Source organism: Carassius auratus, chromosome 46, assembly GCF_003368295.1.
Source record: "Carassius auratus strain Wakin chromosome 46, ASM336829v1, whole genome shotgun sequence".
NCBI classification, from domain to species: domain Eukaryota; kingdom Metazoa; phylum Chordata; class Actinopteri; order Cypriniformes; family Cyprinidae; genus Carassius; species Carassius auratus.
The window spans coordinates 12,620,264-12,742,159 of NC_039288.1; the positions used below are offsets into that span (position 1 = coordinate 12,620,264).

The following is a 121,896-nucleotide window of genomic DNA, read 5'->3' on the forward strand; positions in this document are numbered from 1 at the left end:
CTCAAAAAATAAATAAAAATAAATGACATGCATATATCTAAGCTGTTGTGTAAATTGCAGTAATTTGCAAGGGACAACTTCTCACTTTGAGCACACGAATGCGTGTCTCGTTTATTTTTAAGCAAAAACAGATTAATTCAACAATGGCGCTGACCGTCGTGTTACATCATAACGCATTCCGAACATTTAAAGGGACCACGATCCCTGAACAGTTATGCAGAACACAGTGTACAGAACTACACTTAACAATAGTGAATTATGTCTGTAACATTCACTACACTGTTGTCCTTTGATTGGTTGGTCCAGGTCCGAGAGTTATGTCATGGAGAAAGCCATCAGGAATGACTTTGCTTTGATAAAGGCCTGGAAATGTGACAAAGCAGGAAATCTTATTTTCAGGTCAAGAAGTTTGTGTATTCAAATTATTTAATTTATGACACTTTAACACATTTTACATTATTACTTCAATATCAATATCATTCAAGATCCTACTACTGGCAAAAAAAATTTTTTTACCTTTGCTGAACATTATTATTATTATTCATTTTTTACAGGAAAACAACTCGTAATTTTAACCAGCCTATGTGTAAAGCAGCCAAAGTTAGCCAAAATTTACTTTCTTTGGTGTGCAGGTTGAGGAGATTGTTGATATAGGTAGTTTTGGTCCTGAAGACATTCACATTCCTTCCATATATGTAGACCGAGTAGTGGAAGGAACCAGCTATGAAAGACGAATTGAGGTGAGAAAAACAATTAAACCTCTCTGATCTTCACATTTAGAGCTGTTTATTTAATTCTTCTCACATTTAATGACATTGTCAACTTTACAAGAATGTGTAGGTCACGTTTAGGACTGCTTTTGTTTATAGAAAAGGATGGTTCAGTCTAGCAAGAAAGAGAAACAGGACTCTGGATGTTACCCGGGAGAGAATCATCCAGCGAGCTGCAATGGAGTTTGAGGATGGGATGGATGGTATCCTTCAGACCACAGATATCTCTATCGACATGATAGATATCAAAATGTAAAAGTTTGTAACAGTCCTGTTCCCACATACCTTGACAACCCTCTCAGCAAATCTTGGCATTGGAATCCCTATGCTGGCCAGCAATTACATAAGCCCTGAAATCACCGTCCACTTGCAGAGAGAGAATACAATTTTGGGACTGGTGAGTTTCCGCTATTAAAGATCCTGAGCAAGTCATTTTTCAAGCTAATTTTTGCTTTTTAATTTCCAGTCCCTGTTTTCGTTTACTTTAGGGTCCCTATCCAAACAGACAGTGAAGTGGATCCTGATTAAATCAATTCTGGTGCAGACCTCTATTACTTTTACTTTATCATATTTTCATGTTTTGTTGATCAAATTGTTACTACTCCAAATACAGAAGTGTAGCAGTGAGTGAAAATCTTTAGTGCGAGATCCACCATTATTGCAGCCATGTAATGACTATAATACAGTATGAAAGGTGTACGGAATAATCAATATGCTTGTTATGCACAGTATACACATGCACATTTTACACATAATGTACAGATTACACACATCATGATGTAAACAATAAAGCTGATGACAGTTAGAAATTACAAGAAAAAACACGGGAGTCAACACAACATACAATATTTCTGCTTAGTTATTTAGTTCAATATAGATATAATATTAATACTATTGTATATGATATACATTATATAAATATACTATATTTATGTTATATTAGAAATGAATTATTAGAATTATTATATAATATACAGTAATAATGAAATACTCCTTTACAACCCAGATCATGGCCTTTGTGTGTGTTCAGGTAAGGAGACAGTAACAATTTATCCAGGAGCTGCATATTTCTCCAGCGATGAATCCTTTGCCGTGATCAGAGGGTGAGTGTCTGAATGCATCAGTCGTCTATGAATAAACTACATCCAAACCTCACTTGAAATGAGGGTTCTTTTTAGTGTGAAAATTGAAAAATGTGCACCAATTTGGGCAAATGTTATGGTACATTTTTTTGTCTTGATCCCCCTATGTTTCTTTCATTTTTTTCCCCCTTTTTATATCTTTATGTTTAGAGGTCACATTGACCTGACCATGTTAGGAGCAATGCAGGTTATTATTGTAATATCACCATCATAGAAAGTATGTTTTCATTTGCTCGGTTACCATGTGTTTCTCAAGGTAAAATGGTGAAGGGAATGGGTGGTCCAATGGATCTGGTGTCTAGTACTGCCACAAAAGCAGTCATCACTATGGAATATTCTGCCAAGGTACAATACACTGAATCTTTAATCTCTCACTTACTGTCATTATGTTTTAACATTTGTTGTCTCTCTTTGTAAAAAAAATTATTTAGAGGGTGGGAAGCATAAAATCTTAGAGAAGTGCACACTTCCTCTGACTGGAAAACAGTCTGTTGACTGTATAATCACTGAAAAGGTAAGTAAAACTTAAACCTTTTAACACCTTGCATCTTTTTTTAAGGAAGGATGATTGATGTGTGTTGTCACTTGTTCTAGGCAGTGTTTGATGTCGACAAGAACAAGGGTTTAACTCTCATTGAGATTTGGGAAGGACTGATACCGGATGACATCAAAGCATGCACTGGGACGGAGTTTGAGGTGAGACTGACGGACACCAACCCGATGAAGTGTACAAAAAAAATAAAATAAAATAACATGGGACTGTCTCGGTCATGATTGTTGAATTACTTAATGGTGGCTGTGCTGAAAAGTTATATGCAATTATAATTATTCATATAGCTGTTGAAACGTTGTGGGAAAGGTTTGTGTATAAGTATATGAAATATGTCAGTTCAGTCATTCTGGTATTTTTCAGGTGTCTCAAGACTTATGACCAATGTGGCAGATATGAGGAAATACTGAGGATTTATATTGATGGCCTTCTGCCAGTATGCTGAAACAGGACCAGAGCAAGAGAAAGGACTGGACTGCCTTCATTTCAACAATTCTTTGTCCTGCAGAGTTTATTTCCAACTTACTTCAACACAAGTTTCTAGTGTGTATATGAAGACCATGATTAGCTGGTTCAGGTGTGATTGATTTCAATCTGATTAGCATCAGTTTGAAGCTAAACTATGCAGGACACCGGCCCTCCAGGACCGAGTTTGGAGACCCCTGGTTTAAGACATTGGCAAACTATTGTTTCTGAAATTACACCATTTTAACACAAGTGATGAGAATCTGAATGCATTTAATATATTTTTTTAATTATTACTTTTTTTGTAATAATATTATTAAGCATTATTATGGACTGAAACTTATTTTAATCAAAAGTGTTAATAGTTGTTGGAGGTAACTGCATTTCTATAAATGTCAATTTTTGCAAGTACAGAACAAAAGCTTATCAGCATGAAATAATGCAACTGTGCCTCTAAAATTTGATACTGATTAATTTGTTCTTGCCCCGGTTTAAAATAAAAAATGTTGGCGTGATGTTTTGATTTTTTTTGTTATTTTGTCAACACAGTCATTTCATTACTGTAAGATGCAACCCAATAATGTAAATAGATCAAAACAAATGAACAAAGCTTTTTTTGTGATACATAAAAACAAGCCATTCAGTGGCCCTCTGCTCAGTACAACTTTTGCCCTTAGTGTCACTCTGCGATTGGTCATCAATCTGAACAACAAACATTGCACAACTGACTGAAGACAGAGGTCTATGTGTTCCATGGGGTTTAGGACAAAACACTATTTCACCATCCTCCTAATAATACTTAATGAACCGCATGTTTGTTTTTTAATTAGACAAAAACGACATACACATACTGTTTACTGGAATTGACAGATTTATAGGCCAGATTGTGAAATGGTGACACTGTAATCCCAGAAATGCAAGATAAACTGGCAAAGTCAGCATGGGGGAAAACAAGCCAGCACAAACTGTCCCTCAGCTGAGTCATGCTGGGAATTCCTGACCTAGGCAGAATGATGTCATAAGCTCCTGTAGCCTATATGAGCAGTTCCCATCCCTGCATCTGCAAAAACGCACAATCTGTCTAGTCTTCAGCATCTAGAGCATTAAGGTAAGAAGCTGTTTACTCAAAAAAAAGCTAAAATAAATTAAATGCAAAGTATGGCACGGTAGTCAAGGCTAGATTCTAAAAGGTGTGCATTTATAGTTGACACCTACATGAACACTTTACAGTTGGCTGTGTTTGACTGTATGACTGTAAGTCATTCTTAAAATGCTACTGAGGTTAGAAACGTGTCGTATCGTACATTAGAGACGCTCCCTACATTTGCGAATATCGAACGTCCAACTTCAAGCCAACTTAACATGTCGTTAAACCGTTTTCAGGAATTTACATAAAATAAAAAATATTACCTAGATGAAAAACTTAAGGCCCGTTCACAACAAAAACCAAACGATAAAGATAACTAAATTAGCGGACGCACCAACGCACTCTTATTTGATTTGAGCGTGCACTTTTGTCTTCTGTCGCTTGCCTTTAAATGCTCGAGCGCTTTAGGTCGATTCTGATTGGCTGTCAGTATTCAACGGCCTTGTTGTTTACAGCTGAAAAAAAAACTTGTAGTTATCACAGTGAAAGGGACTTTAGACTCAAAAACTTAAACGAATATTAGAAATATTATTTAACCAACTGAAGTAAGTTTAAGTAAATTACTAGTAAAACATAATAAAATAAAATAAAAACGTATTCTAAAACAATAATTATATACTGTCTTTAAATAATTCTAAAATAAATGATGTTTTCAGATGTGCCCAGCTGTTAACGTTAGATCCTGTTTATTAGTTCTTCTCACGTTTCTGCCTTATATTTGGTGAGTGCTACATTAAGATTAAGTTAATAAGTAATGTTTGGACATTTTGCAATTATTAATTTCCTTTCTTATGCATACTTTTGTTATGAAAGGTGTGAGCAGCCAGTAAACTGCAGGTGGGGACCGTATGGGGACTGGTCAGAGTGTGACGGCTGTACCAAGACACAAGTAAGCACATAAACACAGCTTTGTTTGAAGCAGGTTTAAAGAGTATAACAGTGGCCACATATGAATGATTGACATCCTAATGGGGGTTTCTCTCAGGTTCGAATGCGTCCCGTGGAGACGTTCCCTCAGTTTGGAGGTAGCTCTTGTACAGGCGAGGCCACCCAGAGACAACCCTGTTCACCAAAGAAATCCTGCCCTCTACAGGCCGGATGCGGAAACAGGTTTCGCTGCACATCTGGTAGGTCACTTTTCAGAATCAAAATCAGAATCAGAAAGAACTTTATTGAGAAGTATGCTAGCGCATAAAAGGAATTTATTTTAGTGACATAAGCTTCCGGTGCAAAGAAACAACAGCACACAGAAAAAAAAATCCAAATAAATAAATTGTATAAAAAGTTGTGCTATAGATCATAATGGAATAGAACTGAGTAAGATGCAGGGATGTACTAGGATGGAGAGGTAACAAATAAATATAAGGATATTGCACATTTTTAATGAAATAAATATAAGGATATTGCACATTTTTTATTGCATAAGTGGGAAACATTTAACTGATTTGTGGCTCTGAAGCGCCGGCCAAATGGCAAAAGTTCATAGATGGGGTAACTTGGATGAGAGGGATCCAGAGTGATTTTTTTCTGGCTGTGATATTGAATTTGTGTGGACAGTTTGCAGTCAGTTTACAGTTTTCATTGGTTTGTTTATTTATAGGTCAGTGCATCAGTCCATCTTTGGTGTGCAATGGGGATCATGATTGTGAAGATGGTTTAGATGAGCAGCGCTGTAGTGGCAGTGGCACTATAGTGTGTAATGAGCAAAAGCCACCGCCCAACTCTGACCTCACAGGAAGAGGGTAAAATACGGCTTTTATACACAATATAAATAATTGTACAAATATAATATTCATGTTCAAATACAATTCAGTGTTATTTGTCATCCATTAGGTTTGATGTGTTGACGGGTGAGCTGAGAGCCGGTGTCATCAACACTCATAGCTTCGGTGGACAGTGCAGGAAAGTATTTAGCGGGGACCACAGAGATTTCTACAGACTTCCACGGAGTCTACTCAGATATAGCTTTCAGGTGAAATTTTAATTATAGGCCCATCTCCACTAAATGATAGCTACAGGCTATTATAATATAACAGTTTCTATTATTTCCTTTCAGGTCAGTGTTGAAAATGATTTCACTGACGAGTACTATAACAGTTCCTGGTCCTACATGAGGCACGAAGAGGAAAGAAAAAATATTAGAGGAGGTCATGATCATAAAACCTTTCATAATAAATTGAAACAGGACAAGGTAATGACGGATTCAGTATTTTTAACTGTAAAAAAGGCTAAACAATATAAGATTGGATTAGATTTAAAATTTTGTTCTTTCGGTCTCAAAGGCGTATCACCTTCTGATAATAAGAAATGAAGTCGAGGTGGCTCAGTTTCAGAACACTGCACCTGAGTACCTCCCTCTATCTGAAGACTTCTGGAAGGATCTGTTGGCCCTGCCCAGCACATATGACCCATCAGCCTATAGATTCTTTATACAGCGTTACGGCACACATTACATGGAAGAGGGCTCTCTGGGTGGCCAGTATCGCAGCCTGCTGGAGCTGGATGCAAGTTATATGATGGAGATGAGTATGTTAACTTCCATTTTTCCTCTGTTAAAATTTAGTTGTGATATTCTATAAGGGCATATGAACTATATGGGCAGGATATTAAATTATGGCAGAAATATTTCTAATGGTTTTAAATTCAAAACCGTTGGACTGCGATGACCATAGTTCAGTTTGGCCTGCCATATCACTAGAGAAAAAAAAGTAACTGAATTGTATAATTTCTGAATAATATTTGTGTTTTAACAGGTTTTTTGTTTTTGTTTTTTGCATTGAAATTAAATATAAAATTAAATATAAAACCACAACAAAAGTTATTTATATTTTTGTTTAATTATTTCATTTTTAATTTAAAATTTAATGCATTTTAATATAATATATTCAGAAATAATGCACCATACTTTTGGCCCACAGCCATCAATGAAGTTTAATTTTTGTATTAAAAAGTCTAGTCAAGACCATGTTTCAGTCCAGATTTTGTTTGATGGATGCCAGAATGACCATCAAATTTTAGAGTTCCTTAATCACCACAATTCCTATTAACCCCTTTGTAAGAGGTATGTGTGAATCTTTAATTTTGTTAAATATAGTTTTCTTTTAATGCAGGTAGAACGGATATTGATTTCCACCAGTGTATTACACGTGTGAAGCGGCGGCTCTTCTATAAAAAGAAAAAAACCACGTGTACGAAACTAATGAAGACAATTGAGAGTTCCAGCGGTTAGTCTAAGTGACTGATTCTTTGTCAATTAATGTCCTTTGAATATCAGACTTGAATGTTACGACCTGACAGATTGTGCTGCATTCCCTTTGAAATGATTTACAGAGAACAGAAATCATAAGATGCCAGTAAAAACAGACATTATCGGAGGACATCCCTCTTATATCGCCGGCCTCAGTCTTCTAGATTTGGAAAACCCTGACAGTAACAAACAGATGTATTCCAAATGGGCTGGATCAGTGAAGGAGTACCCTAAAGTAATAAAACAGAAGGTAGGTCAGAATCAAGACATCAAAAACATCTGCATAGTAAAACAAGTATAAAGTAAGTATAGAAGCATTCATTATATGGTGTAATATTCCTAGTTGCGGCCACTGTTTGAATTGGTAAAAGAGGTGCCATGTGCCGGGCTGAAGAAACTCCACCTCAAGAGGGCACTGGAGGCCTATCTGGAGGATCAGAGCCCTTGTCACTGCAGACCATGTCAGAGCAATGGCATGGCTGTGCTCACTAATGGTGCGTGCACCTGTGTGTGCAGGCCAGGCACCAGCGGTAATGCCTGCCAGAATGGCCATGTCCTTGGAGAACAGCCGGGTAAGAATTTTTGTTTTGTTTTTTGTTTATTATATTACAGATAAACTCAAATGCAAATCTGTATATTCCATGGCACACTGTCATCTGAACAATCAAGTCAGTAATTGTATAGACAAAAAGTTTTTTTCGGGTATAGAAATTTCTGAAAATAATGAAAACTTGTAGTTCATTAAGTAAGTCAGATTTATTCAGTTTTGCTGAATTTTAACTGTTCATTAATACAACTTGTGGATAAGTTATTAGTTCGGAAATCAGACTACACTTTGTACTAATTTGTTAAGGATTCAGAATAATCTACACTATATGCTGTAATTCTCACACACAAAAAAAGACTAATCTGATCATGAGACGCTTTTCACCGGTTGCATTAAATGTTGTTCTTCTGCAGTTGTTGTGAACAGCTCAATATCATTTTTTCCCAATTTTTATTGCAACACATTCAATACAGCCTGCTCACTACTCACATTAACAATAAATGCAGATAAGATTTCCTTTTTTATTGTGACGTTAAAGAGTCAGCAGCGAAATCATTTATTCAGCATTTTATGTGTAAATTTTTACATGAGTAGAATATTACTGAAAGCAGTTTATTTGTTGAAAGTATCAAGCCTGTTCATCTTGTCTCAAACATGTCAAACATGTCCTGCTTTATAGGAGTGATTGAAGGAGTCTGGAGCTGTTGGTCTGCCTGGAGTAGGTGCTCTCAGGGTCAAAAGTCAAGGACTCGTTTGTGTAATAATCCTGCTCCAAGAAATGGAGGCAGGAATTGCATAGGAGAGACTGTAGAGCGTAAAAGCTGTGAGGACCCTGATTTTGAACACCTCAAGTGAGGATCAACAATTTACCGATCAACAATTATATAGATTTAGTTTTTTCAGACCTAGACTCATGACAGTTTTTCATACTCTAGAATGATGGAGCCCCACTGCTTTGATCCCTCAGTGACACCAGTAAAGACATGTAAAACTCCACCTGCTTTGATGAATGGATTTGTTTTGGTAATTGTCTCCCTAATGAAGGGAACTGGGGGTGGGGGGTACACACATTAGTGAAAACCATTTCAATACACAAAACTTTCAACAGACATGTGTTTTACATCTCACCCATCATGTATTCAGGACCCTAAAGACACCTATCCAGTAGGCAGTAAGATTGAGTACACCTGCACGGACGGACATGATCACATTGGCAATCCAGTCGCTGAGTGTACAGAGAACCTGACCTGGAGGATATCGCCCATGGAGTGCAAAAGTAAAATTCTTTAAACTACAAAAGAAAAAAATTCCCCATATAACAAGAATATATATCTTCAAATTTTATATTTGTATATATTTTATATTTTTATATTTTATATATTATTATATTATTATATAACATTGTTATATATTTTTGAAAATAATTTTTTTTAATGTATTTTTAAGCATTTAAAAACATTTTGCCCTCCATATATTTAAATCCAAGAAAATATAATCACATTTCACATTTGAAGGAAAACTTTATTTGTCTATATAACTTGTGTGAACGTATAACATTTTAATAAAAATCAGCAAGGAACATAATACACAATGTTCCAATATATATAAAAACGATTAAAATATGATAAATTTACTTTTGATCTCTAGTAAGCTGTTCCATCCAAATTTCTATTTAGCGTAAATGTAGGCTACTGTAATACTGGGAATGTTTTTTCTTTCCCCTGAAATACATTTTGAAGTATATGAAAGCTGAATGTTCAATTTCAAAAATATGTTTAGCTTCACTGTTTACAACAAATATTTAGCATATATTTAAAATATATTTTGTCTAGTATTTATTCATTTATTGGCTGTATGAGTCAATCTGAAGTGTTTTGGATGGTTGTCAGAACTTTGCTCTGCAGTTATTAAGGCATTTCTATGTGATTACTCACTCTTTAAATGTATTTTCTTCTCATTGTGCGCCAGAAACAGCATGTGATCCTCCAGCTGTTCTGAGTAATGTATTTGCAACACCCTCAAAACAAGCTTATCTGATCGGGGAAAGTGTGGCCCTGTCATGTCCAAGTGGGATGCAGAAAGAAGGCGAAGCAGAAATCATGTGCCGTCTTGGTCTCACCTGGTATCCAACACCTGAGAGTGTCCGATGCATCCCAGGTAGGCTGTAGATTCTTAATAAACACTATGGAGGCACTTGGTTCAATTATTACATATAGTGTTTTTTCTGAATAGTGGAAGCAGTGCCCAGTCAACCAAGCCTGTTCTGCAAACCATGGGAAAAACCAGCCAAGGGCCAATGTGTTTGCAAAATGCCATATGAATGCATGTAAGTTTATTAGTTATGATATTGAATACAAAATGAATTATCGATACAAAAAGGAATAATGGCCATACAAAGCAGCATGAATTAATGTCAAATCTCTGTCTGATGTTGATCAGGATGTCATTCCAGATTTGTGGCTCTGTGCGTCCTGGACGCGTGAACAGAATGAGCATCTGCCAGCTTGGGGCCTTGCAGTGTCTGGGGCAAACATTTACTTTGCTACAAGATAGTGCATGCAGTTGGCCTGAAACCAAATTCACATCATGTCAGGACTGCCATGAATGGGAGACATGTGATGGTAGGCTTTTTGTAAAACATCAAAACCTTTTTAAAAGGGTAAAAGTGGGTGTGTATACATACAGTATGTGTGTGAATGTGTAAAATTTTATATGTATATATATATATATATATATATATATATAATTTTCATTATCTTTCAAAAATAGTGTACACCTTAGTGTATTTCAGATATGGAATATATATTTATTCTTGACATTTTAGTCATATCTCATTGGTTTGAAACTGTTCCCTTTTGTGCAGAAAAAGTCATAGCTTGAAAATAAGTGCATAAATGTATACAGTTGAGGTCAAAAGTTTACATAGAGCTTGCAGAATCTGCTAAATGATATTTTACAAAAATTAGTGGGCTCATACAAAATGGATGTTATTTTTAGTAAGTTCTTAAAGAGAGAAAACAATAGTTGAATTTATAAAGATGACCTCGTTCAAAGGTTTGCATACCCTTGATTCTTAGTACTGTCAGTTACCTTGATGATCCACATCCACATGTTATTTTTTTGTGATAGTTGTTCATGAGTCCCATGTTTATACTGTTAAGACAGTTAAACTGCCTGATCTTCTTCAGAAAAATTCCACAGGTCCCATACATTATTAGATTTTTGTTTTTTTTAGTATTTTTATGTATTTGAACCTGTTTTTATACAGTCTATGATTTAAAACCTTTCCAACAATGACTGTATGATTTTGAGATCCATCTTTTCACACGGAGAACAACTGAGGGACTCATATGCAACTATTACAGAAGGTTCAAATGCTCACTTATGCTTCAGACGGAAAAACAAAACTGTATGTAAAACACGTAAATGTATCCCCAGGTTCGAAATGTGAATGTAAAGATCCTGAGGACTGCTCAGATGACTCCACCCACCTGTGTGTCTCTCTAATGGGCGGAGTTCCTGAGATGGTTTCAGAGTGTGAGGCAGGAGCTTGGAGATGTCAAGGCAAAAACATCACAGTACTCCGCATTGGGGATTGTCCGGCATAAACAACTTCTTTCAATTGCTTGTTGCAACTATATGATTTTTTTTTACTTTAATGTGTAGTAATATGTAAAAATATATGTAAAAAAATATTGTAAATAAGTGCACATTCATTAATAAAACGGTTCTTAAATTGTGGGCAATGTGATTGACAAGCGGATCAAACTCACATTTACACTTTTCAGTGTAATCAACATAAAAAGGGCTTATTTTTATTTGTCTCTGCATTTGCTGGGATGGAAGAAAGTATTTTAATGTTGCAAAAATATATACTTAAGCTTTAACAGATGAAAATACAAAAACATATCTGAAAGTCTGATAACATTTTATTGTGCTGTTCCAAATCAATATCCAGGTTGCTAAAACAAAACCTGAATAGCATGCTGTAAGTGGCTATAAAGCAATAATGTGTTATTTGTATAAATCAATAATGAGTGAGCATTTCAGCATAAATTTCTTCATTGGTGTACAGTTAGGAACTTGTGCAAGGACCTTCATGCAGAAGCTCAAACTCCATCTTGCTGCACTTCATGGCAGCCATGAAGCACAGATTCAAGCCCGGTGTGCTTAAAATTTTCACAATTTTCAGGCAGTACATTTGCTTCTCATCTTTTGAATATTCTCTGAGGATTTTGCACTCGCATATTTTTGATACTAAAAAGAAAAGACAATGCTGGATTATTTAAATTGAGTACAAATCAAAGATGCTATGATTCTGAAATAATACATTACTGAAGGATTGGATTGATCAGATCTGTACCTGAGCATGTCTCGCACTCGTAACTGGTGTCTGAACCACAGGGCTCCTGCGCTGAGCTCTGCTTAGATATGTTGGCCCTGAATTTGGCCCAGTCCGGACTGCCTGCGTCAGTTTTGCACAGCCCATTATTCATAAAGTATAACCTGTCTCCATGACAACGGTCAGCATGGAAAGCACAGAGGGATATCATAATAGCAGTCTCCTTGTCAGCGTCAAAGACACAGAAATCTGCTGTAATTTCCGCAGGATACACATGGTCAAAATACTTAATTGTAAAGTTTCCCAAACAAGACTCTTCCCACACGTGTGATATTGATGCCCTGAAGAGCCCAAGCCACATGCAGGACAGCATGACGTAATTTCCAACTTGTAACTCATTTTTCTGGGTATATCGTCATGCCATCAGGTACTGTGGGTTTGGAGAAAACCTTTTCTGGAACTTGACTCAAAGTCATTATAATAAATAATATAATATAAATCATTAAAGCACACATTTTGCCTGTGAAAGACATGTCACATTGTGCATGAAATTGTGCTTCATCCATAAAAAAATGCATTTAAATGCATACCTTTATAATACAATTGTGAGCCAACTGAAACTACATGCAAATATTAATAATTAAATATTAATTATTAATCATTCAAAAGTAATTATTTGTAATTAATGTCATCACTTACTCGCCCTGAAATTGTTACAAATTTGTACGAGTTTCTATCTTCTGCAGAACACAAAAGGAAATTTTGATAACCAAGCAGTTTTGGGTCTCACTGACTTCCATTTATGGACAAAAAATATAATGGAAGTCAATGGGAACCAAAACTGCTACCAACACTCTTCAAAATATCTTTTGTATTTTCCATAAGATAGGAAATCATATAGGTTTGTAATGACATGAGGGTGAGTAAAACATAGATTTTTTGTTGGACTATCCTTTTTTGAAAATATATATTATTAGAAATTTTACAACTAAACAAAATGGCCAAAATATTTTGTCTGAGGACTAAAAAAGCAACCCGTATAGACATATGCACAGCTGTTATATAAGATTTCTAAATCACAATCACATGTACAATCACATGGGAGTGTGTGTGTGTGTGTATGTGTGTGATAGAGCACCAGAGAACAGAAGAGAGATGTGAGATTGCATGGATTGTATGCAAATGACTAGCTGCAGGCACACATTACCTAATTTAGAACTATGCAAATTCATCAACAATAGAATGAAGGAAAGAACAAATTTATATGCGTTCACACATGTAGTTTTAGTGATTGACACCTGAAGAAGTGAAGAAGAAGAAAAGAAGAAGAAAGTGACATTCAGCCAAGTATGGTGACCCATACTCAGAATTTGTGCTCTGCATTTAACCCATCCAAAGTGCACACACACAGAGCAGTGAACACACACACACACAGCAGTGGGCAGCCATTTATGCTGCAGTGCCCGGGGAGCAGTTGGGGGTTGATGCCTTGCTCAAGGGCACCTAAGTCGTGGTATTGAGAAAGAACTCTACATGCACTCCCCCCACCCACAATTCCTGCCGGCCCAGGACTCGAACTCACAACCCTTTGATTGGGAGTCTGACTCTCTAACCATTAGGCCACGACTTCACCTCTGCTTGTAGTCTACAGACAAGACAGGGCACTCATGTCTGGAAAATGGAGATGGTACTGTACATTACTCCACCTGTTTCTCAGGGCCTTGGCAGAGTCTGTCTTACTGCGGTCCAGGGTTGTTAGAGGTAAATGAGCGATGCTTCTCACAAGTCACAAGTACTCTAAGAGCTCCAGCAACTCCAGAGCCCATCAACTTCGTCTGCGAGATGTGGAAAGACTTTATTACTGGCACCTTTTTTAATTATATATTTTTTTTTTTTATGCAGTGATGTATTAATATTAATAAATTCTTATATATTTATTATTGCATTTTATTTCATACAGATATTCCTGGACATCCATGTGAACCTGCAGTGTAGTCCTGGGCTCGTTTCTCATAGTCTGGTCCATAGGTCCCAGTCTGGCAAATACAAATGCACTCCAGAAAGAGCAGGCCAAGTATTTTTTGGGCTGGGGGCACATTTGCAGGAATCAAATTCGGTCTGGTACTCTTCCAGCAAACTATAAAGATGCCATCTCTTTGTCAGAGCACAAGAGAAGCAACGCACCAGATTCACTAAAGGCAAAAGCTAGATAAGACATTGACAAATCAATATGTATCTGATTACAGTTAATTATTGTACCTATTCATTTCAACTTCATTTGCGATTCTTTTGAATAAAAGGGTATTTTGTACCCCCAAATGTTTTACAGGTTTCTCTTCCTAACCTCAAAATCTACAGCTACCTCCTTGCACCGATGTGTTACATGTATCTGCTGTTTTTATAATTGACCCTGAAGTGGACATGTGCATTTCAAACTGGGTTTATATAACTTAAAACACAAGCCTTAAATAAATTAAAGAGTAAATTTGTGCTTCTATTACCTTTATATTGTCAGATTGAGACCATTGTACTGGTCGCCTTGGGACAATTCAAATGACACCAAACATGACTGTAAATATCACTTGCATTGATGTAGAACATTATATTTTGCTATTGACCATTCTGAGTGAGCTGGGTGCATGACATATTATTACAGAAGAAAGTTACTGCCTTCATGCCAAAAGATCTCTTTTGCACTTTATCTTAATTTTTCATAATCACTTTGGTCCTTATTTAGGGTTCATTTCATAGGCAAAAACCTCAATGCCAAACACTGTAGGCAACAATAAAACACAATTATAATTAAAAAAAAAAACTTTATTATCCTTATAAAATGACATATAGCTTATATCAGCTGTAACTATGCATACTTTCTAGACACCCAACATGAGGAGCAAAAATCATGCTGCAAACTCTCATTTAACTGAGATATGCATTCACACAAACCTGTCTTGAATGGATAAATGAAAAATACATCTTTAAAATCAATTATAATAAATACAATGTTTTATTTACAATTGTTTTTGTATTATATACATAGTGAATTTTATTGTGTTTTATTTGTTTCAAGCTTAGAATGAAATACAATGGCTTTAGTGCAGAGCGCTCTTGTGCCCTTAAAATGACTAATATAATTTTTACAACATTTCCTCTTTATGGAAGACTAAATTAAAAGCATTGCACAGTGACTACATTTATATAAAAGAAAAGCAAGAAGCAAGAAGATGAAATACAGCAATCCTATTACTAAATGTGTCCTTTCACTGACAACAAACTCCATGATTATGATAAAGAAAAATCAGAGACAAATGTCATTTTACTTCATTCTTTTGCTTTTTTGGTGCAATCATATGATTTCACAGCACACGAAAAAGTATGAACCACTTGGAAACTAAAAATAGACAATTCATTTTGCTTAAATCTAAATAGATGGGGTTTTGAGTCTGGATTCTGTCCTCCAACAAGGGATTAAGTAGTCTGACACTGTCCAGGGACAAGTTACATTAGCAAAACAGTTCCAGAGACACGAAGGAGATGAGTGAAGCGTGAATTGATCAATGATCAGAAAAGAAGACTTGAGCGTATTGAAGGTTCAGCCAGACACAAGGCAACAAAGCCTGCATCGCCTCTTCCTCTGCCTCACCAGTGGATAAGGAGTCAGATTTAGCAGACTGCTGTCATCTACACACATGAAATCGCAGCATTAAAAAAAATAAACACATTTCTGGCTGTGATCATATTATTGGAAGGTATAAAAACTCTTATTATGTGAGAATACTTTGCAAAAAGATTTAGAGACGCACCTTGATTTTTCAGTGGCAAAGGCATTGTCTCCCTGAGTTTGCTTAGAAGGTTTCTCATTTCTCGCATATCACTGAGAAAGAAATTTCACAACATAGGATGTCAACTGAGATTACGGTTAATAGGATTTATAGTACAAGTCAAGTAATTAAGGACTCCATTAAATTGGTGGACAAGCATTTTATATACATCATCATTTAAAATTTTAGATTTTTAAAAAATACTTAAATTAAATGTTTTAAAGAAGTCGATTCTGCTCACCAAGGTTGATTTTACTTGTTTAAAAATACAGTAAAATCAGGAGTATTGTGAAGTATTACTAAATTTTTAAGTGTTTTCTATTTTAATTTTTTTTTTTTTTTTTATCCTGTGATGGCAAAGCTGAATTTTCAGTAAACTTACTTCAGTTTTTAGGGTCTCATGGATCCTACAGAAATCATTCCAAGATGCTAATTTGGTACTCAAACATTTCTGATTATTATCAATGTAAAAAATGTGTGCTGCAATATATATGGTGGAAACCACGGGATATAAATATATATTTTTTTTCAGCAATTATTTATACATTAGTCTGAAATAAAAATCGGTAACATTCTAAATGCATTTACTGTCACCTTTGATAAATTTTATGCGTCCTTGATGAATAATAAAGTACATTTTGTTCTCAAAGAATAAATAAATTCTGACGCCCAACATTTTAATTGTAGCTTGTTTAGATATTGGGGAAAATGCAATGCTTAATCTGGCCACTCTATCAAGGGAAGCCTCTTTCTGAGTAAAAGAGCCAATGGTTAATCTGTAAAGTCATAGCATCACTGCAGCTGCTGTTGCTATAGAAACAGCTTTCTGAGACAAACACTAAGACTTGCCTGAAAAATAAGCTTTTTTAACGCTATTGTAGTATAACAAACAACATTTTTGAGGCAGTTGTCAGATTTCATTAGTGATTTCAAATTTGAAATTAGTGAACAATTTTTTTTGTAGAATTTGATGTTTCCACATTCAAAGAGATAGGAGCTGCACTTTGCATGCCCTAGAGGCGTTTCAAAGATAGCCGATGAGTGAAATGACTCATCTTAAAGGGACTTTGGTAGGTTTATATCCCTATGGAGTAAATTAATTTGGAAAAATTGGAAGCTATCTTTGCTAATCTATTCATCCTGTTTGTTTGTTTGTTACCGCTCTATATTCTCAATGTCTGTGCACACGACCCAGGAATCCTGTGGGAAATCCACAGGTGACGATGATCGATCATCCAGCATCGGCACATCAGAGCTTTCGTCGATCTTGCAGTCCATGTTTGGCTCTGGACACACATCATTTCCTGAAGCAAGTGAAACAAAACAGGGCAAGATGCTTTTATAAAGTTGTGCAATTTTTGTCTGTGTGTTTTCTTTTTTTCTTTCTTTTTTTGCTTACAATAACCAAAACAAATGAATGCTCAAAAGTGCTGTTTTATGCATTTATTGTGCCATCCCTGCCACCTTCAAACTGTCAGTATTATTTCACCATAACTGTATGTACTCATGTCTGCTTATGTAAAGAATCTGCTGTCCTCTGCTGGCTGTCATTGACACAACACCTTTCCTATGGAGCTGCAGAACACCCAACAGACACATAGACTTGAGCATCTCTGTAATGTACATCTCCAGGCAGCACTGAAGCTGGATGAACAATCGGCATATTTCTGGGTGGATTTCGCCATCCTCTGGCCTAAGACAAGCATAGAGAGAAAACCACATTAAATTTCATCTTACAGCCGTGTTCTCAAAACTACACGGCTTTTCTAACATACATGCTTACCCAGAGATTGCGATGAGGTTTTGATAGGCAGCCTGGGCTACGGCGCATCCTTTAATTCGAGTCTTGTGCATCTGAGCCCTTAAAGAAGGACAGTCGATTGTATTCTCACCTATGGAGATGACCTGCTCACGATGGAGAGCCACAAGAGTGTTGAACTCCTGAACGGTCTAAAAATTGAGACAAATCTTGCTCAGTCTATTTTTAGAAAATCAATGTGTGTAGATTTAGCTACCGGCCATGTTTTGGATAGGTAGGTGGTTTGGTTGGTAGACCATCTTGGACCAGCACCAAACCAGTTACCAGCTGGTCAAGGGTTAGGGCTAGAAGGGATACATCTACTACAAGATTGTCCTACTGGGCATGCGCACATCAATATTGCATCATTTTTTGTCACGCTGAACAACAATTAGTTACAGTATTTGCATTATTGTGAGGTTAGCCTTCGGGTTGGGGTAGGAGTAGATGTTAATAAAACACAATCTAATAGGTAGCAAGTTTAAGTTATTGTTATTTTCAGACTGTAGCTGTATCCCTTTTAGCAACAAGCCTGATCAAGCTGTCATTTGGAACATAATAGCTGGTTGTTCATTTTGAATTAACTAGAAACCAGTGTTCCAAAACACAGCTAGCAGCTTAAACTGGATTCTCCAGCAGGGTAAACACGAGTTTAGCTGTCATCATCTAGATGCCACATAGCAACACATGGGGTTGTGGGGAGGAATCAGTCTAAGAGAGGAATGTAATTTCTAAACAATGGTGCAATATGAAAACACAAATAGCAAATGATAAACATAATGACACCAACTGCCTTGTAAGGAATTCACAAGCAGAGATCCAATAATTAATCATTTCAATAGGCACACCACAACCCCAGGACGTTGTCATTTAGTATGTGTTAGTATCAATATCGATGGGCTACAGACTTACTGCAATTATTCGCAAATACTGTTAAAGCCAAACCTGTCGATTTGCATATAAATGCATACAATAAGCTAAATGTTTAGACAAAAAAAAAAAAGACTTTCCAAAAATAGCATCCGCATTAGAGTGACGGCGGTTGTCCAAAAGCACTCTCACCGTTCTACAGTCATCCATCGCCCGCTGAGCTTTCCGCGTGCTCTCGGTGCTCTCTCGGCGTTCCGGATCCCTCACCGAAGTCTTGCCGATTTGAAAAATGTTGGCTGCAGATCTGGGGCGGTTCTTTCGCCCGTTCGGTGCAGAACACATGCATACGCATCCACGAATAAAACCTCCTCAATAAGAAAATGTCTTTAATCCGTCTGTCCTCGATGAGAAGGAGAGGTCGAGCCTTGGATGCCGATTGTTTCGATGATTAGAGTGATGTGACGGAGCCGAGCGAGCGTCGCGATGCTTCCTCTGCATCTCCCGCACCAACAGGCGAGTCACCTTCACCCCTGTCGAGGGCCGAGCGCCGCTGGAACACCACAGCTGCGGGCTTTAAGATCCATGAAACGACATGTTCGTCGAAGAAACACAATTGCTTTGTGTGAGGAAAAATAAATAGTCATGATTTTATTTGTAAGCGCCGTCTCAAACATTCTATCACTGCTTGATATTTTGGTAATGTTGGACAAAGAACTGCAGTAGGCTAAGTCCAAACCCCTTTTTGAAACTGTTAAAACACCTTTAAAGACACTAATTAGAAAACAATACGTAGTTAGGTTGTCACACAAAATACCCCCCAAAATAATGTTTTTAAAGCATCTAAACGCTCCAATAGCAAATGCAAAAGAGTCAGCTTTTTCAAGTGTACAGACGAACAAAGCTTTATACCCTGAATTATTGCTTTTTTTATTTTCTACTGCATTATACCGTTTACAGGTCAAATAGACATATGATATTTAGGTAATTGCTTAACGTGATAGCTATGTATTGCACAAACCCTGTGAGACCTAAAACACACAAATGATTCCCACAGGAAGAAAAGCATTTTAATATTTCATCATATTTTAAGGCAACATTGAAATAAAAGTATGAGGCACTTGATGAGATGTCCTGTCAACAACATTTTGTCCAGCACAGCAAAGTGAGATTTAATACATCAGAGGAGGAGGAAGTAGCAAAAAGAGGCCACAAAAGATGAGGAACGCCATCACCCAGTGCAGAGAGTAGATGGAGATGATAACAAAGTCAATGTCAAATGGCCAGCCCCACATGTCCCCCAGATCCAATGCATCCAGGCCAAATGCTCTGTGGGGAAATTGCCAGCAACTGGCAGGTCCTCCGTGTCTCTGAAATCCTGAAATGGCAAAGAACAATGAAATAAATTTGCAACTTGTAATAAAAACTTTATTATGCCTAGTGTCAAATGACATATGACAAACCCCAAAAGATGTGGAAACGCTTTGGACATAAAAGAGCACATGGGATATGAGGGTCCTACAGAGTGGACAGAGGGTATTATTTGGCCTGTTCTTAGCCAGAGTTCTCAAACAGGGCTCACAGAACACATGACTGCAAGGATGGCACTTGTAAGGGCTGTAATATACGTCTAAACACACAGCACATGTGTATCCCTTCCTCTCTTCATCATCGCTGCCCGTTAGGTCCCATGTCATAGCCTGACAGATAGAAGCAATGCATAAAACAATGAAGAACTGAAACGCTAGATTAAAAATATATATACTACAGTAAAATGAAACCTGTTGGAAGAGCCAAATGCAGCTGTGAATGGCTTATTCAGATCCTCAGGATTCTTGCTGCAGGCTATTATGTGGTTTTATGTCTGTTCTGATCCACAGATCTATTATTGGTACTTTGCCAGAACTCTTTTTAGTACAATAGAACTCCTTACTTAACAGCTCAAATCAATTTATTGTTCGTCTAACACCTCACACATTTAAAACTAGAGCTGTGTAGCATTCAGAACTGAGGAAGCAAACAAGATGCAGAATTTTAATTCAAATGAGGAAGAAAAAAAAAAACATATAGGCCCATTCACCCCAAGGTCCACAACTATATTTTTTCTGTAGCTCAAACAGTAGAGTATGCAGCAAGCAATGCCAAAGACATGGGTTCAATTTCCAGGGAACAACGTGAACTGATAAAACTGAATGCACACTGAATGCAATGGAAGTCACTTTGTATAAAATCATCTGCCAAATGCTTACATGTAACAATATTTCAAAAGTTTTAATAACCATTATAATTCTACAAGAATAGGGAAGTTCACACCACAGTTATAGTGATGTCACAGGGGAATGATGTAATTGGAATCCCTTTTTTAGAACATTTATTTTGCCTGACGGACTGATCAATTATATTTGTTTAATTTAGATAATATATTTTTAGTGAATTATATATACATTTTTGTTCATAATTAAGAAGGTTGCAAATAATTATAGAGTTGACATTATGTTTAGAATTGCAATCACACAAACTTTATTGTTGATAATTACTTTTATAAAGTTATCCAAAAACAGAATACTGTTGGACACTGTTTAAAACAATTGGTATAATGTTTTAAAATGTCTAAAGTTTGTGTTATGAAAAACATATAATTATTTCAGAAGAAAATGCACGTCAGGGAATAAAGAGCCATAATTATACAATTATACAACATCCTGAGGAGGAGCCAAATTGATTTAATTGAATTTAACAAAGCCATTTCCTAAATTCTGAATACTGTCTGGCCTTTCTTGGTAGTTGTTAACTTCACACATAAGAACAAAGCGAGAAAGACTTTGGCACCACTCACGACTTTAAAACATCTCACCAGATATTTTTCCTCCTGCTGTCTTTGCATCCAACGTTCCTTCTTCCTCTACTTCCTTCTTAGACTTTTCAGGCGGTTCTTCACTCTTTTGGAAAGCTTTGGTTCTAGGTCGGGTGAGATGTTTATTGATGGCTCTTCCATCACTCTAAATCTGACCTCCTCTGGATTCACATCTCTGTCCAGAGAGGCTCTGCTCTGGGAAGCGGAATGCACTTGCCATTCCTCTAAGGTCTCCAGATAATCAAACAGCTGTGGTGGCAATTCATAAGGTAAAGAAACATCTGCTCCTCTCCCAACAATCTCAAGAATCTGTGGTTCTTCACTTGACTCAACCTCAAGTTCAGTTTCGAGAGAGGCTACATGGGACACAGTACAGGAGAAGTTGAGGGCTGAGGAAGGAGATGAGGATAAGCTTATTGTCTGAGGGAGAGACTCCACCTCATTCTCCTTCCTCACAGGTTGTTCTCTAGTCCTTCCTAGTCTTGTCAAATGAACCGGAGGTTTTAAATCCTGGTCAACACGACTTACTGAGACGCACAGTCATATCATGTCCACTGGAGCATTTGGAGCAATTTACAAAATTAAAGCCTCCTAAGCGAGCTCCACGGTACTGACAGTTTAATTTCCCCACTGTCCAATTGGCCTGCAAAGAAATGCACGTTTAATCAGAATATATCACTTCCAGATGTCACCAGCCCAAATTGCGTTCATAAAAAAAAATTACAAATAAAGAAATTAAAAATAAAAATTCTGTAACATTACCTGATCAACACTTGCAAAAATGCAATCTGGCAAAGATTCAAAATTCAAATGCCACACACTGCATGTGGCTGCATCCTTCCTTACCTGTATTAGTATAAAGCATTGTCACTTAAAGGGGGGGGGGGGAGGTGAAATGCTATTTCATGCATACTGAGTTTTTTACACTGTTAAAGAGTTGGATTCCCATGCTAAACATGGACAAAGTTTCAAAAATTAAGTTGTACGTTTGAAGGAGTATTTCTGTTCCAAAAATACTCCTTCCGGTTTGTCACAAGTTTCGGAAAGTTTTTTTCGAGTCTGGCTCTGTGTGACGTTAGATGGAGCGGAATTTCCTTATATGGGTCCTAAGGGCACGTCTGCCAGAAGACCACGCGCTCCCGTATAGCAGAGCACTGAGAGGCTGAGCACAGACAATCATTCACTGATCAGAGAGAGGGCATCGCGAAATGTCACAAAAGGAGTGTGTTTTTGGTTGCCAGGGCAAGACAACCCTGCATACATTTCCAAAGAAAAAACTGCATTAAGGGACCAGTGGATGGAGTTTATTTTTACAGAGCATTAACGGAGTTGTGCAAGTGTTTGCGTTTCGAAAATGCTTGTTTTACAAACAAGGCCCAGTTTGACGACGGATTTGCGTATCGTTTATTTCTTAAGGATGACGCAATCCCAACGAAAAGGGGTCACAATCGTGTGTTGGAACCGCAGGCGGTGAGTAAAACTGCTTCAAATATCTCTGCCTCCTTGTTAGTGCGTCCGCCTCCCATCGGAGACCCGGGTTCGAGCCCCGCTCGGAGCGAGTCGTTGCTGCTGCTGCTCTCGTTCAGTTTCAGCCTCGGGATCTGATTCTGGATCATAAATAAACGGCTGAATCTGACTGTTAGCCATGGTTTGTTTTGGATGATGTTGTTTCCCTCACGGTCACAGCTTCCAAACGCTCTCAACGCAAAAGCCTACTGGCGCTCGTGATTCTTTAGCTCCGCCCACACGTCACGCCCCCAGTCGGTCGTGTTTTTCCGGGAAAAATCGGTACAGACTATCTTTCTCTTACGAATATAATAAAACTAAAGACTTTTTGGAGTTATGAAGGATGCAGTACTACTCTATAGGTACTCAAGATTAACAGGATATTGAGTGAAAACGAGCATTTCACCCCCCCTTTAAGAACATGTTACTGATTGAACTTCTTCTTTGGTCTATTTGAAATGTGCATTAGAAAACCATATTTTATTTGTATATAAATCCTTAGGTAGATAAGTACAACAAACAAAATAATGCATGCATAAATAGTCGATTGTTCTTAAGTAGTGTCATTTGTCATCTTTGTATGTCTTCATAATCTGCCTTTTTTTTTTTTTTTGCAAATTACCAAACTTTATTTTTTTTAAATAGGCCAGTACAATCTACTGCAATAAACATCAAAATTAGTACAACACAACAACAGTCGCTGTATTTAACGTTACTGTAATATTCAAGTTGTTGAATATAGATTTGTAATCCTGATGGGTTACGTAGTTCTTGCATATAGGCGCTAGGGGGCAGTGGGTGAATAGGAGAGGATGCAATGTAATGCAGCAGAAGTAAAAGGAATAAAACAAGAGACCGCATGTGTAGAAGTTCACAGAGGTGTCATGTCATCATTTTATAAAAAATAATAAAGTTACTATTTAACCACGCACTAAATTTCACGTCAAGTTTGTACGCAGATTTAAACAGTTAAGTTGATTAATGAAAAAATAATAATATTCAGTGATAGTTTCTGTACTGACTGGTGTTGTTCCAAACATAATTATGTAACGTTACATTAAATACTCACTGTTTGTCTCGGTAAATCTGTTTTACGTATGTACCAAAAATATACTATACCACTAAATAGGTAGCCATTTCCTTCGAAGCGATTACTAAAGAGCACCTCAAGTTGTTTGGCTACAAGGCTAACAACAACACACTGCTAGCTCTGTACTTCTTTTACTGTCTGTGGTACTCATAGACAGTAAAAGAAATGGACACAGCGACCGCATTGGAACCAGGTGGCAAGGAAGTCGACCGGAAGTTGAAGTCGGCTGTGTGCTGCCATCTTGTAGCAGAACTTCACTTGCTTTAGTGAAGTTGAGACAATTGAAGCCCATTTGTAGCGTTTTTTAGCACTTCCGTTTCTGACGCGCAGACTCAAACGAAGCTTGACGACGTCAGCAACCTGTCTGACAGATGTAAATCTTCTAGTAGCTGTGCGTGCAAACTGCCAGTTCTTTGGCGTGAGTGAGCAGGAGTAAGTATTCTGATTAATTATTTTGTATTTGTATTATTTTAAAATGTAACGCCAGTACGCCATATTAAGTTAATTGCCTGCGAGCTTCTCCTCCTTTCTGTACGGTAATGCGACAGAGAGTCGAGTGGTTATGACGCAATCGTTAGCCTATTTTTTACAAAAACTGTTTCTACGGGGCCATAATGTAACATAGAAGGTAATGGAGCCCTTTATACATTGTCGTGTATATTTAAAAATAAATAATTGACAAATGGAGTCTTTAAACGCCTCAGATGTAAAGTTATTCGCTGTCAAAGTGACGCCAAAATGAATGGGAGTCAATGGTAATGCTAACACAAGTGAAGTTCTGCTACAAGATGGCAGCACGCAGCCGACTTCAACTTCCGTTCGAGTTCCTTGCCGCCTGGTGGTACTGCTCGAGGTACAGTTGCCTTCACAGCGGAAGCCACAGAGGGACAAAAAGTATTGGAACAGGCGTAAATACTGTGAGTGCACAATATATATATATATATAATTAATTATATGATTATGATTATATATATGATTAATAAAGTAAATCATTCATTTATTCATTCAATTATTATCAAGAACTTCTAAACCTGTCGTATATTTGTGGTGTAAAAATATAATTAAGTCAGTAATGACAGTGTTTTGACGATGAAATGCACTGGAGCGGCGACCTGTTGCTTCTTCAGGAAACTCTTCGCATATTTAGCCCAATATAAACTTTTTTTTGGCTATTGAAATGTTTGAATTGTTTGAATACGCTTTAAGCCTATAATCTGCAAACTTGGTATGGGGACAGACAGTATAAACTCTATGTGCGGTCTGGATGAAGAAGAGGCGATTGGGTCAAACCTTCAATTTTCTCAGCAGCAGAGGTGCTACAGTAGTGACAGCAACAGCAGCAACACTAGCAACGGACTAGGCTATATACCTGAAGAAAAAGTTGATGTCTAAAGAAAAAGTTACATCCTTTGAAAATACAGGGAATTGGACCCCATCCTGACAGTTTTTGTTTATTTCATCACCTGTTGGAAATGCTCCAAAATGTTGTTGTTACAAATCCGATGATGATGATGGATGGACCTACCTGGAAGACATTCTGGTGAAACGAGTGTGCATATTCTATGCCAGCCCACCCGGTACACCTGCGTAACTGACGTCTGGAGTCATTGCAGATATAAACAGAGCCGCGTCGTCACAAGTCGTCAGTAACAATGTTGATGGCTGGCATCGCTTTCAAGTGTATGAGCTCCTCTGAAAGGAGTAGTGCTGTTTAATGGGGTTTTGCTAATTTTACGTTCTACACGACATGGAAGAATACAACGACACGTCTTTATTCTTTCAGAACGACAGTGGTTTAGATCATCAAATCGACAATGTGACTTTACTGGTGAAAGTTCCTCTAAGTTATCAGATCTCCACGTCTTTGCTGATCGGCGCGCTTATTCTATGTTCCATATTTGGAAACGCCTGTGTTGTGTCGGCTATTGCTTTGGAAAGATCCCTGCAGAATGTTGCAAACTACCTGATCGGATCTCTTGCTGTGACGGACCTCATGGTGTCGGTGCTTGTGTTGCCAATGGCAGCTCTTTACCAAGTTTTAGACAAGTGGACACTCGGACAGGTAACTTGTGATATTTTTATTTCCTTAGACATTTTATGCTGCACATCTTCAATTCTGCACCTGTGCGCTATAGCTTTGGATAGATACTGGGCAATCACCGACCCAATAGACTATATGAAGAAAAGGACATTAAAACGTGCCGCTCTTTTAATCACCGTTACCTGGTTTGTCGGCTTTTCGATATCAATTCCACCCATGTTGATCATGAAATCTCAACCCAAGAGTAAAGCAGAAGACATGGCCAATCCCGAAGCTTGCATGATCAGCCACGACCCATGGTACACTATTTATTCCACCTTCTGCGCATTTTACATCCCTCTGATTCTCATGCTGATCTTGTACGGACGCATATTCAAAGCGGCAAGATTTCGCATTCGCAAAACCGTTCGAAAACCTGATAAAAAGAGGGTGAAATGTTTGACTGTGTCACCTGCGCTTTTTAAGCGAGCCAACGGAGAGCTGGGCAAAAACTGGAAAAGCGCAGTCGAACCCAAGCCCGCCGCGTGCGTAAACGGCGCAGATAAGCACGCGGAGGACGGCGAGTCTCTGGAGATCGTCGAGGTTCACAGCAATTCCAAAAACAACCTGCTTCTGCCCAACACGCCAAACTCTGTACCTCTGTTCGAGAACAAACACGAGAAGAACACCGAGGCGAAGAGGAAGCTCGCCTTGGCGCGCGAGCGCAAGACAGTGAAGACTCTGGGCATTATAATGGGCACTTTCATTGTGTGTTGGCTGCCATTCTTCATTAAAGCGCTCGTGCTGCCTTTTTGTCCGTCTTGTGCTATGCCTTTGTGGCTCATCGACGTCATTAATTGGCTCGGGTATTCAAACTCGCTTTTGAATCCCATCATTTACGCGTACTTCAATAAAGACTTTCAGAGCGCGTTCAAGAAAATCATTAAATGCCATTTTTGCAGACCATAAACATACTGTCTTTTCAGTTTTAAATGTCAGAAACACGAGTTTAAACAGTACTGACTGCTCAGAAAAACAATATGATGTGTTTTAACAGCACCGGAAACATAGGAGTACTAAACATATGATTGCTTTTATTTATCAGATGTATGTGATATCAGGTAACATAATGTGTATTGAAAACTAAGATCATGTCCATGATGTAAAAATAAAAAGTCCCACTGTATGTTTACCTCGTGTCCTTTTCCTTCTATTTTTGTATTTATTGTTTAATTAATCATATGCACAGACCAAAACTGATAAATACTAATATTTATGAATGAGATCACGCTGTGCAACACACAAAGAAAAATAATTGACTTAAATAATTAAAAATAAATAATTTTTGAGGAATATTATATTTTACTGCTGTCTAACAAATTAAATAATAGCAAGAAAATAAAATTCTATGTACCTTTTTATGAATCGTCACCTTAAACTTTTTATATATATATATATACATATTATATTATGTCTGATGGCACATGACCACATTTAATTTTTCACAGATCAATAATCACATGCCCTTTGCTCACATGACGTTATTCAAAGTGCATCATCAATATTTGCCACTTGAACAATAATATAAATATGGCAGCTTTTAATTTCTCAAGAGACAGCTATATATTTATTGATACGTCAGTCTTAGTCCATCATTTAAATCTTTATACTTTTCCTCTTTGCCAAGAACTGTAAAACCCATTAATCCTGACTTTGTGCTTTCGTCCCGTGTGGAAAGCCTGTGTGAAACAATGGATACAAAGTAGCAATGGAGAGGCCAAAAGGTCCTCTTAACAAATCCCTTCATATAAGAACGTTTTCACAACAAAATGCTCCACCGCACATATCCATTCATTTCTGCGGTGATAGAAATCTTGAGGCTTTTACATGATCAGGTATGTGCCAGTGCAAATTGTTCCAATGAATTAGATTAACAGGTCCCCAGCTGGCACTGTTTATGTCAACTGATGAATTCTTGTTGAAACAAAATCGTCTGTTCCATCAAGTGCTGAAAATGAAAATGTGAAAAGTCAATAAAACAAGCAACTGTGCTACATTATGACTTTTTTTTTTTTTTTGAAGGACTACTGCTAGGATCGTATGGTCTCAAAAGTTGCTAAAGCAGCTGCCATCAAGTTGTGTTTGAATCACTAAAAGCCACTCAACAGAGCAGACACAGTGATGCTGGTCACCATAGAGACACTCAGATGTTTCAAACTCTGTGTCTGAGGTGCAATTATCTGATCAAAGGCCTAGGACAATAGACAGAGCCCACGTGCACACCCACAGCTGGCATGATTTAGCAACCTGAGGATCCACAGCTATTTATTGGCAATGATAAATCTCCAGAACCCTGCTGAGAAACCACTGCCGATCACTCAACAAACATGTCCATAGATGTCTATTTTGGGTTACAGCTCTGCAAGAAATGCTTGAGAGCTTACTAACAGATGTACAGTAGAGACAGTTTAGAAACTGGTTAACAAATAAACTTTTTCATCCTTTCAAGCTCCGAAAGGGGCAAAAAAGCACCAATAATAGTCTTGTAGTCTCCAGCGCTGTATTCCAAATCTTCTAAATCCATTCAGTTGTTTAGTGTGAGGAAATATTAAAATTTAAGTTGATATCCAGGCTTTACTGGGTTTCATAAATTTCATAATCAAGCTTTCTACAAGCTTTGGTTATTAAGTTTGAGGTTCTGAATATTGCTCAGTCTTTCAACCAAGAATAATCAGAGGCAGATGCATTGTCATAAGAAGAGATTCTGGAAAGTCCAATGTAATCCAGCAAGCTGAGTACTGATTCTCATGTGGCTATCTTCACAGCGGACAAGAGACAAAGGTTTAAACTCAAGAACTCAGATCAGCCATACATAATTCACAGCGGAATAATGGTAAATCCAAAAGAAAACCCTGCTTGGGTCTTGTGCACACTAGAAACAATTGTCAAACAGACCTAAAATAAAACAACACAAAATGTGGTTCTGTGGTTCACAATTAGAGCTGGAGTGTATGTCAATGAAAGCTTTCCCAGTGGTGCCAGGTGCTAGTATTCCAGCTTCAGTTAAGGGCATATGAAAGGTAAGTTTTTTTAGCACTTCATACAGCACAGAAGACACATATTAAGAGAAAGATATGGGCAGTATACCATAACAATTGAAATTTATTGTTCATGCTATTTTATGCTTGGGCCTTTTGCTATTTTTAATCTAAGTTGACAGCATGCAGGAAATGAAAGCAAGGGAAAGTAGGATCAGTATGTGTTACTAGAATCAAAGTAATGTACTGCTGTATAGGAGCCACTTGTGGTATATTTTCAACACTGAAAAAATATATACTGTTCATTTTATACAGTCTCTTCTGTAAAACCTTTGTTTCCTGTAATAAAAGTGTTACACAGTCAGGTGCAAATCACAGACATGAAGCTTTGTGTAAAATACAAAACAACATAAATTCGACAGACAGTTGAATGTGACATTAGCCATATCTCAATGTTGGAAAATATATTGCTTTTTTACACAAACACTTCAAGTGACAAATTAATTTTTGCTTAATAAAATGTTATGTAATATATATATACTTAAAGGACAACTTTCTTTCATCATATACACAAGCAGACCTGCAGTGATTAAATGGGAATAGAGCTTGTACAACTGAGCAGCAAGTGCTTTGAGCACTGATACATTAAACTGTGACTGAATAATTCAGCTTTGAGTAGCATACAACTGATTTAAATACATCAAATATTATGGGGAATATGATTTAGACCAGTTATATTCAAGGTTGATCTGTACTGCCCTTAAAAAAGTAGTATACTTCAAGTTTATTTTACTAAGTATACTTAAGTAAAGTTCAAGTATATATTTAAGTATACTTTACTAGTTTATCTCTATGTTTGTAGTTTGTACTGCAATTATAGTAAAAGTGAACTTATAGGTGATAGTTTACTAATTAAATACTTTGTACACTTTGAAGTATAGTCACACTAGTTTAGTTGTTTTCAAAAGTTTACTTTAAGTGAACTTTACATCACACGTTAAGTATACTACTATGTCCTTATTTACATTTTAATTTGTATATATTTTGTTATATGAATATCTGAACATACAAAAAATTCAAAGAAAGAACAGGGTATCTGTTTGTGAACAAAATCATTTTATTCTAGCTTCATGCATTCTTTTTTAAAAACACTTTAATGTGGGTAAGTTTCATAAAACAAAATCAAAAAGCAGAAAAAAAAGGATTCAGAATGATAATCAAAATGTAGATTCGAGTCAATCAACACCCCAAAACTTTACTATAATTATTACCTCTTCATTGGTCGACATTTTATTCCATAATGTTACAGGTTTGATGCTGTTTCATGTCAAATGATCATGTTACATGTGTTATATAATGTATCTGTTTTTTCTTTTTCTTCTTCACTTGTGTTTTTTTGGAAATTCTGTGCAGAAGATGTGTACTAGTGCCCTCTACCGTATAATAATGAAAACACGGATTCTAGGAGTATAGCTCAAATATATTATACTTACTTTTGTAAGTATAAGTCAACTTAAAAGTAATTTTAAGTTTATTTCTGAGAAGTACATAAAAGGTAAACTAAAAGCATACTTTCCTATTTTTAGTTTAAAAGAAGTATACTAATATGCCGCTTGAATAAACTTCTGTTTCGTAAGGGTGCAATATAAAATCCAAGGCAAGTTTTCAGTTTAGAAAAAGGTTGTGAACTTCTGCTCCACAGTTATCATATTCCTCCCACAGCTATTTCACAATGCTAAATTATACATTATGAGAAAGGGAAGTGGTAGAAAGTCATCAATTATTCAGATTTACTTTGTGGCCTTAGAATGTTTGTACATGAAACCTGAAAAAAGTTTCATGGTTTCAAGAAAAACATTTTCAACATTGATAATAATAATAAAAGTTTCTTGAGCTCCAAATAAGCATATTAAAAACATCTTATGACACGGAGGAGTAATGACTGCTGAAAACTTTGCCATGACAGGAAGTAATAAATTACAGTTTAAAATATATTAAAATAGAAAACAGCTGACTTTCAAAAAATAATGATAATAATAATAATAACAGTGCATACAGCCTTGGTGAGCATAAAAAGCTTCTTTCAAAAACATGTAAAAAAAACTTTACCAAACTCAAACCTTTGAATGGTAGTACATATATTTAGATATATTTATTTGATTTACTTATTTATCTTTGTTTTATTTACTTTATAACACATATTTACTTAATGTACATTTTTTAAGAGAGTGAAAGAAAATTGAACATTAAACTCCTAAGAGGCAGAGAGGAACAAAGCAATGGAAAGTCTCCTCAGGAAATCCCACCCTTTAAAGGAAATTACAAAGGCAGATTCAGGAAACATAGGAATGCTTTTCCTGTAACTTTTCCTAACATAGGAAACACATTTGAAAGCTTTTAAATGTAACACATCTAGTAAAAAATAAAAGGGGCCCAATGTAAATTCAACCATTAATGTACTTGAAAGATGGTGATTGTCTGATTTACCCCTGACACTTTAAATATGACAAAACAGCCCAAAATAACCAAAGTTGAAATGAAACCATCTGTGAATGGACTTGAAAGCATCAGTCCATCAAAGAGCCGAGTGTTCAAACAGGATCACCTGGGTCTGACTCACGCTGGAGAGTCTTGAGGGTCGTAGGACTCCGATCCGTGAATACACCTCTGCATACGAGCCAGCTCCACATGACGGGTGAGGGCTGGGTGGGGTGGTGTGGATGATGGGGGCAGACGCATTCAGCATGGGCGGTGGAGGTGGAGTGACGTGAACAGGGGGCTGGGGAACAGGTGGAGGTGGGGAGGGAAGAGAAGGGGTCACTACAGGCAGGTTGGGCTCTTTTAGATCATACTGAGCCATGTGGTAGAAACCAACGTTTTCCAGAGCATTCCTGGCCTGTGCAATGCGGAGCCTGTGGCGCAGCAGAAGCACCCAGTACAGCAATGCCAAGATCAATATCCCAGCCAAGACCATCAACACCACAGCCAAACTGAGCTCAAAGTCCCTGCAAACATGGGGCAGAGATGAGGCACATTCCATGGATGATTGATTCACAGATGATGGCTTCCTGAGAAGAACACAGGGCAAACAATCAAGTTTCTGTCTGTTCTTTCAGTGGGAAGCTCCTGTCAATCCAGACATGTGTTTCACAACCACGCACTCTTAAAAATAAAGGTTCTTTATTGGCATTCATGGTTCCATGAAGAACCTTTAACATCCATGGAACCTTCCATTTAGCAAAATGTTCTTTAAAGTGGAAAAAGGTTCTTTAAAAAGGTTATTTTAAGAACTGTTCTTAGGGGAACCAAAATAGTTCTTCTACGGCATTGCTATAAAATCCCTCATTCGAAAGTGTCTGATCAGAGGCGAATGTAGGCGGCCGTTGCTGAACATCTGTTCCAGAGAACATGGTTTGCAGTCCCAGGAATTGGATCAAGGCTTGATGGCGACTTCTGGAGCTCGATTAAAACAGCAATGAAACAGAATGAACCTTTGTGTGAATGACTGAAATATGTAAGTGGTTAACCTGCTGAGATCAGTCTAATAAGATGGCCGTCCTGTGGAGATCTCGGGTCTAATATAGATTTAATCAAAGGCTTCGGTGAGTCTTGCACACCAGAGAGCTGCCGAGGCTGAGCCAATATTGAAGCATTGTGAGGCAGTCGAACTGGTGGAGTGTGTAACTTACAGACTTTGCAACAGCATAATCATCCAGTCTTCTGAGGATTGCATAACTTATAACACTGTAGAATTGAAATATTTGTGCAGAAATAAAACTGTAAAGGAATTTTAAAAACTTACTTTTTCCACAGAATTCCATAGAAGTATTCCTGGCGAGGAACTGAGAGTTGTGCTCTAAAAATGTGGGAGAGAGCGTTTGTCGTGGAAGGAAATTCATAGAGAGATCAGGAAAACATTCCACACAGTCCTGTCTGGGGATTGGCTGAACTCGTTATCTCTATGGTTACAGGAAACTGGCAAAGGATGTTGGTCTGTTTGGCAGAAGTATTCTCATGTGAGAGGAAAGTACTGACTTATCAAAAAACGCAGGCTTGCCATCGGGGCACAAGCCAGTGTGAAATGACTTTTAAACAAAACATAAAAAAATACATTAAAGTTGGCTGACATTTTTGTACAGTACTGTTTACTTTTTGTGACTACAATTAACGTATTATTTTAAAGTCCCATAAATGTCTCAGATCGAAAAGTAAATATTAAAAGAACATACTATACAATTTATTAGAAGGAATAATACTTTCCTTCAATAAGGATGCTATTAATTGGTCAATATTAACGGTAAATATTTTTTTAATGTTACAGAAGATTCCTATTTTAAATAAATACAGTACTTTTTAGCTTTCTATTTATCAAAGAATAATGAAGCAGAACCATTTATAACACTAATAAGAAGAAATGTTTCCTGAGCAGCAAATCAGCATATTAACATGATTTCTGAAGGGTCATATGACACTGAAGACTGGAGTAAAGATGCTAAATAAATTATATTTTACAATATTTAAAATAAAAAAACAGCTATTTTAAATTGTAATAATATTTCACCGTATTAATGTTTTTTTTACCGTGTTTCTTTGATCAAATAAATGTACTTTTGTATTGCTTTTTTGATTAGTGACCTACAAATAGTGCATCATTTAAAGTATCCTTTTATTCATTTGTCATAATGCTATATTTTTGACTTTTCTATATTATAAATTTTTACATTTATGCCAAGATTTAAAATTTTGTTAAATGTTGTCTCAGAGCAGGGCCGTGCACAGACATTTTGAGGGGCAGTGGCCTAAACCAAAAAAGGGGGCACTAAGGGGGTGGTTGCTTGTTAACACAAATTATCCAGTTATTACAAAATGTACAATTCAAAAAGAAGACAGTACACGCTCAAATACATTTCAGACTTTATTGTAGAAGTTTTGATAGAACATCACAATTACACATTACTGATACTTTTTTATATTTACTTGTTCCATTTACAGCAACACTTTTTTATTTGGTACTATGTCCTGAAAGATCTTGATAACTAAATTTTTTTATGATTCATAATTACACATTGGTGATAATAAACTATTTACCGTCCGTTTCACATTTTGGTATTTACCTTTTCCTTTTACAGCAAAACCTTTCTATTTGGTACCATGTCCTGAAAGATCTTAATAACCTCATCTTTTATGATTGGGATGTCTTTTTCAATGGCCAGAAGCAGAAGATCAGAGAGTCGTTCCTGTCCACACGCATTACGAAGTTTTGTTTTCACCAGCTTCAACTTCGAGAATGAGCGTTCAACAGTGGCTGTTGAGACAGGTAGTGTTCCAAAGATTTTCAGCAGCTTGAAAAGTGTTGGAAACACAACATTAGCATCAAAATCCTTAAATGTTTCCAAAATTGCACGGGCACTCATTCTCTCTCTGTCTTCTTTTTTGTGAAGGCATTGGTTTTTTTTTTTTTTTTTTTTTTTTATGGTTGTCTTGTCTACAAAGTGTGCCAACAACAGAAAATGTAGTTATTTGTATTAGATCTGATCTGATCGACTAATTTCGCAGATTCAACCACTGTCTTGCATAGCCTACCTGTTAATGCGACAGCTTTCGTGAACTGTCGTGTTCACAAGCGCCGCAGACACATACTGTGAGTGATGCTGCGGAGCGAGCGGGAAAACCTGGAGCGGATTCGCGGAATCACCGGAATGCTTTGAGCGGAGCGGTGGGGAAAAGGGGCACCTCAGTCGATGAGGGCAGAGGGGCAGTGGCTCTGGCCACCGGGCCACCCCCCTGTGCACGGCCCTGTCTCAGAGCATTCCTTTTCTTCTACTCTAAGATTCAATTTGCAGAAAAAAGCATCCAAGAAATCATTAATGAAAACTCCTATTCAAAATGATAGATTAATCAATGTTATTTTAATTATCCATCGGTTACTTGTTTTCCTGTGCAGCTGAAAAGTCTTGTGAGAGACGTCTCTAATGAATATCAATATTTTTTTGTGCACAGTACTGTGTAGGCACAGACACAGAAAATCAAATAATTAATTGAAGGACTGCAGTTTTTTCTGAAATCTGCAGCTATTGAAAAGCACACACTTCAGTGCTGGAGTGGTGCTGATCTAGAGGTTTTGTGTATTAGGAAGTACTGTGCTGTTGGCATTGGCTCCACTGTGGTCTGAGCCACCTGCAGCCCTCCCCAGGCATAGTGCAGCGAGACGGATTAAAGCCAGCTCACAATCACTCATGTGTGTTCCCCATGGACAGGTGGGTCAGTATGAACCCAGAAATAATGGAAAAAAAGTGCAAAAGCTCTCAGAGGCCACTGCAGGTTATCAGCGTTAGGTGCAGGACTCTATACAAACATAATTCAATATCACATTGATATGCCTTATAAGCAAGACCAAGTCACGTTGTGAGTTATAAACTTGCAATTGAGGGAAACATAAATAAATAAAGTCTCAATTGCTTTTTTATCCTTGGGCAGAAACTGGCTTCCATAGATAAATCTGTTGGAAATATTCAACTCTGTATGATAAACACTCACCTAAAGGATAATTGGGAACACCTGTTCAATTTCTCATTAATGCAATTATCTAATCAACCAATCACATGGCAGTTGCTTCAGTGCATTTAGGGGTGTGGTCCTGGTCAACACAATCTCCTGAACTTCAAACCGAATGTCAGAATGGGAAAGAAAGGTGATTTAAGCAATTTTGAGCGTGGCATGGTTGTTGGTGCCAGACGGCCCGGTCTGAGTATTTCACAATCTGTTCAGTTACTGGGATTTTCACGCACAACAATTTCTAGGGTTTACAAAGAATGGTGTGAAAAGGGAAAAACATCTAGTATGTGGCAATCCTGTGGGTGAAAATGTCTTGTTGATGCTAGAGGAGAATGGGCGACTGATTCAAGCTGATAGAAGAGCAACTTTGACTGAAATAACCACTCATTACAAGCAGGGTATGCAGCAAAGCATTTGTAAAGCCACAACATGCAAAATCTTGAGGCGGATGGGTTACAACAGTAACAGACCCCACTGGGTACAACTCATCTCCACTACAAACAGGAAAAAGAGGCTATTTGCACAAGCTCACCAAAATTGGACAGTTGAAGACTGGAAAAATGTTGCCTGGTCTGGATTTCTGTTGAAACATTCAGAAGGTAGAGTCAGAATTTGGCGTAAACAGAATGAGGACATGGATCCATCATGCCTTGTTACCACTGTGCAGGCTGGTGGTGGTGTAATGGTGTGGGGGATGTTTTCTTGGCACACTTTAGACCCCTTAGTGCCAATTGTGCATCGTTTAAATGCCACGGCCTACCTGAGCATTGTTTCTGACCATGTCCATCCCTTTATGACCACCATGTACCCATCCTTCGATGGCTACTTCCAGCAGGATAATGCACCATGTCACAAAGCTCGAATCATTTCAAATTGATTTCTTGAACATGACAATGAGTTCACTGTACTAAAATGGCCCTCACAGTCACCAGATCTCAACCCAATAGAGCATCTTTGGGATGTGGTAGAACGGGAGCTTCGTGCCCTGGATGTGCATCCCACAAATCTCCATCAGCTGCAAGATGCTATCCTATCAATATGGGCCAACATTTCTAAAGCATGCTTTCAGCACCTTGTTGGATCAATGCCACGTAGAATTAAGGCAGTTTTGAAGGCGAAAGGGGGTCAAACACAGTATTAGTATGGTGTTCCTAATAATCCTTTAGGTGACTGTATATATACATATTTTTGCCAGCTATGAGTGTGTGCTGGACCAAGAGTTTTCTTGTCTCTTCACATCACATAACCAGAAAATTTCCATTTAGCCTCAAAAAGGTGTTTAGGTGACCAAAAACAGGTCCTTGTGTGAAACCATTTAGATGTTGCTCAGAAAAATAATTGCTTTTCTTGTTTTCTTGAGCGAAACAAGATTGTGTTGTTTGTCTAAATTGCTGTGGAGAAGATTCTCTTGACATAGACTAATCTTTAAAATAAATATGGCATATAATGGACAAACAATAAGAGGACGACTGAATGATCACTTTAGTTACACAGCTTTAAAGTGGTGTAAAGTCTCATTTTTTTTAAGCAGTTTTTAGAATTAAAAAGTTTTTAAAATAACAATTTTAGATGGTTCAGTATTGACATAACTGAAAAATACTCACAGAGCGTGAGTTGATTCATTGACCATGTGAGTCTGAATCAAAAAAGGTGACATTAAAAGTGTCAACTGCAGTGTCAGCAAAAAACTACACCCATCACAACACCCATGCTATCAAGAGTTGTTGAACATCAGGAATCCATTACAACTGCAGGTGTATATAAAGCATAAAGTTCTGATCAGCAGTGGTGTTTGCCGTATTGAGATGTCACTTCATACACATACAAACTCTCCACATGCATATTTAAGATGGCATTCCAAGGAGAAGACGGATATTCTCAGAACAACATGCTGTTGTCAGGGTTGGAGTTCTATGAAGCAGCACATGTCCAGGGGCTCATGGAAGTTATCTGTCAGATCATCTTATCACACAGAGATGGACAGGACAAGGTCATCCAGCTATCACCTCCAGACATATGTTAACCCGTCGGCACCAGCTGTTTGAAAGAATGCCTGACTTTTCCCACCAACCCAAACTACTCGAAGAAACTTTACAATAATACGCAGAGAGCTCACTCGCAACTAAGGGAAAAGACTGGAAAACTTTGCAGAAGTCAGAACAAACTGTAAAAAATGCAGTGTTTGTAAAACTTACAAAGCATAACAAGACAGTAGTTTCTATGACTCTTAATTTAAATATAATTTATTTAAAAATTATTATAGCAAATGTATAGACTGAATTTAAAATCTGATGTTTATACTTTTTCACCCTTTTAAAAAACAATTTTAATAGAGTATTGGTTTCTTTAAATAATATATATATATATATATATATATATATATATATATATATATATATATATATATATATATATATATATATATATATATATTACTTTTAAAGACTACATGAAAATGTTTAACTTTAAAATAAACTTTTAAAAGAGCTCTACACTGAAAAATGGCTATAGAAACAATTTTTTTATTTCATTTTTCTTTTCCAGCATTTTTTAAGCACAGCAGGGAAGAAATACTTTGTATATGTTATTTTTATTATTTTAATTAGAAAGGCCATTGAAATAATGTTGTTGTTTTTATGGTCCCATTCAGTCTACTCCCAGTGTGCACTGGGGCATGAATAATTACAGTTGCCTTCTTAGACTTTTTTTTTAGATTATTGTTATTTTATAATGTCAGGAAATGTTTGTTTTTCAACTTAAAATTTAGTTGATTGTTTTCATTTTATTTTATTTATTTAGTTGAGTGATGCCCTTGTTATATTAAGACATGTAGTATGTTACAGTGGTTTATGTTATATAAGTCTTTTGTCTTATGAACAGGGGCAGTTTTCAGTCAGTACTTTCTGGTAAATTTCACAAAAAATTACAAATTCTGTAAGTAACACATTGAATTAAATGTGAAATTTTGAGTTAGGGAAATATTACTTTCTTGTAGAACTTATAGCAATAAATTGAATGAACTCAATTATTTATTGTGTATTTATTTGAAATGGTTCAGTATTATGTGCTTCATCTCATGTTTATTGTCTTAAAATGACAAGATTACATATACTCATCACATAATTTTTTTATGACAGGGTGCCACGTCCAACAAATTTAGCATACATCCCAGTATAACAAAATGAAAAATATCAAGACTGGAAACATTTGAAATAAAGATGTATTTTTTTTTTTTTATCAAGTTTGAGATTACATTTGAGAATGATTCTCACAAAACTATATTTTTTGCAAGAATTTTTCAAGATAAAAAAATAGATAATTTTCATAATTCACAATTTTTTATGTATATAGTGCAACAGTAAAAACTGTAAGGAAAAAAATAAACATTTCATTTGTTTGTCATTTGCATTTTTGTTCGACAAGTCAAGCTACAATACCAGACAAGATCACATGGAGATGCAAACAGAAAGACCAATACCAGTCGCCTTAACCTGACTGTATGAGCAATATCACAGAAGTAGGTGTGCAATATGGCTGTACATCTGCACAGCTGTGATTCTGCCAAAGGATGAGGGTGCAGGCCGAGTGACAGAAAACATTATTCAGCTTAAAGGTAACAAACAGAGATATGTTTGTTCCCACTAATCTTTGCACAAGTTCAGTTTACATATGATGACAAAAGCACGTTAGTGCAAGCCCTTCCTTCACATTGCATAGCATAGCAGTACATGCAGTTAAAAAAAAAATCTTTGTACGGAAGTCTATAAGAACACTTTGGACGATTCTCAGAGGAAAATCTCCCGAAAGGGGGCAGTACTCCATGCGTGACTTGACGTTGATTGAACTAAACAGAACAAACAGAACAAACAGTCTAGGACAGTGACAGCTGGCATAACACTGTGGTTGAATGTGATCCCTCCCATTGTGCGTTGCCTTATCACCCTAAATAAGAAACTGAAAGTTATTCCTGAAAGTTGTTAGAAGTTTTTAATTGTATAAAAGCAACAACAAACCAATACAAACAAGAAAATCTTCTTCTTCTTTTTTTTCTTTTACTTGTCTCATTTTAACAGTCCAGCAAATTCACCAACATTGCAATAAACAAACAGATGTGTTCATTTCATGCTATTTGTCATACGTTCTTGAGGCCCCCGTACATAGACTTGGGATTGAAGGGACACTTTATGCTGAAGAGAGAAAGTGCAATTTGAAATATTTGGTGGTAATCAGCTCTCTTTGATATGAAGATACCAGCATGTAGAGATTATTATTTTTTTTTTTTACATGTCTACACAGCAGCCCACTGATGGGCACTTCAGAGAGCCCACGCGCTGAACTTCAGACATGGATCTCACTCAGTCGCATGACCTCAGTGATTTGCCCTGGCGTTTAATGAAGCCCCTCGGTCTAAAGAAAGTCATTTCAATTGCCTCCACGCCCGCTCATAAATATTTATCTCATCAGTGGCAAAAGGACTTTCTCACTATCATTATGTCCTTTGTAAATCAAATAGAAGAGGTGTGTCTATGAGAGGGAGAGAGGGGGGTGGGGGGTAGGAAAGCATTTCTTAAACTTTGAGCACTAATAATCGAGCAGAAAAGCCATTTCTGACCACCAAACACCATGAAAATGAGTGCATGCAATTCATTATTGCAATTATAACCTAGATGCTGAGTATATTACAATTCTGTAATCAGAAATTACTTGTACAGTGGGGTCAAAAGGTCTGAAACCACCAGTGAACATTTTCTTTATATTTGGTACAAAAATGTAAATATATGTACAGTACAGACCAAACGTTTGGACACACCTCATTCAAAGAATTTTCTTTATTTTCATGACCATGAAAATTGTAGATTCACACTGAAGGCATCAAAACTATGAAGGAACACATGTGGAATTATATATAATAAATTATATAAAAATATTATATTATATAAAAAAGTGTGAAACAACTGAAAATATGTCATATTGTAGGTTCTTCAAAGTAGCCACCTTTTGCTTTGATCACTGCTTTGCACACTCTTGGCATTCTCTTGATGAGCTTCAAGAGGTAGTCACCTGAAATGGTCTTCCAACAGTCTTGAAGGAGTTCCCCGAGAGATGCTTAGCACTTGTTGGCCCTTTTGCCTTCTGTCTGCGGTCCAGCTCACCCCTAAACAATCTCGATTGGGTTCAGGTCCGGTGACTGTGGAGGCAGCACCCCATCACTCTCCTTCTTGGTCAAATAGCCCTTGATGCCTTCAGTGTGACTCTACAATTTTCATAGTCATGAAAATAAAGAAAACTCTTTGAATGAGAAGGTGTGTCCAAACTTTTGGTCTGTACTGTATATATTATATTAAAAAAATACTTTTGTCAAAGTTACAGACGTTTTGTTGTGTTTTTCATACCCCATGTTCTCTGTGTGACATAGTTTCTGTCTCCTGTTGATTGTGTCATTATGTTCAGGTGTGTCTAGTAATTATCCTCATTTACGATCCCCGCATTTTGTTCAGTCTTTGGTTGTCCAGTCTCCAGTCTAGCCTTGTGGTGTGTGTGGGCAGCACACGCTGGTCATAAGCCCCCTGAGCATCCTGAACTACCACCCACCCTTCCCCCCTTTCCTGACTCCACCTGTCAACCCTGCTTCACCAAAGCAAATGCTGTCTCCTGTCTGCGTCTCTGCTCACTCTCAGCTCACCACCTGTGTGCTGGATTCGTCGTGGGTCTTCCAGTCTCCATTGGCGTCGTGGCTGGAGGCTCCCTTGTTTCCCCCTCCAGACTCTGAGTCCTTTATTCTGCCTCGGCCCTTCGACTCAGTGACTCCACCATGGCTCCTAGCTCCCTCCTCTCCATTGTGGCCCATCAGTCCAGCTCCACCCGGCTCCCTCTTCCCTCCGGCTCCACCTTGGTCTGCCATCGAAAATTCATTGCCTTGGGACTCCACTCCTCTGGTTCCATCTCATCCCTCCGCCCCTATGGCTCTGTCAGCCTTCTTCAGTTGTCTGCTCCACCTAGTCCCTCTGGATCCTGTGTCGCTCTGGCTCATCAGCTCTCCTTCTCTGCACCGGGCTAATCGACCACTCTTCTCGGCAGCTCTTCCTCCACCGGGGCTCCTCCCTCTGCCGCCTCCACCATGGGCCGCCATCATTGGCTGTGGCCTGGCTCTTCCTCCGGCTCCAGTTCCCTTCTGTTGCCACCCTGGACTCTCTTGTTCGTCCTCCTTCTGGTCATTCGGCCACCTCTTGAACCTACTTTAATATCCTTTTTCCATTCCTACTAGCAAAATATAATGCACCAAACAAATAACCTACATTTTAAATCCTTCAGCCAAGGTCCAAAATCCACTGTATTGCATCGCAGGTTAGATCCACTAACCACAGCTGGACATGTAATGGACCATGATCAGACATGAGAGTAAACGGCTAATTTTCACAGAAGCTCATGGCCACTGTGTCAAATTCATTATGAGGTTTCAGAACTCATCAGAGATATTTAATAAGAGCATTCATTAAATACTTAATAGGCATAGAATGCTGTGTGCAAGGCCACTTAATCAAGGCCTAAAAAGGAAAGCAATTTCCATATTCAAAACTTAAGCCCCCCAAGGTCATGCTATAAACCTCTCTGGAGATGTCCTTTGGCAACTGTCACAGAGGCAAGAGTTCACACAATGGAATTTCATCCAGCAGTGATAAAAGAGATGATACTTCTAAAATGCGATAGATGGACTGCAACTATTAATGCAGATTTTTAAGATAATAGCGCCCTTGCAGAGATAAAAAAAGGGCAAAGTAGTCAATTAAATCACATTTATATTCCAATTTCATTGGAGATAATAAAAATATATTACCTGTTAGAATACATAAGCCAATTACTCACACCAAAAAGCTCACACCAATTATGCCTCATGTCACAAAGGATAGACAAGAATACTAATCAGTTTCCTGCATTTTGTAAATCAGCACGACAGTTTGACATTTAGCTGGCCCAACACACACAACCCCACACCACAATGTAATGGTTAGCAAGTGGAAAACAATTATTAAGTTATTTTACAGCCTAAAGACAAGAGTCTGCATCTGTATAGGTCAATCTGTCTAAGCATATTTGACAACAGAAGCTTAAAGATATGTTTTAAATGTGCTTTTTGGCCTAAGAACATATTGAAAAATGTGACGTTTGTGGGTTTTTTTTTTTTCACATTGAGATCAGCTACTATACTTTACGTCGAAGTGGAAACAACTGCAAAACTAAATTCCTACTTCCCATTAGGCAAATAATGATAGGCTTGGCTTGATTGGCTGCTTATTATGCACCTAATTTTCAACCCTCCTAATTGGCTGCCCAAAGAAATACTGAAAAATGTAAATGGATTGATTAACAGTTACTGCTTATCACTGAATCACTTTCAAGATAATTAGAACAGTTCTATCAGTGTGTTCATTGGCCATATATATATACATATGTGTATTTATATACAGTATGTGTGTAATCTTTACTCGATTAAAACGGACCTTGAAAAACTGAGCAACCACATTGCTACATTAAATTATGTAAAATGTTAAGTTGGTCACAGTGCCATGCACTTAATGCCTCATCTGTGGTCATTCTTCAAAAAGGTTCATTATTTTGAAATAGATTTGAAATATCAGCATTGATTACCAGACATCACTTACACCACCTTTTAAGGAGTAGTTTACCCTAAAATGAAAATTTACTTTTGGATGTGGATGAGTTTGTTTTTTCAGAACATCAGGCCAGATTTGGTGAAATTCAGCGTTGACTTGATCATCATTGGATCCTTTGCAGTGAATGGGTGCCGTCAGAATGAGAGTCCAAACAGCGGATGAAAACATCAGAATAGTCCACAAGCCTACAGTTCTTAAAAATAACATCTTGTGAAGCGGAAAGCAGCATCTTTGTAATAAACAAAGATTATCCCCAACGAAAATCTTACCCCGACTTTGATAGCTCCGCCCCACACATACGTACGCAACCCAGGCAACGATTATGGCAGAATCTTCTGTATTATAATCACCTTTCATAATAAATGTAAATGTTTTACAGAAGAACACCTCACATCTGTAGAAAAATTTCTGTAATAAAGTTTCATGTGGCTTACTACTATAGAGAAGTAAAATATTTAGTGTGTTTTAGAGACTATCAAGGGAATATATGTTTAGTATTTCCCTGAGGTCCGCTGTAGAAATCACATAACTCAAACAGTTCTCGTTTGTCCTTGAACAGGTGTCAAAAATTTAATTCAGTTTTCTTGCACATGGTTTTAATAGTGGCGCTTGAAAGGGTCAGAGAAGGACAGAGGGGAGCCAATAAACAAAATTTCTCAAAATGATGTAAATAAGGGCAACATAACACATATCTGAGAGAAAGCAGGTAGCCCTGCCTCCAACAAAACCAATTCATCATGCACAGTTTAATCCAGCACATTGCCAGCTTAAATAAAAGAGGTTCACACATCACGGGAGGATTCTGTCAAAGTTTTTGTTTACCAGCCTATACTTTCAACATCACTTAAAGTCAAGCTTGAGTAGCTTGAAATGATTTGAATTTACTCACGATTTGAAGAGCTATTGTGTTGAAACTCCAACAAACTGTTAAAGCCACTGGGATGAAGATACTCACAAACCATGTAATTGTTCTTTTCCTCTGGGAATTGGACTATTTTACTGATGTAGTCAGTGGGCTCATGGAGTATTTGAGTGATCAGGGGACCATAAACTAGCTCACACAGCTTCAAATGCTGAGATTGAGCAGCATCATCAATGTTTTACCAGATCAAGTGTAAACCGAAAAGGCCCGTGAGGTTGAAAGGATTTTATCAATGTTGAAAAAAGTTGTGCTGCATAAGATTTTTTTTGTGTACATTATTTTTTTTTTTTTGCAGGATTCTTTAATGAAAGTTAAAAATATCTGCATTTCACTTTTTACCCATTTAATCCTTCCTTACTTAATAAAATGAATTTCTTTTAATATAAATCTTAATTTAATATATCTTAATGACTCCAAACTTCTGAACAGCAGGTGCTGGTCATATAATTAGAATATCATCAAAAAGTAGATTTATTTCACTAATTCCATTCAAAAAGTTAAACTTGTATGTTATGTTCATTCAATACACACAGACTGATATATTTAAAAAGTTTATTTCTTTTAATTTTGATGATTATAACGGACAACTAAGGAAAATCCCAAATTCTGTATCTCAGAAAATTTGAATATTAAGATCCATTACAAAGAAAGGATTTTTAGAAATCTTGGCCAACTAAAAAGTATGAACATGAATTACTGCAGCAATGTGGCATGGAGTTGATCAGTTGATCAGGTGTTATGAGAACCCAGGTTGCTCTGATAGTGGCCTTCAGCTCTTCTGCATTGTTGGGTCTGGTACATCGCATCTTCCTCTTCACAAGATTTTCTATGGGGATAAGGTCAGGTGAGTTTGCTGACCAATTAAGAATAGGGATACGATAGTCCTTAAACCAGGTACTTGAAGTTTGGCACTGTTGGAAGTCCTGTTGGAAAATGAAATCTGCATCTCCATAAAGTTGGTCAGCAGCAGGAAGCATGAAGTGCTCTAAAACATCCTGGTTGAACTTGACCTTTGACCTCTGAAAAAACAGTGGACCAACACCAGCAGATGACATTGCACTGCATACCATCACTGGCTGTGGAAACTTTACACTGGACCTCAAGAAACGTGGATTGTGTCCCTCTCCTCTCTTCCTCCAGACTCTGAGATCCTGATTTCCAAAGAAAATGCTAAATTTACTTTCATCAGAGAACATAACTGTGGACCACTCAGCAGCAGTCCAGTTCTTTTAGCTTTGAGATGCTTCTGAAGCTGTCTGTTGTTCAAGAGTGGCTCGATACAAGGAAAACCCATGTCTTGCATACGTCTTTGTGTAGTGGTTCTTGAAGCACTGACTCCAGCTGCAGTCACTCTTTGTGAATCTCCCCCACATTTTTTAATGGGTTTTGTTTCACAATCATTTCCAAGGTGCGGTTATCCCTATTGCTTGTACAATTTTTTTTCTACCACATCTTTTCCTTCCCTTCACCTCTTTATTAATGTGCTTGGACACAGAGCTCTGTGAACAGCCAGCCTCTTTTGCAATGACCTTTTGTGTCTTGCCCTCCTTGTGCAGGGTGTCAATGGTCGTCTTTTGGACAACTGTCAAATCAGCAGTCTTCCTCATGATTGTGTAGCCTACAGAACTAGACTCAAAGATCATTAAAAGGCATTTGCAGGTGTTTTTAGGTAATTAGCTGATTAGAGTGTGGCACCAGATGTCTTCAATATTGAACCTTTTCACAATATTCAAATTTTCTGAGATACTGAATTTGGGATTTTCCTTAGTTGTTATAAACATAAAAATTAAAAGAAATAAACATTTGAAATACATCAGTCTGTGTGACTGTGTGAAATGAATGAATATAATATACAGGTTTCACGCTTTGAATTGAATTAGTGAAATAAATCAACTTTTTGATGATATTCTAATTATATGACCAGCACCTGTAGTGTATTTATCATAAATTTACTACAACATATTGTAAAAAAAAAAAAAAAAAATACAAAGAGGCATTCTGAAACACCTTAAACACATAAAATGCTCTCGTTTCCACCCATTTCACCGTGGTCTGCATGCAGTGTGTTATCAATCTGATATGAACCACCGTGCCGCTACTAGACTCACATGAGTGAATATTGATTTGGTCTTCTGTTCTTTCCCTCTGGTGCACGTCACATCCACTCACCGCCTCACTGAGTGATGTGGTCAACAGCATTCATCTACCTGAGATACAGATGCCCATCAACAGATCTTTAATCATTTCTCCAATGGACCACACGCGTCTGAGGGAAAACTCTCTCTCTCTCTCACACACACACACACACACACACACAAACAGAGAGACAGACTACAAACCACTCTTAGACAATAAACACAGCCTTCAGAATATAAAACAGTTCAATATTAGCTATAAAAATAGACATTTAATGCAAGAGATTTAATGCAAGGGAACTGAGGTTAGAAATAATCGAAGCACTTCACATGCGCTTCAGTCTGGCCTTTTCTCAATAGATCAGGTGGGACCACCTACCCACAAGTGATAGATGTCCTCATTCAATCAGGAGGATTGCTTTATAGCATTCACATTCACTCTGAGCAAGACTCACCATTCTGCCGTCATTTCTGGAAGGAAGTTCACACAGATCACCAAGATAAAATGCTTGAATCACTGGTGTAATTTTCTGTGCTGAAGTGGACACAAACCCCCACATTATTCAAAAGAACACTCTTGAAATATCCACACGTGTCACCTATATGCTACATGCTTGCAACTTCCTTTTGACACAGCAATGTCTTCAATGCTTAATTTCAATTTGCTGCACAAACTGTTTTGTGGAGATTGGACTCCAGAGTTGTGACAAGACAGATAACAGAAATCATTCTCTTAAAGACAGATGTAGAGCACACAACTGTTATTGTGGCAGTGTGAGATGACTGCAATCAAACTGAGAGAAGACCTGTCATTTTTGACAGCTGAGGGTACTCTTTCCTTGCCCTTTGACTGATTGATGTCATCACAGACGATAATAATGAATGCCATCTAAATAAGTCCAGACAAACTCTAAAAACTAGTATTATCTATAGGTATTGGCTCCAGCCAAGGTTTTTTTTTTTTTTTTGTATTGGAAGAAATTATTTTTAATTATTTAAAATTATCAAATTATTTTAAAGTCGAAAACTTTCAAATGCAAACCTTAGTATTAAAATTATCTTAAAAATCCCAGACATGGGATTAAAATTATTTTAATAAAAATTACTGTAAAGATGAAAAATATTCAAATGTCAGCTCTAGTAATGAAATAAGCTTTTACAAATCACAGAGGGAGACAATTAATGCATGAAAAAAAAAAACATAGAATTATAAAATTATTTTGTCTGCCATGGTATTAATATTAATAACTAATATTAATTATACTAATATTAAAATAAGCTTTCAAAACAGAAACAAGGGAAATTGTCCCTCTATATATGCCAATTATAAGAATAAAACTATAAGGACTATAAGTCACACTTTTTTTCATAGTTTGACTGGTCCTGCGACTTATAGTGAGGTGCGACTTATTTATCAAAATTAATTTGACATGAACCGAGAGACAACAATACCGTCTACAGCCGCGAGAGGGCGCTCTATGCTGCTCAGTGCTCCTGTAGTCCCGACTGATGACATAGAGCGCCCTCTCGCGGCTGTAGACGGTAATGTTTTCTCTTGGTTCTTGGTTCTAAATGAATGCGACTAATAGTCCAGTGCGAAAATGTCGAAAATGTTCAAATGCCAACCATAGTATTAAAATTATCTTAAAAATCCCAGACATGGGATTAAAATTATTTTAATAAAAATTACTGTAAAGATGAAAAATATTCAAATTTCAGCTCTAGTAATAAAATAAGCTTTTACAAATCCCAGAGGGAGACAATAAATGCATGAAAAAAAAACAGAGAATTATAAAATTATTTTGTCTGCCATGGTATTCATGAACTAAGAGACATGAACCAAGAGAAAACATTACCGTCTACAGCCGCGAGAGGGCGCTCTATACTGCCAGAGATGCTGCTCAGTGCTCCTGTAAGTCTCCACTGAAGACATAGAGTGCCCTCTCGCGGCTGTAGACAGTAATGTTTTCTCTTGGTTCTTGGTTCTAAATGAATGCGACTTATAGTCCAGTGCGACTTATATGTTTTTTTCCTCATCATGACGTATTTTTGGACTGATGCGACTTATACTTAGGTGCGCCTTATAGTACGAAAAATACGGGTACTCACCCTGTCCTGGAGGCAAATGCTCAATTTTTGTCACTTCCAGCTGCCTAGAAAATCTTGATGTTTATGCAGATGCAGATTCAGAGTGGCACATGGCTGGCTGTAGTAGAGAAAAGAACAAGCAATAGATTACTGATCTTAAAAGTACACACTAAGGAAAGCTTGAATGCATTTACTCAGCTATCTAATGAAGCAACGATAAAGGATCATCTATGACCCTCACCAACATTCAAGACGCATAAAAGAGGATTCCACAACTAACTTGAATCCACATTCCTCTATGTGATCTATTTAGCTATTGCAATAATGAAAACTTCAATACTGTGCCTTCTCGGCAATAGTTAAAGATACAGCTTTTTTTTTTTTTTTTTTATAATTGATCCATTTAACAGTTTTATTATGGATTCTGAACCTAAAGCAGTATTGACCTGTCCATGGTCAAAATTAAATCAAAGAGTCCATATTGGAGCACACTGTGGTGAGGATTTCAAGCCCCCAGCAACAATTATCTTTGTCATATAGAGTATTGCCACCACCAATGCATTAAAAGTAACAAAACACGTCTACTTTCTGAGCAATTTCATTGCCTTCATAGTGTCCCTGCAATTTCAGACTTACAGAAAAGCAGCCATTTCTAGCAAACAATGTCAGGACTGTGGATTAATGAGAGACGCTGATTCATCTATGGATTCTTGGCAGTAAAACCAAATTAAAAAGAGATAGCTTTGTAGGTGCTTAAAGACTATCTATACTGAGATATCTGTAGACACATGATGTCCCGCCCGCTTTGAAAGTCCAAGATAAAATTAGCAAATAATAATAATGAACACTCACGTTATCTGCGCTTTGATAATGAGATGAGGTTTATTAAACCCCCAACATATTGTTTGCAGCAAGGAATAAGTTACACCACCCTCTGTTTTTGTAATATCTATCATCACATATGAATGAATAGGTGTGCAGTCAATCTGTTGACAGAGTGATCTCTCCAGCTGCTGTAAAGACTTGAATCTTAATCAAACAGCACCATCTCACTGGATTTAAGTTGGTATCAAAGGCTTATTTCAAATGCAGGTGCTTCGCTGGACAGAGGGTAATTATCCCCATTATTCAAATTACACAAAGGAGGCCCTTTCATATTTTACAGCCTTTTTGTTTTTTTGCCGTCCCTAACGCAAGTGTGCACTTTTCTTCCAGAACCACACAAAGGGCTTGATTCTGTTTTCCTTCTCCATACTACCGTTTTTTTTCCTCTACCAGAGAGGGATAAGGTCTCTGTTTTGAAAACCGATTCACAGCGATCAGGGTCCCTGCCGATTAATAAGGCTGTCTGCTCAAAGCAAGGCATGTCTGTCACGGTCAGCGTCACCTAGTTCTTCTGCAGCATCCGTATCATACATACACAATCATAAACAACCACTGATCTCCAGTTTCAAATGTTCAAATCTGATATTTAGGCTACTTATAATATTGTATAAAATTGGTTGAAAACAGTTTCTCTATTTTTTTTCTCTTAGACCTGTTTTTTTTTTTTTTTTGTGCCATTTTCTTTATTTAACCTGAGGATAGGTCACGTGACCATATCAAGCAACACAACTGAAATATTTACATGACCACTTGAATTAGACTGACATTTTCATTTTAAATGATCTTTTGTGTGTGTGTGTGTGTGTGTGTGTGTATGTGTGTGTGTGTAGATAGATATAAATGTATAAATGTATAAGATCTGACACGTATTATCATTAAATGGCTCTGTATGTGATAACTGTAGTGGGAGGAAGGCTCTGTGCCAATTTCTGTCTTGCTTATCAGTGTTACTATGTGTGAGATTGCCACTGACATTCACAGCTGGTCTGCTTCGATTCTGTGACGGGAAATAATGTGTGTGTGTGTGTGTGTGTGTTTGCCTCATAGCAGCATATGTTTCCATCTGTCATATGAATCTCACCTGAACACTGAGAATTTGGGCAAATCACGTCAACACATCACACAGGCCGTTTCGGGAGAAATGAGAGATGCAAGGACGAGCAGTCGATATTTCAGCTGCCCACAGAGAGAATTCTTTATCACTGATTGCTATTTGTCAAATCATACTGCTTTCGAGAAAAAGAAAAGCTTTGAAGGCAGCGCCCCCTGTTGGATAAGCTTCTTTAATACATGTGGGAAAAAGAAAGAAAGAAAGAAAGAAAGAAAGAAAGAAAGAAAGAAAGAAAGAAAGAAAGAAAGGTCATGTAGATGCTTCTCGGAATTTTGTTATGCACGATTTTGAGTATGTTTTGGTCTTTCATTTCTTCTAAGTGGCATTACAGTGACGTCAACCCCGACGCCTCAGCATATCAGCAGACCTTACATTATGCATATGTATTTCTATGTCTGTTTATTTGCTTTACTTTTTGTACCCCCTGGATGCAGTTGTAATTCATAAAATTCAAATAATTTTTTTTAAATTAATAAAAATCAGCAGACCTTATATTATTAAGTAAACTGAAATTATTTTATATATAACTTCCTTTAATTTCTCAATCAAGATTCTGTCTGTATGATTCCGGAATGCAAACATGATCTAAAACATGACTGGAAATACTTATTTTTGGTCTAGATGTAATAGGCCAACATATAATAGGCCTACTTCATTGCTCAAAATAAGGTCTCGAATGGCAAATGCTGAATAATAATAATAATTTTGTATTTAATCAATAACAATCATCCACAAAAATATTGTCATAACATGCTGTAATTTGTAAAATCAAGTTTCCTAGCCTTGCCAAGTGAAGCGGTAACATGTCAAAAAAAAAAAAAAAAAAGTTTGCTCTTACAATAATGTGGAGATTTTCAATGACATAATTACTGTGTTCTTCTGATAGAATGAGAAGACATTGAAACAAATCTCCTCTATTTTCATTCAAACGTTGAAATAATCCAGTTTTTCCCCTTTTAATCAAAGTGTCATTGATGAACAAATGTAGTCCACTAGTATTATTGTTTAAGTACATTTTCAAAAGGACCTTCAATACACAGCGCTCGAGGAGAAGAATTAATGTTTTCACACCTTTTGACGCACAAAGGACTGTTGGTTTCGATACACTACGACCCAGGGACATGTATCCCTTCATGGATCACAGGGGCACTTCAAAGACCCAAAGGACCTCACAGGCCATCAAAAGACTGCAAGTTTCTATAAATCAACTTAGACGGCCAGTCAGAACTCATGAAGTTCACTTTCCAGAGGACGGTGTAGGAGAAGGATCTCAGGGACAGTGTTTCTTCTCAGCGTGGTGGATTGTTAACCTAGGTCTGACATGAGGCGGTTTGTCTGCGGGGTCCTGAGCGCAGTCCTCGCGCTCTGGGTCGGTCTGGTGAGCTCCACGGCGTCGTTTCCTGGATTCCACGAGGCGTTCAAGAACAGGATGCGTGCACCTGGCAAACACGGCGGAGGTCAGGCGGGTCACAGCCGACACACGAACAGATATCCGCTTTATATGCTGCACCTCTACCGGACCCTTCTAACCGGAGACGACAAACACATGAGCCATGAAAATCCAACTCTGTACGAGTCCGATTCGGTCTTGAGTCTCGTTGCCAAGAGTAAGTATATACATTTTTTATACACATACACACTCACATATATTATTATTATTATTAATTATTATTATTTTTACATTTTTTAATTTTAAACATTTTATTTTATATTCCATTATAACGCTTTACAATATACACTATGGATCGAGTTTTCTTTTAAGACATTTTAGATGTTAAGAATAATATATTAAAATGATACATATATATAATTATTATTAATAAATTAAGATTTTTTTTATTATTATTATTGCACGGCCAGTCGCTGCATTCAGCCGTCATTCATCGCGAATGACTGTTGTAGCTTAATAGACTAACTATATTCTTACAGAACTCGTTTTACCTCCACAATTTTTTATTTTTTTAATAAAACATTGTTTTATTTAAATTATTTGTTTAGTTAATAAAGTTGCCATGCGTTAAGTGGCAATATGTAAAGTCCCCCGCCGGTCATTATCGCAAAACAAATCTCTTCAGGTTTATACAAGACCCCCTGGGAAAATAATTTGATAGGTAGTTTAGCTGGTTCTTGGCTATTAGCCAAGTCATGTATTATGCTTATTAGTTAGCGTGTGTATTAGCTTCAAGACGTCTGTTTCAAAGTGACTTGGGCAGCAATACACATCTAAACAATAAGAACATTCTACTTTATTAACTGCTTGTCCCGAATGTGGCCATGTGTGAAAACATCCTTTAAGATAATTAAACACCACACATCACTTATCCTTTCTAAAATGCTCAACTGTCTGTCCTTTGACCAGTCACTAATTTCTTGTCCATATATTTTTCAGGTTGCCATCAGGTTGGTGACAAACTAGCCGTGACATTTGACATGTCCTCCATATCAGCAGGCGACAACGTCCAGCGGTCCGAGCTTCGCATTCGCCTTCCAGAATTCTCCTCTGAGATGAAAGTGGACATCTATCACGCATCCAAACGTGAGTGCGACCAAAGCCCTTGCGACGAAGTAAGGATTCACCTCGGCACTGTGAAAGCCAAACCAATTGACTCAACCTCCCATTCCTCCTGGAGGGTCTTCAACATCACAACGCTGCTCAAGTACTGGTTACACCAAGGTGAGAGCGTGTTCTCAGAGGAACCCATTCAGATGCCCGCAAGCTCTGAGGGCGAGGGGCATGAAAACATCCAGCATCTGACAGCCAACAGGGTCATGATGGTGGTTTACTCCAAGCAGAACCAGGCAAAGACATCCACCCTCATCCAGACGGCAGAGCACTCCAAGTACGTAGCTCTGGACCGGGCTGGTGGTGGAGGTGAACCTGTGCCCCGGCGTCACAGGAGGAACCATCGGACCGAAGACAAAGTGCGTGACGCAGCAGCCAATGTGATTCCAGTTGTTTTGCAAGAAGAGGAGAAGAAATCTCTCTGCAGGAAGGTGGATATGTGGGTGGACTTTGATCAGATTGGTTGGAGTGACTGGATTGTTTATCCGAAGCGTTATAACGCCTATCGGTGTGAAGGTAGCTGTCCTACACCTGTAGATGAGAGCTTCACCCCAACCAACCATGCCTACATGCAGGTAAGAATCTCTAAATCTTTGAAATAGCCTCAATTAAAATGTTAACTCCATGCTAGACTGACTCAAATGATTGTTGTCTTCTCATCTGCAGAGTCTGCTGAAGCTGCACCACCTAGACCGCGTCCCATGCTTGTCCTGCGTACCCACCCGTCTGACTCCACTCTCAATGCTCTACTATGAGAACGAAAAGATGGTCATGAGACACCACGAAGGGATGGTTGTAGGAGAATGTGGCTGCCACTGAGTCTCCAAAACCCAATTGAACTCAACTCTAGCACTTTGGATATGTTCCTTAAATCCAGAAATACAAATGAAGAAAAATTGCTTTAATTTGTACAGTATTTTCACTTGGAATCACAAGGTATCCTGCACTGAGGCACCTGGATTACTTATTGCTATTTTTGAAAGCTTTGTGTGTTTGCCTAATTTGTAAATAGTAGAGTATGTAAATTACCAAATTTAATAAAAGTGTTCATGATGTAATAAATGTATTTTGTTTTTGTTTTTTTGGAAAATCAGCACATGAATAAGGAAAACATATAAATTCTCTGGTGTTTATTTATTTTTTTATTTTTTTATGCTTAAATGTCCCTTCAGAAATAAAAGGGGGCAGTTTTAAAGAACTTGACAGCCAAAAAAAGGCGGCATTTTACATTCTGTTGGATGACACTTTAGGTGAACATACACATCAGGATAAACAGAAATTAGATTTTACATTACAAAAGTATCAATGCCGAATGGAAAGTGGTCAAATTCGCTGATTGTGGATTGCTAAATTTCTAGGAGTTGGCATCTGGATTTCCTCCACATGACTCTTGATGAGAATATCAGAGAACTGTCGCTCCCTCTGCTGACCATTCTGTAAAACTACACAAATCTGTAGCAAACAAACAGTGTCACATGGTGGCCTGGGAAATGTCTTCCGTGTCTGAGACAGAAGAAGGTCTGCATCGACGTGCATGGGATGCACTATCTGAGATAGTGTCTCTTTCAGGCACAGCAGTGTTAGCTGATGTCGAGAATCTAAAGTAATGGCTTTGTGCGTGTCTTGAATGACAGCATAAGTACAAGAAAAGAAAATATTTAAACCGTAGATAAATGAAAGAGAAAAAGACAGATGACAAGGAAGGAGAAGTCTTCTGTGCATTTATCCTCTCAGGGAACAGTTGTCATCATAGCAATATTTGTTACAGTTGTTGCCTCCTTGTAGCAGGTCTTCTGTTGTAGTTAGATATCCATTTCAAACTGGGCATCATCCCCTTGAAATCAAAACAAAATTTATTTTTAATTTATTTTTAAACCCATAAAGCCTACTGCATTACATGTGATGCAAACATTTCCTCTTAGTTATCAATATGATCAAAACCTTGCTGAAAAACCTGTTGCACACAATCTACTACATGCACTCTGTCATAAGAATGACAATTTAAAATAAAGTAAAAAGCCTTCAGGTCATGGCACACATGTTGCTTTGCTGTGAAATCTTTCATGATTCTAATCAAGTAAACCTAAGAATACATTTTATATCATTAGTGATATTTCAAGATGAACATCTACTGGACTCAAGACACCATTTTTAGAAAATTGTGCATATTTAATATGATACATCATTTACATGAGTATAAATATTAACAACTGCATCAAAATGCAGATTGGGTCTCTGAAAAAAGTGGAGCTGTTTTTAAAAAAACAGTTTAACACTATAAATTACAGTAAATAATATATATTTTTTTTAAACAATATACAATTTATTGTTATTTTATTTTATTATAATAAATATTATCAAATGTAATTCTTTTACATGTCAGGCTTTACATGGGTAATAATTTTAGCTTTAGTACACATTTACCTGTGCTCTTGTCCACTGGGGGGCTGATGCTGTTATTATTGACAGTCTGTTTGGAGTAGACCTTGTCATTATTCATGGTGACCGAAGGAGGACTGGTCACCCCCGGAATGTTAGGGAGGCAGCAGGGCGGTGTGCGGGCCAACGGAGAGCTACGACAGTCCAGTAGGAACTTTCGGTCATAGATGATCCGGGTGCCTATATAATAATTTAGTAATCAAATCAAGATTATATTATGGGAAGGAAACACCAGTCCTATAACAGGCTGCAAGAGCAAAGTTAACAGACATGCCCGTGTAAAAACACATTCAGTCTGTGCCATGTTAGTATTGCGGGTTACATTCAATCCAAACATGTTCAAACATGCTCCTATGACTGTGCGGTTTACAACATTCAAGAGTTGCATTGTTGAGCCTTGTAAAGTGTCAATGTTTGGCAACCAATTTTTCATTAAATTATTTCCTTATGAGAACAGAAACACACAAGCCAACAGGCTGAAATGGAATAGTGAGATACTAACAGACCTGTTGAACCTACTGTGAACAGTCACACACACACACATCCTCAAACTAAGGCTAATAAGTGCATTATGGTATAAACCACAGACTGAAACACCAATATACATAACATTGGTTTATGTGAGTAATCAAGCATGCACACAAATGACAACAGAAGTGATAAACGTGATGCACTTTTTAACCAACAAAAAGTCACATGACAAAAATTCCCAAGAGCAATATATCATGCACATAATGCATTCCATGATGTACATTACGGCTTGACTGATAATCTAGACAAACAGTAAAAGATACACGGTCCTTATGCACTAGAAAAGCAGAAGTGGCCATTAACAATGGGAAACCAACAGTCACATGCTGTAAGAGCCATCATGTCCTCTTTTGTCGACTGTTTACAATCTCTGTCATCTGACAAAATCCACAATGTATATAATAAAAATATATATATAACAGACATGATATATGTATCTATTTTTCAGAATTGCTCAAGAGCCTCTTCCAGATTTTTACTCTCCAGAGTAAAAAGCCAAAAGCTTTTTATTATCCCTTACGTTAAGGTTACAGTTCAAAGGCCAACAATACATAAACAGGCAGAGGGCCGTGAGCACGCGCACCGCGGTGTGTCATGCACAAAGACAATGCGAGCGGTGCGCGAGCTCTGATGTGCATCGCTATGTCGCGGTCAAAACAAAAACAATGCATGCACTGCGACAGCTGCGAATGCCCCCAAACGATTCATCTGCAAGCTCGTGACATTTACCTCCAGGAGTCGTGCTAAAAAGGGTCCCTCCGGGTGTTGTAGAGTAATCATGAGGCATATGGGCCGCATCGTTGATTGTGACTCGTCTGGTGGTGGGAATTGCCTGACTGGTGGTCTTCTGAGTCTGACTCCTCAAGGACATTTTCAACACTAGTCTCCCAATCACTAATTCAGCCAGCTGCCTTTATCAAATACTGTTTTTGCAGCTTAAAGCAAAAGAATAAAACAGTTTAGCTCGAATTTAACATGGGAAATGTAACGTTATATGTTAGCAGCAGTTCATTATCATTCGTTACTTTATAGAATTATTTACCTTGTCCGTTTCTGGCAAACTTGACTACATACAAAAATAAATAATAATACTAAATTTTGGAGGCTGTATAACACTTCATTCACACATTCACACTCGCAAACTAGCTAAAATGCTAAGCTTCTCCGTGACCACGTTTTCTTTCTCACTCCCTCATGCACACACCAAGCACTCAGCAAAACACGAGCAGGAAAGCGCTATTTAAAACGGAGAATTGGTGCAATGGCGCCCCCACTGGTGTGCGGTGGTATTGCAAAAGGGCGATGGGAAATGTAGTCCCCTACCACCAACCGCCCCCGTGCGATAGTTCCGCCGAAATTACTTAAGAGATGATCTTACTTAGAGGGTGTTCTTTGTAATACAAAAACAAAAATCTGTTAGAATTTCTCTTTATTTAATTTTTTTACAAAGATAATGAATAGCCTTTTTCGAATAATTTTAAGTATCACACATTCTGTAAAAAATATTTAAAATTAATTTTCTATACAGCACAGTACATAGCAACATCAGAAAAAACTACTGTATTTAATAGACGTGGATATACAAATTTAATACTCGATATGCAAATTATGATTATTTTGTCAACACCATAAGATTTTCTGTGACTATGCTCATAAGTTGGAGCTGAAAATTAGTTTTGACACATCTCTGTTCATTTATTATTTTATGTTAAGCCTACTGGATTTATAAATGCATATCAGTAATATTTAGCACATTCTCTCACACACGCACACAGTGTCACATTATGTCACATGTTTCTTTATTAATTTTTGTAAATGATCTGAGCTGGTGTGCAGGGTAAATGATCTATACATATCTTCATGTCAGAATGAATCTGAATAAAAGGCTTGTATACATATTCAATGTTCCCATTTCCTCTGTTATACAGTTAAAAAGAAAAAGAAAAAAAGGAAATAAATGTTCAAATAGCTACAAACCCTCTACATTCCCCATGACATGGGCATGTATGTATTTTTTGGATTCTAACTAATATACTTAAAGTACATCCATAACAACTCTAATAAGGGTGCATAGCATTCTAATTAAATATACGTTTTGTCATATATTTATACATAGATTCTTTATTAAAAACATCTTTTCTGTGCATGTGCGCAGTTGCATTCCTTAGTACAGAGTAATATGATATTGCGTTTATATTGTCATTAATCCATTCTAAAGGAGTATAGGTGAAGTCTATTTTTGCAACAGTTAAACACTGTACATAAACTGTTTTTAATACATAATGATTGCAATGTTAAATAGTTTTGTTCCAAAAATATATTCATAAATAAAAAAATGAATTAATTAATAAAAACGTTCTCTTCCTTTCCCCACCGTTTGTTTTCAGAAATGTTATGTCTTGGCCAACAATTACAGCAGCAAATTCCAATAAGATGTTGAACATGTATGTATCCATGTCCTTCATGCTGAGGTCACTTCCCTTACCCACTTACCAACACCCCTGATAACCCTTATACTCCCTTGAGTGGATGTAGGATTTACTGCTCAGTATGTATTATTAAGTAGAATAATGGAAGATAAATCATCTGTAAACATAAACCTGAGTGAACTGTAGAAAACAATATACAGTGAAGGCAGAACTTATGAGTGTTTTAATGCAAAGGGATGTTTGCCTTCTCACAAAGCACACAATTTCAAGAAATAAACAAAAACATTAGGATCTGATTACACATTTTCTTAAAATATGAAAGTACAATCATTGTCATTCGTCCAATTGTCCATGCATTCCATGAATCTTTTTTTTTTTCTTAGTTTGGAGGATAAGTTAATTTATTCATTCACTCACTCATTCATTCAATGGGCAAATGTGTGAGCCAGTATGTCACGGTGTGCTCGTGACTACCTAAGCTACTGTGCTATGATTAAATGCTGAGCACCGTACCTGATTTCATTATGCTTGCCAGCCATTTAAAGAAACCTTGTCCATTAAAGTGAAACAGCTACTGTTCAGTGAACTTGAGTTGGCATGTAGATCACATAATTGCATACGGTGTGAGATACTCATGCATGCTGTTATATCTCTTGAATCGTATACAGTACGTCTTACAAATGCTACTAAAATGTTGGGTTACTACAGTTTATACTGAACACACAAGCGCTCATAGACAGAAAAACACACGCACACACAACCAACAACGACGCAGTATTCCAACTGTTGCAGCACGTTTGATATTATTGCTTTGGTAGACTATGCTTCAAAATTATTTGTGGATGTTTGGGGTCTCTCGTACTCAAAAATAAAGAATAACAACTAAAAAAGACATGAGAATGACAGTAATAGGGAATCGGTTACATGAAGTTGCAATAGTAGTTATTGTTATCATTAAGCTTCTCATAGTTACCTAATAACCTTGTTGGTGTGTGTTGGTACTGGTAAAAGTGAGACATTTGAAGCCAAAAAGTGAGACAGACAGTTGTGAGTTCACAGTTCAGGGGTCAATTTTAAGGTGGACTTTCACAGTGCTGTCTGTGTATGTATCAGTCTATTTTTAACTGTACATCTTAATGAAAACACACAAAAAGAATAATCGAAGAGCAAAGTTTAAAACGCTTCCTTGTCGAGTAACTCCATCCGAAATCCCAAACATTACAAAGGCAGTTACTCAGAGATAGTCCCCAAGCCCCACACATCACAACCGTTTTTTTAATTCATAAATCTAAAATAAATAAAAACATCCAGGCCTAATGCGGGCCCAAGAGAACAGCATGAAACCAGCATGCAATGCTACATTAGTCTGAAATCGGTCTGACATGGCGGTTTTAGTCAAGCAGCTGAGCGACGAATGTGAATGAACGGATGGTCAGTAGGTCAGAGGTTAGAGCTGTGAACTGTCAGACAAAGCACATACCTTCTGTAGGTTGCCATTTTGGGCGTTACATACAAAGCTACACTACCTGCAACAAATAAATGGGTTAGTTTTTTTAAACAGAGGGGGGCTTAAAATTCAAAATGAGAGATATAAAGTTCAAAAGAACGTGGCTACGCTTCACAAAGTGGAAATAAATGAACGCAGATGCTCATGAGCAGGAGAGCACAGTGGCTTGTTGTCATCCACATGGCAAACACTAAATGAGCTCTGACCTATTCGGAAAAGAAGCCCAGTACCAAGCCAGAAGCGAGTACACATGCGTTAGATACCGCCACACACACACACACACACACAGACGCACATTCACATAGCATAAGAGTGCATATATCACATTGAATAACAGGATAAAGGGCCTATGGAAAATGATGTGATGGGCCTAGCATCCACTATGCTGCTGCGTATTGACAATCAATCAATTTCACAAATTAAAGAACTGTTGCTGTTTTTTGGGGGGGGGTTGTGTTTCCCAAGACCCTTTGTTTCAAGAGCTTCTCGTTTTCAAGAGCAAAGGTCCAATGTTTTTCCCTCCCCGCTGCCTGTCCTGGAACGGCCCTTTACCTTGTACCCCTTCAGTTTTTTAAATAATGACAGCTCATAGGTCATGCAGCAGCAGTCAGTCATGCATTTACAGTTGACAGGAAGCACTTTTGTTGCTTTTTTTTTTGGGTGGTTTTCTTCACGTTTTGTATAAAAATGTCATGCCCTATTCTATTTGTATGTTTTCTTTTTCTTCTGTTAAAAATGTTACAAAACTACAGGTAGAGAACTCCTTCTCCTTGTTGGTTTCCAGTGGGGCTCAATGGTTGCTTTGCTGTAGGATTTGGGCGCGATGTGTTGTTCTTTCACTGTACGTTTTGTTTTTTCCCCTCATCGCTCAATGTCTGCCAGTCTCCCATTCGTGCGTAGATGAAAGGTGGTTTGGCAGTGGATGTTGGACCCTGGAAGAGCAATCCTTCATGAACAAAATTCTAATTCAAAGAGACATTGTCTGAAGCAAAGTCACTCTGGCTAAAACTGTTAGCCAAATCACTCAAGCTCAGCAAAGCTAGACTGCCCCATGGGTTTGAAGTTATTCTTATGTAATACACCAATCATTTTACCTGTCCCGTACCTTCAGGACAGTTTGTGTTTAATTCAGTGCTTTACTCTCCGCAGACTGGAGTGCTTCACAGTTTTCGCTTCCATGCCCAACTGGAGAAAAGAAGGAGGGAGGAGAAAGACAAGTGAAAAGATGACTGAATCATTATGTAAGTGTAGTGTAGTTGTTAACTAAAGGTAATTTGGGTATTTCATTAGACTGATTTACTGATCAAATATGCCCTTCATTAAATAAGTCTATGTTTTGAGTTTGAATGAACTGAATGAACTGAGATATCCCATTCAACTTTGCAGCACCAATAAAATCAATGCACAGCAAAATAAAAATAAAAAGATTTGTTTGGTGGTAATACTTGTGATGTTAAACACTTTTTCTAGAGTCTCCTAGATTTGTAGACATGAAAATCTTAATAAATGGTAAGCATACACAAATGATTCAGTGACTTATGGCACACAAAAACATTTTAACTTGTCACCTATTGCTGTAATTATGTGACCTATGAAGGCAAAACTGAAACAATCAGTGAATGTATATAAAAAAAGAAATGTTTCTTGACCACCAAATCACGTGACACCGCTGAAAATCATTTTTACTGTATTTTTGAAAATCCTAAAAATACAATGAAAATAACAAAACATTTTAAAACATTACTGATCCAAACTTTTGAATGGCTGTGTATATACAGTAGAATAAATGTATATTAGCAATCGCAAATAGCAAAAAATAAATGAATTAGGAACAAATCAGACAATAAGAAAATATAAAATAATATCTATGAAATGCTAGAAAACCGAAAACTAAATTTCCCATCATTATTAATGAAATCTCAAAATGGTGAGTCAGATCAATACATTCATGTGATACTATTAAAAAAAAAAACCTGAAAGAAAACAGATGACTTACCTTGGTCACAACATTCCCATGCTCATCAATAAACTGCTCTTCATGTAGATGAGCACTGGTGAGATCAACTGGATCCTCCTTCTGCAAAGAGAATATAATAGTTCAATTAATTATCATGACAGAATAATCAAAGTCAAGACTGTGCCCAAAAACATGCTCTTTGCTCAGACCGGACAGGCCCAGGGGACACACCTGTGCCTTCCGTCTGTCCTGGTCCCATGCACGTACTTCCCCCTCCTGATGGGGGAAGCCCAGCCCTTTATCAAAGGGCTGAGTGCCCAGCAGACGCCCGCACAGGACCTCCGAATGCCCTGTATCACATACCGGTGTAAGCAGGGCCTCCTGTGCTACACGGGACTGATGGTGGTCCTGAGACGATGACATCATGGTCTCCACGGTCTGCCTCGCTTTGGGTTGGGACCAGCTGTGAAGAGAGTCTTTCTCCTGCGAGTAAGGCTGGAAGGCACCGCCGCTGAGCCTGCCAAGGAAGGACGGACAAAGACGGTGAAAACTTATCTGTCTAAAGGACCATTCACACCAAGAACTATAAAGATAACTTTAAAGTTTTAATAATGTTCTAATTCTATGAGAACAGTGACGTCCACACCACAACATGGAACACTAACATAATCCGTACCTGTCCCCGTTGTGTTCAAGGGCTCGGGTCAGTCCGGTTCTCTCGCACAGCTGAGCGTAGAGCTGTTGCCCTGTAAGAACAGAAAACTTTTCCTCTGAACTTGTCCCTTTTCCACCCTTTGCTCCTCCTCTAGCTACACCCGTCAAACTGCCGCCCACTGCCGCTGCCTCCGCTGTCCTCTTGTCCTCCGACCTCTGACCTCTAGCTTGCCCATTGTAGTTGGCCTTTGGGACGGCACCTCTGGCCCACGCTTTTTCTGTGCTTTCCGACACGGGCTCGTGCTGTCTGTCGTCTTCCTCTATCTCCTCTTCCTCCTCCTCCTCCTCCAGCTCCATGATAGAGCCACTTGCCCCACTGGCTCCGCTGCTGGGCCTCCCCAAACTGCTGCAGGGCAAGCTCAATGTGTTGGCCTCCGAGTCGTCTGCGTGGCTACTACCATCCAGGGACGAATCCTCAACGGTCACCAGGGATGGACTGACCCCCGCTGGCCACACCTGCACATCTGACATCTCCATCATAGTGTCCTCCTCAGTGGTGGCAATGGGCGCACACTCCAGACTCGAAACCTCCTGCCAGTAGGGCTCGATGCCCAGCGGAGAGGGCAGGCTGTACTGCATAGAAGCGGGGGAGAGCAGCTCCTCCTGGACCAGCCCGTAACCTGAGAGATGGCCAGACAACAAAAGGCAACGCTAACACCACACAGACACAGTCTGGGGTCTCAGAAAGTTCATGCATAACACTGTGCTCTGGGTGCAGTCAAAGTCTGTCATTATATATGTGAACGGAAGTGTTCTAACGCAAAGCATTAGCATAAGAACAGGGCCACGGAAAGTTCATTTGGCAGAGAGAGATTGGATTCACTCACAACAAGCAATCCACGTTCAACTTTTAAACTAATTATCAACTTTTAAAGGAATATTCTGGGTTTTCTCAACCTAGGGGCAGCATTTGAAAAAAGTATCTTGAGTATCCTGTTTGAAAACTGACTGTTGGAGCAGAGGGAAAGAAAAATGCAAGGCTATACTTTAAGCCAAATCAAGTATTTTCATTTTGAAACAAAATCAGGCCAGTTCCAAACAACTTGCCCAAGATAAACACCTTTGAACTACCATTGGTCAATGGTGATTATTTCATAGGTACTCCATCTTCTTTGTCATGGAAATCTTCTCCAATTCATTTCTTCTGTTAAGTTCTTTGAGGTCAGTGTGTTGATTTTAGAGCCTTGTGTCATTGTTTTTACTACAGTTTGAGTAAATACAACAAACTGGAGAGCTAAAAACTGGAGTTGTACTTGCAATTGAAAGCAACACTGGCATTTTTATTTTTATTTTTTGTTTAAAGCAATCTATTGAATAAAGAACTGAATTTTATGCTCTCTAAACACTAAGCATTAAATATAGCAAAAATATAGCCTGGATGTTTGCTAACAATATACCACTGCTCAGGTAATTTTTTTAGCCATATACAAAGAGCACTTGAGAACACGCGTGAGTATATCAGGGTTCAAAGTGACAAAAGCAAAATTTTGCAATAACTGTAATACTAACTATTGAATTATACTAAGTATAATAGAATAGTTATCAAATCTTAATTTAGTCAAAAATAATACAAAATATAATTTAAAGTCGCAATGTAACATAAGTAGTGATGGATATATCCAATAAAACGTCTGTCTAGTTTCACCGGAAGATCAATTTAAAACATTTTAAAACTTTTAATTAATTAATTAAGCATATACATGAATTATTTATTCAAAATTAAATAAATAACATTCATTTGCAAAACAAAATGTTTAATGGCGACCTCAAAAAAGTTTCATTTTTTGGTTCAAGAACAAAACACTCAAAAATGTATATTGCAATATACTGTAGTATACTAGATTTAAGTATACTAATATTCATTTGCACATGTGAGGGGACAATAAGGGACAAGTAATGTTATGTTGTTAAGTTCAATTTGTTGAAACCCAGAATATTTCTTTAACATACACACTAATATGCTCAGATTCAAAATAGACTCATGTCAACTCTTTCTTTCTCATATACTTAAGAAAGTTGTGTCCATGACCACGCAGTACATCCAACTTAATGAGTATGCAACAATGGCTTTTCTCTTGTGTGTATGATCATAATGTAGGATACACATTCCTGGCATTGTTCAAATGAATATGGAATTGCAATATATATATAAGTGATTTGTATTTGCATGATGTGTGCAGTAGTATGTATGATTAATAAGAACACACAATTGTTTTAAAGAGGCATTTTGGATTATTACACTGTAAAACCGAACAGTGAAATTAATCAAATGAAATTAGTTAATTGCACTCAAATAATAACGAAAGTTCATTGGACTTAATTTAAATAAGTTCTGTTAACTCAAAAATTTGTTGTAGTGAGGTGAACTTAAAATGATTGTGTTTTCTAGTTCCCAGCATGCTTTGCATCAGAAAACAAGGAAAATAAATTTAGAAATTAAGTGTTATTTTGTGTGTTTTTACACAAGATTAACACAGAGGGACATAAGTTAATACATAAATGTTGTGTTATATTAGATTTTACAAAGGTTTATGTTATGTTGGATTTGTAGTGTTATCGTTGTGGTGAAGAGTAGAGCCTGTGGTTAGACTGAAGATGGACAACAAAAGCCTAATTTTGAGTGTATTTCCCACATTATAGGAGTTGAAAAATAGATAAAATTATGAGTGAATTACTCCCTAATTATTAGTTCAGAAATATAATTATTTAAGATAACTCTGAGATAATTTAAGGCAACTGGAATTAAATTTTTTAAGTTTATGTAAACTTAAAACATTTAAAAACATCACTTAAATGTTTTTATGTAATCTGTTACAAAATATTTTTTGAGTTCTGTGAACTTATCAGGGTTTACAGGTTTAATAGGGACCATCTCTTACTTAAACTTAAAACTTTTCTAATTTACTTTGTCATTCTTACAGCACAACAAAAGTAAATATTATATATATATTTTTTAATTCAGGCTAAAGGTATATATAAAAATAAAGTAATTAAAATAAAATCATCAACCATGGCTATTTTATCACTTTATTATATTACTGGACTCTGCAGGGAGTCTGGCAATTATTGTTTGATTTCAGATTAATTTTTGTGAAACAATGAAAATATCAACAAAAAATACAATATTAACTTAATATGCTTAAAGCAACTAAAGTTTTGCTAAATTAAGAAGCTAAAGTTCAGCCAAATGTTTTTTTTTTGTTCCTATCAGAATAAAAAGTGTTAAACAAAATTCAAATGTAAACATATATGACCATGTACTTAACATTGCAATGTATGCAACTAAAAGAATGCAAACACATAAATATAAAATAAAAAAATACGTTATAATGCAATAAATAATTTTTTGCTAAAAACAGATTATTAAAATGTTACTATTCGCATTTAGAAAGTTTAAATAGTTATCCATATGGAAAAACTCACCTAATAACACAAAACAAGAACTAAAAGTTGAGATAACAAAAAAGGCTTGTCAAGAGTTGTTGCAGTATTAAGCTATTTCACTAATTTATCAAACAACTGGCTCCATATGAGCAAATGTTGTAGCTGTATATGTATGTGGATGGATTCATGGATGGTTCAGTGGTTGGATGGATGATATATTACTGTTGTAATGAAATGATAATTAAAAGAAGAAATGAAGAGAATTAGGATGATTTACAGCAATGAGTTAGTGGAGACCTTCACTGTGCCCCCCGGTAATGAATTACACACATGTGACTGTGAGTCAGAGACACGTACACAGTGCACGCTGTGAGACACAACAAATCTACTGTCACTGCAATACAAATAAACAACACAACATGGGGCAAATGTATAAAGAGACACAAACCTAAAAACACACTCACACCCAAACAGGTACACATGCAAATAAATGTAAACACACTCAAACAGTCAAACACACATAACATTACAGCACAACACACAACACCAAATTATGGCTCTGAAACGTCTTCATATTACACACAACACTATTCTGAGTGATCTGATTATCTTAAATGGCCTGATAAGGTGGTTAGATATTTCTTATCACACACACAGATATAGATTAGGACTGCATTCACATCTTATAATTATATTTTGCATTTGATAATTTTATGAAAATGTTGTTTCTGTTCTTCAATTGGTTTATACAGCCATTTTTAGTCTCTTTTAGCCAGGAGAAAGGAATTAGCCTTGAAAAATAATGGTTATATATATATATATATATATATATATATATATATATATATATATATATATATATGTTAGCCACAAGGGGGTGATAATAGCTACACAATTTTCTTGTTTGTGAATACAGTCCATGACATCAGCAACAACACAGAGCTCTGCGGTAAAAAATGGCGTCACACAATCAACACGCTTGAAACACACCAACAACAATAAATCAGTTGAAACATAATGTTCCAAAAATGCTTCTGCAACACGATACAGTCACAGATACATTTTCCAGAGCATAATGTAAACTGTTGCCAACAGAACAGTAGGGGCTAAAACAACATTAATATATTCACCAAAGACGAGAAGAAGAGTTACTGGAGTTACTGAAATTCAGGAGTTTAACCGCCACTCAGGAAAACAATTAGTGAAAATATACACAGGAAGAAACCCATACATTGAAAGCATGCCATGCATACACAAGTTTGTTATAGAGCAACAGAAACAAAGGCCTCTTTTCACTTGAAGGCCTCACAAGTAATTTTTTTTTCAGAAAAGACAAAAAAAAGAGCACGTCAATCAGCATGCACATGCTTACAGACAGCACAGCTCCCACACAGAATGGGAACTAGAAAACATACAAAGAATGACAGGAAAAGAGAAGGCCCAGAGGAGGTCATTATGAGGTCGGAGGTCGAAGAGGAGAGCTGTGAGGAGGAAGAGGAGGGCGGCTGGGCTGCAGATGACATGTATAGAGAAAGAGAAGAGGGAAAGAGAGAAGGAGAGGCGCAGACACAAGTATGGAGGCCTGTTGTCTTCTCTTAAAGTACTCATCCATATGAGCCTACATACTCCTATCTGTTCCTCACTGGCATATTTGAAAAAACACTAGTAAAGTAACATATTACTTTTTAAATTTCCGAGAAAATGTTTTCCAAAAAAATAATATCAGTAATCTTTTTTTCCCATTTATTGACTGACAAGTCTCCTGTCCCCATACAGGAAGAAATCGGAAGTACAGAGGCGTTGTGTGCGCTGTGTGAACATGATGTAGTTTTAGGCTAAATGTGAATGTGCATTAATTCATCCCACTCGCAAAAAAAAAGAAAAAAAAAGATTTACTAATCATTAAAATGAATTAAAACCTTGAAATGCAAACTCAGAATATAATGCAAACCTATAATAATTAGATGTTGAATAACACAAATCAATAAAAAGTCACCAAGTTAACTTAATTAGTAATTTTTTTATGCAATATTGTAATGCATTACTTAAAAAAAAAACTTTCCCCAACACTGCTTCACTCCATAAATATAAATCTAAAATAAACATAATTTAAAAAATTCCCAATGTCATTATTTCCCTTTATATATTCTTTTCCAATAGCAATACTTAATACTAAATCTAAAAATTTTCCTTTGCATTTTCCCACAATTATTTATAAATATTTGCAATATGTGTATGATATAATACTACACAAATTTGCTGTAATACCATTTGTTATACTCCATGAGTACCTGTTGCATTCAAGGAGACTTGAAAAGGAATGCAACCACATGACACTTTGTTGCTACAGAGAGATTTTTTAGTAATGAATGGAAAAGGTGGGAATCATAGCATTGCCATGGCATGTCTGATTCATCATAAAAATAAAAAAAAATCTCATTAAATCCTGTCTCAAACGTTCTTTCAACCTAAATATCATGCTCAGGATTTTGGGAGACTCGAGATAGTATGCAATTAGTGGCCAAACCATGCAGCTCCAAAAATCTATGCATTGGTTTACTTGGTGTCTAATGTCATTTCACTCATAAAAGTCCAGAGGATTAGAAGATCAGTGCAAGCTGCAGTCTGTTCTTACCGTTGATGACACTAGGGGAAAGCAGAGCGGAGTCCCGATCAGCCAGTCTGTGGGCTCCTTCCTCGGCCGCCTCGGGAAGCACCCGTGGAGCCTGAGCCTCCAGAAACTTCACAATATCTGCCCGGTCAATGTTCTTCAAAGCTCCATGAAGGTTCTCCACTGAAGATATGATGATGAAAGAGTATGCAAATACAAGGAAACAGGACATGAATTAACAATGAACAGCTTTATTTTTTATTAACGAACATTTACAGTGCTTAATAAATACTGCAAATACTGCAATTTAATCCACTATTTTTATTTTAGTTTTGTTTTAGTTTTATGTCCACCTTGCGTTGATTATTTTATTGCAGTTCAGGGCTTTTAATTCAAAAGTTTTCATCTTGGTTGATTATAATAAACCATTATGTATAAATGATATGTATCAAGCCACAAAGATGTAGAGGGTTAATTATGGATCCTCACTCTTGGCCTTCTTGCCCTCTCGGCTGACCCACAGGTTGAGCAGAGCTGAACTCTGGTCCAGGAGGGAGTTGGGATTCTCCACTCTGATCCGGTTTATGTCGTCCACACTGAACTGCAGCTCCCTTGCCAGCTCTACAAATTACACAGACGAAAGCACTTATAGAATGTGAGTTAAGGGGGAAAAAATGAGAGGTTATGAAAAGAGATACATACAAGAAGTAAAGCCCTTACCGGTCCAGCTCAGTCCCAGCTGTTCTGCTATTACTGTGATCTTTAGCTCGGTTCTCTCCATGGCATTCACAGTGGCTGAATCAAAGAAAAAATATATCACTGTTTCCACAGACAGTCCAATAATGAACCACTTTAATGACATAACCAGCTATGCTAGTAGTGGATAACATATATTTCACTCTGGCTTTCACTGTAAAACCCAAGAGACGTAATACAATATAGACTATAGACCACAATAACAATATAACCATATATTTGGGGTTAGTTGATATATGGTCTTATCTGTGATATATAAATAAATGAACATATGCACTACCACTCAAAAATTTAGGATCTGTGAGGTTTTTAAATGTTTAAGTTATGCTCACCAAGGCTGCTTTAATTTGATCAAAAATTCAGTAAAAATCATATTATTTTGAAACACTACTACTATTTTAAATAACTGTTTTCTATTTTATTGCATTTTAATATGTCATTTATCCCTGTGATGGCAACGCTGAATTTTCAGCATCATTACTTCCTTCAGAAATCATACTAATATGCTGATTTGTTGCTCAAGAAACATATTATAATATTATTAATGTTTAAAACTGTTTTTGCTGCTTGACATTAAAATCATTAATGTGCTTACTGTCATATTTGATTAATTGAATGCATCCTTGCAGAATAAAAGTATTAATAAAAAAAATAAAAAAATCTTACCAACCCTAAAATTTTAATCAGTAGTGTATACTTGTGTTGGTATATGAATAATGAACATGTTCAGTAAAGAACTTGTCAATTAAGATCTGAATAACAGGAAAGTAATGAAAACAACCTCTACGAGAATGGCATCTATAGTTTTCATTGAGAACTGTATATGAAATTAATGTAATGGAAACACAGCCACTATATGGTAAAACATCTTGTCAAATTTCCCAAATATAGTAAAATGACCTAGATTAGTTATAACTGGTGACTGAAACTATAACATTGATCATCACTTACCAAGACCTGGTCAAAATCTGCGCTCTACATACATTAGATGGCTTCATCTGCTTCAGGAACAATGAAGATATGACGTGTTTTGGAGGGCAAAACCACTTCGAACCTTTCTATTATCACTCCCGCACCTTCAACACCTCTCAACATTCTTCTCAATTCATCATTCTCAATGCTGGAGCTTGCCATGCTAAGAGTATTTATGCTGGAATCAAACCAGCACCATGCGCTACATTATTGCTCATTCATATTAAATATAACGGCCGCACATTTCTTTGAATTGTCTGTATAAGTTGCAGCCCCTCTGAGTGCAATCCCAGCATCACCCTCATAAAAGAGAGCAGTGCTCAGCATCCAATGCCCAGTCACAGCCATGCATGATTGAGTGGGCAAATATAGTAGCAAGGATATAGGCACAGCATTCAGAAGCCCCCCTCCTCCATAGCTGAGGGGACACATCATGATGCCACTATATCTTACCCAGACCAGGCTCATTCAGGGCGCTGTACCTCTCCCTCAGGGCGAGAGGGGTCAACGTTCTCCTCCGCTCGTCGCTTCCCACCACCTAAAACAAAAATACTGAGTAAATACAGTGCTGTACTTTTGTCTTTCATAAAGTATTTTGTTTAAACATATACAGTGACAACAAGGCAAAGTGTTCATGTATAAAAATAGCTTGAAAGTGTTGTAGTACACAGGAAGAGAAATCTGGAGACAATATCACATCTGAAACACCAATTGCATCCTTTTATTTCTTTTTCCCAAAATGTGCAAATAAGCTTATTTAATGAACTTTTGAAATGAAAATGGAATGAAATGCAACACACCACATACTTATGTTTTTCTTATGCATCATGTTTTTTTTAAGGCACAAATTTAATGTAGAGTCTCAATAAATAACTTATCATTCAATTTTAATTTTAAAAGTTTTAAAGTTTAAATAGAATGACTATTATTTCTGTAGCCTGAAACACAACCTTAAAGGAACATCTTGAGATATCTCTAGGTATATCCTGAATGTCGTGCCCTGGAGAAGAATTATAATTTCTGTAATTATGTATTTTAATTGAATCCTAGAGTTAAATGGTCCACTATAGATATTGTATATAGTCTAGTGACATAAACTCCAAGATCTAATAAATAATAATTAAGTGCATAACCTATCTCTCAAGTGGACCATTGACACTCCCAATGAGATTGTAGATAGAGCGTCAATGGTCCACTTGAGAGACAGGTGAAGGTTATGCACTTATATGTATGTGAACTGCCGTAAAGCAAGAAGAAGATGAAGATGCGCCAGGCTCCGGCTGTTGAGAACACGCTCAAGATGCTCTCTTGTTTGGATGTTTGGACTTTGCGGTGAAAATCAGAGGTAAAAAACAATATAAATACTGTTCAGTGTCTTGCATGGACTAATCGTTTTGTGTCTTTACATATCAATGTATTGTCACGAGACGCAGGATTTAATTTGGTTTTGTTTGTGCATGTTTTTTTTTACTCTCAAAGCCGTGATTCCTATCAACTTCCATTATAAGACTGACGGAGTGCAACAGTTTGATTTTTGTGTTCCTCTGGAGAAACAAAGTCACCAACATCTTGGATACCCTGGGGGTGATTTTCATTTTTGTGTAAACTATCCATTTTATACTTAGTGCTAATATTTAAGATTGTTCACACATAAATTATCTTATTAAGAAACTAATTCTGGCCACTTTAAGTGACCAAAAATTTAAATATATATATATATATATATATCTATATATATATATCTTAGCAAACACGTCAGAACTGGCAAAAATGTACATATGATATGGTTTTCAAAAGTAGGTGTGGTAAAATGGCTTGATAGAGCCACCTGTAAAATTTCAACAAAGTGTGTCTAGAGCTACGTTTTACGCGCAAGCATGAAAATTGGTACACACGTGTAACACACCATTACCAACAAAAAAGTATCTTGGCACAAAACCCAGCAGGAAGTTAATTTCAATTTCCGGTACAATTTTTGTGCACTTTTTGCCATTTTCAGGCCTTGTACTTTGACGAACTCCTCGAGTTTTAATCAGATCATCTTACTTACATTTCACTGCTGGTTATATACTCTCCATATAACCATGTATGTGACAAATAAAATATATATCTTGATTTTTGAAAATCTTCGAATTTGGTGAGGGTCAACTTAAGACCTTTGTGAGGTAAATTGCGAAACTCTTGAGTTTTTGTTAAAGGGCATGTCCCTGGCGGCCTGACAAAGTTGGATATTTTGCCATGAAACAGAAAGTTGCTGTAACTCAGGCAAGCAATGTCTGATCTGCCCCAAACTTCACATTTGATAGTGTTCTGTGCTGAACCAACACCCATGCCCAAATTCAGTTATAGTCATGGTGACATGTTTAACACTGTTATGGACTCCTAGGAATATATCAAAAAAGTGTCAACAAGTGTTAAATAGGTTGGCAACATGCTAGAAGCATACTCAATCATGCTAGCAACACTTAACTAAGTGATAAAGCATGCTATTAATGCAGTGAGACAGGAAGTTACTTTAACTAAGGCATGCAGTGTCCAATCCGCCCCAAATTTAACAAGTTTGATTAGAGACATGCCCATATTCGATTGTAGTCATAGTGCCACCTGCTGGCAACAGGATGTCACATCTTTTACACTGTTATGCACTATGAAGTCTGATTTATACTTCTGTGTCAGACCTACATCGTAGTATATGCGTCAGTTTTTATTTATACTTCTGCGCCGTTGTCCACGTCAACGAGCAGTACACATGCAAACCGCTAATCTGCAGTTTCCTCGGGGATGTTGATGGTGTAACCCGCAGTACCACAACAAAAGCCGAAGAAGAAGCAGCTCGTCAGAGAAGCATTATAACCATGACAGTGGCAAATTAATATATAATAATTAAATCATTATTTAAAACTACAAAAGGAGACAACAACGGAACAGGAGAAGATGGCATTCTTTTCATCCCCACAAGGACTTGTACCATGCCAGATCAACATTGTTTGTTGCAGACAACTACTTGTTCTTTGTTTTATTTTATATAAGAAGGTGTAACATTAAAATATCTTAAAGTACACATAAACACACACAAAACTCAAGTACATAGAGAGGGAGGGGTTCTAGTAGACCAATAACAGTGCTTGCGGTCGGCATAGAATTGATGCGCTGTTCGATTTTGGAGATGTGCACGTCAGGATGTGTATCTATGTGTAGGCTATGGCATGGGTTTGATGCAGAAGTATAAATCAGCCTTTAGCAACACAGTAAATGCCTTTGTGTGCTAAACATGTTAGAAATGTGCTCAAACATGTTAGCAACACTTACTAAGTGCTAAAGCATGTCATTAATACTATGAAACAGGAAGTTGTTGTAATTCATGCATACAATGCTAAATCTGCCCCAAAATTCACACATTTTATAAGAGTTCCGGCCTGAACACATAAGGCCAATTTTCATTTATAGTCATGGTGCCACCAGCTGGCAACAGGAAATTACTTGTTTTACACCAACTTAAGCATGCAATGTCTGATCTGCCCCAAACTTCACGTTTAAGACATTTAAATGACAATATTCAGTTATAATCATAGCTTGTGATGTCCGATTCGCGAACGAATCGTTCGATTTAACCGGTTCTTCATAGTGAACTTTGGTTGAACCAGTTCACCAAATCGAACTGAATCGTTTGAAATGATTCGCTTCTCCAATAAGCATTAAACTGCCAAAAATGCATCATCCACAAAAGACTTAAACTGTTAACTTTAAGTCTTTTAATGTGACTGACACTACCTCTGAGTCAGAATAAACCAATATCCCGGAGTAATTCATTTACTCAAACAGTACACTTACTGAACTGCTGTTCTCGTTCTCGAGTCAAGAACCGGTTGCATTGGGTTTTGGATCACCAGTACACTGAACCGAAAACCTTTTCTATCGGACGTGTCCGATTTGAGAATCGATGAACGGATTATACTGCTCATGCGTGTAATTTTCAAGTATTTTGTTAAACATCGGAAAGTGTGATAAAATAACTATATTTTATTTTGCTTTTTTTTTTTAAGATGAATGTATCTAATCTGTATATTTTGTAAAATTGTAGATTTTGTTAGATTATATAGGCCAAAGGGGTTTCAGGGAAGTTGGACAATAATTAAGACTCTAAAGACACTATGTTTAATAGGAATATGTTTAATAGGAATAAGGGATGATTTATGTAATATCTGTACTGTATTTATAGTTAACGATGACACATTCACAAATTGAGTTTGTAGTAAACAGAACATGAACACGAGTAGAGCAGCTGATGATACTGAACTGCAGCATGTGCCGGTTGCATCGGTTTTCGGATCATCAGTACACTGAACCAAGAACCAAGAACCGGTGAACTGTTTTTTTTAAACCGGTATATTGAATCGAACCATCAGGTCTCCCAAGTTGGATTCAGCCCAAAAATCAGTAGGGAATTTGCTTTGAAATCTTTACCAAGGCTGAGTGTCAAAAACACAAACATGCAAACCGAGTTTATGAGAACATGTACAGGTGTTACAGATCACAGAGGAAATGAACAGTGACAGCACCTTGACGCAGGGAGGCATGGTGATGTTGAGGTTGCACAGCACGTGCTGTGTGTCCTCGTACTTGGTGGACTTGCGCAGGAAGGACAGGAACCCGGTGGCTTCTTTATTGGCGTCTCTCACCTGATGAGCAAGGGGAAATGGAGAGGGAGGAACAGATGGAGAGAGGAGAAAAGGATAAAAGAGGGATGGAAACCAGGCAAAGGGTCAAATGAGGAAAAAAAGAAAGGGGAAAAATTAATAAAGGGAGTGAAAGATGAGAGAGAGAGGTAGAGAAAGAAAAAGATTAAAGACTGTTAGACAGAGCAGCTGCCCGGCTGTGACTCATACAGGTTGACGGGAGGTGGGGAAGGGGATGGAAGCAGTCCACAGGCAGGCAGGAGACAGGGAGAGATTTACCTTCACTTTTACCTGGCCGTCTGTGAGATCAGACAGTAAGAGAGTGACCATGAGAGAGAGAGAGAGAGACAGTGAGACAGACATACAGACAGGCAGGCAGATAGACTGGCAAGCAGGCTAGAAGGAGAAAGAGTTAAGGGCATGCTCACAGGAATAATACAACAGTTACGAGGTGAACCACTACACCACAGTAGGGCTGTGCAAAAAATTGAATGCGATTTTCATGCACATCTCATCAGTAAAGACGCTCCTGTGATTAGAAGTTTATCTCCAGCACGTGCGTTCAGATCAAGGTTGCCAGGTTTTTACAACAAATCCTGCCCAGTTCTCAAAACTAGTCTAAAACTAGCACAATTGCGCTTCCAGAAGGTCTTTACTGATGAGATGAGCATGAAAATCGCATTCGATTTTTTGCACAGCCCTACACCACAGAACCAAAAATACAACACAGAGCAGCTCATCTGAGGCTGACTGATAACAGAAAGAGTAGAAGCCACAATGACAGGCACCAAAATGAATGGATAGAGAAGGACAGCACTGGGGGAGATCAGAGACACTGAGGACTAGGGCTGCACCATTTGGACAAAAAATATTTACAGATATTGCCAGTGTGATTCTAACTGCAATATGATAAAGATTTAACTTTTTGGATTAGTAGTTTATTCAAAAAATAAACACATTGAAACAAATATCATTTATTAATAAATATATGAATAACTATTAATTAATATAGTCTAAAAAAAAGTGATAAAACATTAATATGAAATAGTACAAATAATTTTCTTTAATATGATCTCCTGCTTTCATCTCCTCTCGTGACCCATCATTAGATTTTTAGAATAATTAGACATAACAAATTTCGTCCACTTTTCACTTACACATAAATATTTTGAAAAACATACCACATAAAAATTATTATTGTTACTATTAATACTATTATTTTTATTAATTTAAAATTAAATATGATTAATTAATATTGTTTTGAAAATAAAATAATATAATTTATTATAACATATAAAAAAATTTCTGGAACATTTCTACATTATTGCAATTTCATGCTAACTTGACATAATAAATTCCACAATAATTCTTCTTCTTCGTATACTTTTTATAATTAATAATAACGATAATTAATCAGTTATGATTATTATAATCATATTTATTCATATTAACTAGATAATATCCTTTAATGTAAAATAGTTAAAAAAAAGAACATTTCTGTAATATTTCTGTTATCATTTTTTACTGTTATCTCCTCTCCTATGAGCCACTGTCACATTATTAGATTTTCATAATAACGTATTGTAGCAAAAATATTTAAAATTACATTAATGTAAAAATATACATTAAAGTGAACCTGAAGCACTTTGAGTTCACAGTGAACAACATACGGAAATTGCAGTGCAAAAAGCAAAACCAAGTCACGTTCTGGACAGCTTATGATTATGACACACTCCGGGGTCACACGAGGCCATATTACAATTTTGATTTAATGATGCTTTTACTGAATACATGTGCAGCCCAACAAAGACATTGGGGAATACACAAAATCGACAAGATGATCAGACAAAGTGGATAACAAAGCTAACACACACACACACACACACACACACACAAAAGAATGGCACACTCAATAACAAAAACCTGTGTAGGTTGAAAAAAAAAATGTGTGAATAAGTGAATTATTGACACAAGGAAGTTGGCATGAACTTCTCAATATACATTTCCTAAGACACACCCGCAGACAGACAGAAATAAATAAGGGAACGACAAATGAACGTACCTTTACGGAGACAGGTAGCCGGTTGTCTCTGAAGGCCTGGAAACTGAAGCTACGGGGCTGCTGGGTGGCTTTCCTCACCGGCACCAGGTTTCCAGAACATTCTAAGTGTAGCGGCATCCCCTCCATCACCTGTGGGTGGAAAATGAAGGAGAAACACAAGAAGAGCAGTGTGTCATACAGAGTCCAAGAGACTTAGCATTTATTTTTGTACACATGCACATATGAACTGCTGCATCATAAGCATGCATTTCTTTATTTAGATCTCATAAAAAAATCTTACTGATCCCAAACTTTTGAGTGCATTATACAGTATATACGTACATAGATACCACATATGATGTTTGCTAACCTCAATGTCCCTGCTGCGGGCCACTTCAGAGAAGTTCTCGTGCAGCTCAAGGGTTTTGTCTATTTTGTCATCGGTCATGCAGTAACAGCGCAGACGGCCCTCTCTGGCATCGTTCATCTTAGCAAATACCACAAATTTGGCCATGTACGGGACTGACATCAGCTCACGGTACAGCAGGTTGGCGAAGGTCACGGCCTCCGCCGTCCGTGGACAGTCCGCCAGCCAGAACCTGCAGCGAAACAGAGGACAGATGCACGTACTATAGAGATCAGAAAACACGGTCACAAGAGACAATTTGTACTTGTAAGTGCATATAATTCAAATGTGGGACGGTTCTATGGGTTGTAGTGGTGGCTACCATGAACCTGAGAGGTGAACTGAAGAGGTGTACTAAAATACAATGCAATTCACAGATTGGTGCAACTGTTTAGTAATAAAATCGCCCCTGGGTGCTCTATTCTTGTGTGTTTTTGTGTCTCACCTTGCGGACACATTGGTGGTGAAGTTGGCACATTTGTGGGAATACATGAGCTTGGTAGTGCCAGTGATGTCCTCCCACTGAGCGGGAGCAGTGCCACCTGCAGAAGGTTTACAGCTTTTTATAAATCCTTTTTTTTTTTCAACCAACACCATCTGGAATGAACTTGCTGAGACTATCTTTATCCCAGTGTCCCTCTCCAGGCAGGACACCAGTCTGTTTCAGCCTTTTCCAAGCAGCTTGGCAGGGCAGCTACATCAAATCTGGCTGAGGCTGAAAAAGACTGGCATTCAAGACAATCTGCCTTTCTCCAAAACATAAATATCAATTTCAGACAATGTTTTCTTTGAAATAGATCGGGACCGGACTGTACCAATAACACTGCAGAGGAGGCGGAGGCTGGTAGTGTCTCCTTCGCCGGCATCGCGTGGACTCTCCTTCCAGGATGGAGGCAAAGGGATACGCAGCCCGATTGGTCGGTGGAATTTGCGCCGACGAGGCTCCACTGTCACAACGGGACTGAATGTGGCCTGGTTTCCTAACTGCCGAGTCAGCAACTCATCAGGGATTGGCTGGGCCTGGGTAGAGACAAGAGGAAAAGAAATAAAGTCACGAAAATGAATAAATCATTTACTGCTGAAATCATCTTCAGTTATTCTCTGCTGAATTTACAGCAACCTTGAAACAATATTTTTTATTTATTAGTATATTATTACAAATAATAATAATAATTAGTATTATTATTTCTCCTACAATACATAATTATAATATACATAATATATTCTGTAAATTCTGTATGAATCATAAATTCATTATTGTGTGTTGATATTGCTTCACTGTCATTCTCTACATCCTAAAATGTCTTGAAATTTCACCTGTAGGCCAAGTCGGACCCTCTTAGTGACCGCCGTGTCCGGGAAAATGGTCTGGACCTGGGGTACCAGCTTACTTGTCAGCTGACCTCCCTCCGGACCTATAAGATCGCTCTCCTGCTGGATACGTGACACCACAGCAAAGTAGAGAGGGAAGTCTGTGGAGATGATGCGGCGGATTCTTTTCTTCTCCAGCTCCTCCTGACTTTCCAGATCTGAAAACAGGGTCATAATGTCAGTCCTGCAGAAATTATCGGTGCAGTGTAAAGTGATATGTCTGCTAGCACTTCCTGCTATATAACCGAAAGAGAAAATAAAATGATAAAACTACCTTCATCCATGCCATTAAGGATGGTTTCTAGAACATCATCGCCATAGCGGTTTCGATGCTCTTTCCATACAGAGCCATTCTCACTTCGGAGAACCACTAGTTCCCGATCACCTCGGCTCAAGGACGCGAAATGAGGGATCTCCACTATCACTGGCCTGAAAGGGATGACGGGAAAGTGCAAAAGCATTTGTTATTGTATTGTATTGTTCCTTCAGTGATTGATAGGAAAAATTCCACTTGGCACAGCGGCACAATCGAAAGAAAAGAAGAAGAATATCCAAGAAGAATATATATTTCATAAACCCCTAACCATACATACAAATAATATAAACCATATATAAAAATAATATAAGTAATTTAAAAATATAGTAGAATAGTAGACATTCAAATAAGTCAATTAAATGTACATTAAATTAGAATAATTACATTATTATTATAATTATTACATGATAAGATATATTATTATATTATTTATTATTACTGTTCTGTTGTCAGAAATCTGAAAAGAAATTTATTTGAGTGAATTCAGTAAGATTTATTCACAACAGTTATTTAATTCTGTATTTATAGCAGTATTTACTTTCAGTACAAATATCAAAACATTCTTAAATCAAGACATATCAATGTACAAATTCAGATTGGCTTAAGAAGTTTGTTTTTTATTTGCAATAACAATTATTATTTGAATCATTAAGGAACCAAAACAGCAGATCCAGAACAGTTGAAGCATATGAATCCTCATTTTACACACGCACACATACACACACACACACGCTTGTTTTTGAGAAAAGTGGGGACATCCAATAGGCGTAATGGTTTTTATACTATACAAACTGTATATTCTATCTCCCTACACCTAACCCTAACCCTCACAGGAAACTTTGTGCATTTTTACTTTCTCAAAAAAACTAAATCTGAATTTTTTATAAGGTTTATGAAAAATGGAGACATGGGTTATGTCCTCATAAGTCACCCTCTCCTTATAATACCTGTGTCATACCCACGTCATTATACAGAGTTGTGTCCTGCTGTCACAAAACCATGCACACACACACACGCACACACACACACACACACACACACACACACACACACACACACACACACACACACACACACACACACACACACACACAGACCCTTACCCCAGAAACTGCATACTGGAAGGCCCTAGGGAGATAATACGAGATGCGAGTCCCTCTCCCTCCACGAGAGGAGGTGGGGTGGTGAGTTTCTGCGGTTTGACCAGACGGCAGGTGATGCGTGTGGGGGCGGCACAAGTGCGCGGCGGGATGATCACACGCAGACCATTATGCCTGCTGCCACGCATGGACCCGCCTCTCGCATCCACCATGAAGCTGACCAGAAACCTGTCAAACAACCAGCCTGTGAGCAAACCGGGTTCAAGAACTTTTCAAAACAGCCGGAAGCCCAATATAAAGCTAAAACATCTTCAAAAGAACCCACTTCCTAGACACTTGATGACAGTGAAGACAGGTATAAAAATAAGCATTTCTGACCAACAAATAAATACGGAGATAAAAGCGGTGAGAAGCCATTAGCGAGTGTTGGTAACGCCTGGTTACTGGATTTGATAGGCTGAATGTGAAATATGTGCACTGACCCAGTGTGGATGGGGCTGGCCACTGGGCTAACGTTGTCTGAGGTCTCTGTGGCTGGACTACTGGGGATTAGAGAGTCTTCGTCATACTCCTTTGGCAAAGGGACAGGTGTGTACTACAGACACACAGGAGTAGCACAGATCACACAGACACAAAGACACACACACACAGACAGAGATACAATGGAAGCTGTATGAAACTAAGAGAGAGAAAGAGACAACTCTGCTTAGAAAACCGGGTAACAGCAACTAACTAACTCAAGCTCCTTCCAGCTTTGCCAAGATGGTATACCTGTCCTAACCAGTTTGGAAAAGATGGTCTACCAGGCCGAAGTCCACTAGGGGACCTCGGCAAACATTCAAGTGGGACTCAGAATTACTTCAAATAAAACAATATTAAACCTGAATATATGAGGAAGCTTCATTCTCAAAGTGACTTCTAGACTTGAAAAAGCTATGTAAATAAATACAACCTTATATTGTTATTAATAAACCTCCATAGGCATATTTTTAGCTATATACATCGTTATATATAAGCTCTAAAATTATGTATTTGGTAGAAATTGTGATTTATTTATTTATTTATTTATTTTTTAAATCATTATCCGGTAAATAACGAATGACTGGAAAAGTCACGTAAATTATAATTAAATGTTTTAATTATTTTACTTTCATTTGAACAGGATTTAGAAGTGACCATATATTGAAACAGTTATTTTTATACAAACCTAGGGCTAAGGGGGCTTTTGAATTTTGTTGTGGACAGTGGGGGGATTTGAACTGAGAAAGAGTTGACCAGCTAGAAACCACCAGACCTGGATTTTTTAGAAAGGAACATTTCTTGTTTTAGCACATGAAGCAGAAAAACACAATACCTGGTCCAACATCACAGTTTCAGGTGACACACATGGAATTCTGGGAATTGCGGGTGAGTAAGGTCTGGAGAAAATGAAGGAGATATTTGTAATCTAACTTCAATACTTTATTTTAAGGTTAAAAAAAAGTGTTTATATTTGTTCTAGAATCTTAGCCAAAGGGCAATATTTTTGCATTGTGCTCTTGTGACCTACGTCGTGCCCATCCCACAGTCAAAGTCTCTCAGGGTTTTCTTGGGGGACAGAAAATCATCATCCTGGTCTTTCAGGTCATCCAGCTTCAAATAGCGTGCCCCGTCCATCCCGAGAAGTTCATCACCTACATACAGCACAAAATATGTCAAAGACACTGATCTAGGAGGTTTGCAGAAAAAGGAAGAAAAGCTTATTTTAAGTTATTTCATCATTCACAATCCCCCATCATTCCCGGTCGAGCACATTCACTCATTCACCAAGTCCAAGCAATGACGTCATACACACAGAGCCAATGCAAAATATGAAGAAATCAAGATACTCAATAAGATTGCATGGTACTGGTTACTGAAGTGGGCAGATCACACTTAATCTGCATGGGAGAGATAGTTTGGTGTTATTGAAGGGGCTTAGTCATAGGTGTTCAGAGACACATAAAACGGCCACTGTGACAGTTTATTTTGGAGCCCTCTGCTGAGTCAAATCATCATCATCATTAGTCAATTAGTAAAAGTATCCACTCCCAGTGTGACTCCCATAGTGTCTGGATAAAGATAACCTCATCTATGGGTGTTTCTTCAACTATGGGCTCTATTATGTCCCAACAGTTGTTTATTAAAACAAACACATTTCAGCGTTTTCCTATTTTGTATAATTTTTTTTTTGATGTTTTAATAATTTATTTTTGACAGTTTTTAAAATACCTTTTATTGTTAAACTTTCATTGTTTTACCCATGCAAAAAAATAAATAAAAAAAATAAAATGCCTAAGCTCTTCTGTGTCAGCTGTGCCACAAGGATGCAATGTTTTCTTTCAAATCAAAACATAAATACATGTAGAAATAGCGCATCCTTGTGGCGTGGCTGTATAATATAATATAATATAATATAATATAATATAATATAATATAATATAATATAATATAATATAATATAATATAATATAATGTTAGAATCTGACTTGCAGAAAAAAGTTTTAAGTGTGTATATTTAATGCACAGGGCCAAAAGTGCCCACAGTTGAAGAAACACCTATGGAGCAAACTGAGAACACAAAGTAATTTTGGATGCTGTCCTGTCAATGATGGATCCACAAACACATGTTACTGTCAGTAAAGGAAAAGAAACATCATGACTACACAATGATGTGGGGCCGACGGTGTAGTAACACGAAGCAACATGTTAGAATAGAGAGTGGTTAGAGAGACTTGAGGGTCAGAGACAAGGTGACAGTGCTTGAAATGGAGGCACACATTTCACTAACCACTGAGAACCGGACAACCAAGCTAGAGAGAGGGAGACGCTCCTACCTAATGTTAGCTGAGCAACTCCTACAGCGGGAAGGAAGAAGGAACATTTCAGGCTGCCGTTGCTACCGTAGATTTAAAGTAGGTTTCAATGATCATGAAATACTTTACTTTTTCAATCCATTAAAGTCCTGAATACATGGAGATTTAACAATGATCTCTCAGAGGAAACAAACACATTTAACAATTAGAGGCGAGGAAGGTGATAGATAGATCAATTAAAAATTCTGTCCTCTTTTAATAACTCTGTCCATACTTTGTGTTTTCAAACTTTCTTTCTTTTGTAAAACATATAAGGAAATATTCAGCAGAATGTCCAAGCTGCTTTTTTCTTTACAACAAAATTGGGTGGTGACCAGTGGCTATCAAGCAACAAAAAATACATTAAAGTGATATAAAACATCATAAAAGTGGTACAATCAAGAGCTATATTCTTTTGAAGCAATATGATAACTGTAAAAAAACAGAGCTTAAAATGCTTTACAATAGACACAAAATGCTTTAATATACATAAATAATCCTACGTGTGTAAATCACTTTGTGCAGTCAAGCGAAGCATCACTATGAGTGGGATAACATCTCTAATCTCTGGTTCACTTCAGACTGTCACTTTTGGGATATGACCCACCACCTCATCTGCATACTGGCCTCTTGTTTTTAATTTGACAATCTAGCAGCAACTTCACAGCACCGAGACCTTGTCACAGCAGCTTAGAATCAGTGCTTTAATGCACCATTTACTGCAGTATGATGCTTCAGGCTAAATCCAATCTGAGCCACCCGTACGCACCTTCATCTTCTGACACGTCCAGTATTTCATCCACCGTCTCCGGGAAACTCATGCGATGCTTCTCGGTGGTGATCTGAGGGATAGAGAGGGAATATACGAACAAATCGAGATGGCGAATCTTGCACAAATTCAGTCCGGACACAGTTCATGAGATGCAAACGGCTCTCACCATAGACACAGATTCCTCAGTCACCAGTTTCAGCACATCAATGACAGAGATGTACCCCAGCCGCTTAGCGATACCCAGAGGTGACGTCCCATTCTGTCACAGATAACATAGTCAGGTTACTTACTCATACAACTCTTTTCAGCAGGATCATTTTTAAATAACAGCTTATGTTTACTACAGAGGACTGGCCGCATGACAGCAGTAATTACCGAGACCAAATGCTCTTCATCAGACATTCAAGCAGTGTATACTATTTTTGTTATTTCAGGTATGGGGGAAAGGAGTCTGCTCACAGTGGTGATCTCATTTGGCAGGGCTCCATGTTTCAGCAGCAGGGTGACGATGTCTGTATGGCCCTGCTGGGCTGCTTGATGTAAAGGAGTGTATCCCAGCTGGAAAAGGAAAATAAGGGAAAATATATCGCAGAAGTACATACTAGCAATGAAACTGTACAAAAAGAGAAGCCGGTGTAGTGTGTACAGTACATCCAGAAGTGTAGCACTCACTCTTGTCTTGCTGTTAACATGTGCTTCATGCTGGAGTAAAAACTTCACCATCTTTATGTTCCCATAGTGACATGCCACATGTAAGGGTGTGTAGCCCATCTAACAGAGAAAGAGAGTGAGATTTAAAAGGGTGATAAGGAAATATCGGCACTGAGGTCTAAATTCTAGGACATTCTACAGATGTCCCTGCTGTGTGTGTTTCTGTGTGCATTGAAGTGTCTTACCCTTGAGGCTGCGTAGACTGAAGCACCCTGCTTCACCAGCATGTCTGCAATGCCCACATGCCCTTCCTGAGCAACCAGGTGCAGAGGTGTCAGTCCATTCTGCACAAACACACACACACACACACACACACACACACAAAGGATATCAGGAGACTGTTAAATGCATCCTTTTCTATTTTCTTCCAACACATCTCAACCTATTTTAGTTCTATTTATTCTCTCTGTGACATAGATCGAATACCAATTAACCAAAGCTTAAACAGTTTAACACCTTGTTGCCCAGGTTAACATTGGCCTGTTTGGATATGAGCAGCACCACCATGTCAGGTTGGCCTTCCTGTGACGCCAGGTGAAGCGGGGTGATGCCCTGTAGTGACTCCGAGTTGGCATTAGCTCCATACTGCAGCAGACTGCTTGCCACCTCTAGTTGGTTCTGCTTGGCTGCGATGTGCAGGGCTGTGTAGCCATTCTGTCAAATGGAAGAAAGCGAAAAGTGACTGTTTTTCTTGGCCGGCTTTTGAAAGTGTGAAATAGAATGCAACCCTTAACGTCACAGCTCAGAATAGACACCGTCCCAAATCTCTTATGGTGTTTACGTGTATCTTACTCTCGCCGTGATGTGCGGAGAGCCGCCCTTGCTGACCAGCAGCTTGACTACATCAAGGTTGTTGTGATGGACGGCCACGTGCAAAGGGGTCAAGCCATTCTGAGACGGGAAAGAGGAGACACATGGCCTCAGTCAGCCACCGCTGACCGTTGTCTGATTTTAGCAGACAAGTACTGAGATGTCAGATGTTTGTCTTGATGAATTACCTTTCCAGCTGCATTGGGATTGGCCCCTCTTTCCAAAAGCAGCTCCGCCACATCCACTTTCCCGTATTTACATGCTACATGTAGAGGAGCAAATCCTTTCTGTAAGAAGACACAGATATACACACTGAAAATGCTGGTGAAGATGTGAATATTTAGTTGTCATTTAGTGAAAATGACTGTTTGGTGCTGTGCCCACCTTGGTTACTGCTGCTAACTTTTAACACAATCTGCTGCTAACCCTGCTAACAGGGTTTACAGAATTTTGCATAACAGTTTTTTTAAACCATATTTTCGGATAATTTCTATAAAACACACAAGAATCCAATGGACGCCAACAGTTGGACGTCAAGGCATCATTTTTTAGAAGCATTTTAAGCCAGGGCTCAGCAAAGGGCTAACTGAGAGGAGAGAACCTTGGTCATTTTGGTTTGTTGGGCATTGCCGTCGAGCAGGATGCGTGTGGTTTGGGAGTGTCCCTCGCGGGCGGCGATGTGCAAAGGAGTGTGACCTGCTGTGGTGGCCGAGTCTGGATTGGCTTTATGTTCCAAGAGCAGCTTCACCAACTCCTTGTGTCCCATTCGAGCGGCACAGTGCAAGGGGGTTTGATCATCCTGTGAAATGATAGAGTGAGATAGAGGACATGTGAGATTTCTAAAACAAAAGCAGATAAAACAGCTTGCATGACTGCCATACCTTCGCTTTGGCATCCACCTGTGCATTGTTCTGCAGCAGGAACTGAGCCACCTCACAGTGCCCCGCTCTAGCAGCCATGTGCAAAGGGGTCTCCACTTTCTGCAATGGCATATTGAAACACAGTCACAAACATTTAGATGCGAAAAGAAAACTGTGATCACTGCCATAATCGTTGCTAAAGACATAAGCCCATTTGTAAAGCAGAATAGCTGTGCCTTTGGGATTTGATTGTTGGGTATCTCCGAGGTGTTGATTAGATCATACAGTTCTTACTACATTAGATGCGTTGGGTGAAGCTCCTCTCTGAAGCAGACTCTTCACTATATTGAGATGCCCCATGAACGCAGCCACATGAAGAGGGGTCAGACCCGACTAAGAGACAAGAACATGCATTTTCACAAAGACCTTAAATGTGTTTAACGATTCTGTCATGCACCAATGGATCAACAAAGATATATGTCATTTAATAATAACTTAATATATTAAAGGAATTTAATACAGCAATAAAAATAAATGATGTTAAAGAACTAATTGTTCATAAATTTGTCACCTTTCATTCCTAAATAGTCTATTTTCTACATGGATCAAGCTTAAAGGCGTAAATGGTGCAAAGTGAATAGAGGTTATCCATCAAAGTGACAGCCAGAGAGTAATCTGACCTCAGTCACGGCCTCCAGAGACGCTGAGTGCTTCAGAAGAAGGTCCATGGACCGTATGTGGTTCTTCTTGCAGGCAATGTGCAATGGAGTGAATCCATTCTGAAAGACAGAGCAAAAAAAACATCTAATGTTATGTATGTTTAATATGTTCAGTTGTATGAAAATGAAAACAACAGATGCACTAACCAGAGCACGAGCGTTAGCTTTTGCCCCCTTGTCCAACAGCACCTTGACCATGCGGTGGTGCCCACAGTGTGCTGCAACATGCAGCGGGGTCAGGTGGTCGAGGGTGATGTCATCGATCTCTGCGTTGTATTGCAGCAGCTGCCTCACGCAGTCCATGTGATCGCCCTGTGCTGCCATGTGGATGGGAGACAGACCGTTCTGAAAGGAGGAACCCACGATTATTATCAATCGATCAGCATGATTATGGCATCAATAAAGCTAAAATCCATAACTGCATGGCCCATCTTAGTAATACAGTTTGGTCACCTTGGTCTTGGCCTGAATGGGAGCACCCTGGTCTAGCAGGATCTCCACCACACGTACATGACCGTTCCTGGCTGCACAATGCAGCGGCGTTAACTCATCCTGCAGAAAGAATAAGCAATTTTGTAAATGGGTTTATCGGCCATGTTTCAATGTATACTACAAGAGTTGCATTTTCTGTCCTTATTTATGTATGCATACCATTAAAACAGCAAGCTGTCACAAAGAGAACATAAGGTACCTGTTTTTCCCAAGAGGAATTAAAATGGGTCATTCTCCACTAGCTAGACTTAGATAAGTCAGATTCATTAATCTCGGCAGCGAGATTTTTCATCAGCTGGTAAATAATGTCACTGTGAGATGTGACTACGGTTGGATAGATATCATGAATTCAGGAGGGTCTACTAGTTAGTTTGTCATCAAACTAACTGACTAATCTATTCAGACACTCTGAAGACAGGAGGGTATATATACTGTCTCATTACTAGCTTTTACATATTTCTATTTAGCTTTCATTTATATTTATTTCAGTGTTAGGACATCAGTTTTGAGTTGCATTTTCATAAAACCATTTTAGCAAATTTTCTTTTATCGAAGGTTCGTCATCTAAGATAGTTAACAACAACAAAACCACTGCAAACTGAGGCTATTTGATCATGAAAATATTTTCACGTTTCTAATGGATACTGTACCTTTGTCTTGATATCTATCTGAGCTCCTCTGTCCAACAGCAGCCGCACCATAATCACATTCCCTCTCCTGGAAGCGATATGTAATGGAGTGATGCCATTCTTCACGAGAAAAGGAGAGAAAGTGAGAAGTTCACATAATCGTACACATAATAACTGGAAGCATTTCATTTGAGAGCTGCACTGACCTTCGGCGTAAAGTTCACGTTGGCTCCTCTGTTTAACAAAAGCTGTGCGACACTGAGATTTTCATAATGGGCTGCGATGTGGAGAGGAGTGAAGCCGGTCTACGGGGAAAGAGTGTAGCATGTCATTAATTCAGGGTATGTACAAAACAGAAACACCTACGCTGACGGATTTTTAAACAAAGTCAGCTCTGTTTATCTTGTCACACAGTCATCACTGCAATTACAAGCCAAGAGAGGCTGCGCTGAGCTCAGTGAGTCATGATGTGTAATCTCACTCATGTTGAGATAAAACCTTTCAGATGTGCACAAACACACATACTTTGCTCAGGACGTCTGGGTTCGGATCGTTCTGCAGCAGTACGGCAGCCGTGCGCGTGTCGTCGTTGCGTGCCGCGATGTGCAGGGCCGGCAGGCGCACTTTGCCCTTGGTGCCATAGTTTATAAGGAGGGCCACCACATTCTCGTGACCCTGCTGAAGAGCTACCGCCAAAGGAGTAAAGCCATCCTGGAGGGCGAAATCAAGAGTTGTAGGGTAAGCTGGGTTTGATTTCAGCTGAGCTTGATTTCAACATGTCACTCACCTCAGTTGGAAGGCTCTGATTGGCTCCATGTTCAAGTAGATATTTGACCACTTCTAAGTGGTTCTCCTGCGCTGCCATGTACAGGGGACTGAAACCTTTCTGCAGAACACAACAGAACAAATTAATTAAGCGTCTCATTAGCATCTTTCTAGGTTTGTTGATTCATGTTTTGAGGCTCCGACTAACCTGAGACTGGGCATTGACATTGGCACCATAATTGACCAGTTCAGCAATCACTTTCTCTTGACCGGCCAGAGCAGCAATGTGAAGGGCGGTATTCCCTTTCTGCAAAATGAATAGTCATGTAAATATAATACAGAGAAAGATCAGACAATGCATGTTAAAAAGCATAAACAGTATTTTGAAGATGTCATTTGATTTCACTGCTTATATTTGGTTTTATTTGTGCCTTTGAAATTGCAAATGCAAAAATATAGCGATATGAGCATGTGCCATTTCTACCGCATGAAACAGTGATTTGATTTATTAATTTAAACTTTAATTCTGTAACATTCTAAATGATTCTTGCAACAAAGCAAGACTACAAACCTTTTTTATTATAGGAAATTTGATTGTCTACTCTTAAGACATTATACTAGTTTAACTGATATTATTGTTAATTAGTGAAGCACATTTTGTGTGAAAGGTGGTATAGAAATAATATGCATTATGATTTAATAATCATGGCATTAGTGGGAGGGACATTATCATTCCACAGATCATTTCACCGGACAAAATTTTTTTTGTTTAATTTTGTCAACTTTTATAAGTACACTAACCTATATTTCCTACATGCCTTTTGGTATTGCCAACATAATAAATGGCAACGTTCAATAAATTCAAGTTTTTTATTAATAAAGATATTCAGAATTTATATCTGAACTGATATTCTGAACTTATCACATTTCTAAATCTGTTTTTGGCCTGCCGGAGGAAGCCGTCAGGCTGAAAGAAGTATTTACCTTTGTAGTATTCTCCAAGTCAATTCCATTGTGCAGCAGCTCCAGCACCATCTTAACATGGCCTTCTTTGGAGGCCAAATGCAACCCATTAAGCCCATTCTGTGAATACAAGAGAAAACATGAGGTTTTGAAAAACTTGTTCTCAAAAAAAAAAAAAAAACCCTGACACATCTCAAGTCTATCTCTTTATCTCTCCCTGTCTACCTGTCAAATGACTCACTGATAGGAGGGAAGACATCTATAGGTCTGTGGAGCCCTCTCATTAAACAAAGCATGGAAATAGAGCAGCGGCGGAAACAGACAAAAAGTCAGGGAGAGGTAAAGGCTGATTGGAGAACTGTCCACGGTACAGTGTGTGCTTGTGTAAGGAAGCTGGGTGTGTAGTCTGGTGCGGCCATGGGGGATGGAGGGGGGGGGGGGGGTTGGCTCTGCTTGCAGACGGTGGGGAGGAGCACTGATGAAAACAGTCACATGTGCCCGCTTAGCATTAATTATCACTGGACGTGCTTTATAATGTTTTGGGAAATATCACACAGTACTGAAACCCACACTCAGTGTTATACATCCATGGATTATATGAAAATATAGTAAAACTCTATATTCAAAATCTTAGGTTCAGCAGTTTCTTTTTAAAGAAATTCATACATTTATTTAGTAAGGATGCATGAAATTTAACAAATTAAATGATGTGCTTGTGAACTGAGGTTTCACGAGAACCAAATGAAGGATCATGTGAAGACTAATAGTAATGGTGAATAACCGCTGAAATTTCAGCTTTGCAAAAGATAAATTCTGAAGGCATTCTGATCTTGAAAAGCTTCTAAATAGATGAAAAAACTTGGTACACACGATTATCCAAATCCACTTACATGGCACTTAATATTTTTTATTTTTATTTATTATACACAAAAGCATGGTCCATAATGTACAAGAATGGATGGCAAGATTTTCAGTGAATAATGACTTAATTTTCACTTCTGTATAAGTAATGACTGATAAAGGGAAGTTTATTGTGCTTCAGTTCTTGCACATCCTTTTGCTAATGGCTTAAAAGAGTTTTTTAAAAAATTCACAGATTATTTTTTAGCTATATCATGATTAGATTTTAATAGATGAAAATGCTTAACTTTAGAGCTATTTACAACTATTAGTTAGTCACCTGTAAAATAAAGACAAATTAAACTCTAGGACAAGATCATTAATTGTCTAAAAATCTCATTAACGCCAGTTCATCACCTGCTTATAGCTGAGGTGGGAATTAAGCACATGCTCTTAGCTTTAAACATCGTTTTTGCTGATTCTCAAATGTTCTCTAGTCCCAAAGCACCCATAGTGAGGGCTTAATCGGTCTCACTGTCAAAAGCGGTCTAAGCTCTTCACAAAATGTGTTGCGACAGCACAGAGACATTGGCGCTGTGATATCAGCATCACACAGTTGAAGTATACCTTCAGTTTATTGAAACACGTTACTGTAAATACCTCCAAGACCCATGGAAATTGAGTCGAGGAGGCCTTGCAAGTTCCTGATGCAGTCCTGTCTGTGAATGATGGTAAAAGGTGGTGTAGTAGTCGATGTGAGTGTGTGTGTGCTGCAAGCATACAGAGTGGGCGTTCATTTTCAGAGCTTTTCAATGCTGGAAGCCAGCCAGCCTCTCAGGTCCATTCACTAACCCGTCTCTGAGAACCAAACATAGCTTTTCTGCAAATATCACAATATGCTATTTAAAGCAAGTAACATGGAGTGTTATGATGCATGTGGGTGCAAAAGCATGACCGGTGAGGGGGTTAGAGGAGGAAGATGTGCTGGTGTGATTAATTATGGCAATTTACTGATTAGGGCATTGAATACAGTTCTGCACTGACACTGTAAACACAGCTGTACTGTCCAACCACAAGAACATTGGCAGGTTAATACAGACGAGAAAACACACTGGCACAAGCAAACAAAAACACACAAATGTGAAACCTGATCTACATGGTGATGAATTTATTGCTCTGAATAGCAGTTTCTGAATTTAGGCTGTACTATTAATGGGCTTCAAAGTTACTTTGGGCTTTGAAGGCATGGATGTAAGAAATGCAGCTGCTAAGGTATGCTGAGTGATTTTAACTCTTCTCTTGTGTTCAAAAACTGGGAATAACATCTGTGTTAGGGGTCAAATAGTGGACCCACATTGGCTTCCTTGCATTTTGCCAAAAATCAACATTTAAAAAAATACTAAACATTCAAGTAAAACATAGAACCTGTATTGTAGCTTGCCAGCGACAATACAGAATTTTAATAATTCCTTTCAATTTTATATGCAATTCTTATTGTTTAAACATATAAACTACTCACACAAACACATACACTGACGTGCTTGATGGTAGTCATTGGAGCATGGATTTATTTTCCTCACCTGATTGGCTATGTTGATGTTTATTCCATTTTTGATATGGTCCAGAGCCTTCTCCAGATTACCTGAGCGTGCAGCACGGAGGAAACTGGTTGATGTGTCTGTCTGAAATAGAAGAGGAAATGAAAACTAAATCCAAATCTTAATCGACAAATGGACTGTTAAATTGAATTTTTTAACATTTTTCTATTGGATGTTTAGTACTTAATAAAACATCAGCAATACTGTCTGACTTAAAACTCTAATTAGGAATTCATTCTGTGTTGTGCATGTCCACAGAGAAGACGAGAAGATCTGGTTTCAGCCGGCTCAGGGGCCATATAACAGGAACCCATTAGTTGCTGAATTAGTTTTTCTCTGTGTAAAATCATCTTATTTTCCAAAGTTATGGAGTGTGATGTTATGTACAGGGCTGGTTATGCCCCTAATAACATATCAGGACTTGCTTTAAAGCAACAGTGTGTACATTTTTAAAAATAACCCAGATCATGTTGTGGAGACAAAGAAAGCCTTTTGTGCTGAAGGCTGCTTTTCTTGATCAGTCCAACATAGCAACATTGGCTCAACCAATGGTGTGAGTTTGTGGGAGGAACTAACTGGTACTTGACCAATGGCAGGCAGAGGGCATGTTTGAGAAAACAGGCATTATTTTTGCAACTCCATTTAATGTTGCAAAAATATATTAATATATCATATATATTTACAATTATATATTTGTTTAATTTTATCATATTGTAAAATTATTTAGGACATTAAAAGTGAAAATGTGAGTAAAAAATGTATAATGTATTATAATTTTGCTGTAGAATTTTTTACTTTAGTGTTCATGCTAACAGGTCCAGAACAGAGAAGGCTTTTCAGATTCACGTCTGCACTGAAATCTTTCAAAAACATGACTCTTTATCACCCTGATTATTTTGCTACTTCTGTATGGTTCCCTTCCCAGAATTCTTTATTCCTGCTGCTTGGTATTAAAAAAAACCCATGAGTGATATTTTGTGGTTTTCCATGTGATGACTAAAGCAATTTGCTCTGATGTGTTCACAGTTATATTGAGTATTGATTTGTAAGATACTCTGCAGTCTAGAAATTTCAGATTGTCTCTGCTCTGTTATTGAGTGGGAATGATTGACAGGCTGGTCTCCCCCTGTGAAAAATGTGGATGGAATATTGAGTGAGGCGGAAGAAGTCATTTTGAACCCTCATTTCTCAGTCCTCAGGTGAAAGAATAGCAAAATGCATCCATCAACACTGCTGTGCAGCAATAGTGTGTGTGTGTGTGTGTGTGTGTGCCATCATATCTTTCTGAAGGCAACTGTTGAATCACTATAGGAGTTTATTTAATTTTATTTTATTTTAAATTAACACATTTTTATCAATTAGTATGCACAATCTTTTTTTTTTTTCTTATTCACATATCCCTCCATTCCTATGATAGGAGTTTGTTTAGTTGAAGGCCATTTCAGCCCCTGCAAGAGAAGCTGATTATTCCAAATCTGTGATTTCTCAAATATTGCAGTTTTACAATGACACTAATTCATTCAAGTCCCCCAAAAAGGCTGGTCATCCACGCAAGACACATGCTTGAGAAGACAGGATAATGTACTGCAACTGCAGCTGAAAATGCTCGCTAGTTCGGCGCTGAACAGGGTATGGATTTGTCTCGGCACGTTTAAAAGAAGTTGGACTCAAAGCACACTCTGCAGTGACAAAACCTCTAACTAGCAGAAAGTATCAAAAGGCTAGGCTCACTTTTTTTGAGGAGCATGTTGTGTGGACTCTCACTTTAGTGATAGACTTCCAATTTTTTATTTTATTGATGAGAGCAATTTTTTTTTTATTTGATGGGGAAACATTATTTTGTTTATCAGAATTTTTTTTCAGCAACATGTGGTTCCTTCCCTGCAAGCATCTCTCAATCAGCCTGCAATTTTCATTTAAGACAATGCCCCATCACACTGCAAAACAAGTAAAGCAGTTCCTTGTAGCTAAGAACCCTGAAATATAGAAAATGGCAGGGCAAGAGTCCTTCCCTAACCTGGCTGAAAATCCTTGGTGAAAAAGTTATGGATAAGAAACTCATTACAGTTACTGAACTGTGGAAGAAGAGTGGACCAAGATCACACCAGCAGAGTGTGTGAGAAACTAGTGTTAGTCAACTTAATGACTAAGGTGCTCAGTTCCCATGACTACAAAACAAGCCTAAATTAATCATCACTCCTCCAATAGTTGTTCAAAATATATTTTTCTAGAAGTCTTGATCAGATTCATCCTAAGCAGTCCTGCCATGTTCTTTTTAGAGAGAGGATGCTTTCTTCTGGCAAGCCTTTCTAACATGCCATATTGTCTGGTCTTTTTCTAATTGCACTGTCACAGACTTTATCATTTAACATGTTAACTGAGGCCTGTAGAGTCTGAGGTGTAGTTATTGGGTTGTCTGCAATTTCTAGTGTATGATCTGACCATGTGGTGAATTTCCTGTCCACTCCTGGGATGACTGGTGTCTGTCATGAATGTCTTCCACTTGAGAAAAATCCTCCACTTTTCTGTGAAATGATGGACTTCAAATCACTTGGAAATGGCTGTATTACCCTTCCCAGCTTTTACTGCAAAAACCATTTGATAAACACAAAAACACGCACTTAAACACAGAATCACATGTCAGAAATATGAATAAAAAACACAATGAGAGCCTTTAAGAATGAGATAATTATGAAGAAACACTACAGGAACACTAGCGAAGCTAACTGAAGTTATAAGCCACATAACAACATTCAAACACAAGACCTGCAACTAGATCCATAACAACTTCACGAGTACCACAGACAGAAACGATTAAGAAGCCACACAAACACAGACAAATTGTCAGGAGAGAGGAAAGTAAAGTGTTGAGAGGCCATACTAAGATATTTACTCTTCCATCAAAGTGCCATTTTCCACCTTGAGCCTCTTCCCTCAAACTACTGTCCTGATGCACAAGCCAGTGCTGAACCACATGAGCCTAGAAGACACCAATACCACAAAGACAGAGTGTGTTAATACACACAGACACACACATGAGACACATGAACACATATGGGCAGGTGAAAACATTTAAACTGCATGTTCAAGGCTGTGGTAACGCAAATAGATCATGAAATGGTGCTTCATTAAATGACTCATTTTAAACGTTTAAAGAATGAGCACATGAAAACATATAAACACAATCTAAGTGCTTTCTTTTTGAATGCAACACAAAAGTGTATTAACAGAAAAAGCACAATTGACCTTTTTAAGGAATAAGAGGGAGAATTCCACAACAACGTCACAATTTTGTTCTCGAGAGGTTGACTGCAGAAACCCAGTCGCATTAAAGGGATTCCAGCTCTGGGCGCACTCCAAGAATGGTTGCTAAGCGGTTGCTAGGAGAGCGATGACATCATTTTCAAGATTCACAAAAGCCTAAATGCGTGGGATGTATTGATGCAGGGACCACGGTGACTCTGAGCACATGAAGATTCAGAGAGCAAAACAAATTGTGCGACCTACATTTTTCTGGTTTTCTGTTCAAATAAATTCACGTAAGATGAATACAGTATATATATATATATATATATATATATATGGCAGTAGACATTCTTTATATTATAAAAGATTTTAATTTGAAATAAATTATTTTCTTTAGAACTTTAATCTATTAATCTATTAATACTCTTTAGGAATACTGAAAAAATGCATCACATTATCCACAAAAACACACTATCTACAAACAACATGACTGTTGTCAACATTGATAATAACATGAAATGTGCTTGAGCAGCAAATGTATAATGTATTTTTGATCAAATAAATGCAGACTTGGTGAGTATAAGACAGTTTAAGGAATTTAATTGGCCTATGCGTAATATGTTTTGGGTTATTTTTTAACATCATATGAAAATAGAAACAAGGCTGAAGAGAATGAGAATACTGGAATAGAAAATGACGTAGTCTGGATTCAAACAGGCCCTTTATGTCTTGAGTGTTCAGGCTACTTCCTTACCATTGCTATGGTATGGACAACATATATGACTACATCATATATGTAGCTTTATGCTTATTGTTAAGAAAAAGGTTTCAAAATCACAAGGGTGCTCTTTTTAGTTAGTCCAACTTAAGGGGTTTGGAACAACATGTGGGTAAATGATTAATGACAAAATTTTGGGGTGGAGTATCCCTTTAAGTGTCTGTTTTGTTTTGTTAATTTATAGCAGAGTGGGTTGTTTACTAGAGCTTCAACAACATTCATAATTTATAATTTATCTGACCAGTTCATTCATTAGCTCCAAACACCAGGTAAAAATAAATAAATAATAAAAAGCATATGAGAGACAGAGAGAGATAAAAAAAAAAAAAGTATTTTAAATATATGAATGAAATCTGAGTAGAGCTAATAAAGATTGTAAATGTTTTTTAATTAATTTCATAAAAGTTACTCAGAGAAATTTTAGTAACACACCCTCAAAACAACGTGAATGGACACAATTGAATAGAAACACTGAATGGAATGGTAAATGGAAACACTTGTTTCATCATACAACATCCTCATTTCAATCTAAGCATCCCAATATTATTAATATTTAATGACAGCTGGAGATTTCAGAGCACAATATTTGCATTAGTGCCTGTCTATTTATTTATTTATTTATTTTTGGTGCCATTGGTTCTTAAAGTATTTATTGTACTCGCAGTTGATTCTGTGACTGTGTTGTTAATGGTTTTAGCAAAGGAAAGAACTACATTCCTATGAAGCATTGCCAACGATGGTAAAATATACAACTGCTAGAGTTAAGAGTTGTTTAAAGTTGTTGAGTGTATCTATAGAAACAATATTACGTCATTTATGTGCTTCATGGAAGTGGGCAAAGCTCAATTTGATGGGTAGAATTTTCGGTACAGAATCATGGGTGATGTAATTGCAATAGACAATAGAACTTGTTCTGCACAAAAAATCTTGCCAAATTTTCACTGATGTGACTATACATATATTTGCTGTTATTTTAAATGAGCCACAACACAACAGTTGAGCTAGTTGAAATGTACTGGAGTAAAGTTTTTAAATATGAGTATACACTTATGACCAAGCTATTAAGCACTCGGCCACGTTAAAATATCAGAGGAAGAAATCCAGACTGTTTATGACTCTTCTGTTAAGGAAAGGCGAGTCAAACCCAGACGTATATATAAGAAGTATACTGAGTGCACTGGGGGAATTTATTTCCTCTCGGCAACTGTCAGCATAACGTCAAGTTTCTCATTTACATAAAGTGCAAGAGCAGTCAATTAATTAATTTTCCATAATCCCTCACGTATCACTAGCGCAGATACGGATTAACACGCAGTTCGGAAAGTTCAGTGATGACATCATCTGCCAGAGTAATTATGAGGGATATATAACCAGTGAATAGAAAAGGGTTCACGACCACATCCAACAACCTGTCTGGCTTCTCACACACCTTTACATTCTCACACACTCACTAAAAATAGTGATAAAAGCGTCATTTGGAGCTCGACACCAGTAGGCCAAGAATGATCAATCGCAGTAATAAAGCCTCCAGGGTTTGCTTTGAGACCCACTTCTACAGAAAGAGAAACCTACATAGTGGTGCTTGGGTAGCCATTTGTAACACACGCATTTGCAGCTGTGCCTCTCACACACTTAAATGAACACACAAAATGTTACAGCTCAATATGTTCGGTTTGATTGAATGGTCAGGCACTGCCAAAGCAGCAGCCACTGGGTCCATGCAATGACAGGAAGCAGAAATACAAAGCCTTGTAAAACAATCCTTAGAAGGTCACAGCGTTCTGCAGATCTATAAATAAAGAGCTATAGTTATGGAACAATATTATTAACGGCTAGCATGACTACAACAGCGCTAAAAGTCCACAACAGGCCATTTGGTGCAAATTCAAAAATAAAACAAAAAATGGTTGGAATTATAGTATTTTACATTTTATAAACATTTAAAGTTGTTCATCTTTGAAAGGTATTGTTCAAATAAAAAATGTCTCATCATTTACTCACCTTCGCATTGTTTAAATGTAACTTTCATTCTTCTGTGGAAAATCAAAGGACAGAATGAAATAAAATGAAAAAAACTCTTAGATTTGTATCTGCTGTTTGAGCTGAATGAGCTTCATGAATTTTTTATTTTTTTTTTTCTGTACCATCATATTACAGACCCATACCTGCTGTAATATGCTCACTTTAAGAGTTACAAATGTTTATTCCAAAGCAGTACATACATATATGAGGTCATTTTTTTTCTGTCCCATAGACTGCTATGAGTGAGTTAAACTGTCAAAGTCCAGAAAAGTATGAAAGATGTCGTCAGAACAGTCCATCTGCCCTCCGTGGTTCAACCGCAACATTACGAAGCGATGAGAATACTTTTTGTACACAACACTGTAGTGCCATTTTGTAGATTATGGGCTGAATGCAGGCAGCGTTTTCTTCGTGTACAAAAAGTATTCTCGTCGTTTCGTAATTTAATGGTTGAAACACTGATGGCAGATGGACTATTCTGACGCGTGATTAATGGCAAAACTTTTATTTTGGGGTGGAGTTTCCCTTTAAGGTTGAACAAAATAGATTATACAGTGTGGTATATTACTGTATATTGCTTTTGCCACCATTTTATACATAACAAAAATAAGAAACATTATGAATGACTGCATTAAAATAATGTAGCATTGTAGCCTGCTGACAATTGGATCTGCATTTAATAATAAAAGGCTATTTATGTTTGTAATTCCAAGCGATTACAAAATTGAGTAGTTAATGTCAGTTTAATAATATATAATTGAAATCAACCAGTTGTATTCAGATCCCATCCCTCCATTCAGTGTATCACTACTCCTCCCTCCTCCCTTTTATTTCTGTCTTCCTCTACTCTGAACACGCCATCTCTTCAATCATGCAACTGTATTATGTAGTATTTCTCTTGGCCCTCTTACAGAAGCTGCAGATCTTCTCAGTCACATCACATTGCAGAGCCCGGCACTTCCTCTTCAATATTCATGAGGACTGAAAAAGGCTTGACTGCAAAACATGCTGGGTAGAGCCCTTCAGAGTATCCTAATTACGTCACCATTATGTGCAGACGTCCACCTCTGTTTCAAACCTCAATATTAGTCCTGGGTATGATCGTTTATCTCAACACACACACAAAATCTTTATGCACATAATCACACAATTAATGCCTGATTTCCCAGCATTCTCATTAAAATCTTGGAATCTCTTTATGTGCATGTGTTTTTTTTCCAAGATGCACAAAGTGGAAGATGGAGACAAAAAGAGGGATTAAAAGAGAATCAGAGAGAAAGGAATCAAGACGGAGTAAGAGAGAGGGAGGAGGAGAGATGTATGTCCAAGAGTCAGGGAGACAGAGAGTCGCCTGCTGAGCTCCTACCAGCACATGGCTCCGCCTCCTCCCCTGGGGCCAGTCCCTCTCCACAGGAGCAGGAAAGCAGTGTCAGGGGGTGGCAGTCTGCAAGCTACCATCAGATGGCACAACACGCACACACACACACACACACAAGCACATTCTGAAGCAGACAATAACAGCACACTAGAGAATAGTGTGCATAATGGAGATAAAAGTGGATTCTGGTTTTTAAAATATATAATCATCATGAACTACTATGTAAATGGGTGAAAGATTTCAAATATTAATTGATTAAAGACAGTGTTGTAATGTAACGAAGTAAAAATACTTCGTTATAGCGCTTAAGTATTTCTTGGGAGTATCCGTACTTTACTTGAGTTTTTACATTTCAGGCAACTTTTACTTTTACTACTTTATATTTCCTAATTAAAATGTATACTTTTACTCCGATACATTCCCTCTAAGTATATTCGTTACTTACTACAAAATATTCAGTAGAACATAAACATGAACACCTTTGCTCATGTGCAAACAAGCCGCGGATGATTTAACTTTTCCACTCAAGTCAAGGCTGGGGTGTTTGATATACAGCATCTGTTGCAATATGGTAAGTGTTGTTTTAATGATGTGCAATCTGACGTTATGAAGTAGGCTATATCAACAAATCATACTGAGCAAGCACATTGATTTATTAGTGAGTGAAGTGACATTCAGCCAAGTATGGTGACCCATACTCAGAATACGTGCTAACCATTAGGCCACGACTTCCCCACAAAAATTTTAGATGGTAAAAATGCTATATCACACAAAAAGTACCGTTTTTCTGCAGAAGCATGAATACATTTAATAATCATTTTATACAACTTACCCAAAAATACAAAATGGAAGAAATAGTAAAAACTGAACACAATCTAGCTACTCAAGCTGTGTATGAACATATATATAGTAATTGCTTTTTTTGCATTTTGCATTAACATTTACTTTCAATACTTTTCGTACAATAAATATCACATACTTTAAGACTTTTACTCAAGTAATACTCTAAATGGTGACTTCATATTCTACCAAAGTCATTTTCTGGTAAGATATTTGTACTTTTACTTGAGTATGACTTTCAGGTACTTTATACACCACTGATTAAAGAAAGCATGTTACTGTTCAAACCACTGCTAGTGAAAACTTGCATTTCTGTAATTGTAGTTTTGACTCAAAAGCTTATACTCACTAAGATACAGAACTTGAGACAACTTCCCCGTGTGACAACTATAAATATCGAAATAAATATCTCATGTAAATCCTGTTAAATATGTAACTAGTTGAAAATTACTCTCTCAGTGCCACTGCAGTAGTCTACAAAGCACAAAAGATACAACATACTCAAGGTCTTCCTGAAAAACACTTTCAAATATGAAAAAGAAAATCATAAAAATTAATCTAAATTATTATTATTATATATTTTTTTGGTGATCAGGTCATTGCACTACATCCTGTTAAAAGAACCTAAAAGGTTTAGTTGCAAATAGCTTCTCAATTTCAAGCCATGATTTGCCTTTTTGCTACTCTCTGTGATTATTTGGACCTCTTTTTATGGCCTGAAAGGCCATTTCACCACAGAGAGTATCTGAGTGGCATGAATTCATGAAAATACAAACATCCAGAGGGCATATGAGCCATTCTAAGAGTCTAATGGCAGAAACATCTCAGGGCAACATCAATTTAATCTTTCTTTTGTGCAAGTCTTAATCTTAGGCTATTTTGCTTCAGAAATATTACTAGAAAAAAAGACATGAATCTACCAGTGTATTCACATTGAACTATGTTTTCTACATAGTTAGCCAATCATAAAAGATCTATTAAAAGATTACTTATTGGGCAATGTCTTAAAAGTACAGTAGTAAAATTAGGTTGTCGAATTCACAGGACATGAGAAAGGATGGAAATGTACATAAGCCTTTACTAGCATTACAAGTGACCTTCAGGTAAAGAAAATTGTAAGTATATAAAAGTACAAAACATTATCACTTTAAAATATGTTTAACACATATTAAATATCTTTATAATAGTGTAATGGCTGCCATGTACAGTACACCACGTATAGCATGGAAGGGGTTTGCCCCTTATCCAGCAGCTCTTGTGGAAAGGTTAGCGCATGGGACACTTTACAAGAGTACAGGTCCTCATTCCATGCTGCACACCAGTCAGAGAATATTGACCATTTAAGGGCATAAAGACATCTCGTAGATGGAGACCTAGCCTCCAAATTGGTGTTACACGGGATCTACAAAGAATCCCGTTAAGGGGCCAAACATGAAGCTTCCACAGCTCTGGCCGGGGATGCCAAATCATGCACTTTGCTTGAAGAGAAGGTTCTCTGTCAGTGGAATCAGCCAAGGGGATGCCGATAGCATCTGAATCAACTTGGGGAACCACATCTGATTCCTACAGAGCAGGAAAACTTGGGGGAAGGATTACAGGTGAGTGCTGGGCCAATTGTGGGCCAGGGCACCTCGCTGTCACCTCACTGTCATGCTGTCAAAAAGGACCAGGACATGGTCCCCTTAAAGCCAACAGGAAGGTTTTTAGGGCCAGAAAAAATGCCATCCTCTCATGGCAGTTGATGTGTGGACATTGCTGGATGGCAAGAGATTCTAGTTTTTCAAATGATTGTTTACTGCACATGGGCAGGAACTGACCCTCTCTTCTTCCTCTCTGCATTTGGATCAGGATGAATTCTGAGGCTCTGAGTTCCTTGTGAACTGCAGGCAGTAATGGAGTGGGCCATTGGCAGGAGGAATCTTGACAGTGTCCCTTCAGGTACCATTCATCAAGGAGACCATGGGTGGGCTGAGCCGACTAAGCCAGACCAACAACCTCCAGACCGTTCTGGAGTCAACTAATCCAGAGATGGAGATTTGGACTCTTTGCCGGAACATGCTCTTCAGCATCTAAAGCCGTTAATGAAATGGAGTCAACAACAAAGGCTTCCTCCTCAGATGTGCTGAAGGAAATCAAGTCAGTTACAGCCAATGAGGGGCGCTGATCCACACGTGTGACGCACACAGGTGAATCGGGGCATTGAAAGAGAGTGAAGAATGCAGGAGTAGTGCTGGCATCAGTTCACTCGAGCCGAGTGTTAAAGAGGAAATGGGAGAGCAGACTGGGGAGGGCTGCCTTCATTAAAGAAGGTGATCTGCAGTGAGAGCATGCCATCTCAGTGAGTGCAGCCTCTGCGTGGGCACTGCCCAGACAGATGACGCACTCACTGTGCCCATCTGCATCATCCAGGGGAAATTTGCTCAAAATTTTGCTCTTAGATATGTCAGATAGCTGCAGTGGAAGGTATCTGGCTTCTTCCGCTGCCAGGGGCTCCTTATACAGCGGCGACCAACAAGCTGAACTTTTTCCCTTTTCAGTTTCTTTCTCGTAGAATCTTCTCGTAGAATCTTGATGAATGAGAAAAATTATGACACAATAATTTTTAAAGACATTACTGCTCTGCTGTTGGGAAATGTTTGTGCTCGATTATTCTTTTTATTGTTCATTTAGCCACTGTATTGAATAAATACCTACCTGGGGTTGTGTTTGATTTCTTATAAAAGAGATGAAAAGTAAGCAGATCTAGCAGTTAAGGCTTTCCTGTATGTAGAAGTACTTTCTCTTTATGCAATATGAAATACATCTAGATTTAATTTCTTCCAGCTACGCTCAATTTTCCGGGCGCATATGTGCTTGTTTTACCACTTGTCAGACTGTTTTCCTTAATCTTCTTTAAGCGTTAAGGAGTGACCTCGTATAAAGTGCTAAAAAAGAGAGAGTCAACAGTTTCTGTTACACCATCAAGTTTTTCTGAGCTATTGGATATGCACATGTTCTACTTCTACTTCTTATTTAGCACATCTACTACTGCAGTATTAGCACAGCTATAGGGCAGCTACTCTGACATATAGTATTAACATAATTAGTATTTGGTTTATTGGAATTGAGACAATTCGGGAAGATTATTTTCAAAGCAGTCTTTTGTTGTAGAAGTGATGGTTCTACCATATTTGTAACAAGGAGTTGAAAGATTATGTGCCATATCTCTAGTGAGAAAGTGGCACCACCCCTGAAGGGATGAAGACCATCTCTTTTTAACATTTCAGGTATGCCCCAAAAACTTTACTATGAAACCTGTTATTTTGCGGGCACCACTTAGACATTCAACCATTGAGTGGCTTGTAACCATGGTAAGCAAGGAGGGGACCAGGGCATATTACAGTGTCTGACATCGTACTTGCAAGTTCACACAACTTTTGAATGTTATTTTTAGTGATCTCCATCTGGCGAAGTCGAACATCATTAATGCTAACGTCAATAACAACCTTAACCTTATTACCTAAATTTATGTTTAGCATTAGCCAGCACTTTATAAAGATAAAATCTGCTTATATTTGATGATTACTGTGATCAACTATGGTTACCTACCTTTATAAAATATTTTCGGCTAAAGTTACCTTTGTTAAAGACTGTGTTTGTTGTTGTTTTGAAATATATTTGTATTGTTCTTTAACTTCAAGTGCAATCATGTCTTAATGTTCATTGTGGTTTCACTAATCTCATGGTAACCATGGGCCTAATCAATCTTACTGAGACAATGTTTAGTGTGGAGCCTTAGAACATTAATTCCACAAAGTGAACTTTTTATTATACACATTGTTTCAAAGCAGCTTAACAGAACATTGCGCAGTTTTGTATATTTATTCAGAGCTGGCAGAATCTGAAATCGTCTCAAGGGTTGGAGTCATCTCTTCACAGGTGTTGGGCCATCTTAAGACTTTGTTAAGTGGCTGGATATAATATGTAATCATACTTTTTTTTTTACCTTTCCACAAAGACACAAAAGAACAGGGAAAGACTTGCGAAACCCAGTGAGTGGAGACTCATTGTGAGGGTAAGTCTCATTACAGGCAGCCTTCAGGTGGTTCTTGTATTAAAAGCATTGTAGACGATGAGAAAACACAGGAGAAATGGTTAAGTGATGCTCCATCACGTATCAGTATGTTGCATGTTTCATACCTGTTCCTCTAAAGCAAACATGGATTGGTGTTGCCATATTGTTTGTACATGATTATATAAAGGGGTCATATGATGTTTTTTTTAAAGATTATTATTTTGTGTATTTGGTGTAACAGAATGTGTTGACATGCTTTAATGTTCAAAAATACATTCAGTGTTTCCCACAGCCTTGCACTATTTGTGGCTGCACTCCCCGCCCTCATATATGCATATATATGCAAATTATTTTTCTGCCAGCAAGAGGTGCTTTAAGAGCGGGACAGATAGAGGTTTCTCCGGTAAAGGCTGTAAAGCAGCGCTGAGCTCACAAACAATGCCTTATCAAGCATTATGCAAAATGAAATGAAAAAGAAATCGAAAATTTCAGTCAGTTTCCTTCTGAAATACAGTGATATAAAAACACCCGCACAAAAATGTGTGGAACCCTGACATTATTTTTAAAGTACTGCAAATTATTGTAGGTCCTTTATGCCCCACCTCTCTCAAACGCATTATTTTCTATAAAGTCCCTCCTTCCGACAAGCACAGTCTGCTCTGATTGGCCAACTGACCCAGTACATTGTGATTGGCCGAACACAGCAGGCACTCATCTGAAATGTAACGCCACTTTCACTTTGGTTAGACAGCTGACTACACTCCTCTCTTTCTCTCTCTCTCTCTCTCCCTCTCACGCCACACATACACATAAACACGCAATTCGCAGATGCTATTGGCAAAACTCCGAATTTTATCAAATACTTAAACTAATAACAAAACATGCTTACTGTAGCTGATTCAGAAGTGCCAGATTGTCAAAGCAAAGTCAAAATGACCTACTCTTTTAGGTTCACGAAACGGTCTTCCACAAAATGCATTGCCGTTCTGTTGTAATTAATCTTAAAAATTCCTAAATGCATTCACTTTTGGAAGGCCAAATAAAGTGTGTTTGCTTTCGCCCAGATACACACAGCATCTCCCTGACATGGCTGCTTCAACACTAACTGCGGTTACTGAAATCATGACTTCTTTCTTTGCGTGAACATTTGGGCGGCATTACGCAAATATTTCCACATAGTGACGTAGACATGTGGGAGTGTGTCTGAACGAGGTGTTTTAGGGGGGCATGGCAGATTCTTAACATTGATAAAGAATATCTCCTTGGATTTGAGACTTTAGTCTTTGCAACTTTACAGATCTTCTTCTTGCAAGAGCTTGTAACACTCCAAAGAGAATGGAAAAAATTTAAATTGCATCATATGACACCTTTAATACATATATAACTATTCCTAAGGTCAAGACTTAACAAGCAGTGTTGAAAGTGACCAATAACAGAAATGCAACCAGTTAAAATAGTATCAGAAAACTGCTGGGAACATGACTATGTGAATCTGAATAGTGAGGCTTATCAAATTGGAATAAGTAAATATGCTGTTTGCCCTACTATAGTTTTTCCAATAACACATCCATGGATATTCCCAATGGCTCTTCTACAGAGTATAAATGATAAAAACAGACAAGATTCAAAAGAAATAACAGAACATACATATTTGGATTACACAGATGGAGAAGAAAATGTACTAAAATTTAAGGTATAGAAAAGCAAAAAGAACATCTAATTATATATCAGTCTATACTACAGAAATGCTTGCAACAGTATTGGCTCTTCAGTTAGTGGAAGAGATCAATATACCTTAAGTGGTCATATACGCAGACTCTTTCATCAAACATCTTTCATGTTATCTCCTTTGTATGGGTACCCTCACATATAGGGGTACAAGGAAACTAAGTGGATCAAATAGCTAAACAAACATTAAAACATTCATTGATAGACATACTGCACTTAATCAGTCACTATATATGATTGAAAAACATCAATCTGGACTTTGTGTTAGATGTGATTTTCCTGAAACAGTTTAACATTTTTTAATAAAGTGCAAAGGATATGATAATAAAAGATTACAACTTACAGAAGCACTTAAGAGATCTAGGGATTTATCAGTTTTCGCTTCAGAAGCTGTTAAACAGACGTAGCTGTAAAAGTGTTTAATACACTCAAGTGAGCACTCCTCAGCGCTGTTCTCGCAAGAACACATTTTTGGACTATCGAATATCACACATTCACTGCCATTATGAAGCTTGGAAGAGCCAGGACTTTCCAAATATAACGGATTATATTTGTCTCAAAGAAGAAAGTCATATACAGCTGTGTGGGTGTAGGGCTTGAGGATAAAATATGGTGTTTTTTTATTTTGGGGTCAACTATTCCTTTTGAAAATGTTTACTCAACATAGTAGGAGTAGTATAAAAACCACACACGTAAGCAATTACACTACAACACACACACACACTTACAGAAACACAATCAGAAAGCACAGAAATTTGCAGTTAATTATTTCCGATAAACTGTCACAGCAGCCATAAATGCATCCAAGAGCAGATACGCTCACAACACAAGCACACACACACAGAAACATGCTTACATCACTTCCTAGTCTCTCTGTCAGTATGTGGCAATAGTGTATGACATATGTCTCACACGGCATGACTGGTTTCCCAGCAGAAAGTAGAAATGTAGACATTACACTCACACATAGTCACACACATAAAGAGAGGTTCTGCTAATACATGCGTGTACATTCATTGGACTGGATCTTTTTACTCTACAAAGACGATATGCCACCTACACACAGAGATCAGAAGACTAGACTAGCACATTCATTCTGTTTATGTATGTGCGTATATATGAATGCAGTATGTTCTGTAGCTAAACAGTAAAAGTCACTGTTTTAAAATTTTGTTTCAAATAAAAGGTGTTCTTTTGAAATTTCTATTCATGACAGAATCATGCAAAAATGTGTCAAGGTTTCCACAAAAAAAAAAAAAGTGAAGCAATATGACTGTTTTCAACACTGATAATAATAAGAAATGTTTCTGGAGCAGAAAATCAGGACTGGCGTTATGACTGCTGAAAATACAACCTTGGCATCACAGGAATAAATTACATTTTTAAATGTATTAAAAATAAATTACAATCATATTTAACAATATTAGTGTTTTAAATGCATTTTTGATTACATAAATGTCTTGGTAAGCATAAGAAACTTTCAAAAGCATTAAAATCTTACCGAGCCAAAACCTTTGAATTGTGTATGAATTTCCTTAAATTTCAATTGATTGCAATCCTACTTCCTTACATTCAAACCGTACATTGAAAGTCTGCACCCTGTTGGCTAAAAATACTAATTCCTTGTAAATTCAGGAATCAACCTGCCGTTCTCAATTCAGTTTCAACAGTATGGCACACATTAGCATTACCGGCATGTCAGCTTCCATTTGCATCCCATGATGGGAGCCAGTGTGAAAAACACAAAATATCCTTTGGACCGGTAATACTGTTTGAGACACAAGACAGGCAGACAAGCAGTCTATCCATGTGTTTTTATTGCATGGCCCTCTCAGCCTCTGCTTGATAGCCTTGTTAGAGCCTTCAGAAATGAGCGGGCAGCACTAGATCAATGAGGCAGAAATACAGAGTAGCAGCATTGAGACTAAGCAGTTGATTCAGTCTGATAAACAAGCCAGGACGCAGATGTCAAGTGTACGGCACTATACGGTGTAAGAGATAAAAAGACAGGATTAGCAAAGAAACAGGATCACCTGCTGTCTATATGTAAAGTAATGCTAGCGGGTCACCAATAAAACCTCAGTGGGGTTCTGCTGCTGCTCGCATGGGATCGTTTCAATCCAGCAAGGGGTCACATTCATACACAGCGAGACAGGTCACACATATACCATATTCACACTCTGATTCACACTTGTGCATGTTTGAATGAAATATTTTAAGAGTTTAATCATTTGATGGACAATAGGCATAACAGCATTGAAATTTGATTACTTGGTTTGTTCAGGTAGTTCATATGGATCAAACCCCCCCGAAATTAAAATAAATGAATACAAATTTGAAATTAGCAACAGATTATAAATATGAATGAGGAATGAAGAGATGTAAAATATAAAAAATTCAAGTATGGCATATAACTGGGCTTAAAAAGTCTGAGATCACATTTAAATATGTTGGATTCAAAATAATTTATTATTAATATATCGAGAATTCATTCATTTGCAGCTAATCGGTTCATTCAGATGGTTCCAAAACCTTAAAATTTGACAATTTGTTTTATTTTTTATTATCAGTATGAAATTATAATCTGAAATTATAATCAGATAATGTAAAATAATTAAATAACTAGACATGCCGAGTACTTATGTAATTAGTTCAGATGTTCAAAATGTAACTATAAAAACATTTACAAATTAGCAAATAAATGTTTTTAGATGAATAAGGAAATCATGTCAAATAATTTATTAGAAATGCAGAGTATAAATAAACAATATATTGACACATAAACCGGGACTAAAGTCTGATACCTCATTTCAAATATCTTGGAAATTAAAAAAGTTTTAGGATTTTGACTATTAAACATAACATAAAATTAATAAGTAATATTTAACACTCTGCACTATTTCTAGTTAACTAATTAATTAGCAAATTATGCTAAAAAAAAAGAAATTAATGGAAAAAATTAATTGCATTTAAAAAAAATAAAAAATAAAAGCATTTCCTTGATGATCTGAGACTTTTGGATGCCACTATATAAGTACTTATACAATCTTTAGAGTTATCAAGCCATGTTGCATAAGTTCACATGGTCAAAATCTGACACACTATCAGCACCATATAAACGTCTCATCTTCAAGCGCTGGGATGAGTCACCCCCTCTGGTTCCTCTATTTTCCTTCATTACCCTCTCTTCACACGAGGAGACTTCCTCTCAGGCTATCGTGGTCAAGGGCTAAATTAGATAAAAGCGTAAGTTTAATATGAAAGAAAATTTGAGGGAATTAGAGGCTCGCTGAAGACTGGGAGCTCACATAAAGGGCATCGGCTCAGAGCCACGGAGAATCTCTGGGTGAGTCAGAGAGAGGGAGAGGAAGGCTGAGTGAGACCTGAGCCAGATACACAATCATTATCCTACAACAGGACGCACAACAACTACCAAACACCCCAGGCCTACTGTGCCAGCCACAGTCATGCATGGGAATGTGAACTCTAAATGATAAGAGTTTAGAGAGGCACTAAGCTGAAATTATCCACTAAGGGAGCTATGAAAACCACATGAATGTCATGAATGCTGGAAAGGTATGTGAAAAACACTTGGCATTAATAGCAAGTGTACAGTGAGTCCCTCAAGCTGAAAAAACACCTTTGCTGATCACGAGCATGTGTTCTGTTTTGGATGGTGCTGGTTTCCCCTCCAAGCTACATATACAGCAAGACCACCTTGGTCAACCAGCTTTAAAAGAAAGACAATAAGCTTCATAATCTAAGTTTAGCTCTGAATAATACGATTGTGTGAGTCCACCAACTAAACCACTATAAACCATCAAAAAAATCTGTAATGATTTCCACTGGTACTTTTTTTAGGAGGGTCCTGGTTTGCAGTCGAAACACATCACGGACATGAAAAAGAAATGTAGCCTGTAAATTATTAGGCCTGTGGAAGCATGTTTCTACCTCAATGCAAAAATTCCATACAGGTTAAAAACACAAACCTATTGTTAAAAGACATCATCTCGACAGTACACTTCCCGATTCTTGGTCCTGTTTAAGCAGATTCTGGATATTGCCTCATTCATTTCATGCACTGAGTGTGTTTTCTTCTTCAACCTATGTTGGAGCACCTGAGGGCCGTGTTTGTCACTTTCACCTTCCTGTTTTCCTCAAGGGCCCACTGTACCTGCTGTACTGCCCTCACTGCCAAAACAGCTGAGTCAGAGGCGAAGATGGATTGTGTAAGCATGTGTGTGCATCCATGTGTCCATACATGGGTGTGTATGTGTGTGTATTTGCCTTGACACCACAAGAGACACTACAGGGGGCAGTCTGGTGCTGAATCTGATGCTGGTGTGATAACCTGCAGCTCTACACTGTGTCCTTGAGCCTTTAGCTCTCGGCCAGATGACACCACTGCCGAGCAAATGAGACGGCCCATAAAGTAAGAGCTCTGTAAGTCACATTGCATCATACTGTCAGCTGGGAACATCAATAATCTCTAATAGATGCACTGTCAGGAGATTGATGGGAGGGTGGAAGGCCAGTAGGAAGGAGGGAACACGAGCTCTAAAGGAACATGCAGATGTGCCAGAAGGTCATTCAGATGAAGAACTACCAATGCTGAGATAATAAACCAGACAAGGAATGCTTAACAACACAGATAGAAGCATTTCAGGCTACATAATTGATGTATTTATGTTACTAAGTATTCATTTGGTAAAAATTAATTGATCGAATACTGGATTTCTATACATTTTTGCATCAAGACCACATCACCATCACCAGAGGGCATCAAATTTGAGTTGTACATGCATACATAATATATATGCATATATTATAACAGTGACTTCTCTGATTGGTGGATCCAAGAACTATGGTACAGTAGTTCTTCTCTTCAAATTCTGAAATGAACCCTTTAAAGGCATAGTTCACCCAAAAATGAAAGGCTACAGCGGCAACGGCGGCACAAATTACAGATGTAGTTGATGCAGTTTCCCTGTGCTATACACAAAACTTGGTATAAAACAGTCATTAATACTTTACAATAAGGTTCCATTTATTGTTTGGCGATATGGTCATTTTTCAAATCGTCATATCATCAGCCCGTGACATCGACGATACACGATATTACCGTGCATGGGTGGAGCAAGAGAGATACTCTTTGTTCTTGTCATAGCATAACTATTTGGTGTTTTAAACCGAACAGATGCGTGAGAGAGAAAGCCTATGGAATCACCAATAATAAAAAAAATATACTTTCAAACATACTGATAAACTAACGTTAAATATAAAAATACTGTATTTAGCTAGTTCATATAGTAGGACGCAACTGTCATATCACGCGTCCTGTGACAAATTTGCTGCATCTACACACGGAAGTTTCAAGTTTATCAGTCTAAATGTCAACGGTGAAAATCGATAGTAGATTTCATTTAAAGTCTAACAGTTTAACACTAATATTGGACATAAACGACCACGTTAAATATAAATTATTCAAAATAGGTAAGTTAATATATTTGGAGTAAAGTTCAATTAAACTGATGCATTAAGCCTATCTATTATATTTTCCGCATGAGCGATCCAGACGCGTGCTACTTCATCTGTCTCTGATAAATTTGAATAAGCAGAAATCTGTAAGAAATGCATCGATCTGTAGATAAAATAAATGACGAAAGTGTACTGTTATTTTCATCACAAACAAAATTTTCAGAGCAGAATGCAGCGATTATACCTTTTAATGCTGACAATGTTAATAGTTTGGCATGTGGTAAGGATAAAACTTTTTTGCACACAATAGCTTAAGCCACTTTGAAACTCTCCTGTTATTTTATTTTTTTATTTTAATATAGGCTTGGTTATGAACATAACATTGAAATACACTGAAATACTTTATCCACGTAGTGATTTTTTTTTTTTTTTTTTTGACTAAATTTGGAATGCTGTGGTCTGTAGCCTACTGTATTTTCTTTCTTTTACTGTAACTGACAGATTCCAGCCAAAAAATATACAATCCGGGAGTGGGCGGGAACGGGAATCATTCTTCTGGTTTTGGGATGGGACGGGACGGGATTTCCCCCCAGTTTTTCCGTGGGATTGGGACGGGATGGGATTTTTTTTTGCGGGAGTGGGACAGGAGAGATTAGAAAATCCACTCCTGTGTCACTCTCTAGTCCGCTCTGCAACAAACATGTGAACAATTATTTATGTGAATGTGTGAATATGTGAATTATTGCACATCTGACTGTCTTTATATTCTTTTATTGATGGATTGCACAGGTTCGAATAGCAATGGGTTTCCTCACACTGCCTGCACATGTGCAGTTGTGCTTTTTAAGCCTACTGACCGCGCGGTCATAAAAAATGGGAGCACGTGGTTGTCCGCTCAGAGCCTCCATTCATACTCTCCGATGATTATTTTATGCACTGTTTACAATTGAAAAAAGTTTGATGTAAGAGGACAACAGGGGACAAGCTTTTTCACTGGAGGATGAATTATTATGGATTATGGACTCCATATTTTGTATTTTGGCCAGAAGCGATGGTTTACAGTTAAAACGCCTTAACGATGGATTTGTTTCTTACAAACACACAGCTCTGGATGAACTCTTCATTGATCATACAGAATGTTACTTCTAAAGTGTTACCAACCAGTCTGGACTAGCATGGTTTTCATACCGGTCTAAACTGGTCTTATCAGCAGCATTTTTACATTTCGAATGGCAACATTTTTGTCAACCTATAATTTCTCTCCAATTTCAGGAGGAACTGTTAATTAGGATTAGGATTAGGGACACGATGAGGATCATAGATTTACTTAACAACAATATTGTTCTAGGACCAAAATATATCAAGGAGCATTACCTGCATATCAAAATCTTGGTCATCCTACTTTAGTATGGCTGATATTTAAGGGGTTTTACTGTATATTTAATAATAACATAGAAAAAAGCAGTAAATATCATACACAGACCTCAGAACATCACACCACAAGTAAACAGAGAGGACATCATTACAGGAAGTGCAGGTAAATTCATCATCAGAGCCCAAGACACACATGACTGCGCCCTTCATGTCTCCCACCAGACCTGCTTATTGTTCGTAATCAACTACTACTGTCAGGTTGTGCTCTTGTTATTGTAGTTGTGGTCCATAAACACACAGGCATATCGGGAAGACAATGGCACTCATGCTGGCAATATTACAGCTCTTTCCCCTTTCTCTCTCTGCACTCCACTGAGGCACTGGACTGGAAAAACCACACCATGCTGGCATAAATACTTCATCACTGATTCAATTTTAAACCGTGGATGGAAGGAAAGGAAAAAGATTGCTCCATGAACTTCACTTTCTCTCCATTAGTGATTACCTTTTTCCTCGTTTTCTACTCTGCATCTCCTTCTCTCTCTTTCTCAAATGTACACACATGCATAAATGCTGAGTTTGGTAATGGGTAGCACAAACACTTACACACCAGATATCGACATATACACACACATACACACACAAGACATCTCCAGAATTTGATAATGGAACAGCGAAAGGATGGAGTGAATTTAAGCCACTCTATCTCACTGAGGTCATAAATAGCCAGCGGGAATATTATGTTCATTCTCTGTAGGAGATGAGAGACACAATTGAAACTCCACAACTTGTACATTTGAAAAACGAGAGTGTCACCAAAAAAAAGGAAGGTCATTCGGTTTATGACAAGATTTGAGCTGCAAAGAAAAGGAAGGTCAAGTCCTAACTAATGTATCTAGACAGGCCTGCAGGGATTAGTGTAATTCTGCAAGACATTTGACATTAATCTGAGAATAGGAGAAAGAAATTGTTAATTTGTGTAGATTAGTACCTTTGGAGATGTTACTAAGGGATAGCATTACAGGCAACCGGGGTAAATACCACATATCCAAGGCTCAGGTTGTCAATTTGTAACTCTATAACTACATCAGTGAATAAATCCATGTATATGAGCATGCAGTACATATTTATATGACAACTTCACACATTTAAAATTCATACTACTCATATTATGCACTTGAATTATATTATACTTTAATTAAATTATACTTGCGTCATGTTAAAATACTTTTAAATATAGATACACTAATTTCGAGGTCATAAGATGTTTTAATGCTTTTGAAAAAAGTCTCTTATGATCACCAAGGCTACATTTATTTGATCAAATATACAGTAAAACAATAATATTGTAAAATATTATAATTTAAAAAAACTTTCTATGCTAATATATTCAAAAACATTCTAATCTGATGATTTGGAGATCAAGAGAGTGTTATTATTATTATAAAAAACGATTTTTTTGAATAGACAGTTCAAAAGAACTGCATTTATTTGAAATAAAATATATTTATAAAATTTACTGACCCCACATTTTTTAACAGTAGTGTAATTATAAATTACATATAGTTATGAAGTTACAACATAGTTCTGAAATGTATATAATGTGTATAACTGAATACTACATTTAGGTAGTACTTACATTACATAATGTATGCAAGAAAAGCCTAAACGATTGGTGGCTGTGTATAAACTACACACTATGAAAAGGCTAAAGCAGTTTCACATTTGTTATAGAACAATACTGCAAATGTATAAGTTACTGAAAAAGTACTTAAAGTAGCTTGTCTCCTAATGTGAGCGGAGAGCCGTCAAATATGCAAATGATTCAGGTAAACTAATAAAGAAATTCATTCATTGCAGCTTTTACTGAAACTAATTTTTATTCATTACTCCTCATAAAATTATTGCTGAGACAACTGGGAGTGCTAAGAAAATGTGAATCACTCTCAGCATTAACCTTTGAGTATCAAGATCCGTATTATGAGCATGATCAACACAATTCTTTTGAAAGCTCAAGTGTCATCTGTTACATCACAAAAAAAAAAAAAAAAAAACATTTGCATAAGCCATAACATGCATGCATAAGGGGCAAGAAGGACACAACAGCTGGTGAGACTCTAAGCATGATGGACGAGAACTGCCTCACCCACATCTCATCTGTCAATAGCACTGCTACAAAGCCTATATGCTTAGTATGCATGCGTGTAAGAGAGCAGCACGTGTAGGGAACACATCTCATACTGTCTTCCTCTCTGTCGTCCCTGCAAGGACAATATCAGTAAGCTATTTCATCTTTGTCGTCCATAAGGAACCATATGTGAGGAGTATTATATAGACCAGCGGCCATCACATATATCAAGAACCTGTGTCAATTTAATCAAGGTTTTGTGTTATCATGGCTTATGGGCTCCTTGCCAAATGTGTAAGACAAAGCACTTTGAGACTAATGGATGCTGCTCTCTCATGTGCAAAGAACATCGATATATAGTGCATTATGAATGGAATTGGGACCAGCAAGAAATAACTGTGTGCATGCTATTGAAAAAAAAATAAAAGAACAAGCTTTTGTAGTCAAATTAATATAAAATCACTTTGCAGTCACTTCTTGTGTTTTACAGCTCAAATGGTGGTTATGTGTTCTCATCAGCCACAATCCATTTCACTCTTATTCCTCATGATATAACAACCCAGGGAGACATTTATTGCATTCACCTGCCATTTGACCCTGGAGGCAGAAAAAATGTCACACTCAGATTTATAGGAAAGATCCTTCCAAGCTGCAGATGGATCAACACAGGCTAGACAACCTTATCTACAGATCTCTTTAAAGTTAAGCACACTGCACATTTTTTCATTCATACGTACAAGATTGCGGAAGACTCATGCAAATTTCTCTGCTTTCTAAGTTCTGTGAATTCTGCCCTTCAAATTCATATTACGTGAAGAGAATAGAAAATCGGCTTGGCCTCTTAGCTGAATTAAGGATTGTAGTGTTGCAGTAAACTGAAGATCACATATTTGTACATTTTGTATGTATTTTATGTAGAATTATACTTATAAAAAAGATGCGGAGGGCATGACGTCACATTATGACTGTTGCAGTGTCTGTAGACATATAGAGTCCACAAAGTCTAGTGTGATCCACAGAGACAGTGGTCCACCAGCTTCTGATCTATACTGTGGGTGTCAGTGTGATGTGTGTTTCTGAGTTATGTTGAACCCACAAGAATAATGGAGCAAGTGTAGCCAACTTAATGCCATGTAAATTTTGTAGTTTTGTAAATGCATTATCAAATCCCTGCATTTAAATCAATGAGGGTGCATATTCGAAGTTGTATGCACTATAAATATGTATAGTTATCATGATTGATCAATGCAGTATGTACACTAAATATGTACTGTATAGTATGCATTTGCAATCAATGTAATACTGTCATCTATTTATTAGTATGTATACTACGAAGATTTAGTTTGACTGAATTCAGTGTGCAGAAATAACAAAGCTGAGCCTTAAAAATATAATAAATAAAATAAATAGAACAAGTTCATAATAAACAGAAATACATGTAACCCTGATCCCAAAAGGCCTCATATAACTTCATGTAAAGAAAGAGGGAAGTGGATGGCAGAAAGAATACTACCCCTCAGCCCCATATATGTAATTATATATCTGGCTTCCTGCTTACTGTGTAAAAGGAGACAGTAATGAACACATTAATCAAATCTTTATCAGCCGGAAATGTTCAAATATCAAAGGCGAAACATGTTCTTTTGTCTAATTATGCAAAGCAATGTCAGCTTAACAAAACAAAACCATAACATTTTTCACTATTTTATATCCCTGTGCATGCTAGCTAGCATCCAAAGAATGAAAAATAACCATCTGCATTATTCCATGTCTTTTCACTTCATATTATTATTGTGAAACACTACACCTACTTCAACAAAATGTGCAAAGCAAAGAAATAAACTGCAGTAATCAGAACATTTATTATACAGTAGTAAAAACTGCATTCAAGGAAAGATGCAAATGAGACATTTGATTTAATCTTATCAAACTTTGTGCATTTACATTTGTGCACATGGGACTGGTACTGTAGGTTTGAGAAAAAGTTCATTATCCAACAAGCTAAAATTAATAAATACAATCTAGCAGTCCTAATTATTGAAAAATTTTAGACTTTAGATGTTATAAAGGGAAAATGTGAAATACAACCATTTTAAGTCAGGACAAAGAATGACTCAGCTCTGGCTTTAATATTTAATTTTTGAGGAGATCTATTTCAAAGCAATTATGCCTGCAGCAAAAATATTATAGAAGCTTCTAGGACCACAAACTGTTTTTGTGTCTTGACTAATCATATGAGAATACAAATGAACATTTGCCTGTATTCTAACTTTTAAAGGGTCATGAAAAACTAAAACATTGCACAGTGCATATTACCAGTATATCTTTATGAAAAATAAAGATAAAAAATGTATTTTACTGGATCTGAAATCAATGAACAGCGACATATTTATGACAGATTATTTTTCTACAGTAAAGGAAATTGCATACATTCATCTGATATTTTTCACAAATTTGTACTTACATGAACATTTTAATACAGCTCAAGTGGAAATGTAACAAGTCAGGACTAATGACATAGTCAATGTCACCAAATGAACTGGATTTCTCTGTCCTGACTTCTAAAACACAAGAAGACGGCTGGAAAATTTCAATTGCACACAGGAATATGGGTGTTTGTCAGGGGGTATTTCATGTTTTGCTGTCCAGGCAGCCATCAAGAGACATTTAAAGTCTTTATCAGTGAAAGAGATTAAAAAGTTTAGCAGCGTGGCTTTAATGGCAGATGTGGTCTTATCCTATTACGACCACAGCAGGTACTTAATTATAATGCACTTGGGCTAACCCTGATCTCTGACATAATGCTGCTATATTTCACCTGTCACTCCCAAACTCAGCGGACCTCTCTCTCTCCTAGTCTGCTGCATCTAATGGTGCAAACATGGCATTACAAAAGCATCTAAACCATAGATCACAACTAAACCTTCCAGAATCCTGGCTAACGCATCCCTTCAAGTTGGCAAGATCACACACGGATTGGTAGCGACTCAGGCACAGAATAAATATAGCCTGTGACTGAAGGTACTTACTGATACGTGTGACTTCACGTTCTCCTATTATGTAACAAGACAAATGGATGCTCTCTGCTGTATGGGAATCTGGGCCAGGCCTTGTGTAAGCCATATGGATGTGAAGCATAAGATCTTACACACACAACAAGATCAGCTTAGAGACATGAAAGTACAGTGGTGTAATTAATACTGTGTTGTACACAGCAGCACTACTTCAGATCCCATCTTTTATAAGTAAAAATAATACAAAGCAACAACGCAGCTAGCAAATGATATACTATATACAATTTCGAAGAATTAAAGAGCCCTTGTGTCTTTCTTAAAGACTATGTTTAAAATAGCATACTACGTACTATACTGTTTCTGCAGTGCGCATTCTTTGTAGAGAAAACAAACTGTATGCATGTATGGTATACTCGGTGAAGGTTCCAAAATGGGTCTTTCGGTGAATAGAACCTTTGTGGAATGAAAATATTCGATGGATGTTAAAGGTTCTTCATAGAACCAAAGATGTCAATAAAGAACCATTATTTTTAATAGTACAGGTTTAGCCACATGATCTGCTGCATATGCTGAAATGTGTAGAATACAGGCACTAGACACTGAGCTAGACACTATATCCCACTATATGCCATTTTGTGATGATAAATGTTAAAGTCTATGTGAAATGAAGATTCAGTCTACTTTGTAAATGCATGCTACCGATCTTTTTGTGAATGATTCCTCCATATATACTGTATATTACTTTTTTTGTTGTTGTTGATGTTTTTTATCTCATGATGCTTAATCAAAATGTCATAACTCAATTGAATGATAGCAATCATCCCTCTGGTGATGTATGCTGGAGTTCTCCAATCATTACGTTCGCTTAAACCCTGCACCTCCACTATCTACAGCAAGCTCACATTCATTTTTAACGCAAACAAAAATCACAAAATCCAATCAATAACTGATGGAAAGAATTTAGACAGATTTACATCACAATGCAGAAGACAAGATCTATCACTACATCTGTTTCATGGCAACTGTTAAAAGAATTCTTGACTTAAATACTGTAACGTTTTATTTATTTACTAACTCTTAACTTCCTCTTGTTGATTTTAATTATATACCCTTTTTTTTAATTTTCTAAAATAAACAGCAAAAGTCTAATCATATTATATTCCTCTCTTTCTGTTTTCGTTTATGTCCCAGTATCTACCCTCCTGTGTGCCAATGGTTGAACAAACATGCATTTAGCATTAGCTGTATTGTCAGGTCACATCATGCTATTAGGCTTATAATAAATAGTTTGCATTTGGACTTGAGACAGTTATGTCCAAACACACAATTATGAAAGAAGCTCAAGGGTTACGTATGGAGAGTAAGTGTTAAACTGCATATTAATCATAGCACCATTTTAATCAAATCAAAAAAGCAACAGTATCATCAAACATGTCCCGACTTCATTTTTCCAGACCCCTGAGTAATCTCAAGGGGTCACCGACAGCCTTGACAAATGCTCTGTCAGACGTCTCTCTAAGGATTAAACAGCCAACCCTCAAGGACAGTCTTCAGAGTGATCTTTAGACTCCAGTATCTTTTTTTCACCCTCAGTGTCACTGCCTGTGTATCACCACCGCGCTTCTGTTAATTAGCGCTATGCTGACATTCTACCACCGCCGGCCACATATCTCTGCCCGATCGTGTAGTTACGCGAGAATGCTGATAAATGCTAAGCTGACAGGTTTTATGAGCCTTGGTGAGCAGACGGGAATTGACTCATCACCCCGGCCTCTGCCGATCTTGTTGTCTTCAGCTCTAACCTGAGTCACGTGTACCTCTGGGCTCCCCCTACTCTCGTGTGAAGCCAAAATCTGCATGCATGCCACCATACATCATCACATGCACATTGGTGGAAGGTAAGGTAGGAGAATAGGCAGCCAGAGGCCTCAAAGCAGCAGTGCTCATATAACACTAACTGTAATGAGAATGGGTGGCAGAGGCAGGTGCAGACATTATGCTCACGTTCTGCCAAAGTTCACGCTTACGGCATCGATATGAGGTGGTGTAGCGCACCGATGACAGGCGGAGGGAATGCGACAAACAATGAAGCCTGTGGTGGGTGCATGTGAATACATAAAGCAATTGGTTTTCTTTGATGCAGCATCAGTCATAAACAGCATTTGCTTCTAAATCGACTGAGCAGGATGTTCCCCTGAGGACCGAGGGGCTACTTAACCAATCATCTCAGTCATGACCCCCCCTCATCCACCCCGCCAGACATCAGCATCTTCCTCAAACACAATCTGTGAACAACCAGCTCTAACTGACTGGTTAACAGAATCACTTTGATGTGATATGTGTGAAGGTGTATGTAACCTCCTCTAAATGGAAAAAAAAGCGGAAGGTGGGTTTTTTTTTTCTATTACCTTGCGTCTACGGTCTCTCGATCTGTTCCTTTTCTTGATCTTCTCCTCCTCCTTCTCTCGTAGCTCTTGAGCTGCGAGCTCCTGTAGGTCCTTGTTCTTGCGGATCTGCTTAGCAGCTTGCGCCATGGTGCCGCTGCAACAAGCAGTGCTGTGCCTGTAACGGAGGCTGTCACTGTCCCTGTGGTGGCCAGTGCGTGAGAGACGGTGGCGCCGTGCGCGCCTGAGAGGAGTGAGCGCCCTGCACGGCTCTAGGCGGCCAGTTCCCTCAGCAGCGAGCCACAAAAGAGATGATGCTGCTGCCTGCCTGCTTGCTCCTCATCCAGCCAATATCCTTCCCATCCCCCCTCCCTCTCTCTCTCTCTCTCTCTGTCTCTCTCTCTTTCTCTCTCTCGCAACACTCCAGTCAGTCACGCAGTCCGAGCCTCGGAGTCAGCAGTGTAGGTATACTGCAGCAGCTCAGTTTTTCTCCTTCCTTCTCTCTCTTTCTCACTCACAGTCTCCTACTTTTCTCAGCAGAGATACTGCCAACTGTTTACCGTGCATCTGTTGTTATTATTGTCATCTTTGTGCAAATCTGCGGGATGTGGGTGAAACAATCAGTGCGCAAATTCACAAATTTAGTGTTTCTTTTCACGAACACTGGTTTTGCAGATAAGTTGGCAATGAAAAAAATACATTTAGTTTGATTATTTACTATACATTTGTCTCTCGTATCACCTTCTGTGGTCGGTTCCCCTCTGATTGATTGCTAAGAATTAATAGAGTCATAAAAGCTTACCTCATAAAAACTACATGTAAAATCTCTCTCTCTCTCTCTCTCTCACCAGACTGGTTTTCCACGAGAAAGGGCTTGTGCATTGTTGTCTATGCATTAATTAGGTCCATAATGACCTGCAGGGTAAGGTAGAAAGACAATGTGTGAATATTACAAACAGATAGAGAGATCGGATGCATTGTTACGCGTTTATTGCATCGAGATATAAATACAAGTCACTTTATGTCAACAAGAACCCCATGGAATTGCTTCCAGATGCTTCCCAGAGCTCACATGCTGTTCTTCTCTTTTATTA

The 121,896-nt window shown here is 37.6% G+C and overlaps 6 protein-coding genes and 1 pseudogene across 11 annotated transcripts; 4 read left to right on the forward strand and 3 right to left on the reverse strand.

Moving 5' to 3' along the window:
• LOC113064227 (succinyl-CoA:3-ketoacid coenzyme A transferase 1, mitochondrial-like) overlaps positions 1–3,765 on the forward strand; it is a 6,268-nt pseudogene extending 2,503 nt beyond the window's left edge.
• A 135-nt stretch (positions 3,766–3,900) lies between these two features.
• On the forward strand, positions 3,901–11,614 carry c7b (complement component 7b). The gene is made up of 18 exons (XM_026234875.1): positions 3,901–4,035; positions 4,731–4,795; positions 4,888–4,963; positions 5,060–5,201; positions 5,675–5,816; positions 5,908–6,046; positions 6,131–6,265; positions 6,357–6,600; positions 7,185–7,298; positions 7,405–7,571; positions 7,665–7,893; positions 8,548–8,719; positions 8,804–8,891; positions 9,012–9,144; positions 9,837–10,025; positions 10,101–10,194; positions 10,308–10,489; positions 11,307–11,614. The coding sequence occupies exons 2-18, from the start codon at positions 4,731–4,733 to the stop codon at positions 11,474–11,476; spliced, it is 2,481 nt and encodes an 826-aa protein (XP_026090660.1). The 5' UTR covers positions 3,901–4,035; the 3' UTR covers positions 11,477–11,614.
• Positions 11,615–15,041: 3,427 nt separating this feature from the next.
• Positions 15,042–22,334, reverse strand: LOC113064228 (regulator of G-protein signaling 7-binding protein B-like). The gene is made up of 8 exons (XM_026234878.1): positions 21,551–22,334; positions 20,160–20,396; positions 18,892–20,074; positions 17,815–17,981; positions 17,594–17,724; positions 17,191–17,335; positions 16,014–16,084; positions 15,042–15,891 (listed from the first exon to the last, which is right to left on the reverse strand). Exons 3-8 carry the CDS (start codon positions 19,039–19,041, stop codon positions 15,803–15,805), a joined length of 753 nt encoding a protein of 250 aa, XP_026090663.1. The 5' UTR covers positions 19,042–20,074; positions 20,160–20,396; positions 21,551–22,334; the 3' UTR covers positions 15,042–15,802.
• A 3,060-nt stretch (positions 22,335–25,394) lies between these two features.
• LOC113063744 (5-hydroxytryptamine receptor 1A-beta-like) lies at positions 25,395–27,340 on the forward strand. Its single transcript, XM_026234068.1, has one exon. It carries the CDS (start codon positions 25,894–25,896, stop codon positions 27,133–27,135), a length of 1,242 nt encoding a protein of 413 aa, XP_026089853.1. The 5' UTR covers positions 25,395–25,893; the 3' UTR covers positions 27,136–27,340.
• A 23,981-nt stretch (positions 27,341–51,321) lies between these two features.
• On the forward strand, positions 51,322–54,351 carry LOC113064231 (nodal homolog 2-A-like). Its single transcript, XM_026234885.1, has 3 exons — positions 51,322–52,180; positions 52,963–53,711; positions 53,803–54,351. The coding sequence occupies exons 1-3, from the start codon at positions 51,895–51,897 to the stop codon at positions 53,953–53,955; spliced, it is 1,188 nt and encodes a 395-aa protein (XP_026090670.1). The 5' UTR covers positions 51,322–51,894; the 3' UTR covers positions 53,956–54,351.
• LOC113064232 (eukaryotic translation initiation factor 4E-binding protein 2-like) lies at positions 54,292–57,334 on the reverse strand. The gene is made up of 4 exons (XM_026234886.1): positions 57,149–57,334; positions 56,836–57,041; positions 55,561–55,755; positions 54,292–54,970 (listed from the first exon to the last, which is right to left on the reverse strand). Exons 2-4 carry the CDS (start codon positions 56,975–56,977, stop codon positions 54,939–54,941), a joined length of 369 nt encoding a protein of 122 aa, XP_026090671.1. The 5' UTR covers positions 56,978–57,041; positions 57,149–57,334; the 3' UTR covers positions 54,292–54,938.
• A 635-nt stretch (positions 57,335–57,969) lies between these two features.
• LOC113064229 (ankyrin-1-like) lies at positions 57,970–121,550 on the reverse strand. Of its 6 annotated transcripts, XM_026234884.1 has the most exons (44): positions 120,827–121,550; positions 95,272–95,358; positions 92,361–92,462; positions 89,962–90,060; positions 89,186–89,284; positions 89,000–89,098; positions 88,738–88,923; positions 88,419–88,517; positions 88,234–88,332; positions 87,545–87,643; positions 87,239–87,436; positions 87,053–87,151; positions 86,667–86,765; positions 86,394–86,492; positions 86,114–86,311; positions 85,701–85,799; positions 85,495–85,593; positions 85,159–85,356; positions 84,888–84,986; positions 84,664–84,762; positions 84,451–84,549; positions 84,158–84,250; positions 83,989–84,061; positions 83,202–83,222; positions 81,896–82,019; positions 81,701–81,764; positions 80,829–80,941; positions 80,350–80,574; positions 79,205–79,359; positions 78,877–79,088; positions 78,375–78,579; positions 78,005–78,101; positions 77,524–77,752; positions 77,175–77,303; positions 74,996–75,115; positions 70,890–70,974; positions 69,429–69,503; positions 69,198–69,329; positions 68,733–68,891; positions 62,676–63,333; positions 62,231–62,516; positions 62,039–62,119; positions 61,148–61,227; positions 57,970–60,974 (listed from the first exon to the last, which is right to left on the reverse strand). In XM_026234884.1, the coding sequence occupies exons 1-43, from the start codon at positions 120,950–120,952 to the stop codon at positions 61,171–61,173; spliced, it is 5,874 nt and encodes a 1,957-aa protein (XP_026090669.1). In that variant the 5' UTR covers positions 120,953–121,550; the 3' UTR covers positions 57,970–60,974; positions 61,148–61,170. The 6 variants fall into 6 exon arrangements, with proteins under 6 accessions (XP_026090669.1, XP_026090668.1, XP_026090664.1 ...); XM_026234883.1 differs by lacking the exon at positions 95,272–95,358 and having other exon boundaries at positions 62,363–62,516; positions 120,827–121,549; XM_026234879.1 differs by lacking the exon at positions 95,272–95,358 and having other exon boundaries at positions 120,827–121,549.
• Between the last annotated feature and the right edge of the window lie 346 nt (positions 121,551–121,896).

What these genes read in the sequence shown, in the direction of transcription:
- LOC113064232 (XM_026234886.1), bottom strand. Translation starts at nt 56,977, where the DNA reads ATGTCCTTGAGGAGTCAGACTCAGAAGACCACCAGTCAGGCAATTCCC. An exon ending in TTTTAGCACGACTCCTGGAG is followed by an intron (nt 55,756 to 56,835) that starts GTAAATGTCACG and finishes ATTATTATATAG; the next exon opens with GCACCCGGATCATCTATGAC. An exon ending in CCCAGTGGACAAGAGCACAG is followed by an intron (nt 54,971 to 55,560) that starts GTAAATGTGTAC and finishes TTTGATTTCAAG; the next exon opens with GGGATGATGCCCAGTTTGAA.
- c7b (XM_026234875.1), top strand. Translation starts at nt 4,731, where the DNA reads ATGTGCCCAGCTGTTAACGTTAGATCCTGTTTATTAGTTCTTCTCACG. An exon ending in AAGTTATATGATGGAGATGA is followed by an intron (nt 6,601 to 7,184) that starts GTATGTTAACTT and finishes CTTTTAATGCAG; the next exon opens with GTAGAACGGATATTGATTTC. An exon ending in ATCGCCCATGGAGTGCAAAA is followed by an intron (nt 9,145 to 9,836) that starts GTAAAATTCTTT and finishes ATTGTGCGCCAG; the next exon opens with AAACAGCATGTGATCCTCCA.
- LOC113064231 (XM_026234885.1), top strand. Translation starts at nt 51,895, where the DNA reads ATGAGGCGGTTTGTCTGCGGGGTCCTGAGCGCAGTCCTCGCGCTCTGG. An exon ending in CTTGAGTCTCGTTGCCAAGA is followed by an intron (nt 52,181 to 52,962) that starts GTAAGTATATAC and finishes TATATTTTTCAG; the next exon opens with GTTGCCATCAGGTTGGTGAC. An exon ending in CCAACCATGCCTACATGCAG is followed by an intron (nt 53,712 to 53,802) that starts GTAAGAATCTCT and finishes TCTCATCTGCAG; the next exon opens with AGTCTGCTGAAGCTGCACCA.
- LOC113063744 (XM_026234068.1), top strand. Translation starts at nt 25,894, where the DNA reads ATGGAAGAATACAACGACACGTCTTTATTCTTTCAGAACGACAGTGGT.
- LOC113064229 (XM_026234884.1), bottom strand. Translation starts at nt 120,952, where the DNA reads ATGGCGCAAGCTGCTAAGCAGATCCGCAAGAACAAGGACCTACAGGAG. An exon ending in CCATGCCTCCCTGCGTCAAG is followed by an intron (nt 70,975 to 74,995) that starts GTGCTGTCACTG and finishes TTTTTGTTTTAG; the next exon opens with GTGGTGGGAAGCGACGAGCG. An exon ending in AGAGGGCAAGAAGGCCAAGA is followed by an intron (nt 68,892 to 69,197) that starts GTGAGGATCCAT and finishes TCATATCTTCAG; the next exon opens with TGGAGAACCTTCATGGAGCT.
- LOC113064228 (XM_026234878.1), bottom strand. Translation starts at nt 19,041, where the DNA reads ATGTGTTCTGCACCGAACGGGCGAAAGAACCGCCCCAGATCTGCAGCC. An exon ending in GACATTGAGAATATAGAGCG is followed by an intron (nt 16,085 to 17,190) that starts GTAACAAACAAA and finishes TTTCTTTCTCAG; the next exon opens with TGATATGCGAGAAATGAGAA. An exon ending in TTTGCCACTGAAAAATCAAG is followed by an intron (nt 15,892 to 16,013) that starts GTGCGTCTCTAA and finishes TCATGTGTGTAG; the next exon opens with ATGACAGCAGTCTGCTAAAT.